This window comes from Lampetra planeri, chromosome 51 (assembly GCF_965212315.1).
Source record: "Lampetra planeri chromosome 51, kcLamPlan1.2.h2, whole genome shotgun sequence".
NCBI lineage: Eukaryota > Metazoa > Chordata > Hyperoartia > Petromyzontiformes > Petromyzontidae > Lampetra > Lampetra planeri.
This window is the reverse complement of record NC_136157.1, coordinates 7,204,194-7,347,981: the sequence shown is the minus strand read 5'-3', so window position 1 is coordinate 7,347,981 and position 143,788 is coordinate 7,204,194. Positions and strand designations below refer to the sequence as shown.

The window sequence follows — 143,788 nt, the reverse complement described above, 5'->3', positions numbered from 1 at the left end:
AATCACTTTGGCGTTGATCCCCGCATCTGTTCTATCGCTGTCTGGTCCATCGCACCCCCACCAGATCTGGCGTTCCCTGCGCACGTGGCGGCCTACGCGGGAGACCTGGAGTCGCTCCGTCGCCTCGTCGAGTCGGGGGTCATCACGGTCAATGAGCGGGACGGCGGAGGGGGCACCCCCCTCCACAAGGGTGAGGAGGGGGAGGAGGAGGGAGACGAGGCCCAAAACGCCAAGCGACCAGCAACAAACAGCACCGTTGACGTCGTCACAGACAGACGTCCGTAGGAGGGCACTTCCGAAGGGAAACTCACTGCATCAGTGCATTAGTATCGGGTAGCCCAGTCTCACGTGGGTTGGCATCGTCTCACCTATGGTCGGCATGAACCCACTTGGTCTCCCCTGGTCTGGCATTGCCTCACTTAGGTTGGCATTGCCTCACTTTGGCTGCAATTCTCTCACCCTAGTTGGCAGTCTCATACTCACCCTGAGTGTCTGTGCGTGTGCAGCTTCAGTCTGTGTGGTGAGTGGCGCTGGTCTAGCGGTGAGCGCGCTGCTCTACGACTCCGGCTACGACCCAAGTTCGATTCCCGCTCACGGCCAACACCGGTGACAATTATTTGAACCGATCCTGGGCCTCCAGTAGGTCGACCCAGCCTCAAATGAGTACCTGGTGTGGTGTGTAAACATCGCCACTAGGGAGACAAAGGCGTTGGCCACCCACCGCCTCGTGTGCCGTGCCGGCTGTTAATAGGTGCTGCTCGCTAACAGCACTTGCCCCAACAGTCTGTTAAGACTATGCGGGGGATCTTTGTTTTTGCAGCTGCAGGACAGGGTCACCTCGACTGCCTCCAGTGGCTGCTGCAGGCCGGAGCGAACGCGCACGCACGCAACGACGCAGGCGAAACCCCCCGTGACACGGCCAAGAGGTGACACGGGGGGTTTGCTGTGGGTGGGGGTGCTGGGGGGGGGGGGGTGCTGAGTTGGGGTGAAAGAGGAGGGGGCGACGGGGGCAGTGGCTGAGGAGCAGGGCAAGGATGGATGGGGGCAATAATCTGGGTCCACATTTGCGTGACCTTCGCGGGGGTGAGGCTTTGGCCTGACCTTTCATTTGTTGTGACCTCGGCCTCCCAAACCGCTCGGCTCTCCCAATTCGCGACCTCACTGCAAAGCTGTCAACCCAAATGGTTTACCCCGTATTCCTGTACAGGGAAATTGAGTTTTCAGGTCCATACGGTGTACAGACGCTTCAATACGGGAAACATTTTTTCGTATATTTGTTTGTGTTTCTCCCTTGTGATGGGACGTTGTAGGATGAACGTTGATATTTATAAGGGCACGGGGTGACCAATAACGTCGAAATTGGTCTGTCATAAGTAGGGCACTGATAATGGGTTGACAGGTATGCGACTGTAACGTGCATTTAGAGTATTTGGCTACTATACTATAAATGTCCACTGCGTTGAGCTATCATTTGTGGCCAGGTCACTTCTGCAAAAGAGCTATGAAGCTCAGTGGGCCTCACCTGGCAAAATAAAAATAGTTCATAGTTAGTTACCCTGCGGACTTTTCACTTCTTCCTTCACCGCTCAGCTCCACTGCCCGCCCCACCACCGGGCCCCCCCCCCTGCCCCTCACCCCCCCGTGGCGCACTCCTCGCAGGTTCGCTCAGCTGGCGGCCGTGAGACTCCTGGCGGCCGGGCGGGTCGACTCGGACTCGGACTCCTCGGAAGGAGAGGCAGCGCCGGCCGGCGCCATGGACCGCTCCGACGCTCCGACGCCCTCCGCCGAGCAGCGCAGAGCGGCACGAAGTGAGCACCGCGGAGCGCCCACTCCGCGGTTTTTATTAAACTATTAACACTATTGTTGTTTTTATCTCAGCAGGTAAGGCCCACTGAGAGCTGTATAGCTATTTTTCAGAAGCGACCTGGCTATCACAAATTATAGGTCAACGAAGTGGATTATCACGTGGACATTTATAGCAGCTAAATACTCTAAACGCGTGATGTTGCTTCTAAATGTGGAGAGAAAAACCAGAGGACCCAGAGACAAATCCACGAGACCACGGGGAGAACATGCAAAATCCAAATATACAGGTGCCAGTGTCAGGGTCTGGATCGAACCCACGACCTCCTGTACACCAGGCAAGTGAGTTAACATCTTGCCAGGGCAGGGTTATTTACAGATCCCCTTTAACCCTTTTTTCCATTGGCATGTCTGCGCCGAGCCAACGCGGCGCCCTCACGGCACGGCTGGTTTTCCACCGACTATTTGCCATGCTAAGCTGGAACCGAACCCTGATGCGCGGGGGGTCTCGCAAGGAAGGTATCAGAATCTGGTTGGGGGCCGAGCAAGGCCAGGGACTTCCCTCTTCACACACAGACCCAGGTGTTTTGGTTTTATTGACTGAGACGACTTCTCTATAAAGACAAAGAACCCCCTCAACAAACTATTGGGGCACCACGCCCAGCCGCCTTTGTCTCCCCAGTGGTAATGTTTACACACTGCACCAGGAACTCATTTGAGATCGAGTTGACCTAGGGGAGGCCCAGGCCCGGTTCAAATAGTCATCACTGGTGTTGGCCGTGAGCGGGTTCAAACTCGGGTTGCTCGGTTCGTAGCGCAGCGCGCTAACCGCTACACCACCGCTCCCCACTATACACACCCCCACGTGCGTGTGTGTGCATGCGCGTGTGTGCGTGCGTAGGACGTGCGCAGGCCCGGGTTGCGGAGCTGGAGCGGCTCCTGGGCATCGCGAGGAGCAACGCGAAGCAGCTGGGCGGCGTCGTGCAGGAGGACGAGCAGCGGCGCGGGGAGCAGCGCCGGCTCGAGCGGTGAGAATGCCGGAAACCCCGGGGGGGGGGGGTGGGGGGCTCCCCCGCCCCCACCCCTGCCCCCCACCGCAACCCTCCAACACCAGGGCCCTCCACTGCACAACCGAGCTACAACTAAGCGAATTTTATTTTGCCAGGTAAGGCCCACTGAGCTGTATAGCTCCTTTTCAGAAGCGATCTGGCTGTCACAAATGACAGCTGAACGAAGTGGCTTATCATCATGCAGAAAGTGTATAGCAGCTAAATACTCTAAAAGCGTGATGTTGATTCTAAATGTGGAGGGAAAAACTGGAGATGCCGGAGAGAAATCCACTCGACCACAGGGGGAGAGACACGCAAACTCTAAATATACAGCAGGCACCAGGGCTGGGATAAAAACCACGGCCTCCTGTATACCAGGCGAGGTAGTTAACATCTCACAACCAGCTGCGTCCTCGCGGTGTGCTGACTGACATTGCGCGCAGGTAAACGCAACATTTGCCCTGCACTTTGCCCCATCTTGGCCAGGGGTTGTTTTATTACGCTGCATAAGCCGTGCCACTTGATACGGGCCAAGGGGTGGGGTTACCTAAGTAGTGGGTGGGGCACTCGCTTTGTGGGCGTGGCTAGTGGTCGAGTGGGCAGGGCCACGTAGAAGTGGGCGGCGCCGATGAAGGAGGGCTGGTTCTCGGGGGCCTGCCAGCTCTGAGCGGGGTTAGCCTTGCGGTGTGACCGGGCGGACCGCAGGGAGGCGCAGGAGCTACGAGCACAACTGGAGTACGAGCGTCTGCGGCGCGAAGAGCTGGAGCGGCTCCTGGACGAGTCGCGCGGCCAGACTGAGCATCTCGGACGTCTGGTTGAGGAGCTGCAGGGACCCCCGCACGGTCCCCCTCTGGAGCCGGTGAGACTGGGTGGGGTGCCGCTGTACGGCGAGTGGCCGGTCCTTCTCTGGGACGGCGCTTTCCGCGGGTGGGCTTGTAAATTGACTTCGTCCCTTTTTTGGCCGTTCGAGGGCACTGCCCCGCAAAATGGCGAATTCAATCTGGTGGCGCCGTCCGTTGTTCGACGACGATGGGCGGGTGGCGGTCGACCGACGTGCTCCATCGTTCGGCTCTGCAGGCGCAGGCAGAACTGCCCTTTAGCCTCCGCTCGCGGGATCTACCGACACGTAGCAGGGGTGCGACTCGCCACACTTGCGCTGCGGGGAGCGCAATAGCGGAGGGCAGGGCTCGACAGCCGGGGGAGGATTCAGGAGTGAGGGTCTGCGAGAGGATATCGGCGACGTGCGACGAGAACTCGGGCTCCGTTCGAGATCCCCCTTCGCGTGGTTGGACCAATAGAAATCGCGCCACAAGCGTGTGCTGGGACTGCTTTTGGCAGCTTCTGAGCCCCAATTGGTGTCGAAATGGCCGCGGTTAGCACGGGCCTCAGTCGCCCTCTCGGTCACCCTCCACGTCACCCTCCCGGCCACCCTCTCAGCCCGTGGGTCCCGATGCAGTTCCGCCTGCGTCCTCGACAGCCACTTCACCGGGCGTGCGATCTCGGCAGGCGTCGCGGACCACCGCTGTGTGACCCACGTTCATCTCCCTTCCCTCGGCCGTGTTGGCTGCCCACCCCCCACCTGAAGGTCGTGGGAGAAGGGAGGGCCCGGAGTGCGAAGAACAAGAACTCAAAGAGAAGACAGGAGGTGGAAGGGAGGTTCGTCAGGCGGCTGCCCCAGTGAGGGGTGGGCACTGCACACCCGCTGCTGCCAACTCCTCTTCATCCCCACCCTTCACATGAGAGTATGTATGTATGTTCAAATTCATTCGCACCGTACATAGCCAACCGTGCTAATAGGAGGTGCAGGGGAAGGACAACAAACTAAACACAAAAAGCAGTTTTAAAGAAATTAATTTTCAATCTAGATTTGAAAGTGCATAGCTCCAGTGGCTTCCTAATATCGGAAGAGCGTTCCAGACGGCCGCAGAAGTGCATCTGAAAGTGCAATGCAGTGACCGTCTTTATTCGATATCCAGCAATGAGCCACTGCGAGGATGACTGGAGTTCGTGTGACGGTTCGTGTTCCTTGACGAGATCAACGAGGTATCGTGGTTCATTTGTGCCAAGCACTTTGTGTGTATTATTTGGGTCTTTCGGTAAAGCCACGTAGATAGAAAATAATACAATTATCACGACGTTTCGATCGCAACACAAGCAATCATCATCAAGTGAAAAAATATTTTCTCCTGCCTCGGCAGCTCTCTCGCTATATTTTTTTCACCTGATGACGATTGCTTGTGTTGCGATCGAAACGTCGTGATAATTTTATTATTTTTCCATCTACTCGGCTTTACCGAAAGACCCAAAGAATATGAATTCCTGCAGTCACGAAAGCTTTAAGTGAACTTTGTGTGTAATGAATGCGACTTTATAATGTACTCGTTCGGCAACCAGGAGTCGATACAGCTCGGCGAGCACTGGACACACACGGTCGGATCTTGCAGTACCCGTCACAAGTGCCGGCAGCGCGGGTCGTGGTGTCGTCGGTGATTCCGGATATGGCGGTGCATGTTTTACCACCTGCGGCCAGAAATTGTAACTACTCAACTAACACTCAACTATTTTCTATTTTACCACGTAAGGCCCACTGAGCTATATAGCTCTTTTTCAGAAGTGATCTGGCCACAAATGATAACTCAATGAAGTGGCTTATCATGTGGACATATATAGCAACCAAATTTATAGCATCCAAATGCCACGGGGAGAACACGCAAACTCCACATGGGCAGCAGGCATCAGGGTAGGGATCGAACCTACGACCTCCTACATACCAGGCGAGGGAGTTGACATCTTGTCACCGTGGCGCACCCCCCGTGGCAGTCGCCAACTTTTCATTATCCCCCGACGTTGTTCAGCCAGAAACATCCACGCGGTGAAGAGGGTTCCCACACGAACAGCAAGAGATTGTGGTCTCCGGCCTCCGCCAATGTAAATGTCACAAGCGTGGAAATGGTTCGCTTGGCATTCTCAACGCTTTTTCATTGCAAGCTTGAGAGCGTGCATGCATTCACTTTGTCGTTAACTCACTCGCTCGCTGTTCCATCTGTCTATAAGGAGGAAGGGTTCATGGAATTACCCGTCTCTTATAATAACCTTGCTCTATTCAATAATTTGTGTTAACTATTTAGTACAACTTCAATAATACTGTTTGAGTTTGTTGTTGTTTGTGCTGCAAGTGCAGCAGTAGCATCACCAGATAATTTGTGAGTAAGTATTCAAACAAAAAGCTAAAGGAGCACACTCACCAAGGAGACAAAATCGCACTGTGTGGCTATTCTGACAACCGAAATGTAAAAGATGTTCCTTTTTCAATAAAGTTTATTGTCATTGTTTGTTTCATCGTTGTGTCCGTCGTGTTTTATTCGTCTCCACCGCGTGGCTGATGCTGCTGTAGAGCAACAGCTGTGGGGTTGACATTGAGGTGGTCGGGCCAGATGAGTGTGCCAGGAGTAGCGGAGTGGTAAACCATCGCTGTGATGAGTGAGATGATGGATGAGATGATGAGTGAGATGATGGATGAGATGATGGGTGAGATGATGAGTGAGATGGTGGGTGAGATGATGGGGAAGATGGTGGGTGAGATGGTGAGTGAGATAATAGGTGAGGTGATGGGTGAGATGATGGGTGAGATAATAGGTGAGGTGATGGGTGAGATGGTGGGTGAGATGGTGAGTGAGATAATAGGTGAGGTGATGGGTGAGATGATGGGTGAGATGGTGGGTGAGATGATGGATGAGATGATGGATGAGATGGTGGGTGAGATGGTGGGTGAGATGATGGATGAGACAGTGATAAAGTAGATTGAAGGACATCTCAGTGATAAAGTAGATTGAAGGACATATCAGTGATAAAGTAGTTTGAAGGACATCTCAGTGATAAAGTAGATTGAAGGACATATCAGTGATAAAGTAGATTGAAGGACATCTCAGTAATAAAGTAGATTGAAGGACATCTCAGTGATAAAGTAGATTGAAGGACATCTCAGTGATAAAGTAGATTGAAGGACATATCAGTAATAAAGTAGATTGAAGGACATCTCAGTGATAAAGTAGATTGAAGGACATCTCAGTGATAAAGTAGATTGAAGGACATCTCAGTAATAAAGTAGATCGAAGGACATCTCAGTGATAAAGTAGATCGAAGGACATCTCAGTGATAAAGTAGATCGAAGGACATGACAGTTGCACTGTCAAGGTGACCTCAATCTGGGCGACCTGGAAGGACGGCCTTTACCTGTCGACTTCGAGCCCTGAGGGCCAATAAACCACGAGTTGTGTAGGCGATGCTACTCCACCAGGGCCCAACGGGTCCTTGCTTGCACAAGGGCCCGTGCCAACCACTGTAGCCACAGCTTTAACAACACAGGAGAGTGTTGATATACAGCTCACTGCTTGTTTATGTAGCTCACTGCTTATAACCATGCGATGCCCGAGGGAGACATCGCAGCGAGACACTCCGCGCTAAGCACGGCGTGGTTATCTGCTGGCTTGACCACCTGGAAGTGACATTGTAGTTGTTACTCTGCATCTACATCAGCAGCAGCCGGACGACAAGGAGATCGCTTGTCCACATCAACCCTTGGGTGAAACTATGGGCCAGGACTTTAAAACATCCACGTGTTTTAGAAATACAATGAAGACCGTTGACGTCAGATAACATTTATTCGTAGATTTTGTGCAGATCAAAGCTAACATAATTACGGCTACAATGTTTATAGGAACAGTAAAATGAATTACATTCAGTTACAGCGCATCCTCAAAAAACTGGGCCAATTCGGGGGTGTGGTGCCCCGTGATATATCCATCATCTAAACAAAACCCCATGTACAGCTTGAATTGCTTTTACGTGTGCTTTTTAAAATTTGATATAAAATTAAAAAAGCAATATAAAAGTTGAAAAGAATGCCAGTAAGACCACTGGAAATGACAAAGAGCCAATTCTGGGACACACAATCCAGTGCTGCACACAAGGCACTGCACAGTGTGCAGTCAGTCCTCAACTGGGACTGCACGTGGAGATGCCCGTTGCCACCTGTCCAGGTGTTACCTGGTACGGTCCATGAATAGTTGTCTGTGTTTGGGTGGCAGGAATGTATTTGTACTGTGGCCTGGTACCGGTATTGTGTGAAACTGTATCACAGGCAACTGCAACAGAATGCTGATGATGGTAATAAGACCGAGTGCTGACTGCGACATATGTCCGGGTTTGGTCTGTGGCCACCCAGTAAACATTCGCCATTGGGCCAATATTGGCTGGCACGTGGTTGGATCCATTGGCCCAACGTCGGGCCAACGTTCCAAGTATACTGGGTGGCCGAGTGGAGACGCAGCCACCAACAAGTCAGCATTGCTTTGCACGCTGTTCAATATTCGAGTTGTCGGGGAAGCAACTTTCAACTTGTTCCAATTACTTTCATATTTGTATGGGTCCGCCCCCACAGTAAAACCTCCCGTTATCGATACACCACACGGTGTGATGGACCACCTCGTTATCTCGAGGACGCGCAGTGCAGCCAGATTAGTCCCCCACGCCCCGTCGTGCAGCAGCAGCAGCTCACCCCCTGAGCCCCACGTGGCACCGCTGCGGTCTGCAGCATCAGCAGCTCCGCGGTGCTTCAGGGCCGGCGGGAGCCTCTTAGTGCAGTCATCAGGGCCCAGGGCAAAAGAACAACAGCAACAACATATTCTATGGTTCCTTCGGTAAAGTCACGTAGATAGAAAAATAATAACAATAATAAATATCACGACGTTTCGATCGCAACACAAGCGACCGAAACGTGATATTTTAATATTTTTTTATTAACTTTATTTTCATTTTTATTATTTTTCTATCTACATGACTTTACCGAAAGAACCATATAATATTAATTCATACAGTCACGAAACTTTTAAGTCAAAATTTAAAAACAACAACAACAACCTGACACAACAACAACCTACCGCAACAACAACAACAATGTCACAACTACACCAACTGGAATGGAGGCCGGGTCAGAGCCGGCAGTGCTGCCTCCACAGTGCGTGGGGACGCCTTGGCAAGTGGTGGGAGCGCTGTAACCGTGGTGGGTTGGGGGGGGGCTCATGGAATGGAGGTTGCTGGGAGGGGGGTGCCCGGCTCAGGCAGTCGCCCCCTCGCAGTTGACGTTCCGACCCCCCACCCCCAAAACATACAAACTTTATACCCCCCCCCCTCCCGCGTCTTACCCACATTTCACTTCACAGAACGCATCTCGACTCTCGGCTGGGATACAAAATTAAAGGAGCGGAACGGGGGAAAGATGATTCAGAGATGTTTCCAAATACCCAGAAGATTAGCAGGATGCAAGATTAAAATGTGGTCACGATTTTTTTTGTCTCAACTGTGTCAAAGGTTAAAGAGAGCTCCGTCATCGCCACGGTGGTTCCCTGGTTCCTTCCGGTGGAAAGGGGCTGCCACAGAGCTACGAGGGACAGACTCAGAAATGGTCAAACTCGGTTGGTTGCGATGCAGATGCTCGTGGGCGCTGGGGGTACGGTTGTTATCTCTCAGGCACAAAAACAAAGCCTGGACTTACCATGGGTGGAATAAAACGAATCTATTTTTTATTTTAACCAGATAAGGTCCACTGAGCTACGTAGCTCTTTTTCAAAAGCGATTATAGTAGCCAAATACTCTTAAACGCACGCTGATTCTAAATGTGGAGGGGAAAACTGGAGGACCTGGAGAAAAATCCACGCGACCACGTGGGAGAACACGCCAACTCAAAATATACAGGCATCAGGGTCGGTATCGAACCCACAACCTTCTGTATACCAGGCAAGGTAGTTAACATCTCGCCACCGCGAAATACCAAACGAGGGGAGAGCTTACCTCTAAATGCACCGTCTTGAGTGGAGACTGACAGAAAAACCCGGGAAGACTTAAGAGACTTCCTAGGACAGCTACCTCAACGAGAGAACGATCCTGGGAAAAACCAGGACAGGCGGCAACCCTGGCTGGAAGTTTCGGAGGAGGGAGGGGAAGGAGACCCACGCAGAAGCCCACGGGGCTTGCGTCCAACAGAGACGCGGCCACGCGTTCGCGATCGGCTCACAGCCCCGGGTCGAGAAGAAGGCTATGAACTCGGCCTGCAACATTTCGACTCGCGCGCTGCGCCCTCTCCCCTCGCGAGTCGACGAGTCGGCACCATCGGCGGATTGTAATTAATTTCAACGAACGATCGCTCGATTTCGAGCGTGCTCTTTCGGGTCAGACTGTTGCACGTCGAACATTTCATCCCTAGGGCGTCGCCACGCGGTACCTCCTGGCATCATTACACACCAAGTGCGAGGCCACAAATGAATCACAATAACCTGCTGATTTCGTCAAGGAGCATACATTTTCATCGCACAAACTCCGGTCATCCTCGCAGCAGCAGCTTTTGGCGAGCCATCGAATAAATATAGTTACTGCATCACATGCTTTCAGATGCGCTTTTATGGCCGTCTGGAACGCTCTTCCTTTCGATATTAGGAAGCCACTGGAGCTATGCACTTTTAAATTATCCAGATTGAAAACTCATTTCTTCAGAACTGCTTTTTGTGTTTAGTTTGTGTCCTTCAGCCGCACCTCTGATAATTATCGTAATTGGCTATGTACGGTGCGATAAAAGTGCACCATAAGGAGTTAATGTTCAGGAGTTCAGCTCCTCTGAAGATGCCCGTAGCAGTGTGTGGCGAAAGCTCCAGAGATGAGAGGCTCCACGGGCGATGGTCTGGCCCTTGGCCACTCGAGCATCAGTCATTGGTTCCAGTTTCTCAATGGGACTGTCTGTGGGTCTCTATGTGAGTCTGTGGGTCTCTATGTGAGTCTGTGGGTCTCTATGTGAGTCTGTGGGTCTCCATGTAAAGTCTGTGGGTCTCCACGTGAGTCTGTGGGTCTCCATGTGAGCCTGTGGGTCTCTATGTGAGTCTGTGGGTCTCTATGTGAGTCTGTGGGTCTCTATGTGAGTCTGTGGGTCTCTATGTGAGTCTGTGGGTCTCTATGTGAGTCTGTGGGTCTCTATGAGTCTGGGGGTCTCTGTGTGAGTCTGGGGGTCTCTATGTGAGTCTGTGGGTCTCTATGTGAGTCTGTGGGTCTCTATGTGAGTCTGGGGCTCTCTACGTGAGTCTGTGGGTCTCTATGTGAGTCTGGGGGTCTCTATGTGAGTCTGTGGGTCTCTATGTGAGTCTGTGGGTCTCTATGTGAGTCTGTGGGTCTCTATGAGTCTGGGGGTCTCTATGTGAGTCTGTGGGTCTCTATGTGAGTCTGGGGCTCTCTACGTGAGTCTGTGGGGCAATACGTGAGAAAGCTCTGATTATAGTGAAGCAACTGCCATCACATTGTGGTCACTCCATGAATTCCTCCTGCACGCGCCACGAAAACCCATGACGGATGTCGTAGCCTCAACCCGGATCCACGAGCGGACAACACTTCGTACAGATCAAACCCTCCTCCCCAGCTGGACGGTGTCACTGCACCGATCAGAAGTCCTGGGGCCTGCTCCCCCCCCTCCCCCCCACCCACCCCTGGTGCCGCCCGTGGCCCCTTAGGGCCGTGCGGCTCAGGCGAGGAGAATGGCCCAGAGTGCGGTCGCAACCGCCACCAGGGCCACGGAGCTCACCACTGTGAGGAAGACAAAGGGGGAGGTGGGGGAGTAACGATGTGAGGACCGAGCTGGTGGTGCAAATGATAAGACGGCCACACATTCAGCTCTTGAGTTGGTGTTCTGGGCAAGGCTGAGAGTATTGTATTGATGTTGAACTTCTTTCGCACCGTACGTAGCCAACCGTGCAGTGAGGGTTGGTGGATCACACGAATCTTGTCAAACTCCCTTCTCATGGGAATCAAGAAGGAGCCATATCCTGGCTTGCCAGACGGCGGTGCAGCAAATGTGGACTCCACCTGTTCCGTCTGTATGGGATCGGGTGTTTCTCCCTCGGGTGCTCTAATTTCCTCCCACATGTAAACGCTCATGAATTGGCCAATAACACCTTCATACATAGAGGACTGCAGAGCTTGGGCAACTATTGGTAGCGCTGGCTCATCAGATGGCTGCTGCTGCTGCTGCTGACTTCTTGCTCTGTCGTTTGTAGTTACTCTCCCTCCTGTCACCTCAGAGTCGTCCTCTCTCTCTTTTCCAGACTGAGTGGATACCGTGTGGAAGCGCAGCATTACAAGTTTAACATTCATCATCATCATTACATAATAACAAAAAACACACACACAATGCACGCTTGATTAATGTTTCATAACAGGAGTTCATGGCGGGCCAGTAGCGGGGAACGGCCTCACCTGCGGGCTTGGCGCCATTGCAGTCCATGCCCTCCATGGACTCCAGCAAGCCGCCGCCCAGCCACTCCTTGTAGCCCAGGCGGCCTTCTGGGTAGAAGAGGCTGACGGTGGAGTCCTTGAAGAGCAGGTCGGTCCCCTGGAAGCCGCTCGAGTCGAACATCTTGAACCGCGTCCCATTGTCGTTGCCAAATTGCTTCTGCTCGCAGACGCATGGACGGACGTTTCACGTCTTATTTTATTTTATATTTGGAGAGCCCCTTAGCTCAAGGTGCTCCAGAACGTAATTTCCTAACATGGAAAGAACAGTGTCTAATACAGCGTCGTACAGCATCACGTGAGAGCGGAACACCACCTTAGACGCGGAACAGCAGGACCAAGTCGCAGGCAGCATCGTGCGACAGCGACGTGGCGACGTGCTCACTGACCTGCGCGGCGTCGAGGATTTCGAAGATCCAGCGGGGATCGGAGCTGGAGCGCGTGACCACGGCGTGCGGGGGAACACTGGCCAGGTTGCAGGACTTAAAACCCGTGACAGGGAGACGAGTTCCACTCGGACAGAGCAGATCAAAGTCCGTGGAGAGAAGGCCGCGTGCCCACTCGTCGGGGTTGTGACCTGGGGAGACGCGACAGTTGGGGGGGGGGGGGGTGGGGGCACAGAGGTCGAGGTGGCAGTTGAGAGGAGCTTGATTTGTAGTCATCCCTTGCCAACTGCGGATTTACCAACCGCGACATTTGAGTACACGCGGATGTACATCTGTTGATGATGGCCACGATGGCGATGATGATGATGATGGCAATGGCGGCAATGGCCCACTCACCGTCTGTGTTGTCTGTGACAGTCGTGTGCTTCACAAAGGCCACATCCCCTGATCCTGACGCCAGACAGCTGCACAATACAAAGGTGAACAGAATGGTGGGACAAACGTGTGTTTGTAAGCTTGTGTGTGCGTGTGCGTGTGGGGAGCAGTAGTGTCGTGTTTAGCACCTTGCTCTACGAACCCGGCGACCGGGGTTCGATTCCCACTCACGGCCAAAAGCAGTGAGGATTATCTGAACCAGTCCTGGGCCTCCTCAAGGTGCTCGCTCACAGCACTTTCTCAGCAGTCCGTTGAGGCTGTCTGCGGTTGTGTGAGCTACCTACCGGAAGGCTCCAGTGTAGCCGAAGAATCGCTCGTGGTTGGAGGCTGCGCACTTCTCTCCCCCCGCCTCGTTCCCGATGCACAGGTGGCACAGGCTGGGCGGAAGGTTGCCCGCGCCCGGCACGCAGCTCGCGTTGAAGAAACTTGCCACCTCTACGTACAAAGACAAAGATCCCCCAGTATAGCTTTAACAGACTGTTGGGGCAAGTGCTGTTAACGAGCACCAATGAAGGCCGGCACGTCAAACGAGGGAGTGGGTGGCCAGCACCCCAGCAGGTACTCATTTGAGGCTGAGTCGACCTAGGGGAGGCCCATAACCAGTTCAGATAATGGTCACTGGTGTGGCCGTGAGCGGGAATGAAACTCGAGTTGCCAGGTTTATAGCGCTAACCACACACAATCACTCCCCATTCATACACACATACAAGACAAAGATCCCCCTATAGCCTTAACAGACTGTTGGGGCAAGTGCTGTTAGCGAGCACCTCTGAAGGCCGGTACGGCACACGAGGGAGGTGGGTGGCCAGCACCACACCCGACCACCTTTGTCTCCCCAGTGGCGATGTTTACACCGCACCAGGTACTCATTTGAGGCTGAGTCGACCTAGGAGAGGGCCTGGACCAATTTCGATAATTGTCACTGGTGTTGGCCGTTAGCATTAATGGAACTCAGTCGCCAGGTTCATAGCGCAGCGCGCTAACCGCTGCACCACCACTCCCCATGGATACAAAGACAAAGATCCCCCATATAGCCTTAACAGACTGTTGGGGCAAGTGCCGTTAGCGAGCACCTATGAAGGCCAGAGCAGTACACGAGAGGGTGGGTGGCCAGCACCACGCCCAACCACCTGTGTCTCCCCACACGTTCACACATACGTACACATAGACACACATATACACACACGTACACACACTGAAGATCAGGGGGAGAAAATCCAAACTACACTCAGATGCACCGGCGCCCGAGTCGGGGAATCGAACCCATCGACCGCTATGCGGCCGAGTCAAAGCTCTCACCCTTGGGGATGTCGCAGCCGTCCCCCTTGATCTCGCCGCTCTCCCGCAGCCTCCCCACGGGGATGAGCCACCCGGCGGTGCGGCCGAGCCCCGTGTGGCACGAGCGCGTCCCCCGCAGCGTGCGGAACGTCACGCTCGCCGGCGCCGCCTTGCGCACCACGGCCACGGCGAAGTAGGTGGGGTCCACGGTGCTCGCTACTCCACGTGGGGGGCAGGGGGCATCGGAGGGTGGTGGGGGGGGGCAGCAGTAGCGGGGAAGGGGGTCACAGAGGCGGCGTGTAGAGGCATCCTTTACAAACACACGAGGAGGAGTGTTTGTTTTATTTTTGAGTGAGGCTTTCTCGGGTGGCGAGATGTTAACTCCCTCGCCTGGTATACAGGAGGTCATGGGTTCGAAAAGGACCCTGATTCCTGTATATGTGGAGTTTTCCTGTCTCTCTTTCTCCTCGTGGTCGCGTCCATTTTTTTTCTGGGTCCTCCGGTTTTTCCCTCCACAGTTAGAATCAACATCACCACGCGTTTTAGAGTATTTGGTTCGCTGAGCTATCAGTTGTGGCCAGGTCGCTTCTGGAAAAGAGCTCCATAGCTCAGTGAGCCTTACCTGGAAAAATAAAAATAGCTTAGAGTTGTTTTTTGTCGTATTGCTCTGACAGTGGGGTACAAGCAAATGAACCGTTGACAATTTGCGCCTCCCCTATAATAAGTCTGCTGTTGTGCAGCAAACCGTACGACATAACAAGAAGACAGGCACATTTCGATTTAAAGCTTTCGTGACTGCAGGGATTCAGACAGGCACAGATAATGACAACAACAATGCCCGGACACGTTCGTCAATAACACTGTGGGCCTTGTAAGTAAAAAATACAAATATAAAAGGCGACGTTTCGGGCAGTGGCCCTTCAATGCGCTCTAAGGGCCAGTGCCACGCCCGACCACTTGTGTCTCCGCAGCGCCGGCGTGCACATGCACACTGCACCAGGCGCTGTCCAGCGGGGCGCAGACAACGCCTGCGTTGAAGGAACCACGGCGTGGGGACACGCGGTGGTGATTTGGCAGGTGTGAAATGACATCTGGTTTCAACATCGAGCGTGTCTATAGCGGACGGTCAAACCGATATTTGAAATGTCAGAACTGGAATTCAGCCACATTAACCCTTTCCCGTTGCGATGACGTGCGTGTACGTCAAACGAACCGAAAATCAAAAATAAATAAATTAGCTATCGGTACACCGAGACTCCCACAAGGCCATGCGGGAAGGCGTGTGGCACAGTTTTGCGCCAGCTATCGTGGACTGCGGTCGGGTCGCTACACTTCTCTGCGGTGAGTACAACGTCTTTAAACACAACGGCGCTGCACCTCTCTACATAAAATTAACGCTAACCGCTTGAGCGTTCCGAGATCAGCGGTGAACGGGACACCCACCCTGCAACTTGCAGACGTCTCGGAAGGAGACGGAGTTAATAAGTAAATAAACAAATTACATTTTATGAGGGTTTTTTTTACTATACTTTAACTAGTTACTGGACTGAGACCACCAATCCACTCCGCTCGAGAAACTGGTTTAATCTCGGTGGCTTCCTGGCTCAGAAGGGATTTTCCAGGTTAAATATTTAAATGCGATTAAAAAAAACTTAAACATGTTTTTTTCTTCCAGCTAAGACGTCTGACGTCTATGCCACCCGGTAACTTCCACTGCACTTCTTCTACAAGTTCTCACTCGTCGTTCTACAACAACCTTGGCTCATCGATGTCGGCCCTCGAACACGTTTGTTGTGAATGCAGGGCTCTCCGCGGTGTTGGCCAAAAGTGGCCCTCAGCGCTGCCATCTCTACCAGCCCCTTTCCCTGGAGAGGGCGAGAGCCCCAGCAGAGAGCCGGCGTTCTCACACGGTGGCGGTCGCACGGCACAATTCGTCAGGGCAAACGTTTGGCGTAAAACAACCTGCCCACCGGAGATTGTGGGGGACAAAGTTAATCACATTTTTTTTCACAAACTTTGCAATTATCAAGTTTGGAATTTGAGCCCTAAATATTGAGCGAGTGACAGCACAAGTTCACGTTGTGTGTAAACTGCATCAACTGGAGAGGCGGAGACTTGTTGTTGAACATTAGCTCAAGGTATCGTCTTCAGATGGTCTTGAGTCTGTAACTGTTGGGGGGTGGGAGGCGGGTCTCAGGTTTTCTTAACCGAGGACCTGGCTTAAACTCCAAGAGCAGTTGTCAGCTCGGTTGAAGTTATGTTTAAGCCTGCATGTTAAATGTACCCTTGAGTCAAGTCTGTGCGATCTTAATTTTAGAACTTTCGTGACTGCAGGAATTATTATTTGGTTCTTTCGGTTAAGTCACGTCTAAAGATAAAATAATAAATTAAATTAAATAATAGAATACGACGTTTCGATTGCAACACAAGCAATCATCATCAGGTATAATGAAATAGCGACATAAAATATAACCAGAAAACTATAGACAGACATATTAGCAGACAGATATTACCAAGATACATAGCGAGAGCAACACAGGTAACAGAGAGGGGTGATCGTCTCTGTGTGGTGGCCTTAAATAGACAGAGGGGGGGGGGCGGAGGCAGAGAGAGGGAGGGGGGTTAGAGAAAATATTAGCATATCAATTGGTGCTGCAAGAACGATTACACGGCAAGCAAGCCTGAAAATCAGGAGAAAGACACACTAAAATTAAATAACCTAGTAAAATATCGAAATGTAATGTAATACAACACAGAGGGTCGGTCAACACACAATTAACGCATAGCCTGGTTGATTACGTATTTCAAAGATTGCTAAGTTAGAATTTGAGTGTGAACATTCTAAAGAGGATACAGGCAGAGAAAACAAGTCGCCAGAAAAAAAAAAGATAAGCTTAAAACTTCCCCGTAGAAGTGGTTCAATCCTAATTTTAGAACTTTCGTGACTGCAGGAATTATTATTTGGTTCTTTCGGTTAAGTCACGTCTAAAGATAAAATAATAAATTAAATTAAATAATAGAATACGACGTTTCGATTGCAACACAAGCAATCATCATCAGGTATAATGAAATAGCGACATAAAATCTAACCAGAAAACTATAGACAGACATATATTACCAAGATACATAGCTCTCGCTATGTATCTTACACACCTGTACAGGGGGCTTACACACCTGTATAGGCGTCTTACACACCTGTACAGGGGGCTTACACACCTGTATAGGGGCTTACACACCTGTACAAGGTCTTACACACCTGTACAGGGGGCTTACACACCTGTACAGGGGGCTTACACACCTGTGTAGGGTCTTACACACCTGTATAGGGGTCTTACACACCTGTGTAGGGGTCTTACACACCTGTATAGGCCTCGGCAGCCGCCACCTGCAGGCCGTGGTATTTCCCCGCGGTGAACACCTCCCCAGAGTCCAGGCTCACCGCGTCGGCGTGGCCGTCCTGTGCGAGGAAGGGTGGCCGGGCGGTGGCACGAAGAAACAAAGCGACACGACACGATGAGGAGGGTGGTGCTGAGTGCGAGGTTCCCTCCGGGTTCGCGGTGGTAATCGGTGCCAACGGAGGTGGAAACTTCACTCCGCGGAGTGGCTTTGTGCAGTTGTCTGCAACGATGTGGGGGGCTGGGGAACACGGGAAGATGACACTCGAGAGGAGACTCGGGAGGAAGGGATGCAAGGGAAGGGGAGACGCACAGGGGATGAGACACAAGGAGACGCACAGAGGATGAGACACAGTGGATGAGACGCACAGGGGATGAGACACGAGGAGACACGGAGAGAGGGGGCGCGTGTCGGCCCTTGCCTCGATCTTCTGCACGCACTCCTTGCGGTCGCCTGCGCGCACGCACTGCAGCGGCGGCGAGATGCCCGCCCCGGTCAGCGCAATCTTCATGGCGCTGCACTTGTTCTCCTCGCCCGTCGATATGGTGCACCAGCGGAGAGACGCGTGGACGCCTGCACACGCAGACGAGGATAGATACACGGACAAGATGAAGGCTCAGACACGCGGGGACAAGATGGGGAGACACAGGCGTGCTGCTGCTGCTGGTGGTGCTGGTGGTGGTACCGACACCGATGTTCACCGCGAGAAAAAAACTAAATTGCTCAATGTTGAGTTGACTTTGATCGGTGTTGAATCTGCAAACGGTCAGGAATGAAATAGCAAAATAGAAGTCTCCTTCGCATATTTGTATCTCCGTGAATGTTTCTCTTACACATCGTCATCACCAACATCGGCACCGTCCCCAGGGAGTGCGCACGCAAAAGTTGAGGCACAGTCTGTGTGTGTGAGGTGAGTGTGTGAGGTGATGGTGCAAGTGTTAGGTGAGTGTGTGTGAGGTGAGTGTGTGAGGTGAGTGTGTGAGGTGAGTGTGAGGTGAGTGTGCGAGGTGAGTGTGAGGTGAGTGTGAGGTGAGTGTGTGAGGTGAGTGTGAGGTGAGTGTGTGAGGTGAGTGTGTGAGGTGAGTGTGTAAGGGTGCAGGGTGAGGGTGTGAGTTGAGTGTGAGGTGAGTGTGTGAGTTGAGTGTGTGAGGTGTGTGTGTGAGGTGTGTGTGTGAGGTGTGTGAGGTGATGGTGCAAGTGTGAGGTGAGTGTGTCAGGCGAGGGTGCGGGGTGAGGGTGCGGGATGAGTGTGTGAGGTGAGTGTGTGAGGTGAGTGTGTGAGGTGAGTGTGTGAGGTGAGGTTGTGGGGTGAGGGTGCGTGATGAGGGTGTGGGGTGAGTGTGTGAGGTGAGTGTGTGAGGTGAGTGTGAGGTGAGTGTGTGAGGTGAGTGTGTGAGGTGAGTGTGTGAGGTGAGGGTGCGGGGTGAGGGTGCGGGATGAGTGTGTGAGGTGAGTGTGTGAGGTGAGTGTGTGATGTGAGTGTGTGAGGTGAGTATGTGAGGTGAGGGTGCGGGATGAGTGTGTGAGGTGAGTGTGTGATGTGAGTGTGTGAGGTGAGGGTGCGGGGTGAGGGTGCGGGTGAGGTCAGTGTGTGAGGTGAGGTTGTGGGGTGAGTGTGAGGTGAGTGTGCGGGGTGAGGGTGCGGGATGAGGGTGTGGGGTGTGTGTGTGAGGTGAGTGTGTGAGGTGAGTGTGAGGTGAGTGTGAGGTGAGTGTGTGAGGTGAGGGTTGTGGGGTGAGGGTGTAGGGGGTGAGGTTGTGGGGTGAGGGTGCAGGGGGTGAGGGTGTGGGGTGAGCGTTGTGGGGTGAGGGTGTGGGGTGAGGGTGCAAGGGGGTGAGGGTTGTGGGGTGAGGGTGTGGGGTGAGGGTTGTGGGGCGAGGGTGCAGGGGGTGAGGTTGTGGGGTGAGGATGCAAGGGGGTGAGGGTTGTGGGGTGAGGGTGCAGGGGGTGAGGGTTGTGGGGTGAGCGGCGAGTCGATGCCCAGCCGTGACCGCAGCTCACGCGGCTACAATTCCCCCCTTCATCGCGGGTTGCCTCAGTGCGACTTGGCGCCATGACAGCGAGACAGCGCGTGAGTGTGTGGGAGTGTTTGTGGGAGTGTTTGTGAGTGTGTGTGAGAGTGTGTGTGTGCGAGTGTGTGTGAGAGTGTGTGTGTGTGAATGTGTGAGAGAGTGTTTGTGTTTGTGAGAGTGTGTGAGTGTATGTGAGTGTGTGTGTGAGTGTGTGTGTGGGAGGTGTGTGAGTGTGTAAGAGTGTTTGTGTGAGTGTGTGAGTGTGTGTGTGTGAGGGAAGGAGAGAGTGTGAGAGTGTTTGTGTGTGTGAGAGTGTGTGAGTGAGTGTGTGACAATGTGTGAGTGTGTGTGAGTGTGTGAGTGAGTGTGTGTGTGTGAGTGTGTGTGTGTAAGGGAGAGTGTGTGTGTGTGAGGGAAGGAGAGCGTGTGAGTGTGTGCGTGCGTATGGTGCTGGCCACCCACCCCCTCGTGTGCCGTGCCGGCTTTCATAAGTGCTACTCGCCAACAGCCCTTGCCCCAACAGTCTGTTGAGACTATACGGGGGATCTTTGTCTTTGTTTTGTGTTAATGTGGGGAGCGGTGGTGTAGCGGTTAGCGCGCTGCACTACGAACCCGGCGGCCCGAGTTCGAATTCCGCTCATTGCCAGCAGCAGTGACGAGTATCTGAACTGGTCCGCCCCCGCTCAGAGGTAGATTCCAGCCTAAAGTGAATACCTCCATTGAATGATGCCGGGTGTAGACACCAGCACTGAAGAGACAAAGGCGGTCGGGCGTGGTATCGGCCACCCAACTCCCTCGTGCGCCTGCCGGCTCAATAGCTGCCGGCTAACAGCACAACCATCGACTTGAGCTACACGGGGGGAGGTGTAGGTCCATGATCTTGCATGGGGGTGCCCGTTTGCGCAGTCGCTCTCCACTTGATCTTATCAGCTCACCCGTAGCTCCCGTTAATGATTGCTTCATATAATGAAAGTGGCCATTCTAGGATCACGTAACCCTAAATAATCATTGACAAAATAAATAATCAGACAAATAAATACGCATCCGAAGCATTGGTGACCCAAGCCACCCTTGTGCATGAAGCTATCTTGTCTCGTCTTCTTGAGTTCTTAACCGGCTTAAACGAAATCAACTTAATTTGATCTGCCCATCCACGTAAAAATGTTTCTAGTTAAAAGATTCGGAGCACATCCCATCAGCCACACGGGCTTCCGGCAAAACATCGCTGGTAGTTCACGCGCATTGGTTGAAGCAAGCCTCATCCTGCTGATGGGCAACACCATGAGGAGCACCACTTTGTGGCTAAGTCAACAGGAGTGGCTGCGCCCCGCCATAGGAATGTGGAATTACCACCACTGGCTCGAATTACTAGCAGATGAGCAATGCCTCGATGTGCAATCGAGCTGTTGACCTTTTTGACCTGAACTAAAACTAAACTATAAAACTAGTTTTATTTGACCAGGTAAGGCTCACTGAGCTATGTAGCTTTTCTTTCAGAAGCGACCTGGCCACAAATGATAGCTCTAGGAATGTGCAATATTAGACGCGTGACGTTGATTCTAAATGTGGAGGGAAAAACTGGAGGACCCAGATAAAAATCCACGCGACCACGGGGGAGAACACGCAAACTCCAAATAAACAACAAGTGTCAGGGTCGGGATCACCAGGCGAGGTCGGTAACATCTCGTAGCAACCGTGACCTGAAAAAGCAAGCACCACTCGCTCTACAACAAAATTCAAACGTGGACTGCGCTCACTAAAACGTTCATCAGAGGCGCGTCAAAGGCACGTCCAAGACACCCCTACATAACAAGGGCGCCCAGAGGTCACTGAGGCCAGGATGTCACGAGGGCAGAATGCCCGAATATATTATATATTTTTATATATATAAATATATATGAGCAGCAACAACAACAGCAACACGGGCCCGTGTGGTGGGGCGCTCCTTTGTGTGACGCCCGGGTCCTTGGGCGCCATCAGGCCCCCTGCCAATCTCATCTGAGCAGCATCAACTTTATCTTTAATGTGAAAATCCCTCGAGATGAAACATCTCGGTTGCAAGGGGCTATCCGCCCCGGGGTGTTGATTCACGCGCACACAGCACGCGCATGACGTAAAGACCACAAAGACAAAGGCCCCCCCCCCCCCGTGTATCTTTAACAGACTGTTGGGGCAAGTGCTGTTCGCGAGTAGCACCAATGAATGCCCGCACGGCACACGAGGGGATGGGTGGCCATCACCACGCCCGGCCTCCTTTATATCACGAGGGGCGATGTTTACCACACCGCACCAGGTACTCATTTGAGACTGAGTCTACCTAGGGGAGGCCCAGAACCGGTTCAGATAATCCTCACTCGTGTTGGCCGTGAGCGGGAATCGAACTCGCTTGGCCGGGTTCGTAGCGCAGTGTGCTCACTGCTACACTACCGCTCCCCACACGTATACACGTAGTGACCACGTATACACACACACACATTTTAAATGTATAACTTTACACGGTATGAATTTATACAATGAACATCACACCCCGGTCAACAGACATGAATAGAAAAACAAACTACTGTATTAAATTATGCTGATCGCCGGTTCATTGAGAATGTGCTCTGGCTGCTGTAGATGTTGTGCGAGTTTGTATTATATATTAAGGCGTGGTAAGGCCCTCACCATCCAGTGGTGGATTTTAGAAAAGCTGTCCATGGGTTACAGAGTGCCGTGGCATTCTGGGGCTCGTTATAAGGGGCCTGGACGACACTTTATTTAATTAAAATGAAAATAATTTTCCTCTTACCCAAACACCCACTTTTAATAATGCCTCCCTTTCATAGCCCTTCACCTTCCACACCACGTGACATTACAAACTTGCCGCAATTTAGAACAACATTCCCTTCATGGGAACGTGTCAAGGGGCTCTGTGTTGTGATTGACTGCGATGATGGAAGCAAGAATGTGTGGTTGTTACTCATTGGGTGTTGACTGATGTGAATAACTACTAGATATCTGTGGAAACTAGACGATTTTTATTTTACCAGGAAAGGCCCACTGAGCGAAATAGCCTTTCAGAAGCCACCTGACCACAAATGATAGCTAAACGAAGTGGCTTATCACGTGGAAATTTATAGCAGACAAAAATACTCTAAACGCATGTTTCCAAATGTGGAGGGGGAAATCAGAGGACCCGGAGAAAAATCCACGCGGCCACGGAGAGAACATGTAAATTCTAATTTTACAGGTATCAGGGTCGGGATTGAACCCACGGCCTCCTGCATACCAGGCGAGGTAGTTAACATTTCGCCACCGTGATACCCCTGGCCATGTGATTTTTAGGTAGAGATGTGTGCCTGAGAGTAACTAAAATAACTTGACGATCTTCCCCTTCCTTGCCACCACACGTCCCAACTCGTAAAACAAGTATTTTCTACACATCATATCAGCCACACGGTCATTTTTGAGTGAAAATGTTTCAGCGGTACTGGCTCAACAGCAGAAAAACTCTGGACCGATTTAGACAATCAGTATCTCATCAGCAGAGGCAGAATTGGTTAAAGCAGTGGTGGTGGTGGCACACTGCAAAATGTGAGGAGGCAAGGCGCCTCTGTGAGATATCGGTGCCAGTTCGACAAAAAGCTAGAAAACGCAAAACACATCATTGGCATGTACGGAGTGAATTTTTGGTGAGTGACAGGCATGCATTTATATTTGCATCAGTTTAAACAATATATATGCATCATATATGCCAACGAATGTGCGTATTAACACTTTTTTGCACATTATTTGCAACATAACATGCAAATGTGATCACACTACATCGGGAGCCTGACGACATACGTTTAAGTTTCCGGATGCAGCAAACATCAGTGGCAAAGTGATGTCTGTGGACAGGTCCTCGGGAAACTGCTCTTTCACTGAAACCGACCAGCGTATTTAAGGCGGAAACAGGATTTCTCCACAATTCCGGCTGTCGCCTGATGAGGGTGGTTGTAATTTACCACTGAAACCTCAAAGTGTTCGAATTGTAAATGTTGTTGTGGGTTTGCTGTCCAACACACAACCGGTGTGTGCTGAACTAGTAACGACTTGGCACGTTTTGTTTACGTCACAAACCTTACTAATTGGCTATGTCAGGTGGTGGCAGGTTTAACGATCTAACCCAAAATACCTCTGTTCTGGATATTGGTCGTGAAAGCCTCCTTCGTGTTAAACAGCGTCGTGAGGTAGAGCCAGACAATGTCCAGGACTGGCACAAAGTTGAGGCCTTCGATTAAGAAAGGCCTGTAAATCATTATTACTATCGCATTACTGTCCTGTAGACGATTGACTGGACATGTGTTGTTACTGGCAAACACAACATGCAAACCAGATGAAAAATCAATGAGAAACAGAAAGAAGACAATTAAATCGAACCACGACTGCCAAATCGTGACAATTTGTCAATTGCTGGTGGACGGGGGAGGTGAGCGGTGGCATGCTCACTGCTCATTGCAGACGTTCGCGGTTACACCCCAGAGGCCACCCTGGTAAACACTGCGGGTGTACAAACCGAAAATACGCACGCACCGGCTTCTTCGCTGTGAACGTGAGTCATTCCGTGACGTTGTTCGGCGAAGAGTAGACCATTGTGTGCCGACACCACAATCTAGACATGTCAATTGATGGTGCGTGTGGTGCATTGGTATAGAGTATGTGGTGCATCAGGGTGGTGCGTGTGGCACATTGGTATGGAGTGTGTGGTTCATTGGTATGGAGTGTGGTCCATCAGGGTGATGTGTGTGGTGCATCAAGATGGTGCGTGTGGCACATTGGTATGGAGTGTCTGCATGTGGTCAATTGGTATGGTGTGTGGTGCATCGGGAGACCTCGGGGAGGATCAGGTTCCCACGTGGCATCTCGCATCTCCTACCTGCAGTCCCCTGCAGCACGCTCAGCAGCGCCAGCGCGCAGAGAAGAAGCGGCACAGCAGACGCCAGGCTCATCGTGGCCGAGGTCATCTCCAAACGCCCTGCACTTGAAAAGTCAACTTGCGGGGCGAAGCAAACAAAACACGCAATGAAACACGAGAGAGACAGGGGGAGTGAGAGGGGGGTTTAGGGAAGAATTTGGGAGAGATGGAGAGACGCGGGGAGAGAGACGGGGAGAGGTGGAGAGAGACGGGGTGTGGGAGCGAGGAAGAGAGACGGGGTGTGGGAGCGGGAGAGATGGAGAGACACGGGGCGTGGGAGCGTGAGAGGTGGAGCGAAACACGGGGAGAGAGAGCGTGAGAGATGGAAAGAGCCACGGAGAGAGAGTGCGTGAGAGATGGAGAGACACGGGGCGTGGGAGCGTGAGAGGTGGAGCGAAACACGGGGAGAGAGAGCGTGAGAGATGGAAAGAGCCACGGGGAGAGAGTGCGTGAGAGATGGAGAGAGACGGGGTGTGGGAGCGAGGAAGAGAAGTGGAGCACGTCGGAATGCGCCGCGGAGGGGTGAACAGGAGCCTGCAGCCAGGTCACTCCGTTTTTAAAGGCGGCCCTGTGCTCACCGATGGCTGGTGAGGAGGGGGGTGAGGGTGGGGGGGCAATGTGTGCCCACTCACGCAACTCCCCCCCCCACTCTCCCCCGACCCTTCCCGCACCGAGCTGAAGGGTTCGGGTGCTGAGGCAGCAGGCGAAGTCTCGTGACTGCACCCGCCCAAGTGGTGGCGGCATGGACGGCCGAGGCGAGAGAATGGGTTTTATGCTCCCTGTCATCGGGCTGCAGTTTAAAGAGCTCCCAATGTGGGTAAATATTCTCTCTATGACTCGCGTCTTGTTAGGGATTACACTTTGCTTTGTGTCACCTGCAGAACTGCAAAGCGGCGGCGGCGGCAGCTGTAAAAATGTGACAAAAGGGAATGGGTGAAGGGTTGAAGTGACCGGCTGGGTGGCTCACGCGGTCAGAGCGCTGAGTTCGAACCCAGCTGTGATGACGACGGGTCCTCAATTGTCGTGAATCGGTGGCATGCGCCCAAAAATGCGGTTGTACTTTTAGTTCAAAGTTACGTCTGAGAAAATCCTAAAAACAAATCTGGGGTTAGCTCACGCGACTAAGACCCGGAGTAAAATCCATGAGGCCACGAGGCGAACATGCAAATTCCAATTTTACAGGGTCGGGATCGAACCCACGACCTGCTGCTTGAGTCTCTGCCAGACGATGCAGTGAACTTTCGATTTAAAGCTTTCGTGACTGCAGGGATTCATCTTCTTGGTTCTTTCGGTAAAGTCACGTAGAAGGGAAGTAAGTACGTGACTTTACCGAAAGAACCAAGAAGAGGCAGTGAACATTTCGCCACTGTGGTGGCCCTGGCGATGCGATGTTCAGGTAGAGATGCGTGCCTTCGAGTAGCTCTGTGATATCCACTTCTGTGGGGACGTTCTCATAACGCGATGGAGTTGCGTCTGCTGGAGGTGAAATGTGAACCTTCCGTCTCGCTACAGGACGCCCCCCGCAGGACAATCGCAGTAAACATGGTGGGGGGAACGACAGTCATAACACGGATTAAAGAATCATAATCAACTTAGTTGTATGAAGTGCATTTACAAATTAGTGACCAGGTATAACACACGCGCACATTGAGAAAGGCCATGACATGTGGCAAGGTCCGCTTGAAACAAAAACTTGCCGAGAGTCTCGTGCACAGCAGTGACACTCGGACCCACCCGGGACTGGGGGTCTCCGCGTGCAAGCCGCGGGTGGCAGAGCGCGCTCCGCCCACACGACCACATTGCCACACACACACAGGGACAGCACGAGGGAGGAAACTTACGTCTTGAGCAACTTCTTCGTCTCATTTGCTTCATTTAAATTCGTGATTTTATTACAATGCTATACTCCTCGTGCTTCACGTAAACAGAATTAATCGTTGGCAAACACCACAACAACATCAACAACATCAACAACATCAACAACATCAACAACACGGCAACTCTCACCAACATACCCCACACACTCCCCTGGAATATGTCTGTACTGTCCGCAGCATTTCCAAAGTTAAACACAACGTCTGGTGCCGCTGCCGTGTTGGCTGGCAGTGGTGCACAACTCACTCAACAATCGCCTCGACACGCGCGTCAATAACGCACCGTGTGAGTGCGCGTGGCCTCGATGGAAGAGGTTCGCGAAGGACGCTACTGGGCAGGTGGAGGCAGTCACCCCCAACAACAACGGAGGGCGGAGGAGTGACGCTCACAACAACGAGCGGAGCGTCGGGTCGGATAAAATAGCAGAGTAGAGGGCGCAGGTGGTGCATCTGCCAGCCATCTCAGTCAACCCATGTCACCTGCTGGGTCTGTCCCGTGACCTCCTGCGTGCAGTTCACTTCACGTGGCCTCAAAGTGCACCTGGCCTGGCACAGGTGACGTGGTGACGTATGACGTTTATTGTTTTTTGAACAAGGTGGTTCAGATGTCTTGTGACCCCAAATTCATTGACCCCTAAAAGTTTTTTCTTTGAATTTTCACTTCTGTTTCAAATAAACATTACTTCCAAAAATATGACATTTTATAGAATTCAATTGGGGTCATAAAGACATCTGAACCACCATGTAGAGCAGTGTTCCTCACTAATTTTCAGAGGGGGCCACTTTCACTGAACAGACATCACCAGTGTGAGGGCCGCCGCATCTTTGACATCATTGTGGTTTGACAGCAGCACGACGATGGGGACGTTTTCACATTTGTGTCTAGAGACCCATAGATTATATCGAGACTCATAGATTATATCGAGACCCAAAGAGTTATATAGAGACTCATAGATTACATAGAAACCCATAGTTATAGACTCATAGATTAGAGTCCCATAGACCCATAGATTACATAAAGACCTATATAGTTATACGGAGACCCATAGGTTGCCTAGATACCCATATATTACAGAGGTCCATAAACTTATATAGATACCCATAAAGTAACAAAGAGACTCACAGACTAAGACTCTATTATCTCAGCTGGTGAGGCTCCATTGAGCCAAGCAACTCTCTCACAATGATGGCCGCAACCCAAGAGAGTTGGCGGTGGCAGCAACTACAGCACCTGCCAGAGGTCTGCCCGATCATGCGAATAACGAGCCGACTTATAAACCTTTATGAGCCACGAGCCCTCTCTCGTGGTTCAACTCGATTATACAATCTCAGCATTCTCTCTTGTTATCTTTGCAAGTAACCTGACAAACGGCTGTCACGTGCGACGTCTGTCAGGTTACAGTTGAGAGCAAACTTCACAGTTTATAGCCAACTTAAGAGTTCAGAGCAAACCTTCCAGATTCTCTAGCGGCCCTCTGATATTGTGTCAGCTACTCGGGCGTTGCGCGCCCGACAGAGCTGATGACGTCATCCCAGCCCATGAAGGCGTTGCCCATCAAGGTGGTGCACTGATGTCTGCTGGTGAGTGCGGGCAATGTGCTAACTAGTCTATCGCAAGCACACCGCTGGTGTTTTCCTTCCCCGCACCTCCGATTAGCGCGGTTGGCTACGTACGGTGCAAAAGTTCAATATAGTACGGTCTCGGAAAACGCCAATCTCATTTCAATTTAAAGTTTCAAGTTCACTTTGTTTAATCAGCTCAGAACTCAATAGATGAAGATCGTCTCATTTTTAAGAGTGACTTGGGTACACACAGATCGTGACACAGCCCCGCAGCTGTCTATCATGCAATGGTCACCCATCCAAGCAGGCGACAGGCTCAAAGCCTGCTTAGCTTTTGAGACTTGATGAGATCGGGCGCATTCTGGGCGATTTTGTCATAGGTCTCTGGCATAGTGTGTGGATAAAATTGTAAATCATCACTTCTCACACACACACACGATTCAATGCCTGTATCGTGAGCAGAATAATCGATTTCAATTCAGGAATGGAGGGAGTGTTGCATGCCTGGTATGAGGATCGCTATGCATTAAACCACACACGCCCATCAATCACGTTTGTTAATCCCCATTCAATATTTACAATACTTGTGTGTACTCGTTGTTATTGACATAATGATGCAACAAAAACTTTCAAACTCCCTCCCTTTCTTTGGGTGTTGAACTCCACACCGTGAGTCGCCAGTAGAATGCAGAACAACAAATGTGGACTCCGCCGGTCCCCACCCGAGTTGTCCCCCACACACCCGCGTGGGTTTTCTCCGGGTGCTGCGGGTTCCTCCCACCTGTGAACAAGCATCAATCGACCGATACTGTCACATCTTCATATATGTAGTGACATGGAATGGGTCACTACGGAGCATAGCGCGGGTTGCTGGCAGAGAAAGGGATCTGCAGCAGCCCTGTCTGTCAGCAGGTCACGTGACAAGCAGAGAGAGGGATGCAGGGCAAAGGTGACAGAGGGGCCACGTGAGGCGAGCTCGGGAGCCCGCGAGAAGGTTCTAGAAAGGGGGCGTGGCCGGGGGCGGAGCGAGGCCACGCCGGGAGGATAAAAGGGGAGCCCGAGGGAAGGCTCGAGGCTGTCGCTGTGAGTGGGATCCCGTCGGGCTGCTGGAGTCTCCGTCCGCGTCTTCACCTTCTCGGCGTCGTCAGTGAGGCAGTCTGCCAGCTGTCCTGACTGGAGTGTAGTTACCCCTTGTACCCTGTGAAGGCGGTAATAAATAGAGTGCCTCCTACTCCTAGTGTCTCTGAGTGTATCACTACACATATGTAGTGATTCACTTCAGAGACACGAGTAGTAGGAGGCACTCTCTTTACTTCGGGCAGGACAGCAACAGGCTGCCTGACCAACAACGCTGAAGACGTGAAGACGATGACACAGACGGTGACGAAGATTCTTGTAGCCCCACAGGTTCCACTCCCAACAACAGCTGCGAGTCTTGGTCGGGGTCTCCCTTCTATCCACTCAGCGTGGCCTCGCTCCGCCCCCGGCCACGCCCCCTTCTAGAACCTACTAGAAGGCTCCCGGGCGTCACCTCGCGTGGCCCCTCCGTCACCTCTGCCCCACATCCCTCTCTCCGGCCCATCACGTGACCTGCTGGCAGGCAGGGCTGCTACAGCAGCGGATCCCCTTCTTTGCCAGCAACCAGCGCTACGCACCATCGTGACCCATTCCATGTCACTACATAGAGATGACCGCAGACCTTTGGGGGGAGAAGGGGGGATTTTGCGGAGGCTTGTTCGCGTGGCTGCCGCCTATCCCGCCTTCTCTGTGCTTCCTCTGCGGTCTATGGATCGTCCTCTCTCTACAAGAGGGAGTGAGCGAGAGCGACGGTGGCGCAGGGTTATAAGTTGAAATTATCGTTTTTATGAAAAATTACTTCCAATGAAACCCACCAGCCGAAAATTGGATGATTTGCATTTGGCAGAGCAAAGATGACATTCCTTCCAACGCCCAGTCTTGGCTGGCAGACCAAACAGACAGTCTGGCACATCGCACACATATTTGCATTGGTATTATGACTGTGGGGGAGGGGATGAGGTCACGTGTTTACACTGGGCTTAGGCCCAATCTGCCAAAATAGACCCTGCCAGTGGTGGGGTGGTGAGCGGCGCACCGGACTTGCGCCGCTCAGGTCGCCCGGCAGTTGAGACGACGGCACACGTTTGCTAAATCCGCCTGCCGCCATCCACCCAGCGGCATGATTGGACACTCCACAGTTAATAGATCGGCAAGTCGTGGGTGGAAGAGTAGACCAAATACACTCTGGAGCCCCTTCCAGTGGATGTCCTTCCGCCAGCAGTGGTGGCAGAATGCAATTGGAGGGCTGCACTTTTGCCTTTTGCACACACACATGCGCAGTATTTACCAGGGCGGCCTGTTAGATTCAAAACTCTGTGGTGGGCTCCTTGATTGGTTCCGAATTGCTGAGCTTGCAACACCGGCAGCGGAGGCGGTGGGAAGCACGCGAGGCGGCAGGTGACTGAGGTGAGGACCCAGGCATTGCAGTGTCATAACGGATGAGCCCACACTCTTGGTCATTTACTGGAGGTCAGTGGCAGGTCAAGGCGGGATAGGCGGCAGCTGTATATTTGGAGTTTGTGTCTCTCTCTCTCTCTCCCCGTGGTCGCATGGATTTTTCTCCGTGACCTCTATTTTTTCCCTCCACATTTAAAATCGATGTGCGTTTAGAGTATTTGGCTGCTATAAATTTCCACGTGATAAGCCACTTCTTTGATCTATCATTTGTGGCCAGGTCACTTCTGTAAAAGAGCAATAGAGCTCAGTGGGCCTTACCTGGTAGAATAAAAAGTCTAGTTTATACTGCCTGTCCGCTCACCATACTAAGGCGGTAATGACTAACGTTAAAAAGTGCTGTCGCAGTTGACGATGTCTCCTACACACATACATCTCTCCACACGAATGACAAATATTTTGTAAATGATCCGTCAGCCGTACGGCCTTCTGGGGAGTGTTTAACTTCAGCAGCATCGGTTAAAGACGAGCAAAACTCTGGACCGGTTTCGACACTGCTAATGGGTTGTCTAAGAAATATTACGTCTTATGTGGAGACACGGATATGTGAATGAGACGGATTATCTGCTCATCTATTTTATATTCTCTAAAACGATGCTCGTGATTATGTGTAGCCTGTTCGCATAACCCGGTAGTTGTTGCGTTCCTGAGGAACACCGCATTGTGTAAAAATCGCGTTATAATAAATAATACATAATTTAGGGTAAAGCACAGTCCATGATATCACGTGAGATGCGTACGCAGGCCGAAAAAAGACTGAGATGCGTGGATAGCATCCAGGGGTATCCAGCAGCATCCCGCCTTGTCCGATGCTATGCTAAGGCAGCCGTACAACTGCTTATTCCTACTCGCGCGTCGTAGTCCCATTCCCTCAATCGAATTACATCCAATCCGCATCCGCATTATAAAAAAAAATAGGTAAAAACAAGCTTTTCAAATGCACTCACACTTATTTGCATTCTAAAGTACAACAATTATTTTGACCCCAGAATTAATCACATTTGATGTGCTGAATTAAAGTGGGTGGCTTCCTTTTGATATGTTTAATTTTCTTTATGCAAGCCACCCACTTTTATCCAGCATATCAAATGTGATTAATTCTAGGGTCAAAATAATTTATTTTGTAATTTAGAGTGCAAATAAAAGTGTGTGCATTGCAAAGTTTGGGTTTTACCCATTTTATGACCCTGTACAGATGACAATGATGACTTTGCTTATGTCAACCCTTGTCCATACAATAAATGAAAGCATGCGCATTGTTCCAAAAAACAGTCTACGTAAAAGTTAAAGGCACGCATTACGACTATTACAGTTAGGATTACGATCATGTCGTTTGCAAAGTCGTAAATTACATTTAGAACAGCACGATACGTGTAAGGCATTTTAATTGTATGTGTAGTGAGTGACTTCCGAGACACGTCGAATAGAAGGCTTCTTATTTATTAAGAGCACACTGGGCGATATATTGTGTAACGCAGCTACACATAGGCGATCCTAACACGTAGCCCCATTTCCGGCTTCGCTGCGCAAGCTGTTCGACCAGCGCAGAGATGGAGAGAGTCTTCCAGAAGATCAGCCACGTGGTCGGAGACGAAGAGATGACGACGAGCAGCGACGCAGCCAGGACCCAGAACCCGCACCGAACCTCTGGTTCCTCTGATTCGGTCCCCCTGATCTCTGCCCCGGCGTGGCCAACTCCTTCTCTGGCCACGCCCCCTTTCCAGAACCTTCAGCTGGTTCCCGGAGCTTCTCGACTGACTCCGCCTTTCACCTTTACCCCAGATACGCCCCTCTTATAATAAGGCATTGTGTAATGCAGCCATGGCCGTAATTACCACTCCAGGCCAACAGGTGTCACCCTGTCATTACATATGTACAGACGGCAAGACACATACAGACTGCAATGCTATAACAATACGCACATATTAACAGTGCATATCGCAGGCCGTATTCAATGTGCACAGATCTAGCACTGTAATTTAAAGCGCTTATATAAAAATCATAATTAGAATTTTTAAAAATCAAAATAGGGATAACATTACCGTATTTAATTCTAAAACATGATCACCTGCTCGCTCAACTTGAGCATAACCATGTTGCCCTCCGCGCGTCAAAACAGGCGTGGCAAAGCAAATGACAATACTATTTATTACGATTATAACTGCAATTATTACATCAATAGTAGTAATTTAAATTATAATTCTTGGTCTCGCGCTAGAGGGAACCAAAGTGGCTGCTCCGGCGCCATGACGAGCGGCGATGTTTGCGCGCCTCTCATTGGTCAAAAGGCTCCCCAAACAGCAGGCGCTCTGATTGAAGGAGACGTTTGCTGGGCGCGACCATTTGAGATTTCAAAAATAGGGGGGGGGGGGGTAAAATGAGCGAGGATGAATTATGAAAATTAAGTCAAAAAATTATTATAAAAATTTAGTCGATAACACAAATAGCCCAGGATCGGCGGGACCTGCACCGTTTATTTTTTTTAACGAAATCTTGAATTGTCCCGAGAGACGAGTCTGTGTTGAAAATTTCAGCTCGTTAGTCTTCGTAAATCCTAAGATAGTAATATCAAATATTTCAAAGATTATAAACAGACACACGGCAAGTTCAATAAATGTGTCACAATAAAAATGTGTCCCCTCATATCGCGTTATAGCCAATTTGTGTTTTGAAAACACGCAGCATTATAGAAGAACAGACCGCAGTTGCATATATACACCTGGGTTGCGTATCCCTGTTGATAAGAGCTTGGGGCTCTGTTAATAAGTAATTCCGACTTTAGTGGCATGGCAATTACAACTCACTGATGTCACGTTTAAAGCTATGGCAGCAATCCTGAAGGGCACTTTGAAATGTTTTACACGCTTTTATTTCACTCACTCTATTGTTGTCGTTGTTGTCGTTGTTGTATCTTAAAATCTTGTAACTCAATTTTAACCCACTTACCAATGTGATATCGACTGCAAACTTGGTATACGTATGTTATACTGATGACAATACTATATTCTATCATAAAAAATATATATTTTTCAACATTATTTTTTTATGTTATATTTCGGCTTGGGTCTAATTGTCCAAGGTCAACTGACGTTGGCTGTAATTGCCCACGGTCCCTTACGTTGTGGCAAGCTTCGGGGCCACTTCCCACAGTCGTGCAGTTCTTCCATTACTAGTACATTTCATAAAAGTGTGTTTTTTTTAAATGTTTTTTTAAAAAATATTACTTATTTGTCATTAACCAGGATATAAATCTTCATCTTACTGCCAGGGCCAAACTAAGGTTATTGTAGGCCTTTAGTGATAACTGTCTTCATCTCGGTACTGCTGCTGCTGCTGCCCATGTCACTACTGTACTAGTAACAAATTGGCACGTTCTTTTTACGTGACAGACCTTACTATTTGGCTGTGTCGGCTGGTGTCGGGTTTAACAAATTGATATTCAAGCGATCAAACCCCAAAAACCTATATTATGGATATTGGTCCCGAAAGTCTACGTATTAAACTGACAAAAACTGTCTCCGATAAACCATAGGAGAACAACACATCGTCTTACCTTGCACTACTGTATATTGAGAATGATATTGTGTGGGAAAACACCATTTGACGATGTTATTGCTAATTTTGCAATGAAAAACATCTCCAAAGTTCATCTCCGGTGTCAATTTCTCTCTTACAATGAAGAATAAAACATTGACATGACTCTGCCTCTCTCTATACACTGTTTCCTATCCTCCTTGTGCTATATACATGTATTTATTCAATAAGGTATATTTGTTAAATTTTGCATCATACAAACGAAAAAAATGGCAAAAAAATGGTAGGGCCTTCAATTGTTCGTAGGCCCTAGGCACAGTGTCTACTGTGGCCTATTGGATAATACGGCTCTGCTTCCTGCAGCCTGGGACACAGCACGGCAGGGTACGGCTACAAGAGAGATGCCGTTACTCAGGTTGTGCGTTCCTGGAGGCGACTTGGTAATGGTGGTGCTGTGAATCGTCACTCATCACAACACAGTCTTGGATTCAGGCCAAGGCAATCATTCAGACAGGAGGCCCAAAAGCCTCAGGCCCGGAGGCCAGTGCTGAGCTTACACCCCTCAGATTATCGGTTCGAATCCAGGCAGCCGTCTGTGATCAAACCGGGTTCTCAGGTGTAATTGTCGATCTCAGCCAGACAACCAATGACTGCGCTCAATTGTCCTGCACTTAATTTGATTAAACGAGCACTGATAGTTAAAATATCGATTTGCTTTCCATGCAACATCACATCAAATCCATAATAACTCATGTGGCAGAGTGCGTGGGGAAGTGCTTCCCTCTACTGTGCGTGGGGGATCTCAACGGTAGCTCTGTGATGTCCACTTCCTTGTGCTGTTCTCCAACACGTTGGGTTTCAACTGCTCTATACATTTCGGAATAAAGCAAAAACACAAGCCGCGCAGAAAATCTAAGAAATTGACACTGGAGCACGGGTAGTTGAATTCATATTTGTATTTTGCATTAAATCGCTTTAATTTACTTTTCACTTTGCAGTAATTGCACACAGGCTATGTTTCCATTGCAATTGATTATCTCATTAATGTATCCAGGTAAACAAAAGCACGTGGAAAGTGCAATAACATACTAGTGATGGGCTGTAGACACATACATTTGGGATGAATTTCTGATGTAAAAAAAATGTTTGAGGATTGGATTTTCTTTCGCCTGACTTTGGCTTTTGCTTCGTATATCCAGATGAACATGCATCATATTTTAATAACATATAGTTGTATACACAAAATGTAACCATGTTGACAATTTTAAATATGAACAGTTAAATTTGTATTAAGTAAAGCAATAATTCGAATGCCATATTGTTTTAGGTTTTTAACAATTTAAGCAAACATGACGTCAAGTATCATCAAAATGGCATCTCTTTAGGCAGCAAACTCTGTGACATATTTCAGAACAATCCGAAACATCTTTTCGGATCATCCAAAATGTGGAATGTGGCCACAATATTATGATGTTTTATTCATCTAAAAATCAGAGAATGTAATGGAGACATTGCGATTAGCTGATTAGATGTGTGCGGGACAGGGGTCTGTGGGTTGGCCAACATGATGTGAGGGGGGGGGACAAAACGACCGCGATATAACCCCAGCGAACGCGTTCATTCATGAACAAGAGTCGGAGACGGACGCATGGCCACAGTGTTAACCCACAACAATACGACGCATTCATTAATAACCCCAAATCTAACACACCATCGACTTAACCCCAGAGTCTAACTCGGACACCTTAACACGCAGTCGTACACAGATGCCTAACCCAGAGTTTAAACACAGTAAGACAAAACCTTACAGCCAAACACACATACATTAAAAAACATAGCAGACTAAATCCATCTGCTTAACCCAGTGTTCAATGCGAGTTATTTTAACCGACCGCCAGAAAACACGCAGCCATGTTCAGCCAGAATCTAATAATCATCTTAAATGAGTTGTCCAAGTTATTCATCTTAACAGAGACGGACATAGCTGTTAAAACCAAGAGTCGAAAGCAGTCATCTTAACGGTGTTATATAGTATTTTAAACCAGAACCTGACGTATTTATTGATCCTTAAGAGTCTTATACAATATAGTCCTTTCACCCAGTCAGACACAATCATCTTGACGCAGAGCCTAGTTTGGTCACCTAACCCAGAGCGCCCTGACGCGGTCGTCTTGCGGTGTAAACAGAAAAGCTGCACCAAATTACATCGAACGATAGGCACGTAGGCCCTCTGTGCGTTGATACCGCGCGACGATTCAGGTCACCTTATGAACAGGACTGATAATATCGGTCTCATTTGCAACGTCCCACACCGTCTGATTTGCACCGTTTCATCTGTACGGTCACCGTCTCCTTTGCGTTTTCCTCAATGGGTCTTGTCTTGTGTTTGCTGTCTTGTTTGTACTCCCATCTCTGTGTCGTCTGATCTGTTCCATCTCCTTTGTGTTGTCTGATCTGATTCCGGGGTGATTGTATGATGTGGCGGGTGAGAGGTAAGTGGTATGAGGGGGCAGGTGACAGGTGAGCGGTACGTGGTGGTGGGTGAGGGGTGAGAGGTGAGCGGTAGGAGGTGGTGGGTGAGGGGTGCAGGTGAGCGGTAGGAGGTGGTGGGTGAGGGGTGAGAGGTGAGCGGTACATGGTGGTGGGTGAGGGGTGAGAGGTGAGCGGTAGGTGGTGGGTGAGGGGTGCAGGTGAGCGGTAGGAGGTGGTGGGTGAGGGGTGAGAGGTGAGCGGTACATGGTGGTGGGTGAGGGGTGAGAGGTGAGCGGTAGGTGGTGGGTGAGGGGTGCAGGTGAGCGGTAGGAGGTGGTGGGTGAGGGGTGCAGGTGAGCGGTAGGAGGTGGTGGGTGAGGGGTGAGAGGTGAGCGGTAGGAGGTGGTGTGTGAGGGGTGAGCGGTAGGAGGTGGTGGGTGAGGGGTTCAGGTGAGCGGTAGGAGGTGGTGGGTGAGGGGTGAGAGGTGAGCGGTAGGAGGTGGTGTGTGAGGGGTGAGCGGTAGGAGGTGGTGGGTGAGGGGTGCAGGTGAGCGGTACGTGGTGGTGGGTGAGGGGTGAGAGGTGAGCGGTAGGAGGTGGTGGGTGAGAGGTGAGCGGTAGGAGGTGGTGGGTGAGGGGTTCAGGTGAGCCGTAGGAGGTGGTGGGTGAGGGGTGAGGGGTAGGAGGTGGCGGTGGTCCTAGAGGTGCTCGTCGAGCCAGGCTATGTACATGTCCACGGTGCGCACGCCGATGTCGAAGTGCAGCAGGGGCTGCTGCACGAGCGACAAGATGCCGTGGAAGCCGTCCCCCAGGTGCTGGTGCTGCACGGGGACCCCCAGCGGGCCCAGACGCGCCACCAGCAGGGCGCCGTCGTCGCGCAGCACGTCGTGCTCGCACGTCACCACGTACGTGAGCGGCAGCAAGCGCAGCCAATCGTCGTCTACGACGGAGGGGGGGGACGGTGGGGGGGAAGGACGGGCGGGCAGTGGTGGGGGGGGGGCGAGGGCAGTGGGAGGGGGGTCGGGTGACACGCGGCTCGACCGCTCGAACCTGGAAATACGAATGCGGCTCAACCACCGGACGCCGTGGCGAGGACAACTCAATGTCACGACGCAACCGCTCGGACGCACGAGCCGAGCGCTCTGAGTCACTCACTCGGCCTCGCAATGCAAACCGCGTCAGAAATTAGAAGGAGATGGATGTGGGGTGCACTCGGAGGTGGGAAACCGAGAGGGCAGGCCCAGAAAGAGGTTCAAGGTGTTCCAGTTTAATCTTGTTAGACGAGTTGAGAACCTGGAGGAGGTTCGTAGCGGTGAGCCGGGCGTGAGGGGCCATGGGGCGGACGTGGAGACGTCGAGTGGGGAGAGAGGAGCGAGAAGGCAGCGGGCGTCACACACACACACACACCGTTGGGGGACGGGAGGGAAGACGCAGCAGCTGTCAAGCTCGCACCACAAGCTCATCACGCACAGCTGTGCGTTACGGATGACAGGGTAGGTTCTATCTATGGGACCTTTTCTTGCCAGTATTGAAATGATGAACTAAGTAGAATAGGATTCACACCCTCTGTGGCATGAAGATGTTCAAATACCGAATAGATAGCCAATCGTTTTGGACAAAACTCCGGGTACCTTTGACCCTATGTCCCCCTCAACAAGGCGACGCAAATGGCAACCGGCTCGGTGCCGCATCGCGCGTCACGCAGTGGAGTCGGGGGCGTGCTGGGGGTGCGAACTCAGCGGAACCCCGTCTGTAACCCACCAGGTGACCACCAGAACCCATTCGCGAGTAGAGGCACCACCACCATCAGCACCGCAGCGTGGCTGGGCACCCAGATCCACACCTTGGCTCGGCTCAATTGTTTGGACTTCGAGTGACTGTAGCGTAGAGCTCCTGGCATGCCAGTTCTACACCCGGCCGAGTGGCTCAGCGATGGAGCCAGCGGCTCATAATCAGAAGTCCGCGAGTTTACATCCCGGTTGGACGGTTGACTCGTCCGCTCATCATCTTATTGTGGACGATAAAATTAGTACCATTGTGTGAGGAAAATCAACAGTGCTTGGCCTATGGATAAAATTGAACCCACGACTTCCTGCATACCAGGCAAGGTAGATAACATCTCGCCACTGCGGCACCCCTTGTCTGTTGAACTTCTTTCGCACCATACGTAGTCAACCGTGCTAATAGGAGGTGCTGTCTCAATGCTCGATGGAGGAGGAAATCAACTTGACTGGTCTACAGGCAAGCCTGTTCCATCCCGTTCCTTTTAACAGGCTTTGTTGTCTCTTTTCAGATCTATGTCTGTGGCGGTGCGAAGTCACACGCTCCGCGACTTGGAGCTCGTAGCCACAGTCGCACAAAAGGGCCTTGTGTTCTCCACTCGTGCATCTGGTGTTCACCACACCATCTGATGTTCACCGCACACCTTCAGTGGTTTGTAGTAAAATCCAGTAAAGCGCCGGCCCCATTGTTTCCGTGGAAGATGGAAGCCAAGCAGTCTCTGTGTTTGACTCTTACATTGCAGCTCACTCGACCTCAAAGCAAGTGCAGGCTGCTGTGCCAAGGCCCCACGCTGCATGAAGCTGGCGCCTTGGTCCATGGTGCTGAAATGCTGTGGCTGGAAGTTGGCTCACTCTTCTCTCACGAACATCGGAACTAGGCCAGGGCTTTTCCTAGCTTGGCTCAGCCTTAAGTGAGTACCTGGTGCGGTGTGTCAGCAATGGGGAGACAAAGGCGGCCGACCGTGATGCTGGCCACCCGCCCACTCATGTGTCATGTCGGTCTTCATTAGGTGCTACTCGCTAAGAGCACTTATCCCAACAGACTGTAGAGGCTTAATGTGGGACCTTTGTCATTGTGGTCATTACGTCACGTGTGCTACGTGCATGGAAATCGTCACCCTGTAGAGCCCCTTGCAACAAAGATGTTCCATCTCGAGAGATTTTCCAGGTGAAATATTTTTTTACTTAAAAAATATAAATTGATCCTACTTAGATGAGACTGTCAGGGGGCCTTGATCGGACCCAAGGGCCCCGGCCCATACACAAAGGAGGGCCCCACCACACGGGCCCCTGTTGTTCTTGTTGCTAATTTATATTCGGGCATTCTGCCCTTGTGACATCCTGGCCTCCGGTGATCGCTGGACGCCCTTGTTATGTAGGGGTGTCTTGAACTTGGCGTGTGGACGCACTCACCGGCCAAGAGCGGCGTGGCCCTGGGATCCAGCAGCGCCGGGATCTTGGCCAGGATGTCCGGGCGCGCGGGGCCCTCGGGGGGCTCCGGGCCACGCGGCCGGCGGGACGGCAGCAGCGAGCGCCAGTCCACGAAGGCGCCGGGGCCGCTGGGGTCGAGCAGCACGTGGCGCGAGTGTGCGTTCTCCAGCAGCGCGTCCGTCAGCGCCACGTCCCCGCCTGCACCACGCACGCACGCACGACGTTCACGCCACGTACGCGGAGCAGCGGTGAGCCGGCCCCCGACACCTTCGCAATGAGGCAGCGAGCGCCGCGGTGCACACTGACGGCGCCCCAGGCCCCAGCAACACTCCGCATCCTGCAGCGTTTTCCAAATCTCCAACCTGGACAGACCCAACTCACATGAAGCCCTGGTGGTGGTGGTTGCAGCTCCCCCCTTCCCCCCGTCCCCCCTCCACCGCCTCCTCGACTTCCTTCTCCTCCACCTTCGCCACTCCACCTCCCCCCATCCTCCTGCACCTCCACCCCCCCCCCCCTTCCTCCATCCCTCTTCCCCCCTGCCCTTCCTCCTCCTCCCCCCCTCCTCGTGCTCACCCAGGTACTCGAGCCACATGCGCACCATGGTGCGTGCGTACAGGATGGGCACGTGAGCGTTGTCCCGGTACGACGGCGTCTGGAAGTCGAGCGCCTGCAGCACCGGGTAGATGAGCGCCTGCAGCTTGAGGCTCGCCGAGCCCTCCTTGGACTCCCGCGCCAGCTGCGGTTCACGCAGTCACACACACACACAGAGAGAGAAAGAGAGGGGGGGCTATAGAGGCAGGCACAGGGACACATTCAGTGGGCCTTACCTGGTAAAATAAAAATGTCCTTTAGTCCGTTTAACACGCAGAAGGCTTTCCCAACCAATATCGTCCATAATACAGGTTATTTTGGATTAGCTCGCGTAAATATATAAATGTGTCGTTAAACCCGCCACCACCCGACACAGCTAACTAGTAAGGGTTGTCACGTAAACAGAACGTGTCAATTCGTTACTAGTACAGCACACTGGTGTGTTGGAGAGCAAAGCCACAACATTCGCAATCTGAGTACATGTCGTCAGTAATTACAACTCGCTTCATCAGGTGACAACCAGGTTTGTGGAGAAACCCTCCTGTTTCGTTCCTTCGAAACAGAAATCCTCCTGTTTCGTTCCTTCTTTTAGCTCATCAGGCAAAACCACAGAGCAACACTGCCCTCTGCTGTCAAACAATATATACACAACTGTAAACTAAACAGTTTTTTTTATTCTTTGGGTCTTTCGGTCAAGTCACGTAGATAAGTTCAAAGAAAATAACAAAAAATAACAAAAAAACGACGACGTTTCGATCGCAACACAAGCGTTCGTCATCAGGAAGAAAAAAGAGAGCAAAAGCTGCTGAGGCAAACTGTTTAAAAGGTTTAAATTGGGTGTAGCCCAATGGTCATAAACGAAGTGGGCGGAGCTAGTAATGTTAATGTGATAAATTAGCATGTCAATGTCAGATCGAAGGGCGACCTCCACGACGAGGGCGTGGAGGTGGCGATGCTACTGTGAGAGATGAGCATGTTATTGTGAGAGATGATCATGTTATTGTGAGAGATGAGCATGTTAATGTTTGAAGCTTTCGTGACTGCAAGGATTCATACTCTTAGTTCTTTCGGTAAAGTCACGTAGGTAAAAAATTAAATTAAAATTAATAAAAATAAAATAAAATCACGACGTTTCGGAGGCAATACAAGTCTCCGTCATGAGGTGGGACCGTCACAGCCAGATTTGATGCATCAAATCTGGCTGTGACGGTCCCACCTGATGACAGGGACTTGTGTTGCCTCCGAAACGTCGTGATTTTTATTTTTTTATTTTTTTCATTTTTTACCTACGTGACTTTACCGAAAAAACTAAGAGTATAGAGATGAGCATGTCAATGTGAGAGATGAGCATGTGAATGTGAGAGATGAGCATGTGAATGTGCGACGCGGGCTCGAGACTGTGCGAGAGCCCCGCGCCGCCAGAGAGAGAGAGACGGAGAGCGGCGCGAGGGCCGGCAGGCGCCCCACTTCCCGCCCTCCGGGTTTGCCCCCAGGCAGCGCCGCCAACCTGCAGAGCCACGGCCACCGCGAGGTTCCCGCCGGCGCTGTCCCCCGAGATGGCGACGCGCGCGGGGTCCACGGAGAAGGCCGCCAGCGTGTCGTGCCGCAGGAAGTGGCGCGTGGCGCGCAGGCAGTCCTCCAGCGGCACGGGGAAGCGGTGCTCCGGCACCAGGCGGTACCTGTGCGTGGAGGGCGCGGGCGGGCAAAGTCCCCGAACCAGACGTTTTGGCGTTGTCAGCAACCACCCCACCCCGCCACACCTGACCCCACCCGACCTCACCCCAAAGGACCCCACTAGACCCCACCCCCCTACACCCCACCCGACCCACCCCACCCAACTCCACTAGACCCCACCCAACCCCACCACACCCGACTCCACCTGACCCCACCCCACCCGGGGACCTGAACCCACCACACCTGACCCCATCTGATCCCACCTGACCCGACCCCTCCCCTGCCTCTAAACCAAATGAAAAATATTGTCACCAGCCGCTGCTGCTTGGGTTGTCTCCAACGTGGCTACACATTCGGATGGCGATACGCCCCGCGAATGAAGAGGAGCACCGGCAGCACAAACATCACTATAACAACAAACACCACCACCACCGCTAATATCATTAATGCCAGGTCGGCGTTTCCGCGACAAGAATGTCGCCATTGTGTTGGGGTGATTCAATACGTTGCCAGTCACAGTGGCGACTGTGGCCAAGTGAGGACGCGATGGCGACTCTGCCTCCACAGAGAGGACTGAACCTTTGGCCAAGTCTGGGGCATTCACCGAGGTTAAAGGGGCAGCCCCTGCAATTCCCTTCTCACGCCGCTGCTACCGAAAGGCCCTCCGTCAACTAGAGCCCCCCTCTAGAGGGTGTTTGGCCTACTCTTTCACACTGGTCAGGTGGTAATGCCCACACCCCACCACACACGACTCAATCTGGCGTACCAATTTCCACTGCTGGGTAGACAGAGGCGGAGGTGGGGGAGGTTGGAGAGGAATATAGGAAACTTGCCCTGTTGTTTCAACTGCTGCACCGGGAGATTGAATGGAACCGGTGAGCTAACCATTTCACCACAGCATCACCCATCTCGTGAACCCACTCCACCTGCATCAGCCACCCCCATTCCCCTCTCTCCGTCTTCCAGGGGATCATCCAGTCTCTCCATTACCGCGTCTGCTTGATCGTATATTGGTGTCATCGTTTTTTTAAGATTGCCACCTTCCCCGCGTATCCCAGGGGGCTGCCAAGGGCCGGCTCCTGTCCGCGAGGTGTTGAGCAGCATGGAGGACCGGCCGGGCGAGGCGGTGCCTGGGCGAGGCGGCGGCCGGGGGAGGCGGTGCCTGGGCGAGGCGGCGGCGGGGGAGGTGGGAGCCCGGCGAGGCAGTGCCTGGGCGAGGCGGCGGCCGGGGAGGTGGGGGCCGGGCGAGGCGGTGCCTGGGCGAGGCGGCGGCCGGGGGAGGTGGGAGCCGGGCGAGGTGGGAGCCGGGCGAGGTGGGAGCCGGGCGAGGTGGGAGCCGGGCGAGGTGGGAGCCGGGCGAGGTAGGGGCCGGGGAGGTGGGGGCCGGGGGAGGTGGGGGTTGGGCGAGGTGGAGGCCGGGGGAGGTGGGGGCCGGGCGAGGTGGGGGCCGGGGGAGGTGGGGGCTGGGCATGGGGCCAGAAGACGTGGGAGTCGGCTGTGGTGGCGCCGGGCGAGGTGGCCGAGCGACATATGAGAGGGCTTAAGGGAGTACGTCACAGTGTGGGGTCACGGCGCGCCAAAGCCACCACCACCGAAGCTGTTCGCAGGGCACGCTCAGGGGTCGTGCCGGAGAGGATTAGGATTCAGAGTCGGTGGAATGCGCCAATGTCACCGTGACACTGAGAGGACAATTGGGCACACGGGAGACGTCGTGGGAGAGCCGGGAGGAAGAGAGGCCCAGCGCCCTGGGACCCTTTTGCTTTTTGTTTCGTGCCATTGCTGTGCACCGGCCCGAAGGTCCAACACATCAAGTGGCCAGCAACAAGCGGCGACGTCGCTGTTGTGATCGACGAGAGTAAGAATGCGCTGCTGGGATTGAGCGAGGTTATTCTTGAAAGAGCTTGCGGGCAAACAGAGGCTGGGAGGGGCTTTCTAAAGTGGATCGGTGCACAGGAAAAAGCAGAAAGATAAATGTTGGGACTTGCAGTGTGGTGAGTCAGTGGATGAGTGAGTGGGTGAGTGAGTCAGTGGATGAGTGAGTGGGTGAGTGAGTGGGTGGATGGGTAAGTCAGTGGACGAGTGAGTGGCTGCCAAATGCAAATTATCCAAGATTAGGCTGGTGTATTTTGGACGTCTTTCTTCATCATAATTAACGACAATAACTTCAGCTCGAAGCGCGCCACCGCCGCACAGACATTCGCTCACTGGCGATGAGAGAGAAGCGCGAGGAGGAACCGCAGCTAGGCGGTGAGCCGATGTAAAATCCACATTCCCCCAAGCTTTGTGGTCTTCTACATACGAAGGTGTGACGTGTGTAACGATGGCAGAGCACACCAAACAGGTGGATCCCACCCATGCTGGGCGTTCCGAGGGATTTATACAAATGAAGTTGAGGCTGGTTGTGGTTTCTTAACCATGGTTAGGAAACATACACGTGCTGCCGTGGGTGTCACGGCTTTACACCCACGGGCAACATCCCCGGGAGGAAGGGGAGGCGTGCTCCGATGGACGAGGGGGAGGCGGCGTGTGGGGTCGCTGGAGGAACTCACTCCACGGAGATGACGACCGCGTCGAGTCGGCGTGCCGCTTCACGGCACTGGTGGTCGTTGCCAACGTCCTCTGCAAAACAAAAAGGTCCCCCGTGTAGCCTTAACAGACTGTTGGGGCAAGTGCTGCTAGCGAGTAGCGCCTATGAAGGCCGGCACGGCACACGAGGGGGTGGCCTGCCAACACCACGCCTGTCCGCTTTTGTCTTCCCAGTAGCGATGTTTGCACACTGCACCGGGTACTCAATTGCGGCTGAGTCGACCTGGGGGAGGCCCAGGATCGATTCAGATAATCGTCACTGATGTTGATAGTCATGAGTGGGAATTGAACATGGGTCGCCGGGTTCATAGTTCAGCACGCTAACCGCTGCACCACCGCTCGCCGTCCTCTTCGTTCACACAAACACGGGCGCGAGAGTCAGTGGTGACCTCTGTGAAGTGGGAGCCCCCCTCCCCCATCATCATCATCCTCCATTCCCCTGCAGTGAGAGACTCTGAAAGATGCGGATTCACTCATTCATTCATTTTGTGCTCATCGCATCGATTTAGTCAGATCAATGATCGTCATGGGGCACCGCGGTGGCTAGGAGATGTAAACTCCCTCGCCTGGTATGCAGGAGGTCGTGGGTTGGATCCAGACCCTGAAAGCTTGCTGTATATTTGGGGTTTGCAGGTTCTCCCCGCTCAATGTTGTGATAGCTCAATGAAGTGGCTCATCACGTGGAAGTTTATAGCATTGCCCTTGCATTGGCATTGTTGCTGCATTGGCATTGCTGCTGCATTGGCATTGCTGCTGCATTGGCATTGCTGCTGCATTGGCATTGCTGCTGCATTGGCATTGCTGCTGCATTGGCATTGCTGCTGCATTGGCATTGCTGCTGCATTGGCATTGCTGCTGCATTGGCATTGTTGCTGCATTGGCATTGATGCTGCATTGGCATTGCTGCTGCATTGGCATTGCTGCTGCATTGGCATTGCTGCTGCATTGGCATTGCTGCTGCATTGGCATTGCTGTTACATTGGCATGGCTGCTGCATTGGCATTGCTGCTGCATTGGCATTGCTGCTGCATTGGCATTGCTGTTACATTGGCATGGCTGCTACATTGGCATGGCTGCTGCATTGGCATTGCTGCTGCATTGGCATTGCTGTTACATTGGCATTGCCCCTGCTTTGGCATTGCTGCTGCATTGGCATTGCTGCTGCATTGGCATTGCTGCTGCATTGGCATTGCTGTTACATTGGCATGGCTGCTGCATTGGCATGGCTGCTGCATTGGCATTGCTGCTGCATTGGCATTGCTGCTGCATTGGCATTGCCCCTGCATTGGCATTGCCCCTGCATTGGCATTGCTGCTGCATTGGCATTGCTGCTGCATTGGCATTGCTGCTGCATTAACATTGCTGCTGCATTGGCATTGCTGCTGCATTGGCATTGCTGCTGCATTGGCATTGTTGCTGCATTAACATTGCTGCTGCATTGGCATTGCTGCTGCATTGGCATTGCTGCTGCATTGGCATGGCTGCTGCATTGGCATGGCTGTTACATTGGCATGGCTGCTGCATTGGCATGGCTGCTGCATTGGCATTGCTGCTGCATTGGCATTGCTGTTACATTGGCATTGCCCCTGCTTTGGCATTGCTGCTGCATTGGCATTGCTGCTGCATTGGCATTGCTGCTGCATTGGCATTGCTGTTACATTGGCATGGCTGCTGCATTGGCATGGCTGCTGCATTGGCATTGCTGCTGCATTGGCATTGCTGCTGCATTAACATTGCTGCTGCATTGGCATTGCTGCTGCATTGGCATTGCTGCTGCATTGGCATTGTTGCTGCATTAACATTGCTGCTGCATTGGCATTGCTGCTGCATTGGCATTGCTGCTGCATTGGCATTGCTGCTGCATTGGCATGGCTGCTGCATTGGCATGGCTGCCCCGCCCATGCTACTGGTGCTGCTGATACACTTGGGCTACGTCCATCTCCAAACCTTTATAAACAGTTTGCCTTTAGAGGCTAACTCCTTTTCCTGATGACGACCGCTTGTGTTGCGATCGAAACGTCGTGATATTTTTATTCACTTTATCGTTGTTATTATTTTCTCTATCTACGTGACTTTACTGAAAGACCCAAAGAATAATAATGCTTGTTCTTCACCTTTACTGCAGCCTTGCACCCGTTTGGTTCTAAATCCCAAAAAAGTACGTTAATAAATACATATACTTGATGAAAAAAGTAGTTGTACTTATGTGCCCGTGCTTAATTTGTGTTTCGATGATTTACCTTCAAAAAAAATCTGGACAAGGGCATCTCGCACCCAGAGGGGGTGCAGGGTGCACTCCAGGTTAAGAATCACTGAGCAAATAGGACCGGCCTAATCAATGGTGCCACGGTGGCAAGATGTTACCGACCTCGCCTGGTATGAAGGAGGTCATGGGTTCGATCCCGATCCCAACCCTGACGCCTGCTGCTGTATATTTGGAGTTTGCGTGTCTCTCTTCCTGTGGTCACATGGATTTTGATCCGGGTTCTCCGGTTTTTCCCTCCACATTTAGAATCACCATCACGCATTCAGAGTATTTGGCTGCTATAAATTTCCACGTTATGATAAGCCACTTCGTTGCGTTATAATTTTGCGGCCAAGTCGTTTCTGAAGAAGAGTGCTTTAGCCCCGTGGGCCTTACCTGGTAAAATAACAATAGTTTAGTTTTAATACCTTAAGCAATTAGCGAGTTAGCGTCCAGTACTAGCCCTTCCAATACCCAAACCATTAGTACCAGCCCCATCCATACCCTAAACAATGATCCAGTCGGCCACTTACACTGGCCCCAACCCAAATGCCGTGGTCCTTCACCCAGCGCCACTCTCCGCTGTGTACGGGCAGTCCCCGACTTACGAGCGGGTTCCGTTGCTGAGACCCGTTCGTAACTCAAAACACGATAATGTGTCGTTATTTAAATGCACGTACGGTCAGTGTTATACAATGTGTCAAGGTTCATTTACGTTCAGCAAGTTGGATTGTTAAAAAATGTATATCTTGTGATAGCTCTTTCGTAAGTGCGGATGTTCACAAGTCGGGCGTTTGTAAGTCGGGGACTGTCTGTATTAACTTCAAACTAAAACTCTTTTTGATTTTACCAGATAATAGCCATTTAGCTCTTTTTCAGAAGCCACAAGTGATAGGTAAACCAAGCGGCTTATCATCACGTGGAAATTTATCGCAGCCAAATACTCTAAATGCATGCCAATTCTAAACGTGCAGGCAAAAACCGAAGGACCTGGAGAAAAATCAACGCAACCACGGCGAGAGAGAGAGACACGCAAACTCAAAATTTACAGCAGGCATCGTCAGGATCGGGATCGATCCCACGACCTCCTGCATACCAGGCGAGGAAGTCAACATCTCGCAGGCTGTGCGGGGCAGTGCTACTGACGCGTGGTTCCGTACGCCCATCCTCCGCCGTGCAGGTAGATGACGCCGCGCTTGAGCCCCGCGGCGTGCGAGGACACGAACGCTCGCACGCGCACGCCGCCCAGCTCGGTGTCGCGCACCGTCACCCACGCGTCGGAGCGAGCGGGCACGCGGGGCACCACGTTGCGCAGGACCACCTCCGGGTCGACCAGTCGCAGAAGCTTGCCCAGAGTGGCCTGGCACACGGTGGGGAGCAGGACGGGGACACGCACGAGGGGCGTGAGCTGCGTCGAGACATGTCTGCGGGGACACGGAGGCAGGGGCCACGCTGGGACTTGGGAATCACCGGCCCACACTCCCAGAGATAAAGGAGATGTGTGGGGATGATGACCAATGGAACGTAGATGCTTCAAACGCAACTATATGTAAACTTTTAATTTACGAGGTAAGGTCCACTGAGCAACGTAGCTCTTTTTCAGAAGTGACCTGGTGACTACTGATAGCTCAACGAAGTGGCTTATCATCATGTGGAAATGTATTGCAGCCAAATACTCTAAACGCAAGTTTCTAAATGTGGAGGAACAAACCAGAGAATCCGGAGAAAAACCCACGCGACCACGGAGAGAGAGGCACGCAAACCCCAAATACACAACAGCAGGCGTCAGGGTCGGGATCGAACCCCCCACCTGCTGCATACCAGGCGAGGTAGTAAATATCTCCTGGCCAACGTGGGCATGAGGCAAAGAGATTCAGTCGATTGGCCGTTCTAACCTGGTCAGTGCGGAGATATCTGTGAAAAAGAGCTTCATAGCTCCTCGGGTTCCTCTAGTTTAAATAAGGATTCTGATTCTGGGTTAATGGGGGATGGGGAGCACAGCTCCGGACTGATGCCACTCCCACTCACCACCAATGCTGTCCCTGGCTACTTGTATTGAACTTCGGTGGCTGGGTTCATAGTGCAGTGCGCTAACCGCTGCACCACCGCTACGCAGGATTCATAGTGCAGTGCGCTAACCGCTGCGCCACCACTCCGCCGGGTTCATAGTGCAGTGCGCTAACCACTGTGCCACCACTCCACGGGGCTCATAGTGCAGTGCGCTAACCACTGCGCCACCACTCTGCCGGGTTCATAGTGCAGTGCGCTAACCGCTGCGCCACCACTCCACGGGGCTCATAGTGCAGTGCGCTAACCGCTGCGCCACCGCTCCGCCGGGTTGTTAGTGCAGTGCGCTAACCGCTGCGCCACCACTCCGCCGGGTTTATAGTGCAGTGCGCTGCAGGATTACTCCACCCCTCTGACGATAACCCCCTTAATTCACCTCCAGCCAGCGCTTCGTCAAAGCCAGTGTCTGTTTAACTTCCGTTTTGGGGCCCCAGCATCGGTATCCACGAACAAATGAACACTGCCCCATGGCGCTCAGCATGGGTGAATGTTGAAGCAGTGACCGCGACAGAGCTGGCATTGAAAGGTCGCTGCTGTCACGGGCACGACCCCACGTGCACCCACGCTCACCCCGCGGGGCTGACACCCTAACCCTGACACCCTAACCCTGACACACTAACCCTGACACACTAACCCTGACACCCTAACCCTGACACACTAACCCTGACACACTAACCCTGACACCCTGACCCTGACACTCTGACCTATGTGAATTCAACACTCACCTGCAATGCTCATCTACTACACTCACCAACAACACTCACCTACAATCCACACTCACATACAACACTCACCCACAGCCCTCAATTAATCCCTACACTCACCTACAACACTGACTCATCCGCAACACTCACCTGCAATACTCACCGACAGCACTCGCCTATAACACTCATCCACTCACCTACAACCCACAATCACCCGACAACAAACATGCTTTGCCTTCTATACGACTGTAGCAGCCCCTAGAGTCTGTATTAATCCGGCCCTAGCTGTAAGCTTTACAGAGAGAGCGATAATCCGAATTGCCACCCAAGCGAGTGGACTCGGAGCTGGACAGGCAGCTCCCAAGCGCGTGTGCCAGTCAAAGGTCAAACATAGAGGCGAGTCACCTGTGACGCATACTCAACTATCAGCCACACTCACTTGTAACACTCACCTACCAACCAAACTCGCCTACATGACTCACCTGAAATCCACACTCACCTAGAGCACTCACCTACAACTCACACTCTGCTACAACAGTGGGCGTCATATGTATACAAGCGCCCTCCACCATAGTAATGTGGAATTTCCATCACTCCCTGTAAACGGAAGATGAGCACCAATTTCTGAACCAGGAAATCGCTTCGAATTTGAAGACGTTCACGCGCGCACACGAAGCTATACTGTCACTCAGGTCTCGGCACCTTGGTCTCAGGACCCTGGTGTCAGCACCCTGGGTTTCATCACCCTGGGTCTCAGGATCTAGGTCTCAGCGCCCAGGTCTCAGCGCCCAGGTCTCAGCACCCAGGTCTCAGCACCCAGGTCTCAGCGCTCTGGGTCTCAGCGCCCTGGGTCTCCGCTTCCTCACCACGTGATTGGCGGTGCGCAAGACGGCGTCCAGCATCATCAGCTTGTACGGCTCGGCCACGGAGTCGGGGAGGGGCCGGTACAGGTAGTAGCTTGCGCCCAGCAGCAAGAGCGCGGAGAGCAGCGAGCACACGCGGACGGCTCCCATCCTGCAGGCGGGACCCCCGCTCCTCCCCACAGCCCCCGCGCGACCACAGACGACGCAGCTGCTGCTACTGATGGATCGAGTCAGGTGGCGGTCGGGTGAGAGAGGCGCAGAGATGGGAGAGTGCAACGCAGAGGGGAGTGGAGCAGAGAGGGGAGTGGAGTAGAGATAGGAGTTAGGAGTGGTGGGAAACAGAGGAAGAGGGGAGTAGAGAGTAAGAGGAGGGGAGTTCAAAAGGAGAATAGTGGATAAGATGGGAGCAGAGGAGAGCGGAGCCGGGGAGAGGACGCGATTGGGGGAGAGGGAATCCAATGCTCCGCGCACCCGGCGAAATGCGAACGAGTGAAGATGAGCCCGGCGAGACCGGGAGTGTAAGAGAGAGAGAGAGCGCGCAGTGTGAGAGAGGGGGGAGATTGTGGGAGTGGGTGGCGGGGAGGGAGGGAGGGACTAGGAGAGGGAAGGAGAGGGGCTGGAGAGGGCTCAGGAGGAACCAGGAGACGCCTCCTTCTGCTCTGTACCATGCGCTCTCTGGGCTGTGCCGAGTGGCTGGTTGGTTCGGGTCAGGGACAGTTGGAGGGCTGTTCGTACCAACTCGCGTGTCAGGGTTAGCGGGTTAAGGTGTCAGGGTCGTGTGGCAGGGTTAGTGGGTAAGGGTTAGGGTGTCAGGGTTAGGGTGTCAGGTGAGTATATTGGGTTACGGTATCAGGGATCAATGTCAGGGTTAGGGTGTCAGGGTTAGTCTATAATGGATCAATGTCAGGGTTATGTAATTTACTGACAATCGTCCAAGTCCGGCAGTGCTGCCGGTTACAGTTTAAGATCGATGGTGATCGTGATGATCATGATCATCACGATCACCATCACTGTCCTCATTAAGCTGAACCCTCAGCGCTCATGTGCACAGCGAACCCAACGCGAGAGGCCGCCCCACCACCGGCCTCGCGGCTTCACAGATTTCTTGGAAGAAGAAAGAAACCGCCCTCTATGGCGGACGCATGCATTGTTTACTAGAACACTCTGGCGACCACCACCCCCATCCATCCATCCTAAGCTGTGGTGGGCCCTCTATAAAACCGCCTGCGTGTTGGACATTGTCCCAGATGCAGAGATGGGGGGGGGGCGTCGGGGATTGGGCACGTAGGAGTTGGACTGACGGCTGACTTGGCCAGTGCTCCCGATTCAGACTCAGAATCTTTGTGTATACTGGAGGAATCCGATGAGCTATGAAGCTCTTTTTCACCGATGTCCAGGAGACAAGACACACTTAGACATATACCTCCCTATAGCCTTTTGCAGACCGTTGGGGCAAATGCTGTTAGCGAGCATATATGAAGAAGCCGGCACAGCGCACCGGGGGGTGGGTGGCCAGCACCACGCCCGGCCGCCTTTGTCTCCCCAGTGGCGACGTTTACACACCGCACCAGCTACTCACTTGCGGCTGAGTCAACCTCGGGGTGGCCCAGATAATCGTCACCGGTGTTGGCCGTGAGCGTGAATTGAACTCGGCCGGCCGGGTTCGTAGCGCAGCGTAGCGCTGACCGCTCCACGACCGCTCCCACAGACACGGACAGACGCGTGGACAACAGATACACGCGCGTTGCATAACATCATCACCCACAAGCGTTGTGTAACATCCACACAACACGCGCGCTGTGTAACACTGACACAACGCACAGGCGATGATGCGTCCAACACGCAACTTATTGCAACAGACAACCCACAAGCATTGACAACAGCTAAATACAAAGATCCCCCATATATCCGTGGGGAAAGTGTTGTTGACTAGCACCGATTAAGACGCCGGCACGGGAACACGAGGGGGTGGGTGGCCAACACAACGCCCGGCCGCCTTTGTCTCCCCAGTGCCGATGTTTAATACAAACCACACCAGACTCTCATTTAAGGCCGAGTCGACCTAGGGAAGGCCCAGGACCGGTAAAAACATATTCGTCACTTTTTATTGGTCGTGAATCAAACTCAGGTGGCCAGGGTCGTAGCGCGATGCGCTATAAACCACTGCACTTCTGTAGTCTGTATGCAAACCGATGCGTTTCTGTGTAAGCATATGGATAGCCACGTACGTCCGTTGGTATCTATGTTATCTCTGATCAACACGGTTGGCTACGTACGGTGCGCAAGAAGTCCGACACACATACACGTGACCAGGGTGAGTGGTGTCCACAACTCACGACTAACTCCTCACCCCGGCCCGAGCTGCCTGTGAGGGTGAGGGGTGAGGTGAATCAACAAGCGGTGTTTGTTCTGGGATGCGCCACCCGTCGTGACGTCTGGTGACCCCCATGTCTTCTCGGCAGGGGACGTGTGATACCCACTGCGGATCCAGCATCATCAGCAATGCCCCCCCCTTCCCATTGTGTCTCTTTGTTCTGTATTTGTTTATTGGTCTCATGCGAGGGGCGCCGCACTGGACAGATGTTAACGACCTTGCCAGCTATGCAACCACAGGCTCGTGGGTTCGAGCCTGTGGTCGTGTGGATTTTTCTCCGGGTTTTTCCCTCCACATGTAAAGAATATGCGTTTAGAGTATTGGGATGCTGTAAATATCCACGTGATAAGCCACTTGGTTGAGCTGTCAGTTGTGGCCAGGTCGCTTCTGACAAAGAGCTACGTAGCTCAGCGGTCCTTGCACCTGGTAGAATAAAACAAAGTTTATTTTTAGCTTCCATGCGTTTCAGATTATAGAGTCACAGTAATGAGATGACTAAGAGCTCTCTGGGAGTAACAGCAAAGCACACGAACGAGACGCGCAGAGTAAACTCGTGAAGTAAATGTTCAACTTTCCTGGAACGTGGTCTCGTGATTATTATCGTAGAATCCACCAAGCTGCCTCATCCACCAAAACGCATCCGACGCTTCCCCCCCCCACGGCTCTCAACCGGGGGACCGCGGACCTCTGGGAGCACCCACGTGGCAATGTCCCAGGGGCACGTGAGGTGATTAATAAATGTGTGGAATTATATCACACGTGAGAGTCATTGGGAAATACTCATGTTTGATTAATCTGCCAATGTAAAATAACTACGATGACATGTAAGCCCATAACTACTACGATATAAAAGACCTGTATAAACTCATTGATCGTAAAAAATGCGCGTGACAGTTACTGGCGAGTTAGGATATCTCATAACATGGACAATTATTTAAAATATCGATGTTCATTCTTCGAACATGCATTTCTCATAACCACGTTGGGTCAGGCAAGGGGGTTACTACTCGGTTAAAACAAAATTCATCTGGTCCAACACCATGTGAGACTCGGCTCTAAGAAAATCTGTCTCGGGTGTGGACCAATCGATTTCAAGGACAGTGCATACATGATCAGAGTTGTGTTTTTTGTTTGCATTCCTACGCAGGTATTGTGGTCAATGCAAACATGACTCCTTGTAAAAATGGTGTCAGTTTTGTTGCCAGATAAAAGGGTAAAAAAACAATTATCATATTTTGCTACTGGCAAAGGAGGTTCCAATGGGGTCAACTAAGGTTGTAGCACAGTCGCCAAACCAAAAGGTTGAGAACCACTCCTCTCCCACGTCAACAACAGCCCAACGCGCACTCATCCCAGCACTCACCAGGACGCGCCCATTCGTGGTGGCTCACTGGCCCCACGTCTCTGCTGCTGCTGGTGCTGGTGGTGCCACCTGCCCACGCCAGCCCGGCCGAGGCTGCGCGCTCCTCCTCGTGGTGCCTGCGGTAACTCCGCTGCTGCGCTGCACAGACCAAGCTGGCGGCGTCGGCGGTGCGGGGACTCGCTCGCGGTGGCCCCCTTCTCCCTCCTGGCTCCAGGCCCTCCTCGTCCCTCTTTGTCTTCCCAATGCAATGATGCCTCATTACTTTTCAGCCACCAAACTTTCTGTCGCCCCCCCCCCCCCAGCTACGACCAGGCCTATCCCAACCCTTCCTTACCAATCCCTGTTTTACTGCATCACAACTACACCACCACTTACAATAACCCAATTCTTTATTTCGAATTATTGTCATACTATATACGATATTATAATTGCTGTAAAGCGCCTTCGTAAAGGCGCTATATATACATCTCATTAAGATAAGATTACATATTCCTACGGCGGGAACACTAATCTCACAAGGCCCACCACAAGGACAACTTCCCACAAGATGTTCACGGGAAGCTGTATGCTCATGCCGTGCGGGTCACAGGGGTTAACTTGACCATACTTCCCCATTCTGGGCAGTGAAGGGTGGTGATAGCGGGTTTCCGCACCTCGGATTAGCACGGCTGGCTACATACGGTGCATAGGAGGTTCACGGAGAGTGACATTGTTTTTACGTCATTCAAATAATCTGTTTAATCTCGTGACCACACTTGTTGACAAGCACGAAATTGGTCTCAAGAAGATGAAACCTCATAGTGGCACTTGTTTTGTATCCTGTTCCTGGCAATGTACATCGGAGTAAATGCAGGCTCGATCTCGCCTTAACAACAACCGAACAACTTTTTCAATAGTCAGATAAAATACAAGTATTTGCTCGGATAATCAATTTAATCATTTTTAATAACACAATAATCGTTTATAATAAAATGTATTATAGTACATTTCTCATTTCATGTTTTTATTATACGCCACATTGTGTTTTAGTATAATGTATACACAGTATAGATGGATAGTTGGGTTGGGCTGGTTTTAAGTTGAGCTTTTCTTCCCAGCACGCGGGCCTCCACCGTTCAATTTAGAATTCGTCTGCCAGGCAATCATCGTCCACTGCCAGCAGGGGGCGATGATCTTCGTATCGCCACAACGCGGCACACGTCAAGTAGAAACTCAACACATTTATCAATGGACAATGACTTTCCATCAAAAGCTCACATTCTTCACCGCACATGTAGCAATGAAGAATGTTAGTTGTTAATGTATGTCATTTCTACTGACGATAGCAGATCTCGACATTGAGTTGCTGACCATATTGATGCCATGATGCACAAGAACAAAACGACACCCATAGAGGAGTCACCTGCCCAGCTGCCCTAAAGTCGCCGTCTTTAAAGTGGCCGTGAGCGCCTCCTCCCAGCGGGTGGCGGCGTGGCCGAGTGGTTACTTCTGAATGTAACTTTGTAGACATGGATCCGGGTTCGCGCCCGCGTTGCACCACTGGCGCTATCTGCCACCTTTTTATCTCACATTGAGACAGCGTGAGAGGCGAGGCGAGAGAGGCGAGGCGTGAGAGGGGCGAGAGAATCCCTCCCGGAGCCCGGGACGCGTTGCGCAGTCGCCCCATGGGTGGAAGCTCCCCCCCCCCCCGCGCCGCGCTCCGCGTGCCGCGAGTCCCTGCGGCCACGAGCGGACGCGACTCCGCCAGGCTGCAGCCGGAGCCTCGGATCATTGGAATTGTGGTGGATTCATGGATGGAGTTGGCGGGGGGCGGGGGCAACGGCCCCGCCAAACTGGACACCTTCGTTTATTTATTTTGAGTAGTTTACAATTAAGATTAAATATATATTAATTATATGCACCCGCGATTCCTAATGTGATGGACAAAGCGAACCCCCCCCCCCCCCCCAAATATAGAAATTCCGCCTATGGGTGCAATTATTACGTGTATTTATTTATACATTCTAAATGCGATCTCAAGAGGCTGCACAGGAGACACATATTATTTGATCATTGTATCTATGATGAGCTCGGCAACATGTTTACCACGTGACAATATGCTACTTCACAAGGCGATTCCGGTGCCGTGATGTTAACTTCCTCGCCTGGTATGCAGGAGGTCGAGGATTCGACCCTGACGGACACCTGCTGCTGTTTATTTGGAGTTTCCATGTTCTCCCCGTGGTCGCGTGGATTTTTGTCCAGGTCCTCCGGATTTTCCCTCCACATTTAAAAACATGCGTTTAGATGAATTAGATTATTTGGCGGCTTCACATTTCCACAGCCACTTCATTGAACTATTAATTGTGGCCAAGTCGCTTCTGAAAAGTAATCTAATAGTTCAGTGGGCTTTAGGTTGAGGTGGGCTTGGGTTGAGGTGGTCTTGGGTTGAGCTGGTCTTGGGTTGAGGTGGTCTTGGGTTGAGGTGGTCTTGGGTTGAGGTGGTTTTGGGTTGAGGTGGTCTTGGGTTGAGCTGGTCTTGGGTTGAGGTGGTCTTGGGTTGAGGTGGTCTTGGGTTGAGCTGGTCTTGGGTTGAGCTGGTTTTTAGGTTATGCTCGCAGCTGAGGAAGTTCAGAGATCAGCCTTGCAGAAGGCAGCAGTGTCAGTAATTAAGAGAACCACCTCCCAGCACGCGGGACTCCACCGTTCAAGTTTAACGAAGTGATAACCCAAGAAAGCGTGATAGGAGAACATTCGTCTCCCAGGCAATCATCGCCCGCTGCCAGCAGGGGGCGATGATCAATGTATCGCCACAACGCGGCACATACAGAAGAGGAACTCAACACGTTTGTCAATAACGCTGGTAGGGGCAACGTTCTGGGAAATGACCTTCCTTCAAAAACTCACATTCATCGCACATGTAGCAATAAAGAATTTTGTTGATGTATTTATTATTTCTACTGACGATAGCAGACCTTGAGTTGCTGACGATATTCTTTGGGTCTTTCGGTAAAGTCACGTAGATAGGTTCAAAGAAAATAACACAAATATATTGATGGCATGATGTTCAAGGACAAAACGACATCCACAGAGGGAGTCACCTGCCCAGATGCCCTAAAGTCGCCGTCTTTAAAGTGGCCGTGAGCGCCTCCTCCGAGTGGTTACTTCTGAATGTCACTTTGTGGACATGGATCCGGGTTCGCGCCCGCGTTGTACCACTGGCGCTATCTGCCACCTTTTTATCTCACATTGAGACAGCGTGAGAGGCGTGAGAGGCGAGGCGAGAGTGGCGAGGCGTGAGAGGGGCGAGAGAATCCCTCCCGGAGCCCGGGACGCGTTGCGCAGTCGCCCCATGGGTGGAAGCTCCCCCCCCCCCGCGCCACCTTTGTATTTCACATTGAGACATTGAGAGGCGTGAGAGGCGAGAGATGGGCGAGAGAATCCCTCCCGGAGCCCGGGACGCGTTGCGTAGGAGCCGCAGTCGCCCCACGCGGGACGCGCCCCGCGGGACCCTGCGGCCACGAGAGGACGCGGCACTGGCAGCTGGGAAGACTGGAATTGCGGTGCAGTTGCTCTGTGCATTCATTTACACGCGATTTCAAGATGATCCGCAGAAAGTTTGCACGTTCATTTTATAGAGGCAGTTCGTAAGAGATATCTGTGAGTTTATGGATCTGCACGTGATATTTGTCTCTACGTTATGGGTCTCTGGATTTATATGGATCTTTGTGAGGCTTTGGGTCTCTGTGAGTCTATTGTTCTCTGAGTCTTGTCTCTATGAGTATATGGTCTCTGTGTGAGTCTATGGTTTCTGTTTGAGTCTCAGGGTCTATGTGAGTCTGTGGGTATGTCTGTTGAATCTATGGGTCTCTGTGTGAGTCTATGGGTCTCTATGAAAGTCTATGGGTCTCTATGAGAGTGGGTCTGTGTGTGAGTCTTGTGGGTCTATGTGTGTGTGTGTGAGTCTCCGGGTGTGTGCGAGTATCTGGGTCTGTGTGAGTCTATGGGTCTCTGCTGTGTGAGTCTTGTGGGTCTATGTGTGAGTCTATGGTCTATGTGTGAGTCTTGTGGGTCTCTGTGTGAGTCTTGTGGATATCTGTGTGAGTCTTGTGGGTCTCTGTGTGCGTCTTGTGGGTCTCTGTGTAAGTATATGGGTCGCTGTGTGAGTCTATGTGTCTCTGTGTGAGTCTATGGGTCTCTGTGTGAGTCTATGGGTCTCTGTGTGAGTCTATGGTCTATGTGTGAGTCTATGGGTCTCTGCTGTGTGAGTCTTATGGGTCTATGTGTGAGTCTATGGGTCTCTGCTGTGTGAGTCTTGTGGGTCTATGTGTGAGTCTATGGTCTATGTGTGAGTCTTGTGGGTCTCTGTGTGAGTCTTGTGGGTCTCTGTGTGAGTCTATGGGTCTATGTGTGAGTCTTGTGGGTCTATGGCTCTGTGTCCCAGCACGACTGTTATCGAATCACGCGATTCGCATTCGATGCTAATTGGCGGCAAGAGTGAGAGGTGGTCGATGTTCCGCGTGGTTACTCTGACCGCGGGGCCCGCGCCGAGAGGACACCGAGTGGCCAATGTGAGCGAGCTGCGCGATGGGTGACGTCATCTGGCAGCCTGCGACTGGCATCTGGCCTGCGACGTCGTTTCCAGAATCCCTTTCACAATGACGCTTCCCTTATTAGCAATGCGACCTTTGTCAATACACTTCTCTATGTGTGCACGCTGAACTTCTTTCGCACCGTACATGGCCAACCGAGCTCTTCGGATGGACAAAGACCTCCGACCATCGCCGGCGTTGACTACCTGGGAGCACTTGGCCGCGCCGGGCAGCGGGGTGGGGGTGGTTGTCACGAAGCAGAACCAGTTCGTCTACACGAGAATTGGCCTACTGCTCTACATTTACACGTTATAAGCCACTGTCATTTGTGGCCACATCGCTTCTTAATAAGAGCTATAGAGTTTAACACGTAGGCTTTAATCCATAATAGTTTTTTGGGGGGTTAGATCGCGTAAATATATAAATGTGTCCTTAAAACCCGCCACCACTCGACACAGCCAACTAGTAAGGGTTGTCACGTTCAAGTTCATTTATTAGGTATAGTCCTGTGAGCCATTCCGCTCTTGAATCTGGTGCAACCGCAACAAACAAAAAACTAAAACATGAACAAGAAAACATCTTAAAGTGAATATGTGACTAAGTGCAAACAGAAAATCCAAGAAAAGACAGCAAAATATTGCAGAAAAAACACCGTACACCAACGCTGTGTGCAAAAAATCCCAGTGGGATGCAAGTCACGTAAACAGAACGTGCCAATTCGTCACTAGTACATCACACCGGTTGTGTGTTGGAGAGCCAAGCCACCACATTTACGATTCGCCAGAAAATTCAACGAGCTTCATCAGGCGACAGCCACATTTGTGCAGAGATCTGTCTGTCGCCTGATGAAGCTAGGTGGACTTCTCCACAAACAATCTTTTAATTGAACAGTTATCAGTATACCGCTCACCACAAAACGTTAGTCGTGACCGGGGATCGAACTCAGGTTCAATAGTGGACGAGCGCAGTGCGTTCATCACTGCTCCACCCGCTCGCCTCCTACCCCACCTCCCTTAGCAACATGGCCGCCCTTGTACCGGCAAGCGCCTGGGTGACGTCACCACCGCCCGCCTCCTACCCCCTACCTCCCTTAGCAACATGGCCGCACTTGTACCGGCAGCACGCGGGTGACGTCGCCACCGCAGTGCAATCCGCCTATGGCCGTCAGCAAGCGCGTGCCGACCAATCGCGTGGCGGCGTGGCGGTGACATCACGTGGGGGGCTGGGGGGTGTGACGCCTGCAAGGGGAGTGACGCGGGTTCGAACCCGGCGCTTGGAATAAATAAAATAAAACAATTGAACGAATTCAAAGCACAAATTCATGATTTGATTTATAACCACAACAGCGGAGAACGCGCGGCATTCGTCAACACCGCCGGCGATTGCGACGTTCGCGTGAGGCGAGCGCCCTTCCGACCGCCAAGGTGGGCTGGGTCTTATTGTCGCGATGCCGCGAATGTATCGGGGGGGGGGGGCGGCTTGGTCGGCGCGCAGTCGCTAACACCGCGTGGAGCAGCAGCAGCCTCCACGTCTCTCTCTACATCACACACTCGCGCAGTGAACTCTTTGCCGCCGAGAGAATGACTCGTAACGTGGTGTTGTCGTGGTGCCGCTGCTGCTTGTGTCTGTGGTGATGGTGCGGGCAGGCGGGCCTACTTTGTGCGTGCGACCTCGGCATTATTGAGGGATTTCTCTGCCTGAGCGAATGCGGCTTCCTCAGATGGCGAATGATCTAATTCAGTAATGGCCCAGAGTACAGTACGGGGTTCTATACTGCGCTCTGTACGAGTAAAGCCGCTGGCGGGCTAACGTGCGATCTGTCGAGACGATGCGTGGCCCATCATGGTGGCATCGACCGCACTTCTCACCCTGCCCCAAGTCGGGGCTGGGTTGAGGGCTGAGGCCCAGGGCCGGTTGAGGTAATTGCCACTGACGTGGTGGTCTGGGGATACAACAACAACAACGCAGGTCGCCGACTGTGCGGGGCTGCTGTGTTCAAGCTCCCCAGACTCGCCTCGTGGTGTCTCATCCTCCTCCTCGTGGTGTCTCATCCTCCTCCTCGTGGTGCCTCATCATCCTCCTCGTGGTGTCTCATCATCCTCCTCCTCGTGGTGTCTCATCTCCTCTTCGTGGTGTCTCATCCTCCTCCTCCTCGTGCTGCTGCTGCGGCTTCATGAGATGACGGCGCTGCGTTGTTTCTGCTGAGAATGGTTGTTCTAACGTAGATTCCCAATGGCTATTCCTCAGACGTCTATAAAGGCCTTCCTTAGACATTTGGCGTCTCCCTGGGGCTTCCGCAGATTTATCTCTCATTGAACGACGACAAATGGAAGAGCGTTGCACTTCGCGGTCCACTACATCAGGCTTAATAACAAAGGTAACCACAGACGCTCTGCAGTCTTGACATTGAGTTGCATTACGACTGCGAGGTCTTGATGCGTTGCCATTCATTGTGTGACATACAGTATCACATCAGTGTTCGCCCTTTGGGGTTTCCGGCCCCTGTCATGGAAATGTGAAATTTCCATGACAGAGGCGAGCATTGCCAATTGTTTGGTTTGAGCAGGGAGGCGCGTTGACTATGAGCAGCACATCGAAGTTGCTGGGTTGCCTGTGCGAAAGTAGTTCAACATACAGAGAAGGATAGTGCCTTGTACCAAGCCAGCAGTGCTGAGATGCTGGGTTTAAATGCAGGTTTCATCCACCTACGGTTGAATGTGCTTTGTAAGTGTGGCGAGTTGATGGCCTGTGTCTGGGTCACCGATGAACTGCATTAGAGAACCAGAGCAACAACAAATTGGTTTTGTAAAGTTGGCTGAATTGAAGCTCGGAGAATGAAGCGGTTCGATTTGAGTTTAATGCCTGAAACTATTTTATTCAGTGCAAAGAAAAGTTGTGCGCCGAGTGAGGATAGAGCCGTTTTTATGATTGTAAATAGTTCTGACAGCATCTTCTGGCGCTATCGTCTGATGCAAGGTGGTGCACTGTTCTCCGTGAGAGTTACAGCGAGGGGAAACATGGTCTCATGCCGATGACACAATTGGAATATATGTTTTAAAGTATAAACAGCCCGTGAACACGTTATGCAGACAGAGACTCTTTAGGCAGGTGAGAGTCCACTGATACGCAACTTTGGTTGCAATATTTGCAGTAAATATAATCAGCAGCATTGATTGCATGCAGTGCAATTGCCGACACTTAGTCACTGATGAATAAACACGTCAAAGAGACTTTTGTCATGCAAGGCAAAGGTTCCCACATTGCTGTGTTCCTCTCTCCATCGGCCGAGCGGACGGCGGGACGGTGTTTCGTAAACTACTTTCATCAGCAGGATAATTGGGATCCGCGTCTTTTAGTAAGTGTAGTTTGTAAACTGACATGATTAAATAAAGTGATTATTTTATTTGTTCGTATAAAGTGTTTAATACTCTAGCTCACCAGCACTGCACTGGCATGGACATTTACACGAGGATTGTTTCTGTAATAAATCATCACGCGATCCTATCTGGGTGAGATCTGCATTTGTTTTAACCGATCTCGTTTGTTGCGGCACAGTGGATGTTCATTGTTGTACTTGTGTTGCTGTTAGGGAAAGATTTTACCGGAGTTTAATATTGAAAAACTAAATCTGCTAGTTTCTTCATTCAGACCGAAGGAAGCCTTCTTCATTCAGTGTTTATGAAGAGAAAAACGTGAAACTGTTGAATGTCTTAAATGTTTTGTACGATGATGTGCAATGGATTTCTTGTAATAGTTTGTCGGTTAAATAGATGCATACACCTACAAGGGTTCTTATTCCAATCTACATATCCTGTGAATTTTGAAAGTCACCTTACCCCAGTGAGAACGCATTGTTCAGTAATAATTACATTTTGTGGGAGTAGAATCATTCAAACGCACACCGATCATTTTTAAAACATTCACAGTGACGTAGAGACGACTGTCTAAACATGGACGCTAATCCCCACCACATAGGCTACTTTTATATCCTTCACTGTTAGTCCGCCATAACCAGCACCCATCTTATTGACAATTAGACTCTCTGGTCGATAACGTCAGAAGACGACACCGTCTCTCTCACTTTCAGCCATGGCCTGGGTCATCAGGAAATGGACGTAGCAGCCGTGGGTGTCTGGAGTGCGCCTCATCTGGGCGACAGAGAGGTGGGAGGAGATTGAGTGAATAATTAGTTGGAGACAACATGGGACCCTGATACAAAATATATTTTACGACTTGTTTCCAAATGAAGTCTTTAATTTGCATGTGAACAGTTACCCATTAGAATATATAAATCTTGTTATTTATACTCATGGTAACTGTAAGTTACCTATTAGAATATATTATCATAATTATACAATTTTTATATATTCTCATGGGTAACTGACAAATCCTTTAAAAGTCAAAAACTCATTTCGATTACAAGTTAAAGTAAGAGTGAAGTTTGGGGCGGTGACATGGCTCAGTGGTAGACGCTTGTTGTGGAGGTTAATGGCTTGAACCCAGCGCATGTATTAATCATACAATAATGCGTCAGCTGCTTCATTGTGGGCATTAAAGATGCCTTGGAATATATGTAGCAATAATTGCCCCCGATTACAAAACCTTGGCAGGACGCTCTTGAAAACGAGTCATGGGACATAGTGAAGTTTTTCTGGGTAATAAAGTGGAGTAATGATGAAAAAAATCAAAAGACACATTGCATCCCTGGTAATCATATTGAAGAGAGACCCATGATATGCAGCATTTCATCCTTGGGTTCTTGGTAATCCCTTATTGAGCTGGAAACTCCAAATGGAGAAATTGACCTAACATAGCAGGCACTTCCCTTCTTAAAGGTAACGCATTGAAAGGTAAGTGCTCGCCGAGTCTACGGCCTCTTCGTCAGCAGAGTTGCCTGGAATGTTTGGCCAGTTCCTTGTAGCAGGCAACTGAAGGAGCTGAAGCAAATCCAAGGGTACCAGGGTCAAGTGAAAGTCGTCAGGGTGTCTCCCTGCTCAATCAATGAGGCACTTTTCTCTCATGGTAGTTCTAAGCCAGTGGTGGAAATTCCACAGTCCTATAGCAGACATCAGTCCAATGGACAATCACCGTTAACTTCCACTAAGTAGCAGTGTTTTTATTAATCCCAAGAGGATAATGATTGTGCAAAATCCTTATATCCAGGATTGAACATTCCACATTCTCTTGGCCATGCCATTGTTAATCCACATCAACAATATATCGAGTTTCTGCTTGTGAATAACTATACAGTACTGCTTGATGGTTTGCAATTAAGTTACTTGACATGTGGTTAGAAACTGGGGTACCCAGACATAATCCATGTATAGAAATTAATAACATTCAAGTTGGGCAAGGACAGGTCAGCAGCCTACTTGCAGGTGGGTGTGTTGAGTACGTGAGGATCTCGGTGTGATCCATCAATCCCCCATCCAAAGCGCCGCATCGCAGGCATATGCCACCACTGGGTCTTGAGGTACAGGGCTTCCTTGCACACTCATGACGGGTTGCCATGGCTCTGCATGGTTGTACATATGCGTGTGTGTGCGCTTTACTCCGAGTTTTAATTCGTGGTATCGTGATAGCAGGTACTCTGTTCGTTTATGGGTTGCCCAGTACAGTATTTGTTACAGTAAAACCCTCTGTAAACCAGACTTAAGTCAGAAATTTGGGCAATACAGAAAGGTGGGCAAATAAATAAATTATCATATTTTTTCTTCTGGCAAATGAGGTTCCAATGAAATTAACTTCACTTTGTGGTTTACCCAGAAAACCTCCCTGAGTCTCAACAACATTTTCAGGAGGGTCCTTCCAAGTTTTTGAGTCCCGCAGTGGCTAGGAGATGTTAACTCCCTTGCCTGGTATACAGGAGGTCTTGGGTTCGATCCCGACCCTGACGCCTGCTGTATATTTGGAGTTTGCATGTTTTCCCGGTGGTCGTGTGTGTTTTTTTCTGGGCCCTCTGGTTTTTCCCTCCACATTTAGAAACATGCGTTTAGAGTATTTGGCTGCTATAAATTTCCACATGATAAGCCACTTCGTTGATCTATCATTTGTGGCCAGGTTGCTTCTGAAAAAGAGCCATATAGTTGACAAGTGGGCCTTACCTGGTAAGAGAAAATAGCTTTTGGTTTTTAGTAATATAGTTTTTACAGTTGGTGGTAATGTTGATGTGTAATCCTAATTGAATAATTTGCAAGTAATTTTTTCAGCATCGGAATGTTTCGTCAATACCAGTTACGTTGTATGTTTTGTTTTATTAATGGCTATACATAAAATAGATAAAACCTCTGACTAGAAAACGGTTTACTTGTCAATTAAGCTGCATACATTAGGAAAAGGCGTTATATGCACTAGCAATTATAACATGTTGATGTGCTATACTTATCTGTTGCATGGAATTCGGCTGAGCACATGAACACCAACCACTCTCATTAACGTGCTTTGCTAGGACTGCCTCGCTCTCATGCTGTCTGTCTCTATTGTGCTCTTCCCTGTTTTGTACATTTATTTTGCATATCTACGGTACTGTCTTCTTAAAAATACCTCCGTAAGCCCGTAAGAGTCAGCCTTTGATTTTGGGGTTTCAACCTTTGCCTGTTTTTTGGGTATTAAGAAGCAGGCTTCCACCTCTGCTTCATGTGGCGTGGATTAAATTGTGATAATGTTTTAAGCATAAATACATATTTCATCACGTTATGAAGTGTTGATTACATTCTCTGCATAGCAAGTATAAACATGTAATTCGGTGATTAATTAACTTTAATTTAATCGTACACTAATGGATTATTATCAGTATACCGGATGTCCCCTACCACCGGAAAGGCTGTCCGCCCCAATTAGTCTGGCTTCGAGAGGTTCCACTGTGTGCATGTGGCACGTGCGTGGAATGGTGGAGGAGGAGTGCAGGCGACCGAGACCACGTTGCAGTGGCACCTGAAGGTCGGCGACCAAGGGGAAGGGGACACCTAGAGCCAGATTTTGAATTACTGCAAAGTTAGATTACGATTTACCAGAGGTGGGACAAAGTCATTGTTATGCAAGTCCAAGTCGAGTCGCAAGTCATCAAATTCATGACTCGAGTCTGACTCGAGTCCAAGTCACATGACTCGAGTCCACACCTCTGCGATTTACTATTACTGCACTACTTTTATTTATTTCACCAGGTACGGCGGGCTGAGCTAAGTAGCTCTTTTTCAGAAGAGACCTGGCCACAAGTGATATCGCAATGAAAGTGGCGAATCACATGGAAACTTATAGCGGCCAAATAATCTTAAAGCGTGTCGATTCTAAATGTGGAGGGAAAAATCGGAGGATCCGGAGAAAAATCCACACGACTACGGGGAGAGATGCATGTAAACTCCAAACATACAATAGGCCGCAGGGTTGGGATCGAACCCATGACCTCCTGTATACCAGGCGAGGTAGTTAATGTCTCACCACCATCGCACCCCAGATTTTGGAGGTTGGATGTTGGCTATGCAATGCTTGCAGGATCTGGCAGAATAAAAGAAACAATGGCGAGTTGCTCTTACATCAGTGTCATTGACTATATGAACCTGTTGATGTTGATTTGACACTGCAATGGTGAGTACTCTGCATTCATCTGTATGTAGTCCAAAGGTCAAGTTGTGTGGGGTTCTGTAGCACGTTCCTGGGCACTAATCTCTGTTAATCTCACCCTGGCCAATGCAGCTCATGAGAACCCATTAATGCCTCTTCGCATTCCAGAGTGTGGGTATGTTCTGCATGCGATGTTCACGTTTTAAACTCCATTCATGTATTTGAGCATCGGTGCCAAAACTATTCAATTGATGATGTGGATTAATCGATTACAAATCGGCAGCCGTTTCAAAATGAAAATCCGACCTCTAAAACGCAGGAAGCTCTCCGCAGCACCGCTGCTAGCGTAACTGGTTGATGTTGAGTTACGACGACAATGATGTCAATTACCGCCCGTCCCAACCTCAGGTCTCGCTAAATACGAATTTTAATGGATTAATTCAAGCAATAATCAATGTATGGATACATGCATTGACTCCGCAATGTGAATTATTGCATCTTGATTTCCAAAATACTGTGGTTTTGTACCTGTAGAAATTAATCTTGGCTGAGACAACAGGACAGGCTGCAGCACAAGTCACTGGAAACGGTGCAATGTGCCAGCCGTGGCGTCCTAGGTCACCGGCTGACAAGCTTGTCGTCGCAGATCATCATGCGTACCGGTCCACCACGGCACTCTTGGCACTTACACCTATTGATAGTAATGGCGACCCAACTGAGCGGAGCGAGCGTGACGCGCTGCTTGGAATCCACTGACCCGACTCGCTGTAAGCCCCACGTGTCCGCATTAACCTTCACGGTCGCGGGCTGGGTCGGCATGGGGACACGCGGAGGACACTTTGGGTGGCCGCCGTTAAGAGTCGCTCGGTCTCGACTGGGTGAATTCCGTTACTGGGGAGAGCGGGCTAAATGGCCGTGTTTTATTTTTTGGCCGGGGTGACCCGCGTTCGTAAACATCGTTCCATGTTATTTTTAAATCAAACTCGTGGAGCATTTGTTTAAATTATCATGTTTATTTTAGGCGGTTTGGAAGAGCCTAGCCAAAGCGATGCAACAGACCGAGTTGGATGCCTGCAACGGCTGCCCTGGTTATGTCAATGTGGATTTATGAGACAAAATCCAACACCTGACCGGGAGTGGACCTAACCTAACCTGGAAAGCCATGGAGATACAAATATGTATTATTCTGTGCTGTGGAAGATTATGATTGCTAAAATAAAAAATCATGAACATAAACAAAACTAGAAATAAACTTTTAATTTTACCAGGCAAGGCCCACTGTGCTACGTAGCTCTTTTTCAGAAGCGACCTGATCACAACTGACAGCTCAACGAAGTGGCTCATCACGTGGACATTTATAGCAGCCAAATACGTAGTGTCTTATCACATTTCTATTGCTACTCTACCGTGAATTGATCCCTTCGTCCACGTTGAGGACTCGGTCAGCCAGACCGACTCGCTCCATCCCCACAGTATTCGACCACCACCACGGCAGATCACAACACCTCTCTCTGCTTCTTCCTTCAAACTGCTCAACTGATCGTCTCTCTTCCCCAAGTTCTTATAACCTCACCGAATTCAAGAAACGAATGGACTCTTTGTCTATGACACCTTCGTTCATGCTGTTTGTTGCTGGCTGCTTGGCATTGTTTGGGCCTTTGCTCAGCAATTGTAATTGAAATGAAAAGCACCCATGCAATTGTGGAAGGGGCTGTGGTGGCAATCGAGGCCACGGTGCTGGGACTCTTAAGGTGCACCTCCAATTTTTGAGGTCGCTGTAATACGATAAAAGCGGACTGAAATACAAGCGGCGCTTAGCCAATCAAAGAAAATGAAACGAGGGGGGCGTGCCACTTATACATGACGTGACCAGCTGGATCCAGGAAAGAATCGTTTGCATTAATTACATGTTATTGATTCTGCTCATTGATTTGCCAGCGGAATTTGAAAAATGTAAATGAGAAAATATTATTTATGTAGATTTTTAATTAAAATCTCAATTTTGTGCAGCCATTTCCAGCACGCCTCACGCCGCTTCCGCTTTTTTTCTTAAACAATTTTGTAAAGTTTAGCTCCGTTAACGGTGGGTTTCCTTCTTTGCTGTCAAGCTTCTGGTAGAGTTGTGCAGATGCTGTTGTTTTTGACATTGTTACCACTCGATCTGTCTCTCTTCTCGCTGCCAGGTATTCATCTGGATGTTCTCTCTCGCTCGTGTTCTGCCACTTTATAAACTTGACCTTTTTTTCTCTTGTTGCCTTTTCCGCTTCATCACTCCACCACCTTGTTTCCTTCTGTTGCATCGGTCTTCCTCTGCTCACTCCCACCGTACTACCTGCTGCTTTCAGTATTCCACTTGCCAGGTGTTCCCACATTTCATTCACGCTCCTCCTAGGCCTTATGCTGTTTAAGTTCTTTAAAGCTTGCCTGCAGAAGTTTTCTTTCTCATTGTTCAGTCGCCACCACTTCACCCTACTTCAGTTCTTTTGTCTCACCTCCCTGTTCTTAACTTCTGACACTATGCAATCTGCCACAAGTAGTCGATGTTGTCCAGTCACACACTCTCCAGGGATTACTTTGCAGTTCTCCACTCCTTTCAGGTGCTTCCTCCTCACCAAAATAACATCTATCTGGCTCTTCACCTCTCCACTCTGGTAGGTCACCAGATGTCCCTCCTGCTTCTGGAAGTAGGCAGTCACCACTGCAAGATCATTCGCCTGGGCCATTCGAAGAATGTCCTCTCCTCCCGCATTCTTACTGCCATATCCACATCCTTCATGGTTCCTTTCATATCCGTCCTTACCTCTTCCCACTCTTCCGTTTAGGTCTGCGCCCATCACCACTGCTTCATCTACCGGTAAGCTCTGAAACTCCTGGTTTAAGCTCTCCCAAAATGCATCCTTCTCTTGCCCACTGCAGCCCATCTGGAGGGCATTCACGCACCACATTTACAACTCCACTGTCCAGTACTAGTCTAACTATGATCAGTCTGTCATTCACTCATCTGACTTCCACCACCTTTGTCTTAATCTCCTCACTCAGCACAGCTCCAACCCCATGTCGCCTTGCTGAGGTTCCATGGTATAACAATTTAAAACCTCATCCAATCTCTTTCGCTTTGCTGCCTTTCCATTTTGTTCCCTGGATGCATGTGATGTCGACTTTCCTTCTTAAGCGGTCCGCTTATTCCTGACCTTTTCCTGTCATTGTTCCAATATTCCACGTGGCCAAACTTATCTTCCTCTCGAACAACCTTCTGCTCTTTCCGTTTTGTTTCTCCATTTTTATATGTGCAGACAACGTAACTACCACCGTCTGGGTCTGCACTCCCTGCCGCGGCAGAGTCATTGGGTCCCGAGATTCTTCGCATCCTCTGCCCACTCGTAGGCTAAGGGGGACTGAGGGCCACTTGTTTGCAACGACTGTCCATGTTTTGGCTTTAAGGTTTTACGGCCGGTTGCCACCAGCCGCCAACTGTCCTCCTTCTATCCTGGCTTGGGACAGGCAGAAACAAATTTCCTGCGGAGTTGTTTTGGATCGCAATTAGCGATCTAAAACACAAGACATGCCCCTTTTTGACGTCGCAATACCATACATAGCCAAAGACACGGCCACTTCCAAGTGTCCGCTTTATTTAATGCCCCTTTTATCGTATTACAGCGCCACGGTAGCGAGATGTTAACTACATTGCCTGGTATATAGGAGGTCGAGGGTTCCATCCCAACCTTGATGCCTGTATAGTTGGAGCTTGCATGTTCTCTCTGTGGTCACGTGAATTTTTCTCCAGGTTCTTTGGTTTTTCCCTCCAGATTTAAAAACATGCGTTTTGAATATTTGGCTGCTATAAATTTACACGTGATAAGCCACTTCGCTGAGCTATCATTTGTGGCCAGGTCTCCTATGAAAAAAGAGCTGTATAGTTAAGTGGGCCTTACCTGGTAATTTTTTTTTTATTAGTTTAGTTTTAGTTTGTTTTAAAATACAGGGGGAAAAGTGTGACTTGTAATCTAGAGGATGTGAGTTTTGCATTGGGAGCCGAGAAGCAGATCGAGTACACGTCTTTCACATGGGACAAGGGCTTTATTGTGAGCAGGCGAGCGAGCGTCCGTTGAGAAAACACAATATTTGTTTTGGAATGAAATGGGGCACCACCATGCCAAAAGCCGTTCTTTTTGAGTTTGTGTTGTTTTGAAATGAGAATGTTAATGTTACAAAACATGAAAGTGGTGTCAGTCACGAAAATAATCCTAAGAAATAGTATATTTTGTATAGCCCTTCATGAATCCACTGGCTGGATACTAACCTCCCCATACTTCACCGCCCTGGCCACTGCGGGTTGGCGAATGCTGGTGAGTGGGTTGCAGATGTCACTCGCCACTGATGCTAACAACTATGGCTTGGAATCCAAATCCCGTCAGCCAGGTTCACAACGCAGCGCTCTGACCACTGCACCACCGCTCCCCCAATATCATTCACAGGGGGTACGTTCATTTTAATGTGGAATTATCTAATCTTAGCAGGTGTCATAGACTTGGTCAGTGAGATGACCAGGAAATGGAAAAGCACAACAGTGCATTTTTGAATGTAGCAGTGTGGAGCTTTGAGTGTTTCCTCGCATATTGAGTGGCTGTTCTCCGGATGCTCCCACATGTCAAACGTTCATACTTGAAATTGGCCAAACATCACAAAACAGGACTGGCCATAAAAAAATAGTTTTGAGACTCAGTGAGGCCTTCCTGGGTGAATTAGAGGTGCATTTGTGCGAATATGTATGTTAGTACGGGTCATTATGTATGTAATGAATGGGAAGTAGTGGTTTTACTGTGGTTAATGTACGACACTATGATCCCAGCGGTCAGGATGGAAATTCTGCCCTCTGCTCGTAATCCAAACGTGGCCCCCTTACATCACCCCTAGACTGACTCGGCCTAAAATAAGCACTCTTTAATGATAAATAAACGCCAGTGTGTTAGACTTAAGGTTGACCCAGTGTGAGATGTTGGGAATGGTTTGGTGAAGGCGTAGAGCACATGTCGGGGAGCTTAGAAGTACAGTATAGAAATAGATTTTGTTGCACAACCCTCTCCTGCTTAGCACCTAGGCCCAGGGAGGCCTGAGCAAGGCCTCTGTGCTGTACAGAACGGCCATTGCCCAAAAACATTAACGTCTATATACTTCTCCTTTTTGAGGCAACGTGGGGGGGGGGGGGGCCCTGCTGCAGGGTGTCTTGAGATGTGCTGCCGGGGAGCCTCGGTATCAACATTCAGTGATGCGCAGTCATATTGGTGATCATCCTTATTTACCTACGAAGCTACACTGCAGAAGAGTACAATTACTTTATTTTAGGAGGGTTCCGCACTGGGTTGCTTGGCTAACTCCATTTTAAGCTCTATTCTGCTTGTGGGAGAAAAGCAGAGTACCGGCAAAACATCCACATATACGGTAGACTAACACTCAAGGGTCTGTATAGATGGGGATGATGAACCTACTTGTTTCACTGCCGTTTTCTGCGACACCACAACTCAGCATGTTTGGGATTTTCTCCTAATCCACATCATCCATCAACACCTGCCTCTAAAGCATCCAATCGCAGGCCACAGCATCCAGCTCCATAAGCCATTGCTTCCTGGCCAGTGTGGGGGAGCATAGAGAGAGATAAACTAAATTATTTTTAATTTTATTAGGTAAGGCCCACTGCGCTATGTAACTCTTTTTCAGGAGCAACTTGGCCACAAATGATCGCTCGGTGAAGTGGCGTATCATCATGTGAAAATGTATAGCAGCCAAATACTCTAAACGCGTGATGTTTTTAAATGTGGAAGAAAAACAGGAGGATCTGGATAAAAATGCACACGACCACGGGGAGAACATGCACACTCCAAATTTACAGCAGGCGTTAGGGTCTGGATCGAACCTCCCTCGTGTATACCAGGCGAGGAAGTTGACATCTTGCCCCTGTGGCAACCACAGTGGATAGATAGTGAGTAAGGGGGTGATGAGCCCACACGGATGAGGGGGGTGAGAGACCACCGGGTTCATGGAGACGTGACACTGAGGCCGTTCAGGCACAGTTGGTTCAAGCCTGGGCATTGCTATGGCCCTGGTTTAACCTTGGCATGGAAATGTTGCGATCGGTGGTATTGGGATTCACAATAACAGTCTGCAGCAGTGGAGATAACGACACAGCGAAGCTCGCAGATAAATTGTGTTACGATTCGGAAGGAGCTCTTGTTATCCAGAATGTCTCATATCTGTGACATCGCACTGCCAATTTATGGTGGTTAAGGGGCATTTTGCTGTTTTCTGTATGATTGACATGCAGTGAAATACCCCTTTCAGAGATTGACTGAATCACGAGCTAGAAGCCTGTTGAAGCGATTCCTATTGGAGGGGCACTGCAGTGTCATCTTTCACGGAAATTCCCCATGAAACTCACAATGCTGTGTTTTCCTTGAATCCTCACTCATTCTCAGAAGGGTCCCAGATTGGAATGTTTGGCCATTTTCTCCTTCAGCAGTATTTTTGTTTGTATGTGTGTGAGGAAATTAAAGTGTTCAAAGAAACTCATTGTATACGAGGGAGATAACAAGCAGTTGGGCACAGACAAGTCAAAATCCGCTTACTGTACTGCCGTCACCTGACCACCACATGGCTCGGTGCACGCCGGCACGCCCCCAGTCAGATAGGATGCTTGACCTTCATGACCTGTCTCTGATACTAGAACGATTGGAGTCTTGATTCGTGATGAAACTGAGCAGAGTAAATAGCACTCACGTGCACTCTCGGGCACACTGCTAATCTGCATGCTTAATAACGGGGGTTATGCCGTGAAAAAAATGATTGCAATATCTGGCAGCGGACATTGCCCCAAGCGCTAATCGGTATAATCTGAAGTGCGGTCACGTGATGCCCCACAATGCCCAGCTCTGAAAGAGTGGCACGGTGTGACTTCAGCTGTTAAGTAAGTCTTTGCTTAGTGTATGTTTTTATATTATTATATTATTAATGCTGCTGCAAAACCACTTGTGAATGGTACATGTGTGTGTTGTGCTTGGTGCGTTGCTTTGGGGGTCGATGGGCCTTCATCTCGTCTTGTACCTGTGCCCTTCATTTACCCAGGTGAGAGCCGACTGACATTGATGATCTCTTTTACATGGGAGAAGGGGTGACCTTTGCTCACAGTGGGTTTCCATTCACGAGTAAGAGAAATAACTACCGCGAGGTGGTGACGCTATGATGTTTCATATGATGTAGGATCTACGATAATCATATTGTCTGTTTTTCAAAATATCGTTATATCCTGATTATCTTTGCTCACTTCAAATAAAATTTCCAATTATTAAATAATATATATATAACAGAACGAACTCTATGGGTGATGTGACATGGCCTCGCGGTAGTTGTTGGCGCTATGGTGGCGAGATGGTAACTACCTCGCCTGGTATGCAGGAGGTCGTGGGTTAGATCCGGACCCTGACACCTGCTGTATATTTTAAGTTTGCATGTTCTCCCCGTGATCGCATTAAGTTTTTTCCGGGTCCTGCGGTTTTTCCCTCCACATTTAGCATCAACATCATGCATTTAGAGTGTTTCGTTGAGCTGTCAGCTATATAGCTCAGTGGGCCTCACCTGGTAAAATAAAAATAGTAGCAGGGAGTGAACTTGCCGATTGTTGCAGAGGTGCATGGTTCAAATCTCGGGGCAACGCTGATTAATACTGCAGTGTGTAATAACCATAATAATACAATGGGCCATCTGCTTGAATGGTATCGACCCCCTGACATCATTTGCAAGAGTAGGATATCATTTATCGGAAAAGACAATGGAACGGGAAGGGGAAGAGAGAGAGAGAATGGGGAATGAGAGGACAAGTATGGAAAAGAAACAGGAGCAAAGGGTCAGGAGAGATGAGGATCGGGAGGAGGAAGAGGCTGCATCAGAGAGGGATGAGAGGGAGGAGGAAGAGGCTATGTCTGGGCCTCGACGCTGCTGTGGATGGGGAGAGGGGAGGGATTCGGAGTGGGGGTGCGTTGTAGCGATTGTTGCGCAACTGTGAGGGCCGGGGGTGGCGGCTGACGGCTGTCTGCTGCCGTACTGCTGCCGTACTGCTGCCGTGCTGCACCGCGACCAATGGAGAGAAGAGGGCGGAAGGTCATTGGGCCTGGATCGGCCACTGAACTGCACGAAGAGACGGGAGAGTTCGTCTGACCAGCCGAAGTACGGCCAAATAACGCCCTGCAACCTGTGCAATGTGGGGAGGCCCGCTTCCAGCAGTGGATTTACATTGTACGTTTTCTGGTGATTATTCAAATTTGATTTCATTAATGTATGTTTATTGATTGTCATTGAATAATCAAATGATGCTGCCATTCTGTATAAAAAATACATTTCAGCCCTTTTTGAACCCACTTTTTGCTCGTCATGGGGTTGTTTGGCCATACTTCACCACACCGGTCAGTGCAGCCTGGGGGAGCGTCGAGGGACCCCCAGGGGCTGTTGGGATGATCACTGGGGCTGGACGTGGCACTGGTGCTGGACGTGGCCCAAAATCGATCTCGGGTCACCGAGTTTACTGCTCCACCTCCCTGACATTCACTCAACTATAATTTATCCCTTATTATATTAGATAGTTAAATGATCTTCCTATCTCAGCGCCCGTCTGCACCTGCTGTACATTGTGCCGCCTTTGCCTGTAAAGCGTGCGCAGACTCTACGGAAGCTAATGCACTTGGCTGCCACTCAAAAACTAAAGTTATTTTCGTTTGTTCAAGGTCACAACTCCCGGTTTTATTCATTTGCCTGTTAAACTGAAGCGCCACAAGTTTAAAGACAATCCCTCACTACTTACTGGTTGCTCAACCTGAGTTGAAAACGCATTGGAGTCCATACACACGCACATATAGTCAGTCATAGTTTAGGCATACATGCAGAGACCAATGGGTAGGGGTCCTGAGTGAATAGGTGAGTGCGTGAGTTGGTGGTTGAGTAGGTGAAGGGGTAGGTAAATGATTGGGTATGTGCCCCAACAATCTGTTAAGGCTAATAATGGGGGGGGGGGGTCTTTGAGCTAAACTGAAGCACTGCGAGTTTAAATATAATTTTCATTATTTACTGGTCACTCGATGGAGTTGAAAAATGAGTTACGGTCAATGCAGAAAGCACATCGTATCGGCATAAACAAAAGAGGAATAGGGGATCCTGAGTGAGTAGATGAGTGGTGGGTGACTGGTAGGGTGCCACTCAATATAGAGGCATAGTAGAGGCATAGATGAGGAGGATAATTGGGGGGATCCCAAGCAACCAGTAAATGTTAGAAGATTAGAAAGACATTCTCAGCTGTTGACTTTTACACCAAACGGAACGCACTGAGAGGTTGTGACCCCAGGAAACTGAGATTGGACATTTCCAGAAGCATATTGAGTGGCACCCTAACATGCGCGCAACAAATTTGCAACTTAACATTTTAATAATTTTTTAGACATTCACAACATTCTTACTCTACCCAGTGAACACAGTAATATATATATATTTTGTAAAGAATGCATACATTTCCTTTTAAGGACTTTTCAGTTAGTTATTGCAATAATAGAATAATAATCGGTAGATATAATTGCTACATAATAGTCGGTTGCTCATCCTCGATTGCAAAATCTTGATCGTATCCGGCCAGATGGTGCTGTGCTTTGAACACTCGACTGAACATTGCGATGCTACTGCCAGTTCAATTCGATGCCTTTTGACGATTCATCTGTCCGCTGGGCTCAAGCATGTCTCCGCTCGGACAGCCATCCGTCTCTCTGTCCGTCCCATTTCGGAGAAAGGTTTGAGAGTTTCGCAAGCTCTCGCTTCAACCGACTTTGAACCCGAGGGGTTTTCTTTGCGGTCGGTCTCAGTTTAAGATCGAGCGAGGAATTCCGCGCACGAGTGGCAGCCACACAGCACCTTTCATTTATTGTGCAAAGCCACAGCTTGCGGCCGCTTATCGGTTTAATTTTGTTTCACAGCGTTTACGTACGATTAAGCGAAGCCTATTAAACGCTCTGTACCTTGTTCAGTTATGGAGGGGGGGGGGGGACGTCCACTAAGCTGCTTACTGCTCGTTTGTGGCCGACTTTTTCATAACTTCTCTCTGGTAAACGAGAGAGTGAACATTGTCGATAGTGCATCTCCAGCACGCTCACCGGTGGTGAGATGTTAACTACCTCGCCTGGTATGCAGGAGGTCGTGGGTTCGATCCTGACCCTGAGGCCTGTATATTTGGAGTTTGCGTGTCTCTCGCTGCCCGTGGTCGCATGGATTTTTTTCCAGGTTCTCCGTTTTTTCCTTCCACATTTAGAAACATGCGTTTAGAGTATTTGACTGATATGAATTTCCATATTATAAGCCACTGCGAATTTTAAGCCAGGTCGCTTCTGAAAAAGAGCGATATAGTTAATTGGGCCTTACCTGGTAAAATATAAATAGTTTATCTAACTTTCAGTGGCCATGACGAACAAAGCCACTGTTCTTTAAGGACAAGTGACTCAAGTTTCAAGGAACAGGTATTGAGTCTATTTTTACAGTTAAATGCCCATGCTTTTTTTTTATTTTGTGATGTCGCTGAAGGGCTTTCATCAGTATATCGGGTTCATATGTCCTTAGCATGTTGCGTTGCTTAAAGCATGTAGCCATGAAGGATTTGTTCCTATACCATGTTTAAGTTTTACCTCCGTGCCACAACATGTAGCCCTCTCAATGATCGTTTGCATTGAATCTCTTCACTCTGAAGAAGGATCACTGTCTGGAACTCATTTACTCAATTGGGATTCAAATATAACCCCCCACTATTCTGTCATCGCAACCCCACTATTTTGTGAAAACTCGGCACTGGAACCTCCTGGAAACAGTCGCGAGGCTTCAGTGAGTAAGAGAAGGGTAACACCAATAATATGATAATACACAATCAAATCCAGATACAGTATGTATGCTCTGGATGATGGCGAGCGCTGCTCATCCTATTTGAATGCAAGACAAATATTTCATGTATAGCCTTAACAGATTGTCGGGACAAGTTCGGTTGGTGAGCACATATGAAGACCGGCACGGGACATGAGGGGTGGGTGGCCAGCACCACGGCCAGCCACCTTTTTCTCCCCAGTGGAGATGTTGACACACTGCACCAGGTACTCATTTGAGGCTGAATCGAGCTATGGGAGGCTAAGGACCGGTTCAGATAATCGTCACTGGTGGTGGCTATGAGCGGGAATGGAACTCAGATTGCCGGGTTCATAGCGCAGTGCTCTAACCACTACACTGCCTCTCCCCACTTTTCAAATCACACACACACACTCACATGGGTAGCTGCCAAGCCAACATGTGTTTTGCTTGTTTGCAAACATTCCTCTTAGCTCTGGTTGGCGTCTCCAACTTTGGGAACCAGCTTTGATCAGTTACTCGGGTTTAATTGCTTCATCCAGCTCCTTAATGGAGCCCCAGTAACTTCGAATTTGTAGCAAAGACATGAAGTGGATGTACTGTTTTGAGCATTAGCAACATATTTAGGCATCTAATTTATGTAAATGAGTGACTACAATCTGTCTAAAGCAAAATTGATACTCCCATAGTAAAGTTAGGATCCATTAAGATTCAACGAGAATGTTGATGGTGATTGTAATGATAGCGGTGGAGTGTATGTTGTGTTGATGGTGGTGGAGATGCTGATGTTGACACTGTTGATGGGAATGATAATGGAACTGCATGTGCGGTATTGCCGCTGGTGGAGATGGCAATGATTGAGCAGTAGATGACGATTGTGATATCGTGTATGTGATACTGACGTTGAATTCATGATGGCCGTAATGTTGGTAATGATAATAATGGTAGTGATCTGTTTTTGATTGATCGATCATTGTGGAATTGGTAGGTCACATTTCAAGTTTGTATTATTGAACCAGGTTAGACTCAAGAGACCAGGTTGAGTCTCATTTGCAAGAGTGACCTGGGGACTTAGTCTGCCAGTATGGAGCAGAGTAATCCCGATTGAGTAATTTGTGGTGTAATCTTCGAATTTGACAAATTTGGACCCTGACACAATGGCCTACCCTTGCGAATGACGTCCGGGAATCTTTAACGTCCACTGTGCAGCAAACGGCGCATAGTAGTATTATTATTGTGGTTATTGCATATTGCTGTGTTAATCGGGGCGGCCGCTAGATTCGAACCGCGAAACTCTGCAACAAGTGGTGAACGAGCTACCGCCAGGCCACGTCACCGCGCTAATGATTATGGTCGTGGTAGCGATGGCTGTGTATGTGGTAATGATGGGTTTAATTATGATGGGTTGCGCAACCCTCGGCCTTGCACTTTTGAGCCAGTACTGAAGTGTCAGCATGTGAGAAGATGACCCACAGTGAACTGTAATCATCGCATGTGCATTGCTACGAGTCATTTATGATTGCATGCCCTTGCCAGAATTTTGCAGGGAGCCGCAGGCAGAGGTGACATATACGAAATATGCCTCAGTTTGGCTGTTAGGTAATAACCCCTTTTATGCGCATGTTGAGCTGTGTTCGTCTGTGGTTGCAAAAACGTGGTGGAGGTGACGTGTATTTTTTGTATGAATGTTCCTGTAAGAACCGATGTTTTATGGCTGGATTGTTCCCTTGGCTTGATGTCCCAATGCTGGCGCACTGACCCAGAAGCTCCTGAGTTCAAGTCCCGAGCACTGGCTATTTCAGAGAGCCCGATGCTTTGTCAGCATACTGAGCCAGAACATCAACATTCCTGGGTTGCAGCCCCAGTGATGGGTGTCATTTTTGGGCTGTACCTGCAACTGGTTTCCTTTTAAAAGGAATTAATGAACACAATATAACGCCATATTAAAAACTAGGAAAGCCTCTCTTAATTTCAATATGCTTTTTAAGGAGAGTCCCACACTAGCACGTTTGGCGATTTTCTTTTTTAATGTGGAAGCAAGTTCTTCGGTGACACTACTGCTGCGTCGTTGGCAGTGGCGCTCAAACAACAATAAACTTAACACGTTCGTCAATAACATAGTAACCAAAAAACGTTTATTATCAATAACATGGTGGCCTTCAAGGGGAAACTATACAATAGGTGACGTTTTGCACAATGGCCCTTCTTCATAGCGCACAAATGGAGAAGTCAGAGGGACAGTAGTAAGAGACTGAGACTGTAATTTTACACTTTTACTTTCGATTTATGAGAAAACTGCAGCACGCATTTATATGAGGCGCAAACACTCAAATGTTTGCACAAATTATTTTATGAATCTTCTCGCTGTTCCACCATTCGTTGGGACCGAGTGGGTTTGTAAGTTAAACAAATATCTGCGTGAGCCACCAACCCCGCGCTGGCTCGTAGGCATTTGCCGGAGGACTACTGCAGCGCCACCGCTCCTCCACGTCGCTGCATTGAGAGGGAGATCGATGTGGGGCGGATCGCCATGAGAAGCAGAATAACAAGAAGACTGCCTCCTCTGGAGAACACTCCCGCAGTCCGCATGTCCCTGTTGTTTATTTGTTCTGTGCCTGTAAACTTACAAGTCTAGAGACTCGGTGTCTTTCCCATGCTGAAACTAACAACAAAGTTAGCACTGCCATCTTCGTTTTCATCGTTAGCCTTCATCGTGATCTTAACCGGTATTTGTATCATCATCTTTATGATATCTATCCTCGTAATATTTATCATTATAATCAGAATCATATCGGGGTGCCTGAAAGCTACCCCTGTTCCTTGCCTATATGCACTATCTGGCATAGTGCCCCCTAACATTCAGAGGAGAGTAGCAGGTGACCACGACTGGCAAATCCTAGAGTGGGACGTCCGTCATCCGCTACATGGCCATCAGCCAGCACACCGTCGTCTGTCATTGAGAAACAGCTTCTTGTGGTCCACCGTACCACTGACCACATCACCAGAATCTGCTAGAACTTCCCTTTGGGAAAAGTAATGGGAAGAATTAAGTGGCGAAGCTACTGAATGGAGCCGGCGAGGAATCGTCATTTCCAGTGAGGAGCTCTCATCTGGCTCCAATTCCAAATGGCACACATGGCGGAGCCTAAACAGACTGAGAGTGGGTTTCTGCAAATGCATCTCTCATGAAATCATGGGGCTTCTGCACAACCGAACAATGTGCTTGTCAGGAGAAGCAAACCATTGATCATCTCCTGAGATGCCCTGCAGCACCACAATGCACTCTTCAAGATTTGGCAAAACACCAGAAGCGGTGGCTTGTTCAGAATATTGGGAAAATACTTAATAGGTTGTACAGGAGACACGAAGAAGAATAGTCATTATCACGTGTCCTCATCATTCTTCATTCTCATGAGCACCTTCATCTTCACCGTTATCTTTATTGTCATAATCATCATCATAATAGTTATCAATACTACCACGACCATCATCATCATCCTCTGTCCTAGGTATCCATCGCACACATCTTGCGAAGCTTCTTTCCCATGGGCATCAAGCAGGTGCCATACCCTGGCTTGCTGGGGAAAGGCAGTACAGCAAAGTGCGGACTGATATCGTCTGTCCCTTCTGCTCTCGGATAGAGTGTTGCCCCCTTGCACACGTGGATTTTCTCGGGGTGCTCCAGTTTCCTCCCACATGTATAAACACTCGTTAGTTGGCTGAAAACACCTTAATATATATGTAGAGGATTGCAGAGCTTAGGCAATTGTTGGTAGCGCCGGCACACCCCGCCTGATTGCTGCCTTTCAGCTCATCTTTGGTTCCACGGCGATTGTGAGATGCAATTTGCATGAACGTTGACACAATATAAAACTAACACATTACATACTCTGCTGCTTTTGTGCCTATTACATACATATATCCTATTGTTTGGCAAACTTGTTAATTGATTGTGATGTTTCTACTTGATTACATGAAGACAGGACCACAATGCATATTAAAAACTCAAGACCAGAGTCAATAACACTCCTTATAAGGAAAAACATAGGCGACGTTTCCGGCAATGACCCTTCTGCAAAGTGCACGATACAATTAATCGAAGGGTAATCAGACATGGAGACACTTTCAACGAAGTTATTCGAGCGATTTTCACAAGAGGTTTGCTAAATATTGTACTCTAGATACTATATAAACAGGAAATATTAATCATCTCACATTTGCTGACAAAGTAATTTTTATATCTAATGGGAGGAGAGAGCAGGCAATGTTAGAATAACTCACTAAAGAAGGCTCCAAAGTTAGGTTCAAGTTAATTCAAGTCAAAGCAAAATTCATGATCATCATTCCCTTAAATATTATTTATCATCATTATCATCATCAGCATCATCCAAATGCCGATGATTGCCTTGGAGTGCTGTGTTAGAATCTTTCATCTGGAAACAACAAGCGGCACTAGTGAATTTGGACTATGGAAAATGTGGGGTTGCTTCATCGCAAACTAAACATGGATCAGTTTATATCCCACAGCATCGCCGTCGTGTTTTTTGGTTGGACAGATGACCAGCAGATAAGCCAAGCCCCATGCCCCTGCTAGGACGAGAAATGCACAGAGTTTGAACCACATGGCTCGGGACAATCTGCAGTGTGTCGCTGTGGCGTCACGCTGCGTGTTCGTTTATACAGTTTTGTGTATAAACCAGATTTGGGGGGTGGGGGTGGAGGAACAGTGGCGCAGTCGTTTGTGCACTCCGCTAATGGTCACCGCATCGCGCGCTTTCATATGCACTTTTGCGGCGGTCTGGAATGCTCTTCCTTCCGATATTTGGAAGCCACTGGAGCTGTGCACTTTTAAATAATCTGGATTGAATACCCATTTGTTTAAAACTGCTTTTTGTATTTTGTTTGTTTTCCTTCCCCCGCACATCCGATTAGCATGGTTGGCTACGTACGTTACAAAAGAAGTTCAACATGCGTACATACTGTGAACGCAAGATAAGTTCGAAGGAGGTATCACAGGAGCGATTCACTCCACTACTCCTGATGCAATTATCTGGCTCAACCATGTCAATGTGGAATTCTAGTTACGTCTCTACGTCCACATCAGCCATCCCAAGAAGGAGGATGGTTTGATTGATCTCTGAACTGGTCCTGTCCTCTTTCCCCCCTTCTCTGTGGTAGCACATGGTCAAACATTCCCCAGAACCGACAGAACCTCATCCAGCAGTGGATTAGGGATGTCCGTTTTATTAAAGTATAAAACAGATGTGCGCACAAACGTTGCAAATTAATGTGGATTGATGTCCAAATGAAAGTGCGATAGTGAATGAGAACATTTAATACAAGCGATGGTAAAGAAACAGTTAATTAATAGAAACATTTTTATCATGCTCTCAGTATTGGCATCGAATCTAGCTTGCAACGGTGTGTCATTTCCCATTAATAAATGTGCATGTGAGTGGTACCACTTCAGATTCATAGATTCCCTCTAATACAATACAACAATAACGTTTATTTATATATATATACTTCTGTCGGTCATGCAAATTGGGTCTCACAATTGCTGAGGAACCGCAGACAAACTGGAAGGCAACCGGGGCGGTGTGTCCGCGCTCCCAAGCTCTACAGTTCTCTATTTGTTAAGATGTTTTCGGCCAATTAATGAGTGTTCATTCCTACCGGAGGAAACCAAAAACTTCTGAGTCGATGAATTATCAATGAATTGTTGCTATTTAGGGTCATTATTAATTTAATTAATTCCCAACCCCCGGATTGTATAATCAACATCAAGTCATGACATAAAGTATCCATTAGGACTTCTGGCTGAGCAGCGGTTCATGTTAGATAATGGGCCCACAGAAAGAAATGTTCCAGAGCTACTTTGGAAATCCACTTTTCAAGCGACATCCCTTGCACAGTAGTCGGCTGAAAGTCTTCACTTGCTCTGCACGTAAAAGCAATGCTCATCCCATAACAGTCAAACCGATATCGTTTTACTTAGCAGAGCTGTAATTTATCAAAAATAAGTGCAGAACCAAATTCAACTTGATGGATGTTTGTGTTCAGTCGTTGGCTGAGACCATCAGTGCACTACAATTGAAGAATGCGTTCTTCCCTCCGCGTTTTCTCTCTACATTTAGAATCAATGTGTGTTTAGAGTATTTGTCTGCAATAAACTTCCACGTGATAAGCCACTTCGTTGACCTACCATTTGTGATTGCCAGGTCACTTCTGAAAAAGAGCTACGTACCTCAGTGGGCCTTACTTGGTAAAATAAAAAAAATAGTTTAGTTGAAAAATTTACTGAATGTAGTAGCTACCGGTGGCTACAGGGGATATATTTTGCCCATTATGTAAAACATTTACTCCTAAGAACATTGCGCATGTAACGATTTGATGCGTGGATCATGAGCTTAAGAATCAACATCAATCGATGAGTCCATGATTCGTAACATCTATTTCACAACACTGTCAATTATAGAGAGCCATCAACATTGCCTATTTTTTCAGATTACTATGAAATCCCTACATTCACACTCCTGTTGCACCTGTGATAGATTCGTAAACAGTGTAGAGTTATGCTGCTGTAGATTATATTGTGTAGGACAATCACCCAATTTGGAAGCAGGTATTTGAGCCTGGATGATGCTTGTTACATGGTTATTATAAATATTGTATTAACCTTGAGTCGCAAGAGCCAGTGACCACATGCCAGCGCTCTAATTGCCTAAATCCCAAATGAGGAAACTTTCCAAAGTTAATAAAATACAGGCCTCAATGATGTGGGTAAAAAGTCATGTTTTTTTGTCATCGATGCTGCCGTTCACTGGTATAGTTATGCATACCTCTGCGATTTATAATGCTTATTTTGGGTTAGGTTGTGTAAATAAATTGTTTTGTAAACCTTCCTCCACTCTACACTGCCAATCAATAAAAGTGCCACGGGAATGAATCGTGACGAATTTATGACCGCTTCAGCAGCACCATCGCTGTGATGGAGAATAATCTCGCAACATTTCTATGAGTGCGACGTTTCGCCGGAGATGACATCCAGCGTCATGAGGTTGTTCACCGCAGCTCAGATCTCGAGTCATCTGAGCTGTTAACAACCTACACAGACATACAGGGTGCATAGCCTGCCGGGTAAACGCGTTCCCACCTCGTCAGCGGGTGCACCACAGCGCCCTCCATGGGAATGTGGCGCTACTGCTACAAACTTCCCGATAATATAATTAGGGTTCGGATAAACTAAACTATTTTTTTTATTTTACCAGGTAAGGCCCACTGCTATATAGCTCTTTTTCAGAAGCGACCTGGCCACTTCAAAGAAGTGTCTTGTCTTTTGTGGAAATTCATAACACCCAAATACTCTAAATGCATGTTGATTCTAAATGTGGAAGGAAAAACCAGAGGACCTGGAGAAAAATCCACACAACCACAGGGAGAGAGACACGCAAACTCCAAATATACAGCAGGCGTCAGGGTTAGAATCAAACCCACGACCTCCTGTTTACCAGGCCAGGTAATTAACATCTCGCCACCTTACCCCCACAAATACTCAGGGCCTCACTTATGTCTGAGTGGAAAGTCAGTTTACAGTTACCTCATGCAGGAAAAGTGCATAAGTATTTGGATTTTGTGGATTTTTTTCCCCAGGAACAAAAAAAAACCCTTCCTGTAACTGATATCTTAACCAGTAGTTCGGGCCCCTCTGTTCACCAACCCACACTCGCCAGCTTGGTGACGTATGATCAACAACAATCGCCATTCGCCACTAAGAGGCGGTGACTTCGCTACGGCGCTTGTGCCAGGAAATGTGCACTTTAAGGCCACGTGATGTGTCGAATGCCCGAATGCAGGTCACGGAACAGACCCAGATGCCATGCGCTGACTGAGATAGCTGGCCGATGCACCATCTTTGCCCTCTACTGTGCCAACTTGCTGTGTTTTAGCTGCCCGTAGCGCCTCTCGTTGTTGTGAGCATCGCTCCTCTTCCCTGCATTGTTGCTGGAGGGCGACTGCCTCCAACCGCCCAGTAGCGTCTTTAACGAGCCTCCTCCATTGAGGCCGATCTTGACACCGCTGGTACCAGTCATCAGCAAGTCCACTCGGCTCCACATCCTCTTGTACCGCATCAGTCCATCTCTTCTGTCGCCCATGCTGCTCCCGTTTAGCCCCCTCTATCCAGCCGAACAAAAGCTGTTTGCGCATGCGGTGGCTGGGCATGCGGGCTACATGACCCAGCCAACGCAGCCTTGCCTGCCAGAGAAGCTCACCGATGGGACTTTTTAAAGGATTTGTGAGCTCATACAATCCAGCCTGGTATGGTCAAACAACCCCCATGACTGACACAGCATGGGGAGGCCTTCATCCAAAGGTGCATTGATAAAAGGCTGTGAATTGCTGTAATGTCGGGAATTCCATGCTGAGTTAGTGTGTGGGAGGCACGCAGACACTTGCATTGAGTGGGTGGAACACACTGATAATTGATTGAATGCAATAAAAAATTCAAAACATTACGAACTACCACCCCCATACAGTACTATAAAATAACAATCTTTACCTTTTGCGTGGAGAATATATCATACTATATGAGAAAAAAAGTTTTGCCGGCTGATTTGCTGCCTGGCTCCCGCCGCGAGTGCAGCGCGTGCGTGGTGGTGGCGGCATCGTCGTGCACATCTGCGTGATGATGCCATCACCCGCCATCCCACAGCGTTACGCCGGGTGCCCGTGTGGTGCTGACATCACGCCTCGTCCCCCCCCCCCCCCGTTCACGCTCCACCCTCGGACGTGTGTCCCGAGCGAACGCTTGGGCACTATATGAATATATATTGTCTGCCTATTTATTTGCTTACTTATGTTCTCTGTGACAAAGCTAACGATAATGTTATGTATTACAGAAATAATTTTGCATCGAACAGCTCAGCGTTGGTTCAAACAAGCCGGACTGCTGGTGAGACACTGTCAAAAGCGGTGCAGACTGTTGCTTGTGCTCAACTAATGCTGCTGGAATTTTTGACTCCCAGAGAGCATCTTGTTTTACTTATATTTTGTAATTCTAGAGTTGAAGCTTTCGTGACTGCAAGGATTCGTACTCTTAGGTTTTTTCGGTAAAGTCACGTAGGTAAAAATAAATAATAAAAATAATAGAAATAAAATTATAAATCACGACGTTTCGGATGCAACACAAGTCTCCGTCATCAGGTGGGACCGTCACAGCTAAATTTACTGTATCAAGTGAGGCAAAATTCCAATATTTTGTAGTTGGAGGAACAGGTATGTAAAGGGAGACATCGTCTGCTTATTTATTTTGGACTTTAAATCTACTGTATATATTCAAAAGGGACTTTTCACAATTATAAATTCAACAATTGCAGGTGTGGAGTTGATTCTGCTATACATATCTTGAGTGCAGTCTGCTGGAAAGTGGATGCTAACGGTCTTGTCACATTACCACATATCTGCCGTAGCACAAATCCCATCTTCAATAAAGCATCTGCAACTAAATTGTCACAGGAAAGATGGATATTTATGTTTTGGTGTATTGCTCAAACGTATTCGACTCTGGTTGTCTGGTTAGATGCAGAATGGCGGACACAAATGTTTATATGCATTGGCAGTCGTGTAACGATGAGGATTATGATGATAATCTGAATCTGGTTTGGTGGCACTGTGGTTAGTCGAGCACTTGGCTCAATATAAATGTCCTGAACATCTGTGAAAAAGAGCTTCATAGCTCATCGGATTTCTCCAGGAAAAATTTTTATTCTGTGAGTGATTGATGGAATGTACGTATCACTTTGTGGGAAGTCAGTAGTAGTTTCCCTTTGGACAAACTGTCCCCCCACCATAGGATTGTGGAATTTCCACCACTGTCTCAGAGTCATAAGTGACGAGCACTAACCTATGCTTGTTTGAGACACTTTAGGCCCGGTTCACATACTGATGAATGTTCCTTTTCATAATTTTTTTGGCAAAACGAGCCATGTCTTCATTACCAACCGATGGAACACATTGCCAAGGTGATGTGGCAAATCGCCAAGATGTGTTTTGTCCAGATGTCAGTCTGCCGCTTTTGACTTTTTAACGCTTTGCAACTGAGGTTGAAAGCGTGTATGCATCAGCTCCGTCTATCCATCCATCCATCCATATTGTGGATTGGGGTGGGGGAGGCCACACTAACTCTTGTAAAGATAATCAGATCGAAACAAAACTACCAAAACTTTGAGATCCAAACCAAAGAGGACCATGTTTGCAAATGTGCAACGGCGATTTTCTCTGACAGCTGCCTGATGTCTTTCACGCTACGTTTTAAACACTTCATTAGACAACACGTGCGCACATAATCCGTGCGTACATATGATTTTTCTTCCTCTTTATAGCAATATGCTGATATTGAGGATGTTAATACGATTTAGCAAAAATATGAAGTGGAATCAAACTCTTTTTCCTTGACGGTGCAGGACTGAGACGCCATCAACCTGAGTTGAACTCTTGACCGGTGACCCCATCGTCGTCGTCGCCCATCCTCCGGCTGGCTGCCCCTGCTCGCCCGGAAACAGCCCGCCGCTCCCTCCGGGCCACCTGCCCTCCGGCTCGTCCCAGAAATGGACCTGCGACAGGAGCTGCCCTGGCCGCTGGTGCTGCCCCTGCGCGCCCTGCTGTGGGCCGTGTCGGCCATCTCGGCGCTGCCCCGGCTCCTCTTCCCGGACGAGGCCCGGCGGAGGCGCCTGGAGGCCGTGGCACGCCTCAAATCCACGAGCGGCGCCGGGAGAGGTAAGCGGCGTGTGACGCCGTGGGCGCCCGTGTGAGACGGGCCGGATGAGGGCCCCCCCCCCCCGTGCCGCATCGATCGTGGGGGTTATTGGAATGTTCGTCGCCACCGCTGTGGCTGGTCGTTGCGGGTTGGTGAAGTGAATTTTGAATTTCGCCCTGGACCTCTCTACCACTGACGTTAGCCAACTCAATAGACGAACAGATAACACTTATCCTTGTATGTATGTTGAACTTATTTTGCACCCTACGTAGCCAACCGTACTAATTGGAGGTTCAGGAGAAGGACAACAAACTAAACACAAAAAGTGTTTGTTTGCGTATGCACAGAAATGGTGTACTTTTGCCTTTGTGTTGTTTGAAACTTATGGTATTCTGGCCTGCACTTATTTTTGTTACGGTGGGTTTGCCGTGTCACTTACGGACCAGTTTCTACATGTCGTGCTGAATGGTTGTGTACAGAATAATTGTTTTCTTTACATGGAGAGGCAGATATATTTTGGAGACATATCGTTTGCTTATCCATTTTGTTATTTACGTTCTCCATAGCGACGATGCAAATTGATTATTTTTAGGCAACTCTGGTCTCTGGGTTCATGACACAGTGTGCCAACCACAGTGTCACCAAATCCATCTGTGATCCTCTACACTCCTCCATAATATTAATGGTCCTTACACTGTTACCCATGTGATCTGTTGATGCTGATTGGCATTGTTATCTTCACAGAAACTTGACAGGTGCATCGAAGCTGTTCTTGGCACATTCGACCCCATGTGGTCTACTGCTGACTGCCCCAACCCCAACAATTGCCCCATATGTACACATAATCGGGAAGAGAAGGTTGTCATGAATGGGGCATGTGTGCAGGATGAAGGAGGATAGGGTCAGCAACTTGGGAGTTTAGGAATAGAATGTGTCAGGAAAGTATCGTAGATGTAATCGTGGAGAGATGGTTGTTTTGGGTGGGACAAGTGCAGGATGGAGGAAGAAGTGGAGGGTCGGTTACCCAGACAGACATCGCTTTGGCGTCCTGAGGTCGGAGACCAACGGGAATATTTCAAGCTGCATGAAATGGTAGTGATGATGAGCTTTGGTATCAACTGTGAAATAATTGTACGATTTATTGGAAGGAACAAAAGAAGATAAGTGGATGTGTGGTGGCATCAATAGCATTGGCTGTGATGACCTTGACCTTGTAATCTCCCCTCTACATGAGCGGTAGAGTTGGCTTCAGACAGCGCAGGTAACACTACCACTTCGTCTGGATAAGAGGCCAAGTTAAAGGACTTGGGAAGTACTTGTTGGGCTTGTCTCTCTAGCTTTCATTCACTGACATCCAGTGATGTTACACAGCTGGTACTGAGATGCCAGTGGGAGAAAGAAGCAAATCATTATAAATGCCAAACGTTCCACGTCTCACATCCTTTGCTTAATCTTCTCTCCCTTGCCCGCCACTGTGAATGCTGCTCTTTTACAGCGTCTGCTCGGTAATTGTCATTCAAATCCACACCTGGCCACAAAGGTGGCCAGGTGTGGATTTGAATGACAACGGTGGCCAGGTGGCCCACGGTCAGGGCACTGACCAGGCACAGCCGAGATACCTGGGTTCAACTCCAGGCAGCCACCCTTCTCAACGGCCTCCACCTTAGTCATCAATGTATGGAATGTATGTTGAACTTCCTTCGCACCGCACGGAGCCAACCGTGCTAATCGGAGCTGCAGAGGAAGGACAACAAGCTAAACATGCAAAAACAATGACGGCACATAACAACCGTTTTCAAAAACGTGTTTGGCAAAATTCCACCTCTTGACTGTTATGTGACAATCTCAAAGCAGAGTGTATTGGAAAGTGTAACCTTTTTTGTGTAAAGAATAAAAAAAAATGCCAATTGAAGGATGTTTTCAAAAGTCCTGTGAACAATCCCTTGCTCTGCCTTTGTAGGAAACGTGGGCTTGGCATTTCTCTGTGAGATTTCTGAACAAATTAATTCTTCATCTCATGAGATGATGCTGAAAGTGGAATAAATTAAAACTCACCACTTGGGGACCTGCAAGAAAGTTAACTTTGTCAGGGTGTTCACTGTAAATAGGTTGAATGAATTGAGCCTTGAATGCATCGGCACATAAGTGTACAATTGTATTTGTACACGCCTCCGAATCTGATGCAATATACAAATGTTGCATCCACGTGATACATGTGTACGGTATTCACTGTACAGTACAGTGTGTCATACATGTGAACAGTTTTCACCATACAGGGTACTCTACAGTACAGTGTGCTATGCAGTACACCACACAGTACACAGTACTGCATAGGTAGTCTGTAAACTGTGCTGTACAGTACACTATAAAAAAACGAATGAGGATTGGCTATCTGGCAGCGTGTGTGCAGCTCTGCTCGTAATAAGCGGGGGATCGTTCTAAGCACGGTTCGTGATAACGAGTTCATACTGTTTATAAGAAACTAATCTCACGTGCGTATATGGTTGTCCCATCCATCCATGTTTTCTCCAATCCTGTTTCCTCATCACATGGGGGGTTTCCTCACTACTTCATGAGATTTCCGTATGTATTCCTATTCTCACAATGTGATGTCGAAAGTAAAAATCGGAAAAAATTACGCGATGCGAAAAACAAACAAAATTAATTATTTAGCAAAAAAAGAAATTCTAACGCGCACCTCACTTTGTTCCCTACACCATCCATCCGCTTGTCCCGTCCGCCGCCGTCGTCGTTTCCCCGCCGCGGCGCTCTCGGTGTCGACTTGCACGAGGACAGGGGGGCCGTACCGCACCGTCAGCGACTCCAGCGGGCTGCAGAGCACGCTGGCGCCGGGCGTGGACACGTTGGACCGCGTGTTCGAGATGGCCGTGGACCGATTTGCCATCCACGACTGCCTGGGCACGCGCGTGCTGCTGAGCGAGGAGGAGGAGATGCAGCCCAACGGAAAGCTCTTCAAGAAGGTAGTGGCTTGCAGAGGAGAGGTTCGGCAGGGCGGCTCACCGGTCAGAGCGCCGAGTCGGGGCTCGCAGAGAGGTAGAGAGCGGTCTCAGAGGTCGGAGCGTTGAGCTGGCGCTCACAGAGGTGGTAACCGGGTGGCTGAGAGGTCAGAGCACTGAGACAATGCCACTGAGATCCGAGGTTCGAATTCAGGCAGCTGCCCATGTTATGGCGCCATGGTGGTGAGATGATAACTACCTCGCATAGTATAGAGGAGGTCGTGGGGTCGATCCCGGCCCTGATGCCTGCTTTATATTTGGAGTTTGCGTGTTCTTCCTTTCGTTTTTCCCTACACATTTCGAATCATACATTTAGAGTATTTGGCTGCTATAAATGTCCACATGATAAACCACTTCGTTAAACTTTCATTTGTGGCCAGGTCTCTTCTGAAAAAGAGCTGTATAACTCAGTGGGACCTTGCCTGGTAAAGTAAAAAAAAACATATCCACAAAGTCAATTTGTTCTACGCGTTTGGTATCGGTCTTTACTCACCCTGCAACACCAGCATGCGTCACTGGGCGGCAGTGTGAGCCAGGATGCTTTAAGCTCATGAGCACTGCAATTTTTGGTTTAAACTAGGCTATAGTACTAAGTGCGGACCACGCGGGAGACCAGACTAAACACGGTGAACAAGTATTGGCATATGTACTTACTCATAATATTGGTTTTTGGGTCAGATCGCGTTATTTATAAATGTAAAAAATGTGTCACGTTTTTCAAAGGACAAAATTATTCACTTCTTTAGCCCACTGGTGTGCTGAAGAGAGAATCAACAGCATTTTAAAAATTTGAGTACGACGTTTCGCTGATAATTACAATCAGCTTCATCAGATGCTATATTGGACAGACGGGACCCGGAGAAAAATTCCACGCAACCACAGTTAGAGACATGCAAATTCCGAATATAGAACAGGCGTCAGGGTCGGGATCGAACCCCCATCCTGTTTATCAGGCGAGGTAGTTAACATCTCACCACTGTGCACAGGTGCAAGCCAAAGGAGCTTAGCCACCTTTGTCTATGATAAGAAACTACCCGATGGCACGTCCACTCTGGAAACGGGGCTACGGAACCGGGTTGCGGTGTGCAGGTGCTGTGTGGATTGTTACATCACAGGACCGTGAGAGGGGGGGGGGGGGTCATCCAGCTCGATTTATATTCCCGTCGTCTGGGAGCTGTTGGTTGCACCCTCTGCCCTTGGCCCGCAGGCCATCTTCGGCGACTACGAGTGGATGTCGTTTGAGGGCGTGGACAAGCGGGCCATGAAGCTGGGCAGCGGCCTCGCCGCCTTGGGACAGCAACCCCGCGCCAACATCGCCATCTTCTGCGAGACCCGCGCCGAGTGGGTGGTGAGCGCCATCGCCTGCTTCAAGTACAACTTCCCCGGTGAGAATTGGCGCTCGCGCACGGCCTCGCGAGCGACGGCACGTGCTGTTCGTGCGCGCACATGGATGCGCGCACATCTTCACGTGCGCTCGCATACGTGAACACGCACGGGTGCGCTCGCGTGACGCGCACGAGTACGCGCGTTACGTACACCCACCCACCTGCATCCGTGCACGCACAACAATGCACGCTCAAATGTGCGTCCACGTACGCGTACGTATCCGCAGCAATTACATGATACAAAGGCAACGATTCCCCTCATAGCCTTTTACAGATTATGTTAGTGAGCACCTATGAAGGCCAACACGGCACACAAGGGGGTGGGTGGCCAACACCACGCCCGGCCGCCTTTGTCTTCCCAGTGGCGATGTTTACACACTGCACCAGGTACTCATTTGAGGCCGAGTCAACCTAGTGGAGGCCCAAGACCGGTTCAGAAAATCGTCACGGGTGTTGGCCGTAAGCGGGAATCGAACTAGTGTCGCCGGGTTCGTAGTGCAGCGTGCTAACCGCTACACTACACGACGCACGCATTTACACGCACTCATATCCACCTTCACATGCACGTGCATGCAAGTGACAGCACCGCCCAGCTGTGTAAAGATTAATCGAAACAGAATGTTCAAAACAGCTCAATCAGTACCCTCCTGAACAAATTAAGATTTTTGGGCACCAATCCAGAGGGAAGAGGCAGGCGGTCTGAAGGCCGGGCATAAATCCCAGAACAAGTCAGGAAATGTCAAGCACGCACGTGTATTCTGTAACGCTTTTGAGCACGCGTTTGTCTTGGCAAGTGTTTAATTATCAGCATGGAAGCCGACGATGGGTAGCTTTCAGGGCAGAGTGTGTTTGCATTTCAAACTATTACATGCAAATACTTTTGTATTTCTTCGTGGACTTCCATCGGTAAAAAAACTGTTATTTTTCAAGTAACCTCTTTCGATTTTAATAATTAAAGTAAAAGTGATGCCACGTACGGTCAAAATGACGGCATGTGACGGCACTTTTGGCGGGAAGAACACTTAATGCGACATCACATTTTCATTTCTGCACAGAATAAATAAATACATGAATACAGTAATGCCTTGCCAACGCGAGGGTTAGGTTCCTGAAAACCCTTCCCGTTGGTAAACTTAAACCTGATGGGGAAAATAGAGTTAATGGACCAAGGTCGTGAGTGAACATATGAATCTCATAAACATTGTTTATGTTCACTAAAATTAACCACAACGCACTACATAAATGGAACGTCAGTGACGTTTAAGAACATGTTTAATTAAGAAAAGTACAGTAAATTAATCTGCATTAACTTTTGATGATGATGAGGCACTTAAATCACCAACGCTTCTGCTCGTACGCTGAGGGGCCATACTTGAAATTTACGTAAAATTAGAAAAAAATGACAAACATGAAAAATGTATATCAATCTAGTCTGATATGTTTAAGCACAAAAAGGTAATACAAGAATCACAAATGTTAAATATACAATTATGTTGTGAGACGAGCGTGAATATGAGCGATGGCAGAGGTAGCAATGTGGAGAAGAGAGAGGGGTGGGTAGCGACAGCCAGCGGTGTCTCCTTGCGTCTCTTCTTGCGAGTCTGCAACACAACATGGCGCATGCCACGCAGCAGCGCAAATTCTGATTTCACAACTCGGCGTGACGACTCTTCATTCGCGTATCACTCAAACCGAGATGCTCACGGTTGGTCAACAGGTAAACGGAAGTACTTGGGTTAGAGACCTACATCCACGTGTATTCAAATCTCGAGGTTGGTTACTTTGCGGTTGGCGAAGTAGACCATCCACAATGCCCATCTCTAGACCTGATTATTCGGCATTACCATGACATCGGGAGCCCACTCCTGGTACATTGTTAACTCTAACCCAAATACCAAGGAACAATGTGGTTCCAGTATCAGGTAGTACAGCAAGTAGCTTCCTCACAGACTCAGTCGGGATGAGCACCACCCACTTTAGACTTTTTTATTATTATTTTTAGCTTCAATATCACTCTGTATGTGACTCTTTTTTGAAAGACGTGGGGGAGGTTTGTCAGAAAGGAAGTCATTGCTTTAGTGTGATTGCTGTCCCCACTGATGACCTGCTCTTAAAGGAAGTAGGATGCCGGTTGGTATGGGAGGTGGAGGGGAGAGGGTTGCCGGGCTGTAGGAAGTAGTTTTAGTGGAGAGGTGGGGGACGAGTAGGGGAGGGGGTGGGGGTTAGTTGGGGAGGGGGGCGGCAGGAAGTGGTCTCAAACACAGCTGGCTGTGAGAGCCAGCGAGCAGTGCGTCACAAGCAGGGACGCGAACGCACGCACAGATGCATTCCCACGCACTGCTCGTTTACAGTGCTGGCACGCACGCACCCAGCGCCCGTGCGCACGTGTTTACACATCGAAGAGAATAGTTACAACAGCTGCTGCTGCTTCTTCTGCTGCAGTATCCGTTTATTCATCCAGGAAAGCCTCGCTGAAACTAAGCAAACTTTTCAGGAAAGTCTGGCATGGGGTCGTTGTCACTAATTCTATTGATATTTTCTTCCACGTTTCAGTTGTGTTCATTTGTGGAGCGCCTCAGACCAAATCACTAGGAATGCTCCCGATCTTGTCAATTCTTCGGAAGCTAAGCAGGGGTGAGCCTGGGTTGAGACTGGGTGGGTGACCACCATGTATAACAGGTTTTGTCGGCTGAGGGGATTTGTCTTGTGGGCATCAGATAGCGGTGCAGAACAATCCAATGTTGTAATGTACTTCTAAGCTCCCGTGTCTATGCTTTCAACCAACCCGCACAGACCATCTTAGTGGAGTTGTGGTCAAAAAAATCCCAGTGCCTGTGCGTGTGGAGGCCCTCGTCCTGCGGTAGATTGTCAAAAGGTTTATCCGTGTACTCATCAGAGGCATATATTTTGAATGCTTTCCCGCTGCACAAACGTTGCAATCAAGCACCGCCTTCAAACAACAGCTCAAGACTCACCTTTCCTTGCTCACCAATTCCGGCTCGCCTGTTCCCTCTTTTGTCTACAGGCTCTCCTGTTCAGGCTTTCCTGTTCTGGCTCTCCTGTTCAGGCTCTCCTGTTCAGACTCTCCTGTTCAGGCTCTCCTGTTCAGGCTCTCCTGTTCAGGCTCTCCTGTTCAGGCTCTTCTGTTCCGGCTCTCCTATTCAGGCTCTCCTGTTCTGGCTTACCCATCTGGCTCTTCTGTTGACTTGCATCCCACTGGGATTTTTGCACACAGTGTTGGTGTACGGTGCTTTTTCTGCAATATTTTGCTGTCTTTTCTTGGATTTTCTGTTTTCACATATTCACTTTAAGATGTTTTCTTGTTCATGTTTTTTGTTTGTTGCGGTTGCACCCGATTCAAGAGCCGAATGGCTCACAGGGCTATACCTAATAAATGAACTTGAAAATAAATGAACTTGAACTGTTCAGGCCAGCAATTCGAGGGACTGAACTCTGGCTCCATGCCTCCCGAGACCGCGTTCGAACAATGCATCTGATTCTTGAGATATGTGCGCATTAGAAATTGCGTTCATGATTATAGTAATTATCTGCTCATAAAGTTTCATCACCCCTATCTGTATTTTGTCTTTCCCATGATCCTTAAAGACTCGGGATGCTGTCATGCTTGTCTGTGGTTCCTGGCGATTGCCCCAGAATCTGAAGTCCAGTATAAATATTAAGATGTTTTCTGCCAGTTTGAGTGTTTATACGTGAGATGTTGCATGTGCACACATGGATAATGTGTCTCTCGCACTTCCGATTAGCATGCTTGGCCACGTACGGTGCAAAGAAAGTCCAAAATACATACATACATACATGTCGTTGTTGTCATACCTGTGAGGGCTGACCATTGTTGTTGTTTGTTGTTGCCGTTGTTACACAGTGGTGACGCTCTACGCAACGCTGGGCGAGGATGCAATTGCTTACGGCCTCAACGAGTCCGGAGTCACGCACGTCATCACCAGCGCCGACCTGCTCGAAAAGAAACTGCAGGTATTGCCCGTCACCTGGAATACCTTCCCAGTGTCAAGTTGGTTTTGTTTAGTTGGGTGATAACTCCACAGAGACCAGGACAGTCTCTCATCTGAACTAAAACGAAGCTATCCTTATTGTACCAGCTAAGGCCCCACTGAGCTATATAGCACTTTTTCAGAAGTGACCTGTCCACAGATGATAGCTTATTGTCTGTAAATGTATATGTAGAGCAGAGAAATACGCGGTGCCCACAGTTAAGCGGGTGCAACGGAGGCCAAACAGCTGCTATGCTGTGTCCGGAGGTTGGCGCCTAGGAGACGGGAGATGGGGGGTGATGACAAGAGATTAATGGGACAACTGGCGCCGGCCTGGCGGCAGCTTACGTGGAAACACGTGAGGGCTCGGGATGAGCAGGGGGATATAAACGGTCCGTGTGTGAGCGAGGGGAGTTGTTGTCGCCGGCAACCAAGAGTGAAGACATCTCGCTGCTGCCGCTCCAGCCGTCAACGGGACCTCAACCCTCACGCCGTCGCCGGGCGGGTGTTGGCTGAACCCCCCGCCTGGGACAGACGGGTGAGCGGGTCTGAGGGAGCGTAGGTGAGGGCAGTGGTGGAGACGCTGTGTGCGGAGACGCTGTGTGCGGAGACGCTGAGAGCAGAGCTGCTCTGTGCAGGATAAGTGAGGTGCAGAATAGATAAGTTAAGTAGATGTGACCGTACTGTTAGTTATAGGAGTGCCTAGAACTGGCACGAGAACAGGTGAATAAAGTGTAAGCAGGTGACTTGTAACAACGTGACGGTGTGAGTAATTTTTGAAGACACTACCAATAGAAGCCAAATACTCTAAACGCATATTCTTTGGGTCTTTCGGTGAAGTCACGTAGATAGGTTCAAAGAAAATACCAAAAAACTACGACGTTTCGATCGCAACACAAGCGTCCGTCATCAGGAAGATTGGGTTGTTTACCTTTAGAAGCTATAACCCCCTCTTCCTGATGACGACCGCTTGTTTCGCGATCAAAACGTCATAGTTTTTTTGTTATTTTTTGTTATTTTCTTTCAACCTATCTACGTGACTTTACCGAAAGACCCAAAGAATATGAATTCCTGCAGTTACGAAAGCTTTAAGTCAAGATTTTACTCTAAACGCATGTTTCTAAATGTGGAGGGAAAAACCAGAGGACCTGGATAAAAATCCACACGACCACGGGGAGAACACATGAAAACTCCAGATATACAGCAGCAGGCGTCAGGCTCGGGATCGAACCCACGTCCTCCTGCGCACCAGGCGGAGTAGTTAACATCTCATAGCCACCGCGGCACCCACGCAATTGGGATTACAAGTAGAAATATCAAACCTTACTACAAACACTGGCAGGACCCTCCAGACAAAGAGCGGGGCTTTCCTGGGCAAACAAGCAATATAAGAATTACAAATAATAATAAACCAGCGGAGTGCTTTATTTGCGCGCTGACCGTCACTGACCTCCCCAACTCCGTGGCCGCGTCGCAGGCGATCCTCATGCAGGTGCCGCGCCTGCGCTACGTGGTGCTGGTGGACGGCACGTCGAGCGGCATTGCCGGGGTCAAACTGCCCCGCGGCATCGAGGTGATGGGCATGAGCGACGTGGAGGAGCTCGGCGATAAACCCCAGCACCGTACGTCACACACGCAAGGACGCACCACGTGCACACGTGCACGCACTCGCGCTCAACAGCATGAGCACAAAGACACTCGTGCGCACGCAATTGGTAATGGGTTTTTGGGTCGGATCATCATGTGAGTAAAAGCACAATTGATGTGTGGTTACACCCTCTTCCACCTGACACAGTGAGATAAATAGCACTGTCGTGTGATGAACAAACGTGCCAATTTGTTATTGCTTCAGCTCATCGGTGTTTTGGAGAGCAATCCACAACATTTGACATTTCGGAACAACCAGCATCATCAGGCAATTTACAGAATTGTCAAAATGTACTCCAGCCTTCGGCCTTAAATAGATGGCACGTTTCTTCCGTGAAAACTTCATTTATTTGGCTGTGTGGGGTGGAGGACGGTGTATGACACACATTGGCATTTTACCCACGTGGCAATGAGAACCCCAAAACCACTGATTTCATAATATCAGTCGCGAAGGCCTACGTGTTAAATTACAGATATACATGTGTATACGCTCGCACCGACTGCTAAACCACACGTACATGTACACACAAGACAAAGACCCCCTCCCCCCGTGCGGGTGGTGAGTGGTGGCACGGCAGTTGACGTACTGCGCTACAAACCCCGCAGCCCGAGTTTAATTCCCGCTCGTGGCCAACACCGACGACGGATTTCTGAACCGGTGAGACCGATCTCGCGCGATGAGTAAACGTCTGCATTGGGGGAGACGAAGGCTTGCCGGGCATGGTGCCGGTCACACCACCCCCTTCGTGCTGCGCGCCGACCTCCGTAGGCGTTCGCCTGCAATATCAGTCGCCCCAAGCAGCCTTGTCGTGTGGGTTACGCAGGGAGGCGGGGTGACTGTGTTGCGTTGGGTGTGCGAGCGCAGGGCAGCGCGCGCGCGATCGTCCCGGCCCGCGCGACCTGGCCGTGGTGATGTACACGAGCGGCTCCACCGGCATCCCCAAGGGCGTGCGCATTGCCCACTCCAACCTGGTGGCGGCCATCACCGGCATGTACCTGCGCATCAACGACATCTGGTGAGGCCGGCGCGCCCCGCGGCAGGGGGATTGCGCCTTCCCCCCCCCCCGCTGTGTGCCAGTGACGCTACGATGTGTCACATGAGTAACCGGTGTCCACGGAGCTGTAGCACTGCATGCGAACTGTTGCCACGCACGCACGCTCGAAGGTACGCATGCCTGCAGGATCTCAATCGCCACCCGTTGCATCTATGGGACCTTTTAGTCTTGTTCTCCACTCTAACACTGGTGAGACAAGGCCATAGAGGTGTAGGCCATTTGGTTTCAAAGTCGATGCAAACATTATCGGGGGATGTTTGTTTGCATTTTTTTCCACGGGTATGTGTGGCAAATGAAGACTTGGTGCCTTGCAAATGTTATATATTTGTTATTGACATCAAGGGCAAAGCCTCTTCTTACCACCGGTGGTGGTCTGCATGGCGGGTTGTTGAGCGGCTCTGCTGCCCTGTGCCGTGTCGCCTCGCAGTGGAGATGACACGTATATCGGGTACCTGCCCTTGGCGCACGTGCTGGAGCTGGGCGCCGAGATGGTCTGCCTCTCCCGGGGCTGCCGCATCGGCTACTCGTCGGCGCAGACGCTCACAGACCAGGTAGGAGAACGGCACCAGGTATGGCCGCCGCTGCTGCCTTTGGCACCATCGCGATCGCCGTCTCTGTGTGAGCTTCAACACCGCCGTCGTCGTCCTTGTAGTAATCATCGTCCTAACCCAAAGCCTGATCATCAGAGGTGTGGACTCGAGTCATGCGACTTGGACTCGAGTCAGACTCGAGTCATGATTTTGATGACTTCAGACTCGACTTGGACTTGCCTCATCTTTGACTCGACTTGACTCGGGACTCGAGAGCAAAGACTTGAGACTTACTTGTGACTTGCACAACAATGACTTTGTCCCACCTCAGAGGTGTGGACTCGAGTCATGCGACTTGGACTCGAGTCAGACTCGAGTCATGATTTTGATGACTTCAGACTCGACTTGGACTTGCCTCATCTTTGACTCGACTTGACTCGGGACTCGAGAGCAAAGACTTGAGACTTACTTGTGTCTTGCATAACAATGACTTTGTCCCACCTCTGCTGATCATCACCTTTATGTTACAGTGTTAAGAATGATCAATATTATTGATTTCGATAATGTTGAAGTTTTGTGCAAAACTAGCTACTACTGGCCAAGACTAATTAGAGAATCTATCGAAATTGAAAGAAATCAAAATAATTTTAAACGTTCGGAGAGCTACCGTCTTAGTGCTGCGTGGAAGCGAATCATCAAATAATACATTCTTTAAATGCATGCCTACAAAGGGCAGCGTACTTCAATAGGGATTACTGTTGGTAGGGCTATTTTAATAAACACAATAGACAGGAAGGACAAGTTCAAAGGGCTCGCATAATGTACATGCATAATGTACGTTGACTCAGTAATCCCCCCCCCCCATCATTGTGCAAGAGCGCAGAAGGGTGGTCACCACATCTACACCTCTATAGAAGGAACGAAACAGACTTCTCCACAAATCTGGCTGTCGCCTGATGAAGCTAGTTGTAATTACTGGCGAAGCGTCGTACTCAGTTTGTAAATGTTGTGGCTTGGCTCTCCAACACACAACCGGTGTGCTGTACTAGTACACTACATTATACACTACTATACACAATACACTACACGACTATACACTACACTACACTATACACTACACTATACACTACACTATACACTACACTATACACTACACTATACACTACACTATACACTACACTATACACTACACTATACACTAGTGCTGTACTCGTGACGAATTGGCACGTTCTGTTTACGTGACAACCCTTACTAGTTGGCTGTGTGGCGGGTTTTAAGGACACATTTATATATTTACGCGATCTAACCCAAAAACCACTTATGGATGATATTGTCTCTGTTTGTATAATAATCAACAAAATTCACCAATCTCCTGTCCAGACTTGACAATCATTGTGGTTTCCTTTACGTGTTTCCAGGTTTATCGTCCTTATTGTCTTTATTTTCACCTTCATCATCATTGTCAATCGACTTAAGTATTACTCATATCGTTATCATCGTGAGCTTTATTTTATCTCCGCTCTCGTCAACAAGCAGTAAATATGCATGACTGCCATCATAGTCATCATATTCACTTTCGTTTTCATTGTTGGCATCAATTTGCATCTTGACAGTCATCACCACCATCTTGAGGGTCATCAGCACCACTTACCACCACCATCATCATCATCTCCATCGTTATCTTTAGTTTTTATAGTCATCACCATTGTCTTTACCGTCATCTTTGTTATGGCCTTCATAATCGTCTGACAAGATTGGCCGCATTCAAAGTGGTTCTGTGGTAGGAATGGAGGGACTAAGTTACCCTCTCAACCCTTTCCCGTTCTGAGACATTTGTAAGTTGCAGGGTGGGTGTCCCGTTTGCCGCCGAATCTTCGAACGCACAAGTGGTTGGCATTCATTTTTATTTAGAGAGGCATAGCACCATTGGTTTTAAAGACATTGTACTCACCGCAGGGAAGAGTAGCGACACGACCACCGCACTCTATGATAGCTGGCGCCAAAAACTGTGCCACACCCCCTCTCGTAATGGCCTTGTGGGAGCCTTGGTACCGATAAAGTTATTTTATTTTACCGTACGTGTATGTCATCGGAACGGAATTGGAGGAAAAGCCTATGACGTACACGTACGTCATCGGAATGGGAACGGTTGAATGAGATTTCACTCATTTGGGATTATACATCAATAGATCAATGTTTATTTGTTACACGGAAAGTCCCATTCAACCGGTTACCCAGCGAGATTGCAAGGGTGTTCCCATGGTACATGGGCACAACAACAATGACATCAAAGTGATCTTTACCGAGAATCCGTCAACAACGGAACAGACTGCGTCAGAGGTGAACACCGCGCTCTCAGAACACACAGCAGGACCCGACTGCAAAAAACGAACTTCACTAGACCCTCCTGGAAGAGATTCATGAGACTGACTCGAGGCTTGCCGTGGTAAACGAATGTAATAAAATAAAAGACTGTCGACCGGGCATCTGTGAAACTACTGGACATCTGTGAAAAAGAGCTGTATCGTTCATCAGCTTCCTCCAGTATGAATACAAATTCTGATTCTGAAATAAAATATTCTGATAGCTCTTTTTCAGGAGCAACCTGTCCACAAATGATAGATCAACGAAGTGGCTTATCACGTGGAAATGTTAAACCCGCACCCGCCAGCTGTGAGCTGAATGCCGTCACCACACAGTGTGGTGACAGCAACACTCTCCAGCGGTGTGTGACTGTGGTTATCCAGAACAGCCCGTACAACATATAACGATGGAATGGCCGATCCACAAATACAGAGATACACTCCTCGCTACTTCTGACGCGGTTGTGTGGCTTGACCACCTGAATGTTAAATTGTCGTTGTTGCTCTGCATCCACATCAGCCGTCGGAAAGAAAGACCACGTGGTGCACGCGGTGAGGCCGTGCTATCGCCTGCCTCCTGCCGTGGGACACTGTGTGACGTTGCTTCCTCACTCGTTGATCCCCGCTTCCCGACGGCTGTCTTCTCTCCGCCACCCCGCAGTCGACTCGCATCAAGAAGGGCAGCCAGGGGGACGTGACCATTCTGAGGCCGACACTCATGGCTGCCGTTCCCGTGAGTATTCTGCGACGGCGAGTCTGCTGTGTGTGGATCTTTGTGCACCTCCGATTGGCACGGTTGGCTTCGTACGATGCGAAAGAAGTTCAACATACATATGTAGCGAGTCCAACCGAGTCGCAGACGTTGTTCTTGAGAGGCAACACATTTATAACACAACACGTCTATACAAAGGGGTAACTGCCCCTTCACCAGATACAGCCTAGAGTGGTGACCACCCAGCTAACTACACTACCATACAGGAGTTATGGATACGACGGACTGGACCCCCCCTCGGGTCCCGGGCCACTTCAGACAGAGAGCGTGGAGCTTCCAGGTTGCAGAACGAAGCGACCCCGGTCCCTCTCAGGGACCCACCTTACATCTTCCCGCGTCGGGGCCGGCTTCGCCCAGGCCCCGCCCACCTTCGCGAGCGTTCTAAGCTCCCTCCCGACCCCTCTCGAGAGCTCCCCCCGGACACGTGATCACCCCCTAGCCCCCCCCCACCTGGGGGCCTCTCTATGGACACTCCGGATCACGTGTGTACGGGGTCAACCAGAGTGTCATGGCCCGGGGCAACCCTGTCCCTGGGCTGACACTCTCCCGCTCCCCCTGTGGGAGCCCGCACGCCACGCGCGGTGCCCGTGCTATCCCAGCGCTCACCAAGCCCCGCTAGGGCTGGTACTACACCCGCCTACGGGGTGTACCCGATGACGTTGCATCGCACGCCGTGCTCTACTAGAGCCGGCCTCACTCGGCAACACACACGATGCTTAACACGTGGGCTTTCGCGACCAATATTATGGACACACGATGTTGTCCGCCACGTAAGTACATCGCACGCCACGGCGATGTATAGTACACCCACTGTCGCCATAGAACGGCCCATTTATTTCGTTACACATGTGTGGGTGGCGCAGTGGTTACATTGGTGCCCTACGGCAAGAAGGGTCTGTGGTCTATTCCCCACTCACGCACCTTTCTGTGTGGGGTTTGTACGTTCTCCCCCCTGTTCTGGGTTCTCTGGTTTCCTCTCATAGCGAAAAAACATAGAATGTAACTGATATTGGCCAAATATCTAAATGCTAAAAAATAACCTTCAAATTACTCATTTGGGATGACATGTAGCAGCATCACCCCCCTACTGCGAAAAATTGTCAGGACCCTCATGAAAAAAAAGAGTCTTGAAATTCAGAGAGGCCTTTCTGGCTAAACAAGCTTCGTGATAATAGTAATGTGAACCCTCGGCCACATTCTCCCAACACTGGCCACGCCCGTCTATGTCCGCTCCTCCCCTGATGCCGCCACTTGCGGCTAGAACGGTCGGCTGCGTACGCTGCAAAAGACGTTCAACATAAATGCGCACATTGGTGCGCCCCTCGCCCTGGTCTCTGCAGGAGATCATGGAGCGCATCTACAAAGGCGTCATGGGCAAGGTGCAGTGCATGAGCCTCCTGCAGAGGATCGTCTTCAAGCTGGCCTACAACTACAAGCTGGAGCAGCTGGAGCGAGGCTTCGACACGCCGCTCTGCAACCGGTGACGCCTCGATTGTTGAGCAAACTGGCAACCAGTGACTTCAGTTGTTTCGCGATTTGGCAACCGATAAAACACTTCAGTTAAGCAAACTGACAACTGCTGACACTTCAGTTTATTAGCGAAGTTTCAACTTTTGACTCTTCAAGTTTTGAGTGAATTTGAATCTCGTGACACAAAAAAGCCATTGTATGTAAATTTCGTTTTTCATTTAGTTTTTCCAAATTCCAGCTCTGAGATGTATCTATAATACATTTCATTTCCATGTGACTCCTATCAGGGCATATAAAAGGTGTGTCCCTCGTGTGGATAAAATAATTGTACTCGAATCAATTCAGAAGTAGTTCCGAAAAGTAATCTTTTAGTCGGGCTGTTCTCTCACAGAGTGATGCACTGATAACTGTAGGGTGGTCCGAATGGAAATGTCTTCGTCTCAAGGCTCGATAACTGAAAAATGCAAAAGGGATAACGAAAAGATTTACGTTGCATTTTTAACGATAATCATTTCGATGTAAAATGCTCCACAGAATATTAGCTCGCACTCAATGAGAGAGAATGACTCGGAGGCACGAGAAAGCACAGCCGATGAGGAAAGCAGTCACACGATGAGCTGGCACCAACAATTGCCCAAGCTCTGGGGTCCTCTACATATTAAGGTGTAATTGGCCAATTGATGAGTGTTTTCATGCAGTCACTGGCGATCCGGCTGAGACCATCCAGCTCATTAAACACGAGAGGCTGGTTTTGCATAAGCACCTGAACAAAACTGGCCTCTTATCTATGCTGGCTCGGCGATTGACATGGCCAATCAGCAAAATAATTTAAACTTTTTTAAAAATATACTTAATTTGACGTAAGGGGCAACATTTTTTTTAACATCGTGGGCAAACAGGAGAGAGAACGTTTGAGGAACGCGCGACTGTGTGGATTTCCCCTGCGGTGCACAGTCTCGTGTTCAACAAGCTTCGTGCGCTGCTGGGCGGCAACGTGAGGCTGCTGTTGTCGGGCGCGGCGCCGCTGTCCCCGCGCACGCAGCGCTTCATGAACGTGTGCTTCTGCTGCCCTGTGGGGCAGGGCTACGGGCTCACGGAGACCTGCGCTGCCGGCACTATCGCCGAGCGTGAGTATCCCAGAACACCAGCAGCAACTCTAGTCATGAGACTGACCCATGGGTAACACAGCAGCAGATGTTTCAGTGTTCATGGGTCCTGCCCACAGCAGTAACAACAGCATTGAGTCTGAAAAAATAAGAACAGGTTTTACCCTCTCTGGCAATAGAACAGGTGTTGAGATTCATCTTGTTGGTTCTTTCGGTAAAGTCACGTAGAAGGGAAATAATAAAATAATAAAAATTAAACATAATAAAATACAATTCTCACGACGTTTTGGCCACAACGCAAGCAGCCGTCTTTCCGACAGACCTGTTCTTCACCTGAGGACGGCTGCTTGCGTTGTGGCCAAAACGTCGTGAGAATTGTATTTTATTATGTTTAATTTTTATTATTTTATTATTTACCTTCTACGTGACTTTACCGAAAGAACCAATAAGATGAATCCCTGCTGTCACGAAAGCTTTAAATCGAAATTTAGGTGTTGAGATGTTCAAACACCAAACCTTTTGCAAAGAATCATTGAGTCTGAGAAGTAAAACTGCAGCAGCAACTTGGTTAGTGAGTCTTACTCATGACAACAGCAATATTAATGAGGTTGAACAAATGGTGAGAGATGTTAACATCATCCATAATTCATAATCAACGTGTTAAATCATCCATAATACAGGTTTTTTTTGGGGGGTCAGATCGCGTTAATATAAATGTGTCGTTAAACCCGCTACCACCCGACACAGCCAATTCGTAAGGTTTTGCACGTAAACAAGGCATGCCACTCATTCAGCACACCGGTGTGTTGGAGAGTAAACCCACACATTTACAATTGTAAACATCAGTCTACTGGACATTTGTGAAAACGAGCTTCATAGCTCATCGGATTTTTCCGGGTCTAAATGAAGATTCTGATTCGGAGCCAGGAGCCCCACGCTGCATTGCACACCGTACTGGAATTAAGAGGCGCTTGCTCGCTGCACTAGCATCGATAGCCTTTGTGTGTGTGTGCGCGTGCACGGTATTGTGGCGCTACAAACCCAACAACCCGAGTTCGAGTGCCACTCAGCCAAATACCAGTGACTATTTTCAGAACCGGTCCTGGGCATCTCCTAGTTCGACTCGGCCTCAAATTAATAGCTGGTGTGGTGTGTAAACATCGCCACGAGGGGGACAATGGTGGCTGGGCGTGGTGCTGGGTACTCACTCCTGTGCCCGCCTTCATAGGTGTTCACTAACAGGACTTGTCCTGACAGTCTATACGGGGGGAATCTTTGTCTAACTTGTATCCTCTTTGCCCGCCAGTGCAAGACTACAGCACGGGCCACGTGGGAGCTCCGCTATCCTGCTGTGAGATCCAGCTGCGCAACTGGGAGGAGGGTGAGTTGTTGTGCTCTTGCGCGCGTGCGCGCATAACACACCTGCGCACCTGGCCAGGCATGGAGGCACACGCCTGTCGTCCAGTGACTTACAAACAGGGTTGGTTGTTCATGCGCAGATGGAGTTGCCTTCATGTGTGTGAAGCACCCATGCCTGTGAGGGCCGTGAGTACAGCAAGTGAGTTTGAGACAGACTGGAAGCAACCGAGTTTTCTCACCACTCGTGTCTGTGGATTTTCTGCAGGTATTATGAAACATCCCTTTGCTAAATAATTGTTGACTTACGATAAATAAATAAACTAACCATGCCTGTTTTATTGCCCAGTTAAAATACATTTAGTGTTGATGAGTGGCTTTTATCGACCAACATCTTCCATCGGCATTGGTGAAGCAGGACCAATCCTGAGTCTCAATGGTAACGTGTAGGCCCATTAAAGAGATGCCACGAGCTGGCGTTGTTTTACCGCAATCCCTCGTTTAACACGGTAGATGCTTTCCTGAAAAGTGCCGCGTTCAGCAAAAATTCAGTTTCCCCATCATAAATAACGGAGCGATAAAATTTGGCAAGGTACGATGTCCGCACACGCGGTAAGATGGGGGGACAAATAATTGAGATGAGGTACACCACCGCGTACTGTATCATTCCACGCGGCGTATACCCAGAATTCCTACGCCGCTCAGCCGCACAGCTCAAGAAAGTAGTTTGTCGTTGACCGCTCAGAAACCGCGTTGTGAAAACGGGCATGTTCCGCTTTGGGCGAAAAGTATTTTCTCATAGAAGCACGTTTTTGCGAAAACGCATTGTGTGAACGGCCGTTTAAGCAAGGACTTACCAAAGGCCTTTCAGCCCAGATATCTTTCAGCAAAGTCCAGCAAATTTGTACTAAAATCTAAATTTGCAGTTTTAGTTGTTAAGTCTAGGATCCTACACAAAAACTTCATTAATATTACATTTGAATACGATATATATGTATGTATCTTGTTTATTGTGTGTTTGTGGGTGGCTGGATTGGAATGTATGTGTGTGGGTGGAGCGTGAGTGTAGTGGGTAGCTCAGCGTAAATTTTTAACCGGTCCTGGGCCTCCCCTAGGTCGACTCAGCCTTCATTGAGTACCTGGTACATTGTATAAATAGCAGCACTGGAGACACAGGCGGCCAGGCGTGGTGCTAACCACACCACTCCCCTCGTTTGTCATTGGTGCTCGCTAACACCACTTGCTCCAACTGTCTATGTAAGCTACATGGGGGATCTTTAGCTTTGGGTATATGTGAGGGGTGCAGCGATTTGCACACCACTTCATCCTCGTCAGCTGAGTTTGATCCCCGGTCTTGGAGAATTGGATCTGAACCTGTGTCTGGGCCTCTCCTAGGTTAACGCGGACTTAAATATAAGTGCGCTTGGGAAATATCAGCAATGGGAATACATTGGGAATACAAAGGTCGTGATGCTGGCTGCAAAACCTTATCTTGCACCATGCCGGCTCTAAGAGGTGCTCGCTAATAGTGCTTGTCCCAGCGGTCTATGGGGCTGAACTGGGGGGGCTGTGTGTGTGTGTGCTCGCGTCGCATGGGCTCTTTGCCCACTTGTTTGAGTGAAGTTCAAGGCCGTATGTTCCTCCCAACTCTAAACATCCCCCCATGGAGGCCTCCCCCCTACCCCCGCCACCCTCAGCCCAGCACATGGCCTCTGTTTATATCCTCAAAGGAAAAATAAAGCGCTAAACATCCTCTGCTCACTTTCATAGCAAAGCGCAACTCAGAAACAAACATTTTAAGATATATTTATGTTTTATTTGTCTTTCGTATTCTCGGCCCCAACAACCCCCCACCCAACCGTATTCCACCCACCCACTTTGAATGCCTCATCGCACTTCTGTGTCCACTCTGCCACCTCTCCCGTCTCTCTGTGTGCCCTGAAGAAGGATGCCCATTATATACTTGTCAAGACCACAGAGGGTTATTCTATTAAGATTTTGTATTTTTTGTGCTTGTGCACCACTGGCAATGCAACGGCATCACTAAATACTCTCTATGCATGCCATAGACGTGTGGCCTCTTCATATGTTGGTTCCCGGCACACTCCGACTTGGTACAAATTAACTCCTTCCTGTGCCGGGCTCTCAGAAACTTCACATTTCATGACGTTTTACTGCTCCCCGCCATCCACGCAATGGATATTCCGTTATTGCTGCAGGCCTGCTGCCAGCAGAGATGCTGGTGTCCCCAGCGCTTTGACGTTTACTGTTTAGTTTCACGACACGTCTCGGACCGTGTTCGCGAACACAAGGCAGATTTTAAACACGGCAGAACCAATACCTCTGCCCTAGCTGGTCATTGTTATAACGCAGTGGGCTCGCACGATATTGTTTTTTCCGAGACCAAGGTACTCTGAAAACCTTCAGGCTACCATCAAAGATTTGTCCATGAAGCCATCCAGATATATAAACACGGAGACAATTTCAACCGAGAAGATGGCTAAAAGCTGAGCAATCATTAGAAGGACATTATTAACCAAGCAAAGTCTCCGACTCTGAGTTCCATTGCCCTGTTAGGTACCTCTGCATTAACGGGCTGGGGTCTTACTAATATGGCCACCTCTGCTCCCTTAGCCTCGATGTATCGATGGTTCTGTCTGTGTGATGGGCTGTGTGTCTTCCTGGCGTGACCACCGTTGCGGTGGTTTTCTTGCGTGGACGCGCTTGCCTCTCATAGCGCAGTTGGCAGCGCCACAGCTTGTGTTACACATAGACATTACATTAACTTGCTAATCCCCCTAATCTCCCTGCCTAATCGATCCCATCAACATAGTGCTAATCTCCCATTAACACTGCTGTTGTGCGCATATGTGGGGATGATACTCTTATGCGGTGACAGAAGCTCATTCATGCTAATCTCTCTCTCCCTAATCTCTCTCCATAATCTCCCCCATCAACACAACTGAGGTGCGTGCGTCCGGGGATGGAATTCCTTTCCAGCTCAGACCCCGCTTGCGTGCCCTTAGCCACATATATAACCTCTTGTTGTAACAGCTCTCTCGCTGGTTCAGCAGTTCCACTGCTGGATTATTTTTTTCCGCCTGAGGACGAACGCTTGTGTTGCGATCGAAACGTCGTGATATATTATTTTTTATTTTATTTTTCTACCGAAAGAACCAAAGAGTATGTTTTGTTTATCTCTCTCCCATTCGATTGTCAGTCATGAGCCAGTGGTGGATATTCTACATTCTCATGAAGGACGCAAGGCCCATTATTCCCATAAGGTGCCCACATGTATGGGGAGAGAGACCCTGAACTCGGCTGTCCAGCATGTCAGAAGCCTACTTGCTTTGCTAACTTCTATACATTCCATTTCACTGTTCTGCAATTATCTGTCTCATGCAATTGATGGCTCCATCTCTGTGTGATCCACCAATCATGTGGTGTTCGGCATGGGGTCCCGACGTTTCACTGCAATTGATGAGAGCTTCTCTTGGAACCTAATGAAATTAAATTTGGCATTTAGACGGTAACATGTTGGACCCATAATACAAGAGGCCTTTTTTTGACCAGTGTTCCATATCAGCATTTGGTTAAGCAAGGAAGACTCTGCCCCAGTTTTGATTTTACAGGTTTACACAAAATGAAGCGGGTTCATTCCAGAAAGTGAGCAAAGCCAAAGCGAGGCGAACGTGTCTCGGGCTTGGAGCGAAACGTCGGACATTGTGCCGAACGAAGCGCAACCCAGGAACACATCGGAAGAGCTGAGGGAAAGGCCTCCCTGGTGGAGAGGGACGGCAAAAACACCGACTGAGTTGCAGTTGGAGATGGAACATTGCATTGTAGTTGGAGATTGAACATTGCCTTGTAGTTGGAGATTGAACATTACATTGTAGTTGGAGATGGAACATTGCATTGTAGTTGGAGATTGAACATTGCATTGTAGTTGGAGATTGAACATTACATTGTAGTTGGAGATTGAAGGTTACATTGTAGTTGGAGATGGAACATTGCGCTGTGTGAATGCCGTTCCGCCCCTCTCCTACCAGGCGGCTACACAGTGAACGACTCCCCGAACCCGCGGGGGGAGGTTCTCATCGGGGGGCCCAACGTGACGATGGGCTACCTGAACAACGAGGAGCTGACGCGCGAGGGCTTCCACACGGACGCGAGGGCGCAGCGCTGGTTCTGCACGGGAGACATCGGCGAGATCCTGCCCAGCGGCTGCCTCCGACTCATAGGTGACGTGCAGCTACGCACCACGTGCGACTATTCGTGTGTGTGCACGTGTGTGTGCACGTGTGTGTGCACGTGTGTGCACGTGTGTGTGCGCGTGTAGGTTAGTGCGTTGCACTCTGTACCCGGCGACCTGAGTTCAATTCCCGCTTATGGCAAACACCAGTGAAAGTTATCTGAACTGGTCCTGGGTCGACTCGGCCTCAAAGGAGCACCTGGTTCAGTGTAATACGCAGCAGCAGGAGGCTTTCGCGACCAATATCATCCATAAAAGTGTTGTTACAACCTGCCACCACCCGACACAGCCAACTAGTAAGGGTTGTCACGTAAACAGAACGTGCCAATTCGTCACTAGTACAGCACACCGGTGTGTGTTGGAGAGCCAAGCCACAACATTTACAATCTGAGTACGACGTTTCACCAGTAATTACAACCAGCTTCATCAGGCGACAGCCAGATTTGTGGAGAAGTCTGTTTCGTTCCTTCTATACAGCTGTAGATGTGGTGACCACCCTTCTGCGCTCTTGCGCCAAGTGGGGGGGGGGATTACTGAGTCAACGTACATGATGCATGTGCGTTATGCGAGCCCTCTTCAACACACCGGTGTGCTGTACTAGTGACGAATTGGCACGTTCTGTTTTACGTGACAACCCTTACTAGTTGGCTGTGTCGGGTGGTGGCAGGTTGTAACAACACTTTTATATATTTACGCGATCTAACCCAAAAAATCTCTTATGGATGGGTCAGTGTGTAAACATCACGGCTGGGGAGACAAAGGCGGCCGGGCGTGGTGCTGGCCACCCACCCCGTTGCCGGCCTTCAATGGTGCTCGTTAACAGCACTTGTCCCAACAGCCTCTTGAGGCTGTAAGGAGAAGCTTTGTCTTTGTTTGTGCGGGCGAAGGTTCTCCCCATTTGAACAGAGTTGACCTCACCCCAGTATGTGTTTATTACCCTCTCCGTTAACCTCAATATTTTTCCATGGTTGCCGGTCAGCTGAAACGTCAAGTTCGGAATCATCGCTTGCCATTGTGACTCTACAATAAGAGTTGACGACTTGTGATGGTGGGGGGGGTGTCTGCTGTGTACACTCGCGTAGACCGTAAGAAGGACCTGGTGAAGCTGCAGGCCGGGGAGTACGTGTCTCTGGGCAAGGTGGAGTCCGCTCTTAAGAACTGCCCCATCATTGACAACATCTGTGCCTACGCCAGCAGGTGAGGGCCAGGCTGCAGGGACACAATTTGGGGCGGCAGGGTGTTGGCAGCGGTCACACTTTATGCCTTTACAGGAAGAAGTCCTGAGTTTGTTTCCACCTCGGACATATTTCTGCGTGAAGTTTGTGCATTCTCTTCCTGTTGTGCTGTGTGAGGTTTTGTGTTCTCTCCCTGTTCTTCTCTGTGAAGTTTGTGTTCTCTCCCTGTGTTGCACTTCTCTCCTCCACTCCCCCGGGCACTCGCTCAGCGATCAGACCTACGTCATCTGCTTCGTCGTTCCCAACCTGAAGATGCTGACAGAGCTGGCCGGCCGGCTCGGCATCACCGGCTCCTGGGAGGAGATCTGCAACCACCCGGCCATGGAGCATGAAATGCTCAAGGAGATCAGCGCCGCTGCCACCAACGGTACGCGGCCCTCGCACTCCTTCGTCCCCCCCTCCCCCCAGTGCAGTTATTCATCTCAAACTCAGGATGCTCGTTAGGAGGAATCTTACGTCCCGTGGAATTGAAGAAGTCGATTTTTTTTATTTTAATTTCCTTTTGATATGAAGAGTTTTGCTGATTGGTAGTGTTTCTGAACAGTGTGTCACCATCGATGTAGCCGAACGGGGATCGATGGCTTCCGCCCTCTTGCCCTTGGAGTGGATCGTTAGGGCCAGGTCGCACAAATGTTGGGTTACCATCGTGAACGCGTGACGCCACCTCGCTGCTGGCATTTCCCTGCGGAAACGATCTTACGAGTCGTTTGCCAGTCACGTTGTCCGTATGGCTCCTCAAATTCTGTAAAAAAATAAAGCTGGACACCTAATGTGTCATGTGCATTTCAATTAAAACTAAACTATTAACTATAATCTTGATTCTTTCAGTAAAGTCACGTATAAGGGAAACAATTAAATAATATGAATATTAAATAATAAAATGATCACGACGTTTCGACTGCAACACAAGCAATCATCATCAGGTGTGAAATCCACAGCATTGAGTGCCCGGAATCTTTCAGAAGATATTCGATGCTGTCAAAGGTTATTTCAGCCACCAATTCCTGCTAAAAAAAAACCATAACGTTTAACCGGAGGTTTCACATAGTTGGGAATATTCGAGCTCCGAATTAAAATGTCTGAATGATCGACAGACTTGAGACGCTTTCCCCTAGCGTAGATCAAAGTGCCTATTAAAATTAACTTGAGAAGTAGTTCTGTGACATTGTCCCAGGGTTGTTCCCTCGTACACAAGGGGTTGCACTTCTCGCCATGCGAGTTCTAATTGAGGATTTATCTGTCCCACTAAGTGATGCGGGGACAGCACAGTGAACACTACGGGAATCAGAAAACACAGCTTGGCCGAGAGCATGCTGAACAAAAAAAGTATTTCATTTTCATCCCAAGCAATCTGCAGCCCTTAAAAAAAACTTTTTGACATTTGTGATCGTTTAGCGAGGAGCGGTGCACCGCGTTAGCACAGGAGGCGCACTCTCAACGGTCTCGTTCCCCCCCCCCCCGCTTTTGTTAAAACGCTTTATGTGGAAAGTTTACAATGTCTCTAGAAATAGTCGGGGCTGCTCGGCCTGGCGGGTCTCTTTCCCAGGAGGCAGCAACCAGACGTCACGAGAGCTGCCGTTCCTCAGCCCCATACAGGCAAACAAAGCGTGCTTGCGCAGATGACCAGCGGGTAGTAGCAGTAACTACCATAAATTGCCAAAGGCAGTCCAGATTCAAGGAAGACACGGTCCAAATAACAGTTAGCCCGGGTATATATACACACACACCATGGAGATGTATCGTACGCTATCTGACACAGGTCTGAAGATTTGTTTGTGAGAAAATAATATTCTAAAGTTACGGTCAGATGCACTCTTCCGACACGTGTGGCGTCACTCCTGTGCTTTGTTGCGGTGACGTCACTGCGTCAACAAAGCTTCTCCGGTGCGTAGCTACGAGACGAGAGCTATCCGCGTGCGTCGCGTCTTCTATTGGTGAGCGCGTGGGCAAGGCTGGCGCTTGGTTGTCCACTTGCTCGCCGGTTGTGTTAACCAATACTTGCCCCCCTTGTGTTGCCAGTGCCCCTGGAGGCCAAACAACAGGAATTGGACAATGGGAACAAGCGGCAGCGAGGGGAGAGGTTGGGGGGTGTAAAGGTGTTTTGGAAAGGGAAGGCTGCATTTGGCTCTCGCGCCACGCTTTCCGTTGAGCGGCAAGCGTGCGACCGTGCGAGGTGCCTTTTGAAGTCTGGGGGGTCCCGTGGTTTGAGGGGGGGCGTAGGTAACCGCCCCCCTCACACAAACTCCGGTCATTCTCGCAGCAGTGGCTTTTGGCTAGCCATCGAACAAATATCGTTACTGCATCGCGCGCTTTCAGTTGTGCTTCTGTGGCCATCTGGAATGCTCTTCCTTCCGATATTATGAAGCTACTGGAGCTATGCACTTATAAATCATCTGGATTGAAAACTAATTTCTTTAGAACTACTTTTCTGTTTAGTTTGTTGTCCTTCCCGCGCACCTCAGATTAGCACGGTTGGCTACGTACGGTTTGAAAGAAGTTCAACATACATACATACATAATGGAGAGCGGAGAGAATGATGCCAGGATTATGCTGTCCCCGGTAATAGGGGTTGGTTTAATTACAGATGTCAGCTTCTCATTGCTCAAACGAGCAATTAAGCATCGCCTGGTCAAGGCCTGTGATACCATCAGGAGGCTAGGGTTTTGGGTTGCTTTTTATGTTTTCAGGGTTCCAAACTGCATTCTGTGACGAGCTTTGCAAATCCTTAAAAGACCTGGACAGTTCCATGATTGGGCTCCGGTAGGCAAGGATGTGTTGGCTGGGTCATGTAACCACATGCCCAACAGCATTTGCGGGTTAAATGGGCATGGCACGGATTAGAGTCAAGATGGGCCGATTTGGTACACAGCAACTTTAAGTTGAGTGGACGTGCCAATGAGTGATGCCAATGGTGTCGAGATCGGCCTCTGTGGAGGAGGCCCTAATGGAACATCTACGCTGGTTAGGTTCAGCAGTTTTTCTTGCTGTGGTTGTCCCACCTGATGACGATTGCTTGTGTTGCGATCGAAACGTCGTGATCTATTATTTTTATACCTACGTGACTTTACCGAAAGAACCAAGGAGTATGGATTCCTGCAGTCACGAAAGCTTCAAATCAAGCATAAACATTCAAGCTGGCCTGCCTATGAGCCATCCCGGGTTTAACCAGGCTCGATTGTGTGAGGGGCTCACAAATCCTTGAACGATTTGGACACGGGCCCAAAGATGAGCTCCTCTGGCAGGCAAGGCTGCGTTGGCTGGGTCATGTAGCCCGCATACCCAACCATCGCATGCGCAAACAGCTTTTGTTTGACTGGATAGAGGGGGCTAAACAGGCACGGCATGGGCTAGAGAAGAGATGGACTGATGCGGTACAAGAGGATATGGAGCTGAATGGACTTGCCGATGACTGGTACCTGAGGTGTCGAGATATACCTCTTTGGAGGAGGCTCATGAAGGATGCTCCTGAGCAGTTGGAGGTGGTCGCCCTCCTGCAACAACGGAGAGTGGAGGAGCAATGCTCACAACAATGAGTGGAGTGCCGGGTGGCTAAAGCACAGCAAGTTGACACAGTCAGGAGTACAGGTGGTGCATCTGCCAGTCATTTCAATTGGTCAACCCATAACCTCGTTCCAGCGAGCATTCCACACTTCACGTGGTCTGAAAGCGCACCGAGTCTGGCACAAGCACCGTGGTGACATCACCACCACATAGTGTTGAATGGCGGCTGTTGTTCTGTGTGCTTATGAGTTTTCAGCTATGTGTCTGTGTGTGCGTGCATGTGGCTCACACTCTATGCTGTTAATGAAAGGCACTGACTTGGATTCAGCTCTCCAGCCACGTAATACACATTAGTGACAAGAGGGATCTGAACTTGCACTCGGTCACGGCTCGCATCAGGCCCAGCCTTCAGTGAATATCTGGTGTGTGGTATGCAAACATCAGCGCTGGGGATACAAAGGCAGCCGGGCGTGGCGATGGCCACACCGTTGCTCCGTGTGTCTTGCCGTTATTCAAGACTGTTTGCTCACACGCTCTTTCCTATGGCCCATAAAGATCAACGGAGGCTCTGCGTGTTTGTGTTTGAAAACACACTCGGCAGAAGAGAGGTGGTCGGGTTGATGTGGAGGGGGGGGGGGAAATTTCCCCGGAGAGCGATGTCACAACAATTATTTCCGGGAGGAAGCACGAGCGGTGGGGGTGGAGGCACCCGGAGGCCTTTAAATACTCGACGTGACGCAGAGAATGCCGCATTTCCTGTGCACCTGAAGTCCAGCGCCTGCCCCCCACCCCCACCCACCACATTTAGCCCCACCACTACCCCCACCGACACCCCACCGCCACTGCCATCATTTGTCCCCATCCCCACCACTACCTATCCACACGACCACCACCACCACCTGCCACCACCGCCACCCCCTGTTTCCACAGCCTCCCCACCGCTACCACCACCAACTCTGCCCTTCCCCACCGCTAACCACCACTCGCCATCTTCACCACCAACGCTGTCCATCCCAATCTCCACCGCCACCACTCCCCAGTCTCACTGCCACCACCACCCCCTATCCCCACTGCCATCTCCACTGCCACCATCGCTATCACCCTCTATCTCCATTGCCATCCCCATCCCCACGGTCACCACCACCAACTCTCCCCGTCCCCACTGCCACAATCACCACACATCCCCCCCCACCACCACCACCACCACTCCTCACCACCACGACCACCTCTGCCCATCGCCACCACCCACTCCCCACCGCTACCACCATCCATTCCTCACCGCTACCACCGTCACCACCGCCCATTCCCGCCGTGCGACACCGACCGCCTCCCATGAGGCATGGAGAGGCATCACGTGCCCCCCAACAAGTCACTGCTGACGACAGCGAAGGGGTTCCTGTGCTGCGAACGTGCGGACAATTTTCCAGGACCGGGGCCCCTAGGACCCGGGGCCCTGGAATCCAGCGGCCGGGAGTAAATGTCTCTGCCTCCTGCTGCTGTTGCTGCTGCTCGTGGTGGAAATGGGTTTGACTGTGCAGTGACGTCACGCGGAGATTAGCGTAGCTCTACGCGCGACGTTCAGCTGGGGTTGTGTCACGCGCCAAGCGTGTTGGCCGTGACGCACGGACCCCTGATTACTCTAATTCACACTCCGGGAAACAATTTATTTTATAGTTTAACAATAACAGATTTGTAAGAAAGCAGTTTTTTAATGTTTAAGTGGCTCAATCACAGAATTATGGGCATTTTGTTTGTTTCCTTCTTATGGCACTTACTTGTCAACATGTCCTAATTAAGCTTTACTCTTTATTCGTGTGTTTTTACACTCGTTCGTGTAAGATTCATTTACTCTGAGCACATGTGCCTGATCTCATCGGATGTCGGAGACTTCGGAGCTTTGAGCCCGGTTTGTGCTTGGATCGGCCACTTCCAGGGCTTGCCTCTTGTCGTCGGTGCGTGGCCATGGGCATGTTTTGAGGTGGCCATGCGAAGGCAGTACAGCGATGGGCTCAGTCTACAAATGAACCTTATGGCGGGACCCCGGGGTCCCGAATAAACGGAAGTCAAAATAGTAATTTATTTATTTATTTTTGGCGACTCCATCCCACCGCACACACAAACGCCGCTACCCACCTGGCGCGGATCATTCTGTTGTCATGTCGTCCAAGCGCAGCGAGGACCCTAATCATCAACAAAACTTTGCAACTTTGATTAGCGCATCGTGTAGAACTCGTTGAGAGGAGTAGATTTCCATATCGTTCTCCTTCAACAGACATAAAATGACATCGCAACGCAGTTAATGCGAGAGCCGGGGGCTTATGGGACCCCGAGGTTCCATATCGATTTGGTCTGCCTGAATTTCATCTCTCCGTTTGGGACTTTGAGTGCTCTCCCATTCTCGGTGTGACGGTGTTCTCCAGGTCACTCCAGTTTCTTCCCACTCCTCCACGGGCCACAGCAGACATTGGTACCACCACCTAAGTAAGATAGCAAAAACTTCAGTAGTACCGATCTATTTACACGGCTAATGAGAGTGAATTACTTGATAACCCCATTCGTTTCAAATTGTTATCGCACAATTCACTGTTATTGATCACTTAAATAAATTGGAACCGGCTAAAATACTTGGTCTGGGCTCGTAAACTACGCTGCCAAATACTCGTTCGTGAAATTGGCCAAATGTACCAATGTAGGACCCTCCTGATGACAGACTTTAATCTGGAGGATTTTAGGGTCAATAATTGGCATTGTTAATTATCACTATTTTCTGTTTATTTTTGATCCCCTGTATTATTTGTCACGCTCTTTAGCAGAGTGCTCAACACACGGCCTTAGTTGGGCTTTTTTATTTTGGTTTTTGAACATTTCCACTGAACTCCAAAGCATCCTAAACAATCGTGGTGGTGTAGGCAACTCGTGGTTACCCACAGCACAAACATAATTGTCTGTCGAAGTATGTCTCTTATTCTGAAGTTGGTAATAATTAACTGGCAACTTTGTACCCAAAGCACACCATGGGAAGGGGAGAGTACAGAACATAAATGAGAAAGGAAAGAGAAATGAGAACGAATCGGAAATAGGAAGAGCAACTGAGAAATGGCAGGAAAGATGAGGCTACTGAGGACCTCGACGCTGCACGGACCGGAGTCTGTTTTCACAGTGGGCGGTGGGTGAGGAAAGGGATTCATCGTGGGTGTGGTCACACACATTTCAAGTGGTGTACGGGCGGGCCTGGGCTGATTTAGAGAGAGAGATGATGCATCTGCAGTCCATGTGCTGTGTGTGATGAGTGCGTGAAGGATGTTGTGTTATAAACTCCCTGATCATCTTCACTTGGTAAAGCACTTGAAGTTAAAATGATGTTTGGTTATTGAAGGGGCACTACAATACCATAATAATTACAGTGCAGTTTTAGACAGGAAAGCCTTGCTTAACTTCGCCAATCATTTTCAGAGCAAAGTCTTTGGTTTATCACCACTTATCTGTGGATTTTTTTTTATCTTTATGTAGTTTTAAAATATTTTTTGTGATTTTTCAGATTCCCCCCAATTATTTCCAGTTGGCAGACAAACAACAACTTTTGCCATCACACCCTCTTGTTCTGCGGGGTCAGTTCCACAAGGAAATTCAGATTCGCTGCCAGCAGTGCGTGGCGGCACGGACTAACTCGTAGAACGTCCCTGTCGCGTTCTCCCGTAACACGGCGAGAGCTGGTAACCGTGGCTACATTCCTCGTAGCCCACTCACGTTTTACATTTGGATCGGAGGTCTGGGCCTAAACATGCAAACAGGAAGAATCAGATTTTATGGTAAGAGCCTGGGGTTTTTGGGTTTAGTGCGTGTGTGTGTTTAGCATGTGTGTGTTTTTAGCGTGTGTGGTGAGAGGTAGTGTGCTACGAACCCAGCGGCCCGAGTTCAATTCCCACTCGTGATCAACACCAGTGATGATTATCTGAACTGGTCCTGGACCTCCCCTAGGTCGACTCGGCCTCAAATTAATACGTAGTGCGGTGTGTAAAAATCATCGCCACTGGGGAGAAAAAAAGGCGGTCGAGCGTGGTGCTGGCCACCCACCCCCCTGTGTACCGGTGCTCGCGAACAGCACTTACCCCAACAGTCTGTTAAGGCTATACGGGGGATCTTTGTCTTTGCGCGTGTGTGTGTAGCATTCCCTGGGAATGTCTTGTAGGGCTACTGCTGCCACTGCTGCTGTTGTGTTTTTTGTAAGCACAGGATGTGCACATGTTACTTTTTTTGTTACAAAAAAAAACATGTATTGTCTTATTATGTTAACCCTTCCGTCACTGAAATACCCGGTTGTTTTTCTTTGTCATGTCACTCGAAAAAATATATTTAAACTATGCATAGAATACCGATGGTGTGTGTATTCAGGTTAGCAGTTTGGGAATAGAATCCCAAGTTGGTTAATAACCCCACCCTCTACGCGGCACAAACAGGGAGCACTGCGTAGCCTTAGAATAAAACATCTATATTAGGTGACGTTTTGGTCACTGGCCCTTCTTTTGTAGCAAACTCTTTACACTCAATTAGGAGAGGATGAAACTACTTTCGCACTTGGCCCGTAACAATTCACCCCCTCCAACTGTTCGATACATGATTGCAATTTGGCATCGCAATTCGATATAAGAATCAAATCAATGTTTTTCTCACCTCTTGTGTCATCTATTCTCATGCTTTCCTCCGATTTCCTTCCCCCGCACCTGCGATTAGCACGGTTGGCTATGTACGGTGCAAAAGAAGTTCAACATACATACTTCCCGTTAGCTTCATTGTACAATTGGCATTTAATCAGTAGGCATGTTGCCATTTGCCACACGGCAATCTTACAAACTCTTCACGACTCAGGACAGATTTTTTACAATGTTTTGTCTTTAACGATTTTAGTATATCCAAGTTTTTTGAGTCTCGTTTATTAGCCCAAATGTAATATTCGTAGATAATTTAACTTTTAGTGTCAGTGCATCCAAAAATGATACATTCTTACACGTGCGATTCAGTTGCATATAACACGAGCTTTTTAGGACGACACTCGTTTACCCAGGAAAGCCTCGCCAAATCTCAAGAATGTGAAGCCAAGGCTTCACAGTGGGGGGACGCTGATTGTTATTTAGATTCCGATTGAGTACAGATGCATCATTACACCCCTAATAATTAATTGGCACACATTGTAAACAATGAATGTCTGCTCGCTGGTTCGGTGTGCATGTCGCGAGTAGTTTTAACGGATTCATCGCTGCATACCTTGAGTACGATTCACTTTGATTGGGGCGCCACGGTAGCGATATGTTATCTGCCTCGCCCGGTTTACAGAGGGTCGTGGGTTCGATCCCGACCCCGATGCCTGTATATTTGGAGTTTGCATGTTCTCCCTATGGTCGTGTGGATTTTTCTCCGGGTCCTTTGGTTTTTCCCTCCAAATTTAGAAGCATGTTAGAGAATTTGGCTGCTATAAATTTCCACATGATAATAAGCCAATTCATTGGGCTATCATTCTTGGCCAGGTCGATTCTGTAAAAGAGCTTTACAGCTCAGTGGGCCTTAACTGGTCAAATGAAAAACAGTTTAGTTTCAGGTTGTTCACTGCGCACGTGGTGGGCTTGCAGCACAGATGTGGGAGCCCGCAATCCAAACACCGCTTCTAATCGTCACTGGTTTGGTACTGTGACATGGGCATTGGCCACCCTGAAAATGACCCAGCCCAGGGCTCGAACCCAGTTTATTCAGAGATACTGGCCCAAGGCTTGTGATGCAAGCAGAGCATTAACTCCCCATGACACACCATCTCTTCTTTTGGGTACAACGCTCAAGGCGGTATGCGAAATGCAAAATGTACTGAAGGTCATTTTACCGTATCAGCAACCTCGGTGTCATCGTTAAGTGCACGTCATCGCTGTCATCATCACCGTCATTATCGTCGTCATCACCGTCATCGCCGTGCATGCATCAGAATTTGGGTAAGCACTGTTTGACCAACAGAGGCTTACGCATACAGGAAGAGAGAAATTACTAATGCAGGGGTGATTACTAAAATCGGTTCACGACATCAGCAGACACTGACCTAGTCTACAAGTGCAATGATTATGGTTGTTTGGGTGCAGGGGGGGGAGGGATAATCGCTGCGCCAAAAACCCAAGTCAGATCCTGGAGTCAAATCCCCTGCAGTGTATCTGGTGGACAGTGCTCCGTCAATAACAAGTATAACAGGTCGATGCGTCTCGTAAAATACTATGTTCCAAAAAAGCACTCCAGACTCAGCGGTGCTGGCTGTACAAACCCCGCGACCGAAAGGCAGCGATCGTTCATCGTGGGGAGCCCCGGGGTGTGTGGAGGACTGTGGAGTAGCGAGAAGCTACTAGCAGACTCCACGCGCGTGAACCGCAGTAGGCCGAAACTCAAGCTTGTGAGCCATGTGTCCATCCAGTCACTGCATCGGCCACTTTGTTATAACCTGTGCACCTTTACATCTATGCGACAATATAGTTGAGTTTTTAGTTTTGTTTACCCGAGAACTCTCGAGGAGCAGGATGCATCTCATCTGAAAAGTGATTTGACTCACCAAAATGACAAAAGCAAAACAAAGTAAATATAAACATCGCAGAAGCAACTGTGCCACAAGAGGAATCTCAAACATCTCCCAAACATTACATTGGTGCTAAATAATATCTTCCCTGTAGCGCAAGTCAGCTTGGACAGATAATTTTCTGACTGATCGTAATACAATTAATTTTCAAGATTGTGTTCCACTGGTGAGCCTTGAGGCATGTAGATACTTGACGTGATTTCGGTTTTTTTAGAGTCACGGTGTTCTTCCCACAGACGCACACCGGTTCCCTCTCAGCAATCTACTTCTGTTTACTCAAACACCTCCACAATGTCCACCTCATCTGTCTTCGCTCTCCCGTCACCCTGCATTACTGCTCACGGTAGAACTCTCAACAGCGCCACTCACAACCCCTTCCTCCTCTCTGCACCGAGGAGCCAGGCCGTGGCCACTGCCAGCCGGAGCTTCTCTGTGGCAGCCCCCGCTGTCTGGAACGCGGCCATCATCATTGTCATCATCATCATTGTTCCCACTGCTGCTGCGCATTCGCAGCAGCAGCGTTCAAGTCTCCACTGACTTTTAAAAAAGACTTAAAGGCTCCCACCTATCTCTTAAAAGTTCCACCAACTCTCTTGCCTGATTTTTGAGCAACACTGAGATTGGCCCCGTACCTCAGACTCTGTCACTTCCGTGAATTATTGCGTGCATTATAAACTGCTTTACTTTTATTTATATGACATGCCTGAACATTGCAAGCCCAACCTAGGGTATCCTTGGAAGGGTCCCAGCCGAGGCTTCCCCAGGCAAAGAGCGCTTTCTGTCTCGAGCTATCGTCACGCGATGGCTGTGAAACCCGGAATTCTATTTTCTAAACTATTTTTTATTTTACCAGATAAGGCCCACTGAGCTATATAGGTCTTTTTCAGAAGCGACCTGGCCACTAATGATAGCCCAATGAAGTGGCTTATCACGTGGAAATTTATAGCAGCCAAATACTCTCAACGCACGTTTCTAATTGTGGAGGGACAAAGTGGAGGACCCGGAGAAAAATTCACGTGACCACGGGGAGAACACACAAACTCCAAATTTATAGGCGTTCGGGTTGGGATCGAACCCACGTCCTCCTGTATACCAGGCGAGGTAGTTAACATCTGGCCACCACGGCACCATTCTGAGACGGGCACGCCGGCCCGCGAGACCGGCGGAGAAAGCGAACATCTACTGCCTGCATTGTCTGTTCTCTTTCACCCAGCGCTAACCTTTCACATCATCTCGCACAGGAATGAAAATCATACACACACACATGGAAAATCTTGTACGTGTGAGGAAGTGTTGTTTTTTTATGACTTCCAGTTCTTGCCGGGTCGCCCTGTGGGATACAGCACTCAAGGCACCTTTGTAAGGTCGCCAATACAATGAGTGGCACCACTTCATAGCAGGCCCACTTTGGTGCTTCTCTGCTCGCCACTGTCATAGTAATGTGGAATATCCACTACTAGTGTCAGGGAAATTATTGTAAATCAGCTCCATCCAAGGCCAGCATCGGGTGCTTTGGGTAGAGTTGATGGGCCTTGCAAAGATCATTGCGCAGCTGCCAGTAGATGGAAGTACATGAAGTAGGTTGCTCGCGAACACTGAATGTTTTCAATCATCTTCCCCATCATTTTTTATTTACAACCTTTTATAAATTCACTGCTGGATGAAAACCTCCCCAACACCGTGCTGGTCGGTGCGGGTCGTTGAAAGTGGATTTGGGGGGGAAGGCTGTACGAACCGGTTTAGATACCACCTTCGAGGCCGGGAATCAAATTCTGATTGCAGTGTTTGTAGCCCAGCGCACTAATTACTACACTGCAGCTCGCCTCGTGTGTCTGGCCACAGCCGGACGGCGCCGATGGAGCTTGCTGTAGTCCAGCACTGTGGAGGGAGGCGAGGGTTGGTGGGCCAACCCTCGCCTGGCTGCCTTGCAACTTTTGTCGGCGTTTCTTCAGCAATTGCGATCGGTGCAATTTGGACGAATGGCGCAGATGTATAAAACGAACAGTCAAATTCTCCATTACGTAACTTGCTTGTACGTGGACGTGAGCAAAGCCAGTATGGCTGTCCCGTGTTTTGCGGTCAAACACAGTCTCTGTCTCTCTTTCTCTGAGATTCCCACGTGGGGGAGGGGAGGGGAAGAGCCCCAAGGTGTCTGGGAGAGCCCCCCCCCCACTCTCTCACAATACCCACACCGAGCATCCCCTCCCGTCGGCAGTTCCCCTCTTTAACACGGCCGCCTTTCTTGTGGGAAGAGTCCTGATTTAGCGCGCGGGCGGGCTGGCGGACGTGGCGGCAGGTGCAGTCCCCGTGGGGGGGGAGCCGGCTGGGAAGTTGTGCACGCGTCACCGCGCTCGTCACAGGGATTGGGAGCGGGCGGTGGCTCGCGAGAGACGGGATGCTGCTGGCTCGGGCCCTCACCGCTTGGGAGTACGGGCACACTTCTACCGTCCGGCACTTCGGAGGCGACGGTGGACATCTGTGGAAAAGAGCTTTACAGCTCATTATATTTCTCCGGTATGAATAAGTATTCTGATTTTGATTCAGGTTAGCGAGCCAACGCAGATTTGCGGGATTCCCAAACCCCGCCAGGCCTCGAATTGGCCAGGAGATGGCAGTACAGCAAGCGAGCTTGTGAAGCCTGGCTCTGCGCGACCAGTGTTCCTCCATATTTGCAAAACACTCCCTTTAATATCGATTTGGTCACTGCAGGCCATGGCGTTGAGACGTTTTCCGTGCTCGCAAAATAATGTACACGTCGACCGAGTATAGAAACATGCGTCTGGAGTATTTTAAGCCGCTTCCTTGAGCTGTAGTTTGTAGCCAGGTCGCTTCTGAGAAAGAGCTGCGTCGCTCAGTGGGCCTTTCCTGGTAAAATATTTTTTACAAATAATGTATAGTTTTCTGCAACGAGCGACGATCGCGCTACTGGCGGTGCAACGCCAATGCCCCAAAACGATCTTCCTCCACCGGGTTTTACGGTTAGAGAGGAGAAGGGGTGGGCGAGCGGCTCCAGCCGGCACGAATCCACGTTGGCACTGGTACCCGTGCGGTTCCTGGTCAACGATTCCAGACGGGAAGCAGGGCTCTCTCGGCTTGAAACAAGGATGGCTATTCTTGTTTTTTTATTTTTTCTCTCGGCAACGAAAGTGTCGCTGGCGGGACGTTAATGAGATTGTGATGCGTGCCGCCCTTCTCCCGGAAAGAAAAAAAACAATCGCCACAACTCCCCCGTGCGCGCCACGCCGTTGCGTCGCTCGCGACTTCACGCTGGCAGCTGCTTCCGCGGCGCGTGAATTGAGGTCGCGTAAGAGCGTTGCCTGCGAGCAAAGTCACCCGCGATGCCCCCCTTCGATCTCGTTTCCTCTCGCCAACTCGGCAGGCTGGGGGGCCTGCCGGCAGCACTCGGACGGGTGACCGCCGTGCACCGACGCCGTAGGGCTACGCGATGGTCATCGGCAGCAGCAAGTGAGGCATCGTTGTGCTGCACTTATTATGTCCCTCGCCTATCGGCCCTCCCTTCAACCCGCTGGACGAGGGGGTGGCCCTCGTCCAGCGGTCTGCCGACTGAAGGGGCGCCCGTACTTGTAGCCCACGCGCAATGTGCGGGCCGCGTGTGACCCTCGCTGTCGGGGACGGCGTGAGCCCTTGTGACCCCGCATCAAGCCGTTTCGAGAGAGTCTCTGAAATATCTCGCTTACTTAAATGTATGTTTTTTTATTTTGCGTAAACAAAAATAAATAACTAACTTGGCACGAACACGACGGAGGGCAAGGGATCGTTGGGGACATGTGCCAGCACGCACCTCGTTACCGCTTCCTTCGGTGCGCCACATCCCCCGGTGTTGTTGCAAATTCAATACCCCACTTCCCGCAATCCAACCGCTTTTACACCACACAACACAATCGGTGCTTGCAGAGCATCTCAAATTGCTATGCAATATGAGGTGCACCGAGCATCGCTGTAGGAAGCAACATTTGCGGGATGGAGAGGTCAATGAGGAGGAGGAAGAGGAGAGCAGAGCTATCGCGCTGTGCAAATAAATGTTATTGCCGCAGGCTTCGGTGATGTGGCTGGGCCAGGTTGTTGTCAGCGTTGCGAGCTCGGTGCTCTGGCAGGCGCATCATTGGACGCTTGTCCTACCCCCCCCCCCGCACCACTCCCGGTCCCCCCGCCGGCTCTTGATGTCACGATCAACAACTGACCGTGGTTCTCACGCCACAAGACACATTCCCGCCACTCTGCTCAAGAATTACTTGCATCCTGTTTTCTGCAAAAAGCTTGGCTTGTGCACACGTGCATGGACGAGCTTCATGGCCGGGAAACAGTGACCTGGTTTGTTGATCCCCCCCCCCTCCCACCCCGTATTTGTATTTTGTAAAAAAAAATGTTGTTTGCTTTTCCCACTGGGAGATGCTGCTGATGCTGCTGATGCTGCTGCTGCTGCTGCTGCTGCTGGTGTCATTTAGCAACGCACGAGGGGGCAGCACCGGTGATGTCTGAGCAGTTCGCTGCCAGGAATCTCGCCGACCGGCGTGGCGAAGCATGGTCAAACAACTCCGCCTGGACCGGCGCGACTCGCACGAGGGCCTCTGCGTAGCAGTCGTTGACAAAGTTCTGATAAGTCGTTGAGTTTTAAAAACAAAGCATCAAACAAAGATCCCCCGTATAGCCTGCACAGACTGTTGGGGCAAGTGGTGTGGGCAAACACCTAATGAAGGCCGGGCATGGCTCACGAAGGGGGTGGGTGGCCAGCACCACACCCGGCCGCCATTGTCTTCCCAGTGGCGATAATTTCGCACCGCAGCAGGTACTAATTTGAGGCTGAGTCGACCTAGGGGGAGGCCCAGGACCGATTCAGATAATCGTCACTAGTGTCATCCGTGAGCAGGAATCCAACTTGGGTAGCGCAGCGTGCTAACCGCCATGCTATCGCTCCCCACAATCAGCCACCATCTTTCCACTGTTGGTTTCAGGTCTCTCAATTCCGGCGCCAGTCTCTCACAATGTGACGATGCAACAATTCACGTGGCACACATGCTGATTTCATTTCTCCATCCCCACGGCGTACGTGCTCTCGGGGTGCGTTCTTGCATTTGGCTGCCGCTCTGTCGACCACCGGCCAGCGTCCCATCTGGGCGAAGTGTCCTGCCCCAGTCATTTTTTCCTCACGGTCAATGTGCCGTCGTGTGTACATCCTCTCATCCATGTTTTCCTCTCTATCATTATAATGCAAAGCGTGCAGCGATCTACGCCTCTTTGGACGCTTTTGTTCAGTCTTTTTCAACGTTCACTGTTTCTCAAAAAATTCATAGCAGGTGCTATACGTCCATTTAAACTTTCTAAACCAAACTTTCTGAACTTGACTTTCTAAAATTTGAAGGCTGTGGGAGAAACGTTTCAAGTTGGTCTGTGCGACCGCCATGTTTTTATCTTGACTTACAGCTTTCGTAACTGCAGGAATTAATCTTCTTTGGGTCTTTCGGTAAAGTCACGTAGATAGGTTCAAAGAAAATAACCAAAAACTACGACGTTTCGATCGCAATACAAGCGGTCATAGTGATGACGTCGTGATGACGACCGCTTGTGTTGCGATCGAAATGTCGTAGTTTTTGTTATTTTCTTTGAACCGATCTACGTGACTTTACCGAAAGACCCAAAGAATACGCCTTGTTTTTGTTTTGCCTTTGTCTCGGTGCGGCGCGCTCACGTGCCGTGGCCAGGAGGCCTAGAATGCCGTGTTTCTGTTTACGTGTTCCACTTTGTGCCCTCGCCAGGGACCCCAGCATCAAAGAGAATAACATTTCTTGTTGTGGCTGCTGCAGTCGCGAATCCCAACAAGCAGTTGAGCAGCGATCAGAGAATCATTCGCGTTTGATTCCAATTATACATTGCAGCACAGAGACATCGTCACTTCCATTGGCGTCCTTTGTAATGGAGCAATTAAACAGGAACCTCGTTTTGGTTTTTGAATACAGGTGCACGCGGAGAATTCTGTGGATTTAATAGGGTAAGCAACTTCGAAGTTTTTAATAGGACATGGAAAGACAGCTGCCGATGTCATTTGGCAGAGTAGGTTGCGATGTCCGAGGCCTTTATACAACAAGTTGGCGGACAGCCGATTGTCGCCCGTGCAATGACCGTGTGGCCTGGCAGAAAGAAGGAGGTGATGGGGAGGAGAGAGGTGGTGGGGGCAGCTTTGCTGTGAGTGTGATCACCTCTTTGATGCTGAATTGCACGGGACCTTTTTGATATCTCACCCTTGAGCGCTTTGGCCCATGGGAGAAAACAACGGTGCGTGGAGAAATGCGCACGCACACACGGACGCACGCACGAGGGGGGGGGGAACGGCCGCTACCTGAGCCGCAGCTTCGCCCGGCCATGAGGCGTCGAGATGCAGGAGGTCGTAGGTTCGATCCCAACCCTGATGCCTACTGTATATTTGGAGTTTGCATCTTCTCCCCGTTTTCGCGTGGATTTTTCTCTGGGTCCTCCAGTTTTTCCCTCCACACTGGAGCGAGCTCTAGAGGGTAGTTTGCCTATACCTCGTACCCACACTTTACCCCACCATTGGTTTAACTCCCGCGCCAGACGATGGAATTGGGCGCAATGCGCGGCTGTATCAGGAGTTGAGCCTTCACCCAAGTCGTAAAGGGACTCATGCGCTGAACATTTGACTCAACGGCGTCCCCGACTTGCGGATTATTTAAATTAAAATTACGCTCCGTCGTGCTGATACGCGTGTGGGGGTTTTTTGGTTGCGTGCGCTCCCCCCCCCGATATTTTTGGCAAAAACGTGACTCTGTGGCTGCATAGCCAAACAATGTGGAGCATCGCAAAGGCGATTTGCGGCTCAGCCGTCGTATCAGGATGTGATCATTGCCCCCTAATTTTGCGAGTCTAAAAAAAGGCAGGTGGTGACTCAAGTGACCAGCGTGGCTCGTTGTCGCTCGTCTCATGGACTTTGGCTAAAATGCTAAATAAAATCGATTATAGTAAAAAAAATTTCCATATTAATTTATATTACTATAATGCTTTTGATCATCTCATGAGACAATGCAAATTAACTTTGTAATGTTTTCAGATAGCAGTGCATCACCCTGTGCCGGAGATTGGCCACGATGGAAGAAGTCACAAAACCGCTTTCGAAGTCACTGCTGTCAGTCCATTGATCCACACTGGAGTGTTTTGACTGTCGCACGCTGAACAATGTAACGCATTTCATCATCAGAGATGGAAATAAGCCAAATGAAAAAGTAACAAAAATATGATTTAGCATGGACTGAGACCACCAAATGTACACGTTGAAAGCCTCATTTAATCACGAAATAATAATTTGCGTCGTAGACACAAATGATTAAATTAACAAATTAAAGTACAAATTAAACAAAGTAAATAAGGAGGACAGACAATTGGATAGGGCGCCACGGTGGTTAGGAGATGTTGACTCCCTCGCCTGGTATACAGGAGGTTGTGGGTTTCATCCCGACCCCGATGCCTGTATATTTGGAGTTTGCGTGTTCTCCCTGTGGTCGCGTGGATTTTTCTCCGTTGGCTCCAGTTTTTCCCTCCACATTTAGAAACTTGCATTTTAGAATATTTTTCTGCTATAAATGTCCACATGATAAGCCACTTTATTGAGCTATCATTTGTGGCCAGGTCGCTTCTGAGTTATGTAACTCAATGGGCCTTGGTAAAATAAACAAATACTCTAGTTTTATTCGTTTAGAAAAAAATTCACACATCCCATCAGTCGCACGGCCTTCTGCTGAGTACATAATTTGGGCAGCATTGGTTCAACGCACGCAAACGCTGAACCAGTTGCAACTTTCTGGTCGCATCAGCATAGTTATATTTTCTTGAACCAATTTTGGCGAACTACCAGATGTTTGTAGGCAAGCGACCCCTCTCCCGTTAGATATGGGTCCTAGTTGGATGCAACACTGTGTAATACATCACACTAAATAATTGTTACGAGTGACTAAAACCCAGAGTGGAATCCAGGATCTCGGTGCTGCCAGCATGAGCTCTCTGAGTCACCCAGCCACCCAATGAATTAGGATTTTTTTTAATCTCAAAGACCCGATGACTTTTTTTACGCAAGAGAAGAATATTTATTTGTTAATTTACTAGTTTCTAGCCTCGTCCTTTTTGTTGTCCGTGAGCTGCGTTTACAGTCTTTGTGCACCGTGTATTTCCGAGCTTCGTGTTTACACCATACGTGGTGTTGGTGTCATGTCCTGTTTGCCCGTGCGACCTCTTTCCATGGTGAAATGTGCGTGCGTACGTGCGCGCGTGAGAATAAGCGCGCACGCGCGTGTGTGTGTGTGTGCGGGTGTGGGGAATAGTGGCGCTGTGAACTCTGTGTGCACACGTTTGTGTGTAGGTCTTGGTTTTATGAGCAGCAGCAGTGTAGCGGTGAGCGTGCTGAGCTGCTAACCTGTCAACCCGAGTTGGATTCAAACTCACGGCCAATACAAGTGACGATTATCTGAATCGGTCCTGGGGTCAACTCTGCCTCAAATGAGTACCTGGTGTGATATGTAAACATCGTCACTGGAGAGACAAAGGCGGCCAGGTGTGATGCTGGCCACCCACCCCCTCGTGTGCCGTTCTGGCCTTCATAGGTGCTCTCGAACAGCACTTGCCCCAACAGTCTGTTGAGGCTATACAGGGGATTTTTGTCTTGGTGTGTTCATCAGTGTTTTCATATGTGGGTCATTTTGTGCAAGCAGGCGGCCAGTTGTGGTGCTGGCCACCCACCCCCTCGTTTGCCTTTCCGGCCTTCATGGGCGCTGGCTCCTGGCACTTGCCCCAAAGGGTTGTTAAGGAGGGGATCTTTGCCTTTTGTGTTCATGCGTGTAGCCAAGCTGGAGCGGTTCGAGGTGCCGGTCAAGGTGCGCCTGAGCCCCAACGCGTGGACCCCCGAGACCGGCCTCGTCACCGATGCGTTCAAGCTCAAGCGCAAGGAGATCAAGCGCTTCTTTGAGAAGGACATCGAGCGCATGTACGGCGGGAAGTGACCTCGCGGCGTTGCCCTGCTCTCCCCCCTGCCACGCGCCCCATTTCCCCTTCTCCCTCCCTTTGCTCTTCAACGCGGTTCGACGCAAACGTGGACAGATTTGTCAGTGGCTCAGACTGTCCGTTGGTAAGCCGGAATCATTTAATAAACCGTGCGATGCTTGGGGGCGGTTGGGGGGGTCGGTGGCGGGGAAGTTGGGGGCCAGTTGGAGGAGTCGTTTGGGGGGCGGTTGTGGGGGCGGTTGTGTTCTTGTCGCCGTCTCTTCTCGGCATGCTCGAGCGACAGGGATGGTTCGCGGGGCTTGTCAAGGCCGTATTGGAGCGGAACGCCGAGCCAGGCGGGCGCTCGCGTTTCCCCCATCCCCGCGTGACGGAGCGGCCACGTTCCGGCGCAGCGATTCGTCCGTTGCGTTAAACATTCTTACGCTCACGATAATGTGTTTCGAATCGTGTGTGCAAGAATCGATTTATTTGAATGATTGTAATGTTTAAGAATTCGATCAGAAGTGCAATTCGTATCCTGAACGCTACATTTAGGCTGTTGGAGAGAGGAAAGAAAAACTACAAAACGAGATGGAATGAAACAAGATGATAAGGAATCCGTTGTTTTACCACAATCCCATCGAATGCACTAATAGACAAGTGTGGGCCGGGTTCATTCTCATAAGGACTCCTCAGCACAGCGTGGTCCCCAATGCTGCTCACTGCTCACTGCTGCCAAGTGTGTGCCGATGGGAAGCGTAGAGAACGTGGAGCCCCCCCCCCCCCCCCATCGGGTGCTTCCACCTCCACTGCGTCGCGGCAGTCTCCTCCCGGCACTCGCGGCTCCGCCCGTCAAAACATCGCGGGGAAATTGGCCAAACATCCCAAATTGTGAGTCTCGTGACATGTTGAGTCACGAGATAATAATACGAATAATAAGTAAAGCACGTGCTTGCTTGGGTGACACCTTTCTAAGTCTCGAGGCGTTTTCAAGGGGTTACGAGGATGTTTGGCCAAATTCTGTCACGAAAATGCTTTTGCGTACGGTAGTCGGCTGTAACGTGCGGCGAGAACGTTGTGCCTGCGAGGGACTGACGGCTGAAGGGCCACAAAGGCAGCTTTTGCGGTCCCTTCATTTTTATCTTTTAACGCACCAACTGCACGCACCACGGATCTCAGCTGTGCCAGCTCCGGGGTTCTCCTCTTCCAGTCTCCACGCCGTCCTCGTCCCATGGAAACAGAATAACGCAGCCGGTACCCGCAAGCATCCACGTGGTCGGATCAGGCGCGCGAGGAAGCCCGTGTTAACACCGCGGGCGCCGTTGTGGCGAGATGTTAACTCCCTCGCCTGGTGTGCAAGAGGTCGTGGGTTCAATCCTGACCCCGACGCCTGCTGCTGTATATTTTGAGTTTGCATGTTTTCCCTGTGGTCACGTGGATCTTTTCTCCGGGTCGTCTGGTTTTTCCTTCCACATTTAGAATCAACTTGCGTTTATTGAGTATTTGGCTGCTATAAATTTTCACATGATGATGATCAGCCACTTCATTGAGCTATCATTTGTGATGGCCAGGTCAAATCAAGTCTCACCCGTCCCCAGATCCCCTCACGTGGCCACGCAGTGAGGGTGTTGGGAGCGAGTGGAGGGCTGCCAGCTGTCTCGCGGTCTGGCAGGAGCCACATTGCTCGGTGGCTCTCGATGTGAATTCGTTGGTCTGCTTCGGCTGCTTTGTTGGGCTTCATCGGATTTGAGGGGAATGTTTTTGTATAAATCTGTAAGTGAAAACAAGTGAAAGAATGTATAGCAACTGTTTGCCCAACAAAGCAGGGAGCTGAAAGGGGTTTCACGTTCTGAGTCATTGCCCCTTTTCATTGCTGCCAGTCGTCAATATGAAAGTGGTGAATCTGCTTTTAGGTGAATATTAAAGACCAAGAGAAAATTGCGTTCTGTATTCATCCAAATAATGAAAGCGTTCGTTACAGACTTTCCAGAAACTTCACTTCTGGAAAGTCGGAGCAACTGCGACGTCGCGGAGTGCAGGACATTGTGCGATTGCTGAATTCTTTACGAATCGACAATTTGGTAAAGTGTCTTGGTAGCCTCAGTGAATTCGAGCTGGTAGCCAGTATTGAGAGAGTAGAATCTGACCTCTCTTTCAAAAAGTGATTGATTCTGCTGCATTAACATCAATGGTTATTGTTAGCCACATTCAAACAAAGTGACGTACACTTGTTTTTGTTGGTCCGACCCTTTTAATTCCTGCGTCGAAGTTCATTTGAATTTCTTGGGTCTCACTTGCGTTTGAGCCGGTGAATCTCACGGAGGCTCTCGCCCGGTTGAAATATAAGGGCCTTTCACTTACGAATCGCGGGTGCCGCGGCGATCAAGCGACTTTGCACCGTGAGGCTATCCGATCACCTGCTGTTGCTTGTGAGCATTTGTGACAATCCGCAGAGTAGCACAGACTTGAATCACTGACGGAGAGGGGACGGGGTGGAGGTGCTTGGCTGGCAGAGCTCGGAAACCACGGCCACTCTCCCAGCTTGTGACAATTGGGACCTTCCGAGAGCTTTGCGTTGTTATTGTGTGGACTGTACCCTTGCTACGCTGGAGGGGTGGCATGTCGGTTTAGGGGGGAGGGGGTGACGACAGGAGATATTGCACGCTTTGTTGCCCACTCCCACAAAGTGTCACTCATGACCTGGCCGTTATCATCACATAGCCGTAGCGAATACGGAATGAGTTTTTCAAGTAATGTTATGGCGAAAAAGTGAAAAGCGCGTTGATTTTAAATTCTCGACCGAAGTTAGACAGTCGTTACTAAAACCGACTGACGTGTATGCCGGGAGCAGCAGGGGAGGGGGACGTTAAAAAAGTTTTGAAAAAGACACGTATGTACGCATGTTGAACTTGGTTGGCGCACCGTACGTAGCCAACTGTGCTAGTGGGCAGGGAAGGACAACAAACTAAACACAAAACGCAGTCCTTAAGAAACTAGTTTTCAATTGAAATAAAGTGACACATCAACGGGAAAACTGATCAATGCGCGGCTCACACGAGCGAAAGTTGAGTTTTGCTTAACCATGACCGATCCTTTCGCCATGGCGGTGCTGTTGGTCGACCGCCATCCGCAGCGTGCGTCACAACGCGCCGATGCAGCTAAACGCGACTTTTCCAGCATCCTCGTGTGTGTGTTTTGACCCGATATAATTGATGTCAATCCAGACTGGCGATTGAAACCGCTCATAGTAATCACGCCCATTCACGCCGTGCACACGGTGATCGGTTTGACGCTACTTTACGTGAAATTGAAACAAGACTGCTACTTGATTTCATTTTGTACTTCCTTTTTCAGGAGAGACGCGGCATCACATCGCGAGTGCTCCCGACACAAAACCTCGTGTGGGTTAGGGGTGGGAGGGGGAATTGTCGAGCGTGCAGTGGCCGACACATTGTAGCATACGGATCTATGAGTAACGTTCCGAGGTGCGTGTGTGTGTATATATAGGTGTATGCGTATGCACAAGATGTGTGTTAGGGGTTTTGTCAAAGCCTTGTACTCTCTGAAAGTGCAATTTGTGTTTCACGCAAATACGGACATCCTGCAAAGACGACGCGTGCCGTTCACGAGCTGCGTTGAAGCCACCCACAGCATGATGGACGGACACGCGTGGTCTCTTGCAAGCTCCGCTACTTGGGCTTGCAGGCCCAGTCGTGTGATGTGGCCACTTAGGAAATACGAAAGCATCGTGGATATTATCTCAACGGTTTTGTCAATGATTCGGGTTGGCCAGTGGAGTGTCGCCCTGCTGCCACTAGTGATTCGTGCAGTCGTCTGCTCATTTCTGGCAGCCCTCCTCCTTCCTGATCACACCAGCGAGGTGGTCAAGTTGACTCGCCAATTGTAATGCGGAAAGTAAAAATCCTGGAAGGGGGTTTACTTGGCCCCATCATTCCTTAGAGGTGGATAAAATGAGTATCACCTCGTGGTGAGAATTCAAGAGCAGTCATGTGGATGGAGTGACAGCTCCCCTGCCATAGGAATGTGGAATTGACACTGCTGGCTAAGGGTCATCTCAAGTCACCGCTTGAGATGGGCACCACTTCCATGTAATTAATACAGACGTTAAAGATGCAGTGACATCATCCACAAGAGGAGTCCAATGTGTGCCAGTATCATGATCTGACTCCCAAGTTTGTACGGCTTTAATCACTCCAGTCGATGTGTTTCATTTTTGACCTATCACATTTCATCTGATTTCTACACTCCGTATAAAACATACCGATTATAATTATACATGCAACGATTCACTCCCTTTTGTTACACGACTTGTCACATTTGTTGCAATCCGTTTTGGGAAGTTATTTTTTCTCTCTCGTTCGGTGTCTCGTGGTATTGCTCCCGTCTCCTAGCCTCTACGTAACATTTGCATATAATTTGCATAAATAGTAAATGATGGATTCGCACATGCACTTGTTCGATGCCTTTAACATTAATCCAACAGTTGAAATCGAATAATAAACAAGTAAAGACATTTACAGTGCAAATCTTTACCCAGGATAACGTCTCTGCTTCTCAAGACTTTCAGGAGGGTCCTGCTTGAGATGTTTGGTTCGTTGCTTATCGAATATCTGTACAGAACATGCCGGCCTGGGGGGACCGCGAAAGTGCTCAGAGAAACCCCCCCAAACATACAGGGGGGAGAATACCAACGTCTGTGCACCGATTGCCGTAAACCACCATGGGCGAATGTTTGTCGTCCATTGCGAGTGACTCCCAATGGACGACTTTGCGAGTGACTCCCAGTGGACGACTTTGCCTGCTCACGTGGCGAGCGCTCGGTGAGCTTCGTCATAAAGAGCGTCAGCGGCTCGGAGGGAGCCGCTCTTCCCCATCGCCCCCCGAGCCGGTGTTGGTAATTCCACGATCCTGCAGCAGGAGGGAGCAAAATCCTGTCCATAAGGCAACGCCATTGACTTCGGGACAAGAATGGTCATCAATGTTGCATCGTAGCACCGCTGATGCATCCCCTGTATCGGCGGCGGTGCTCGAGCGTTGTTTAGCTGACGCTCGCCGTACCGAGGGGCGATGGGCTGAGTCGACCCTGCCAAGTGGATTTGGACTTTCCGATTGCGAGTCCCCACCCCGCGAGTGGTCGAGTGCTGTATAAATACCATTCCTGGAAAATCTTTCTTTTGTCTCTAAAATCGTCCGTTGCATTACAATGTAATTGTTATTTCCGCAAATGATCTGTCACTAATGCGAAGGAAGTTGACTCAAGATCCTTACTTGGGGTTACAATGCCGCCCCCAGCCCATAGCCCTCGCTATCACCGAGAAAAATGTTCCCCATGCGTTCAAACTCAAGCTACGTCTCTGGCATTGTTAAACAAGCGGTGACGTCTCCACGTTTCATGATTCCCATCGTGTTGGATTGAGTCACGAGGAAATTCCGCTGACGCAGCGTTTTCAACCCGTCTAGAGACCAGGCTGCCCCTTCCACTCTGCAGCAGTCGTGTACATTGAAGCAAATCCATCATCAATTATCAGCGTTTCCTTTCATAAAAAACAGACAAGACTGTACTTTTTGTTCAATACCACGCCTGTGTGATCAGGCAGTACAGCAATTCAGTATCTTAAGAGGCTGAACAATGGTAGTTTCGTCTCTCCTCCCGCCGTATGTGCGGGTTTTCACTGATTTGGTCCCACACGTTGACCAAACATCGCGATGCAGGGGACCCCCTTGACAGTCTTGAGGTACCGTGAGGCTCTCCTCGGGTGTGGGAGGCTTCTCGTCGTCACACCAGAGAAGTGCTTCCGCTGCCATCTTCCACAGTCTCTCCGCAGTGACACCCAATGGCTCTGCTGCCTGCAAAGCTCTCCTGGATTAATGATAAACGATATTAACCCAATCGAGGATGTAATTGTTAAAAATAATTTCCACTTTTTTTATGGAAACATATCAGTCTTTTGGAACATATGCAAATATGTCTGGTCGGTTTTATTGCTAGATGGGGTTGGAGTGGTGGCACATTGATTAGCGCATTGTGCTACAAATCCGTCCACTGCCTAACAGCAGTGATGAGGGGTATCCAATTGATATCTAAACCAGTCCCTTCACCAACACGTACTGACCAGCGCGGTGAAGTATGGTTAAACAACCCCTGTGACCGAAACGGCATGGAGGGGCCTTCATCCACCAGTGGATTTGCAAAGGGCTGTAAGTTGTTAATGATTGTTAGATGCAGCATGTGATTGTGAATAAGGATTGCAGTTTGTGGAGCATGGTGCACCGTTTCAAACGGCATTTCGCATTTTAACCCTTTCCCATTCTGATGACGTGTTGTACGTCATCAGTTTTTCTTCAGATTTCTTTCCGATGACGTACGCTAAAATGAAATAATCGGTAGCGAGGCTTCCGCAAGGCCATGCGGGAGGGCTTGTCGCGGAGTTTGGCGCCAGCTATCGTAGCGTGCGGTGGCGTCGCTGCGGTGCTCTGCCGTGAGCACAGCGTCTTTAAGAACGACGGCGCTACGTCTCTAAAAATAACATTAACGCTAACCGCTTGCGCGTTCCGAGATTCAGCGGTGAACGCGACTTATCCTGCAACTTGCAGATGTCTCTGAATAAGAAAGGGTTAAAAGGCGCGGTACCATCTTTCATGGTGGCTACACAAACCTCAGATTGCTTACAGAGTCGCGCCATTTCTACTTGACGATAACCAATGCTGTAACATTTCCATAGCCAGCATCTCTGGACAATCCCATTTCACGGTTATTGGAGGAGTGTTGTGCGGAAATGGCAGTGTGCCTACAATTCCGCACGTTGAGTGGCTTACCCAGAACCACTCGGCGTATTTTCAACATCGTCCGGTACACGTGTGTACATTTGCACCTGCCGCCCGAAACACTCCCTCTCCGGTGGGTGGCTTTGGCAAAACCCAGAGAAGCCTTTGCTTTGTGGCTTTGTATGGTGGCGCGAGCATACAACTAGCAGCATGTGAAATCTTGACTTAAAGCGTTCGTAACTGCAGGAATTCATATTCTTTGGGTCTTTTGGTAAAGTCACATAGAACAAAAACATTAAGAACAACAAAACTTCGACGTTTCGATCGCAACACAAGCAATCGTCATCAGGAGGAGATGATGTGTACTCTTTCTTGTTCATTGTTTTGTTCTACGTGACTTTACCGAAAGACCCAAAGAAGGTCTCTGCATGTGCTTGTCTCGCTTCACGCTGCCGGGCAGGGCGTGGTTCGGGAGGTCGGCGAGGTCGGACGGCCCCGGACGAGCGAACCGTGCCAGGCCACTGCCCCGCCGATGTCCGCACGGCTGCGTCGGCTTTGGCTGCGTCGGCTCTGGCTGCGTCGGCTTTGGCGTTGTAAATTATTATTCGGTGTAAAGGGGGCCGCACTTGCTGGGCTCATTCGTGCTTCATGCTCTTGTTTTGTCTTAGCTCCGTTTCAAAGGTGAACAAAACTTAAGTTATTTGATAGACATTCAAATATATACATATACTGCACCTTGTGTGTGTGTGTGTGGTTTATTTCTCTCGACCTACTTCCGTTGGTTCATTGGGGGTTTTTGTTGTCATCGCCGTTGCGGAGCACCTGCCCAAAGGTGCAAGATGCCCAGTGACCAGAAACAAACGGCACTATTGAAAGTATCATGGATAAGATTTCATATATTTCTAAATATAGTATATTATGAAAGCATGTAACGTTCTTTAAAAATGTTTTTTTCCCCGAATTTGATTAGAATTGAGCTGTCAAAATGATATTGAAACAAAACAAATTTGGAAAGCAACTGAGCAAGCATTATTCTGCCCTGGGTCAGAGAATGGACCTGGAACATGATCTCACAGAACTAATTCTGAAGTCCCTTCAATACATCTCTTCACCCACACCAGGGCCACCTGCCTTCTATACGCTCTGCTAAGTGTCACGTGTCAATTACGTTTTCACTCTCAGTTGTAATAAGTTAGGTGAAGTGAAAAAAGCATTTTAAATGGTGCCAGTTTTGTGCAATGGTGTTTAACTTTGTTAATACCAACTCGTGACACATGAGGATCCAGTGGTAATCGTAGGCAACCACCCACATTTGAACCCAGGTTCTCAGAGATGCTGGGCTCCCTGTTCCGCCACAGTTTTAGACCCGAGCCACTCAACCACCTCGGTCCGATACGAGGTGTAATAAAGGTTACGTTGGCTACAATGATTGCTGCTGACAATGTGTAACTCACAAAGCCAGATCGCTATCTTTCTGGCAAGTCACGACTCAATACAATACGCCCCTGTTAACTGTGGTGGCTCTCAAAGGTGAATTCTTGTCCTTCCCCCACAACTCCGCTTAGCAAGGTGGGGTACGTGTCGTGCGAGTCTCGTTTAACGAGTCTTCCTACTACGAGAATTCGCTATAACGAGAAATTGGAATTTATACCCATTTCCCAAAACGAGCCATTTGTTCACTTAGCGAGCGAAAACCGATCGATCGATCGATATGCGTCCCGTGGCGGCAGGGAGGCACGCGTGTTTCGTCGTGTGCGGGAGGGGGCCTCGTGGTGGCACTGCAATGGGTGGGTGGCGAATTATTTGCAGATGCTGAGGACAGAGAGTCGCGCTCCATCTCGCATCCTCGCACGGCTAACATCAGTGGCGAGTGATATTTAAACCAGCGGTCCTGCACGACCCCTGCCGCTCCCTCCACCACGAACATCATCTACCCTTCAAACAGCATACATGCCAGGCACCTGCAAGCACTGTGGTTCTTCGTGTGTGGCAAGTGTAACATTTGATGTTTGATTACTTTGTTTTTAAATTATAATTTGTATTTCTCATTTTAAAAAAGTTGTTCAACCGTGGAAAATGTTGAAGCTGAAACGTATCTCAGCTGTTAACATGGGAGGGAGTCACTGGGAAAACGACGACCGTTTAACGAGTTTTCATTTACCGAGCAATTTTCGCGGAATATATCTCGCTCGTTAAGCGAGATAAGCCTGTCTTGCCAAACATTTTTGTTCACCAATTATTTTTATGCATCGCCATTGAAATTTTACAAAGCGCTGTACATGTGAAAATGTAAACACTCCATGAATAAAAAGAGTGCAATACAACACACTGATACATTTTCTTCCACATTTGTTTTAATGTCCCCTTTAACACTGATACCACTGCACCGTTGCAAAGGTGCAGAACTGAACATAATTTGGGGTACATTCACAAACGCAGCTCTTGACTACACCGGACCTAATGAGATCTCAAAAAACTAAACAGCTTTGAGCTTGGTTAGTACTTTAAATGGGTGACCACAACCACTGCTTGCCAGGTGTTGCAGGTGTGGGGCTGCGAGGTGTGGCCGGGAGGTCAACGGATGGCCACTTGCAGGGGCATTGCAGACTCTCCTATGTCACACCGGCTCCACTGCATGTGAAGCCATCCCTGGAGCTAAACATCAACACACGAGTGCATGTGGATGACATCATCCACTCACGATTAAAGATCACGCTCTCTCTATCTCCACAATAATAGTGATACGCAATAAGACTGAAATGATGACAAAAATAGGCTTTATCCTTTACAATAGTTGTTATGTTTATCAATTTGATGGCGGCAATAAATGGTCCCATAGATTTAACAGCTGAACCCGAGGCTTTGATATTGGCATTGCCTCTGTGCTGTTCACGTGTTGGCATTATCTGGTCCTAACCGGTGGTGAGACAAGGCCATACATGAGGCTGTCTGGTGTCGGCAAATCAGTGTCAAAGACAATGCATCTATTATCAAAGCACGTCTGCATGTTTTACCACAAACGTGTGGTTAATGCAGACGTGATGCCTTGTAATAGGTTTACATTTAGTGTTTAAAGATCTTAACACCTGGTTTATTGGCAAAAGAGTAAAGCCTATTACTTTTTTTTAATCATAAATAGAAATGAGTCAAATGATTCGGAAGCCACTGGTGCTGTGCACTTTTAAATCTAGATTGAAAACTCTTTTCTATTCTCATTTGTTTAAAACGGCTTTTTGTGTTTAGTTGTCCTTCCCCCGCCGCAGGCCCACTCCCCCGGTCTACAACATATCACGTCCAAGAACCAGGAGGTTTACCGCAGCCTTCGCTCAGAGGTTCGGAGAGCCATGCAGCGCTGCAAGGATGAGTGGTGCTCACGAGGTGCTGAGGAAATGGAAACTGCCTCAGTACGGATTCAATCACTTTTTAACATAAAGCAACTTGCAGCACAACACCTATCACCATCCTTAAGGGAAAGAACCGTAATCCGATCTCTGACCCCCAAGAACAGGTTCACAGCTTTTCTGAGCATTTATCTGAGGTCTTGGGGGAGGGAAAACCTCTCAGCTCAAACAACGTCAGAGGGCAAGGTGGTGCTGATGTGCTTCAAATATTGAAGGAAGTTGCCGCTGCTTCTGCTGAGTGGCTGGCTGATGTGCCATCTGTTGAGGAAGTGCGAATGGCAATCTGGAGTTTGAAACCAGATAAAGCTACAGGGAGAGATGACCTCTTAAGCGAACTGCTGAGGAAAGGTGGCGTTTTTGTGCAGACTTCCCAATATGACATCATTTCAACTGTTTGGCCTACAGGACGGGTTCCACAAGATTGGAAGGATGCCCTGGTGGTCCCCATTTTTTTTAAAGAGACCGCACTGATTGCAACAACTACAGCGGCATTTCCCTGCTCAGGTCACGGCAAGAATTATTCAACATCACCTTGTCAGACATGCTGAGGAGAATCTTGCGGAGCTCCAATCTGGTTTCAGACTGGGGCTGTCGTGCATGAACGCCATCTTCTCTGTCCGTATATTACAACAGAAGTATAGAGAATTATATCAGGACCTACATATCTGCTTTATTCACCTGGTCAAGGCCTATGAAACCATTCATAGGCCAGGGCTCTGGATTATTCGTGCTTTCGAGTCCCAGATCGTCTGCTTACAATCCTTAAGGACCTTCATGATGGTGGCAGGCCTGGGTAAAATTACATGTCTTGGTGTCAGAGCCATTTTCTGTTCATCTTGGGGTGGGACAGGGATGTCCTCTGGCCCCAACATTATTTGCCATCGTCTTTGACCACGTAGTTTGAGAAGCTTTTCATGGATGTGCCGGTGGAATTTCTATCTGGTATGGATATAATGGGAGGCTGATTGATGGCCTGGTGCCGTTAAGGGACGGCTCTCTATTGTTCAACCATATTATGTATTCCGATGATCTGGTGATTTCTGCCCACTCTGAGAAGGAGTTGGAGATGCTACTGCTTGACCTGGAGCATGCTACGAATATATGGGGCCTTACCATCATTGCCACAAAAACAAAGCACCTGCATGGGTATTTTATGCCATCAATCACTCCCCGCCCTCATCTCTCCATGTGTGGTGGGGTAGTTGTGGAGAGAGTGAAGACGTTTACGTTCTTAGGCAGTGTGCTTATGACCAACTCCGATTTGGCAGCCGAGGTCTCCGAATCAGTCGAGCGACATCACCTTGTTATCAGCTGCGTAACGCTGTGTGGAAGCTACCTGGCCCGTCGCTCCATACAAAGCTCCGGGTCTTCTCGGCCACAGTTATGCCCTCCATTCTGTATGCTTGCGAGACGTGGGGGCCTCTAAAGGAACATCTACGCCGGTTTGAAACATTCAGGCTAGCCTGCTTACGATCCATCATGGGTTTAACTATACTGGATTGTGTGAGGAGCTCACAGATCATTGAAAGAGCTGGACAAAGTCCCATCAGCTCCTACGGAAAGCAAGGCTGCGTTGGCTGGGTCATGTAGCCCGCATGCCCAGCCATTGCATGCCCAAGCAGCTTCTGTTTGGCTGGATAGATGGGTCTAAACGGGCGCAGCACGGGATAGAGAAGAGATGGACTGAAGTGGTATAGAAGGATGTGGAGCTGATTGGACTTGCTGATGCCTGGTGCCAGCAATGTCAAGATCGGCCTCTAGAGGAGGTTCGTGAAGGACGCTGCTAGAGAGTTGGAGGCAGTCGCCCTCCAGAATCAGCGGAGAACAGAAGAGCGACGCTCACAACAATAAGCAGATCGCCAGGCGGATAAAACTCAGATAGTTGGCACAGTGGGGAGCCCGGTTGGTGCATCTGCTCGTCACCTCAGTCGGTCAACCCATGGGGCACCTGGGTCTGTTCCGTGACCTCCTGCCAGCGCGCCTTCGACTCTGCACGTGGCATCAAAGTGCACCTAGCATGGCACAGGCACTGTGGTGACGTCACCGCCACTTCGTAGTGAATGACAATTTTTTTGTTGCATCTCTCTGTCAGCCTATGATTGGTCTCTATGTAAGCCTAAGGATGTCAGTAAGCCTGTGGGTCTATATTTAAACAGACGCTTCTCTATATAACCCATGGGTCTCTGTGTAACCCTATTGATCTTTACATAAGCCGTATGGTTCTCC

At 49.6% G+C, this 143,788-nt stretch overlaps 4 protein-coding genes across 9 annotated transcripts in view; 2 read left to right on the top strand and 2 right to left on the bottom strand.

Moving 5' to 3' along the window:
* Window positions 1–6,191, top strand: part of LOC144734540 (ankyrin repeat domain-containing protein 42-like) — a 12,171-nt gene extending 5,980 nt beyond the window's left edge. The window contains exons 7-12 of the mRNA XM_078616786.1: window positions 65–190; window positions 821–926; window positions 1,660–1,808; window positions 2,705–2,831; window positions 3,558–3,711; window positions 4,438–6,191. Coding sequence (XP_078472912.1) covers window positions 65–190; window positions 821–926; window positions 1,660–1,808; window positions 2,705–2,831; window positions 3,558–3,711; window positions 4,438–4,533 — 758 coding nt within the window. The 3' untranslated portion in view covers window positions 4,534–6,191. The remainder of the gene's footprint in view (window positions 1–64; window positions 191–820; window positions 927–1,659; window positions 1,809–2,704; window positions 2,832–3,557; window positions 3,712–4,437) is intronic.
* Window positions 6,192–7,494: 1,303 nt separating this feature from the next.
* On the bottom strand, window positions 7,495–25,340 carry LOC144734541 (melanotransferrin-like). The gene is made up of 9 exons (XM_078616787.1): window positions 24,584–25,340; window positions 18,096–18,247; window positions 17,639–17,735; window positions 14,300–14,494; window positions 13,285–13,435; window positions 12,962–13,029; window positions 12,569–12,756; window positions 12,144–12,339; window positions 7,495–11,474 (listed from the first exon to the last, which is right to left on the bottom strand). Exons 1-9 carry the CDS (start codon window positions 24,669–24,671, stop codon window positions 11,413–11,415), a joined length of 1,197 nt encoding a protein of 398 aa, XP_078472913.1. The 5' UTR covers window positions 24,672–25,340; the 3' UTR covers window positions 7,495–11,412.
* Window positions 25,341–36,930: 11,590 nt separating this feature from the next.
* On the bottom strand, window positions 36,931–51,094 carry LOC144734381 (neutral cholesterol ester hydrolase 1-like). The gene is made up of 7 exons (XM_078616537.1): window positions 50,543–51,094; window positions 48,052–48,265; window positions 44,624–44,693; window positions 41,908–42,079; window positions 40,383–40,545; window positions 39,792–40,007; window positions 36,931–37,537 (listed from the first exon to the last, which is right to left on the bottom strand). Exons 1-7 carry the CDS (start codon window positions 50,687–50,689, stop codon window positions 37,296–37,298), a joined length of 1,224 nt encoding a protein of 407 aa, XP_078472663.1. The 5' UTR covers window positions 50,690–51,094; the 3' UTR covers window positions 36,931–37,295.
* An 8,980-nt stretch (window positions 51,095–60,074) lies between these two features.
* On the top strand, window positions 60,075–140,493 carry ACSL4 (acyl-CoA synthetase long chain family member 4). 6 transcript variants are annotated; one of them, XM_078616680.1, is made up of 18 exons: window positions 60,075–60,271; window positions 62,935–63,010; window positions 86,219–86,271; window positions 87,782–88,094; window positions 90,871–91,055; window positions 92,299–92,476; window positions 96,360–96,469; window positions 97,964–98,108; window positions 98,999–99,149; window positions 99,616–99,739; window positions 102,743–102,814; window positions 104,194–104,333; window positions 105,278–105,450; window positions 106,736–106,810; window positions 110,835–111,026; window positions 112,120–112,234; window positions 112,482–112,639; window positions 131,238–140,493. In XM_078616680.1, exons 4-18 carry the CDS (start codon window positions 87,926–87,928, stop codon window positions 131,393–131,395), a joined length of 2,145 nt encoding a protein of 714 aa, XP_078472806.1. In that variant the 5' UTR covers window positions 60,075–60,271; window positions 62,935–63,010; window positions 86,219–86,271; window positions 87,782–87,925; the 3' UTR covers window positions 131,396–140,493. The 6 variants fall into 6 exon arrangements, with proteins under 6 accessions (XP_078472806.1, XP_078472805.1, XP_078472809.1 ...); XM_078616681.1 differs by lacking the exon at window positions 60,075–60,271 and adding an exon at window positions 60,348–61,224; XM_078616679.1 differs by lacking the exon at window positions 62,935–63,010.
* Window positions 140,494–143,788: the final 3,295 nt, after the last annotated feature.

What these genes read in the sequence shown, in the direction of transcription:
- LOC144734541 (XM_078616787.1), bottom strand. Translation starts at nt 24,671, where the DNA reads ATGACCTCGGCCACGATGAGCCTGGCGTCTGCTGTGCCGCTTCTTCTC. An exon ending in GGCTACACTGGAGCCTTCCG is followed by an intron (nt 13,030 to 13,284) that starts GTAGGTAGCTCA and finishes TGTATTGTGCAG; the next exon opens with CTGTCTGGCGTCAGGATCAG. An exon ending in TGTCACAGACAACACAGACG is followed by an intron (nt 12,757 to 12,961) that starts GTGAGTGGGCCA and finishes GCGTCTCCCCAG; the next exon opens with GTCACAACCCCGACGAGTGG.
- LOC144734381 (XM_078616537.1), bottom strand. Translation starts at nt 50,689, where the DNA reads ATGGGAGCCGTCCGCGTGTGCTCGCTGCTCTCCGCGCTCTTGCTGCTG. An exon ending in GCGGTCGTCATCTCCGTGGA is followed by an intron (nt 42,080 to 44,623) that starts GTGAGTTCCTCC and finishes CTCCACGCACAG; the next exon opens with GTACCGCCTGGTGCCGGAGC. An exon ending in CGGTGGCCGTGGCTCTGCAG is followed by an intron (nt 40,546 to 41,907) that starts GTTGGCGGCGCT and finishes CGTGAACCGCAG; the next exon opens with CTGGCGCGGGAGTCCAAGGA.
- ACSL4 (XM_078616678.1), top strand. Translation starts at nt 90,660, where the DNA reads ATGTATTCCTATTCTCACAATGTGATGTCGAAAGTAAAAATCGGAAAA. An exon ending in CTTCAAGTACAACTTCCCCG is followed by an intron (nt 92,477 to 96,359) that starts GTGAGAATTGGC and finishes GTTGTTACACAG; the next exon opens with TGGTGACGCTCTACGCAACG. An exon ending in CACTCATGGCTGCCGTTCCC is followed by an intron (nt 102,815 to 104,193) that starts GTGAGTATTCTG and finishes TGGTCTCTGCAG; the next exon opens with GAGATCATGGAGCGCATCTA.